The sequence below is a fragment of the Capra hircus genome, chromosome 8 (assembly GCF_001704415.2).
Source record: "Capra hircus breed San Clemente chromosome 8, ASM170441v1, whole genome shotgun sequence".
Classification (NCBI taxonomy): domain Eukaryota; kingdom Metazoa; phylum Chordata; class Mammalia; order Artiodactyla; family Bovidae; genus Capra; species Capra hircus.
Genome location: NC_030815.1, coordinates 59,043,305 through 59,165,200, shown reverse-complemented (window position 1 = coordinate 59,165,200; position 121,896 = coordinate 59,043,305). Strand labels below are relative to the sequence as shown.

General features: G+C 47.5%; 8 protein-coding genes across 20 annotated transcripts in view; 5 read left to right on the top strand and 3 right to left on the bottom strand.

Annotated features, from left to right (window-relative positions):
- FAM214B (family with sequence similarity 214 member B) lies at positions 329 to 11,644 on the top strand. Of its 3 annotated transcripts, XM_018052116.1 has the most exons (10): positions 4,654 to 4,973; positions 7,535 to 7,678; positions 7,925 to 8,592; positions 8,707 to 8,894; positions 9,035 to 9,093; positions 9,264 to 9,369; positions 9,488 to 9,646; positions 9,940 to 10,008; positions 10,092 to 10,267; positions 10,404 to 11,644. In XM_018052116.1, exons 3-10 carry the CDS (start codon positions 8,001 to 8,003, stop codon positions 10,555 to 10,557), a joined length of 1,503 nt encoding a protein of 500 aa, XP_017907605.1. In that variant the 5' UTR covers positions 4,654 to 4,973; positions 7,535 to 7,678; positions 7,925 to 8,000; the 3' UTR covers positions 10,558 to 11,644. The 3 variants fall into 3 exon arrangements, with proteins under 3 accessions (XP_017907604.1, XP_017907605.1, XP_017907603.1); XM_018052115.1 differs by lacking the exon at positions 4,654 to 4,973 and adding an exon at positions 329 to 482 and having other exon boundaries at positions 7,925 to 8,894; XM_018052114.1 differs by having other exon boundaries at positions 7,925 to 8,894.
- Positions 12,554 to 15,782, top strand: STOML2 (stomatin like 2). Its single transcript, XM_005683829.3, has 10 exons — positions 12,554 to 12,698; positions 12,937 to 13,074; positions 13,542 to 13,641; positions 13,759 to 13,817; positions 13,900 to 14,001; positions 14,144 to 14,278; positions 14,428 to 14,572; positions 14,693 to 14,772; positions 15,001 to 15,129; positions 15,504 to 15,782. Exons 1-10 carry the CDS (start codon positions 12,654 to 12,656, stop codon positions 15,639 to 15,641), a joined length of 1,071 nt encoding a protein of 356 aa, XP_005683886.1. The 5' UTR covers positions 12,554 to 12,653; the 3' UTR covers positions 15,642 to 15,782.
- On the top strand, positions 20,814 to 28,548 carry PIGO (phosphatidylinositol glycan anchor biosynthesis class O). Of its 3 annotated transcripts, none has more exons than XM_005683824.3 (11): positions 20,814 to 20,875; positions 21,899 to 22,410; positions 22,985 to 23,128; positions 23,317 to 23,440; positions 23,752 to 23,911; positions 24,255 to 24,434; positions 24,683 to 26,207; positions 26,752 to 26,955; positions 27,166 to 27,380; positions 27,979 to 28,049; positions 28,200 to 28,548. In XM_005683824.3, the coding sequence occupies exons 2-11, from the start codon at positions 21,900 to 21,902 to the stop codon at positions 28,459 to 28,461; spliced, it is 3,396 nt and encodes a 1,131-aa protein (XP_005683881.1). In that variant the 5' UTR covers positions 20,814 to 20,875; position 21,899; the 3' UTR covers positions 28,462 to 28,548. The 3 variants fall into 3 exon arrangements, with proteins under 3 accessions (XP_005683881.1, XP_005683882.1, XP_005683884.1); XM_005683825.3 differs by having other exon boundaries at positions 20,834 to 20,875; positions 21,870 to 22,410; XM_005683827.3 differs by having other exon boundaries at positions 20,842 to 21,935.
- FANCG (Fanconi anemia complementation group G) lies at positions 29,254 to 35,932 on the top strand. 3 transcript variants are annotated; one of them, XM_005683817.3, is made up of 14 exons: positions 29,260 to 30,603; positions 30,793 to 30,883; positions 31,344 to 31,475; positions 31,708 to 31,910; positions 32,408 to 32,543; positions 32,721 to 32,851; positions 32,939 to 33,085; positions 33,213 to 33,364; positions 33,735 to 33,801; positions 34,055 to 34,344; positions 34,496 to 34,542; positions 34,712 to 34,867; positions 35,317 to 35,440; positions 35,569 to 35,932. In XM_005683817.3, exons 1-14 carry the CDS (start codon positions 30,508 to 30,510, stop codon positions 35,663 to 35,665), a joined length of 1,869 nt encoding a protein of 622 aa, XP_005683874.1. In that variant the 5' UTR covers positions 29,260 to 30,507; the 3' UTR covers positions 35,666 to 35,932. The 3 variants fall into 3 exon arrangements, 1 of the variants encoding a protein (XP_005683874.1); XR_001918448.1 differs by lacking the exon at positions 35,569 to 35,932 and having other exon boundaries at positions 29,254 to 30,603; positions 34,704 to 34,867; positions 35,349 to 35,429; XR_001918449.1 differs by lacking the exon at positions 35,569 to 35,932 and having other exon boundaries at positions 29,254 to 30,603; positions 34,735 to 34,867; positions 35,317 to 35,426.
- On the top strand, positions 35,687 to 51,569 carry VCP (valosin containing protein). The gene is made up of 18 exons (XM_018052112.1): positions 35,687 to 35,799; positions 37,090 to 37,367; positions 41,101 to 41,212; positions 41,398 to 41,570; positions 42,656 to 42,798; positions 43,370 to 43,500; positions 44,181 to 44,312; positions 45,562 to 45,664; positions 46,315 to 46,448; positions 46,527 to 46,662; positions 47,064 to 47,176; positions 47,587 to 47,751; positions 47,842 to 47,964; positions 48,212 to 48,424; positions 48,622 to 48,930; positions 49,199 to 49,354; positions 50,592 to 50,746; positions 50,898 to 51,569. Exons 2-18 carry the CDS (start codon positions 37,351 to 37,353, stop codon positions 51,001 to 51,003), a joined length of 2,421 nt encoding a protein of 806 aa, XP_017907601.1. The 5' UTR covers positions 35,687 to 35,799; positions 37,090 to 37,350; the 3' UTR covers positions 51,004 to 51,569.
- On the bottom strand, positions 56,459 to 60,612 carry C8H9orf131 (chromosome 8 C9orf131 homolog). Its single transcript, XM_005683929.2, has 3 exons — positions 60,286 to 60,612; positions 59,239 to 59,899; positions 56,459 to 58,788 (listed from the first exon to the last, which is right to left on the bottom strand). The coding sequence occupies exons 1-3, from the start codon at positions 60,514 to 60,516 to the stop codon at positions 56,459 to 56,461; spliced, it is 3,222 nt and encodes a 1,073-aa protein (XP_005683986.2). The 5' UTR covers positions 60,517 to 60,612.
- Positions 96,724 to 105,483, bottom strand: DNAJB5 (DnaJ heat shock protein family (Hsp40) member B5). 6 transcript variants are annotated; one of them, XM_018052107.1, is made up of 5 exons: positions 105,237 to 105,483; positions 104,243 to 104,387; positions 101,679 to 101,923; positions 98,289 to 98,890; positions 96,724 to 98,149 (listed from the first exon to the last, which is right to left on the bottom strand). In XM_018052107.1, the coding sequence occupies exons 2-5, from the start codon at positions 104,308 to 104,310 to the stop codon at positions 97,916 to 97,918; spliced, it is 1,149 nt and encodes a 382-aa protein (XP_017907596.1). In that variant the 5' UTR covers positions 104,311 to 104,387; positions 105,237 to 105,483; the 3' UTR covers positions 96,724 to 97,915. The 6 variants fall into 6 exon arrangements, with proteins under 6 accessions (XP_017907596.1, XP_017907595.1, XP_017907597.1 ...); XM_018052106.1 differs by having other exon boundaries at positions 104,243 to 104,554; positions 105,237 to 105,359; XM_018052108.1 differs by having other exon boundaries at positions 104,243 to 104,384; positions 105,237 to 105,355.
- PHF24 (PHD finger protein 24) overlaps positions 112,653 to 121,896 on the bottom strand; it is a 23,197-nt gene continuing 13,953 nt past the window's right edge. Inside the window, exons 3-8 of one of the 2 annotated variants that reach the window (XM_018052104.1) lie at positions 121,766 to 121,896; positions 118,991 to 119,069; positions 118,489 to 118,694; positions 117,981 to 118,141; positions 117,568 to 117,663; positions 112,653 to 117,251 (exon numbers count right to left, since the gene is read on the bottom strand). The exon at positions 121,766 to 121,896 is cut by the window's right edge and continues 55 nt beyond it. In XM_018052104.1, coding sequence (XP_017907593.1) covers positions 117,155 to 117,251; positions 117,568 to 117,663; positions 117,981 to 118,141; positions 118,489 to 118,694; positions 118,991 to 119,069; positions 121,766 to 121,896 — 770 coding nt within the window. In that variant the 3' untranslated portion in view covers positions 112,653 to 117,154. The remainder of the gene's footprint in view (positions 117,252 to 117,567; positions 117,664 to 117,980; positions 118,142 to 118,488; positions 118,695 to 118,990; positions 119,070 to 121,765) is intronic. The other variant, XM_018052105.1, reaches the window with a different exon arrangement.

The following is a 121,896-nucleotide window of genomic DNA, read 5'->3' as shown; positions in this document are numbered from 1 at the left end:
GCGCCGGGGTGAGGCCAGCCAGAGAAGGGGCGGGGGGAGGAGAGGCTCCGAGATGGGAGGGGGCTAGCAGTGGAAGCGAGCCTGGCACCGGTTCTGCCAGCCTGGAATCCGAGGGGGCGGATCCTAGTGAAACGCGAAGACCAGAAGGGGGCGGGGATCAAGGATGGGGCGGGGACCGGGGTGGGAAGAAAGACAAGCAGAGGTTCTCTGTGGAGACGCCAAGAAGACGAGAAGGGGCGGAGCCAGAAAGGGGCAGGACCTGAATTACAGGGGAGGAGCCCCAGGAATTAAAGAATCTAGGAAAGGGGACGAGCCAGGGGAAGGTGGGAGGTGGGACAACGGAGAGGGTGGGTCGTGTCGTTGCGGGGGCGGGGCTCGGACCAAAGGGGCGAGGTTTGCAGGCCGAGGCTGCAGCTAGGGCAGCTATGTAACTGCTCCAATCCACTACCTCCCCAGTTGCAACGGGACTCGCGGAACTACAGGTGTGGGGCGGGTGCGCGTGGAAGAATGGACAAGTACGGGGGTGCGCTTGGGTAGACGTGAGGCGGGAGGATCATGTCAGGGAAGGAAAAGATCTGGAGAAATGCTGGGGTGGGGATGGAGTAAAACAGCTGGGGGAGGAGGAGGGGGGCTCACTGTTTGGGCTAAGAGGTGCATTCTCCGGTACCCCTTGTGGGGGAAGGGCGGGAGTGCTTTGTGAGGCTGGGAAGTACAATGTGAGGGGGTGAGGTGAAGTGAAGGGTTGGAGATGATACTTGAGGGGGAGGGGATATGAAGGCGCTTTAGGGGAAAGTGGAGGGGGCGTTGTGTGATGGAGACCGGCTAGTGGTCCAGAGTGTGGAAGGGACTGTGTGGAGGAAGAAGGTATGGGGGCTGTGGGCACTGTGTGAGGGGAAGGGGTTACAGGCCCCAGATGAGGAGGGGAGAACCCCTAGTGCCTTGAGAAAATCTGGAGGCTTTGTAGAGACTCCAGGAAGAGGTTTTTGTACTGTGTCTCAGGGATGAGGGTGATGGGATTGCTGGGGTGAAGAAGCCAGTCTGCAGTGTTCCTGGCTCCTCAGCTCCTAACTCCACCTTCAGGCCTGAGCACTCAGAGAGGATGCAGGCCCCACTTGCTACTAGAGCTTGTGTGACTGTCTCAGTCAGCTTTGGATCTGTCTGGCTGAGACTGGGATATTTTTCCCTTAGCTGGTGTCCCTGGGGACCCTTCCCCCCTTAGGTTCTGGGTACCCCTCACTGTAGTTCCTGTTCCTCCTAGAAGCTTGCCTTAGTCCCTGTCTTTCCCCTCCTCCCCCAGTTTGCCCTGCCCTTATGCTCTGGGTGTGCTCATTTCCCACTTCCTTCCTCGCCTGGGGCCTGGCCTGGTCCTTGCCTGTCTAGGAGCTGTGCCGTGCCCCAGACTTTGTACTCAGTGGCCAGAGACCTAGGTAACCAGCAGCAAGGCCCAGACCTCACCCTCACTGCTACCAAGGTCTCTCCCCACAGCCCCCCAAGTGAGTGGTAGATACATTTTTACCACTTGCCACAAACTGATTTCTGCACACTTTTCCTTCTCCTGGGTAGGGAACCCTAATTCCCTCAAAAATTCTGGGCTTCTGTGGGAGAGGGAAATGGTCAGAAGTACTGAGGGTCTGCGATGCATGCTTTGAGAGGTCAGCCACTATTGTTGGCTGAACTGGGAAGGGAGGTTCCAGTTTCCACTGGGGGAGGGACAGGGAATGGCTCCCCACCCTCCTGGGTTGGAATCTGACTATCTGAACCAGACTAGGGCCTAGTCTCTGATTCCCTGAAGCGACTTGATTTAGCGCCAGAGTTCTTTTTGCCCCTGGGCAGGCTGCAAGAGGGTGAGAAAGCCCTGCTTTCCACACAGTGGCTGAATGAGAGTGACAGTGTTGCTGAAAGGGGCCCCAAGCCAGTCTCCTCTGGCTGAGAGACTGGCTGGGGAGGGAGGGGGTGCCAAAGCCCGACAAAGCCGTGGGGTAGGGTGGGGTAAAGAAGGGCAGGCTGAAGCCTTTTGAGGAGGAGCTGATTGCTATGGCAACACAGCTTCCCAGATTGTCTCTCAGAGAGGCGGGCTTAGGGCGGACTCACTCCAGCTTCCTCAAGATTGTGGCATTTGTTTGAGTGGGTGGGGCATGAGGAGAAAGGGCATTGGTTTGCTATGCAGGGGCTGGAGTATATAGACTTTCTACTTCCTTACAAGCAGCAGAGCATCCAGATGCTTGGACCCATCCTCTGAAAATGGGTAAGAGTGAACAATAGCCATTAGGATGATAGCAGTATAAGGTCAGAGTTCTAAAGGCCTCAGTGGTAATTGTGTATACAAACTCATTTTACAGATTTGGAAATTAAGAAAGAAGAGACTGATATTTTCTCCAGGTCTTATAGTGAAAGACCAGGCATTGGGACCCAGGTCTTCTGAATACTCTTCACTCAGCCCAGGGGTCAATGTTTCGTTGAGCCAACATTTATTGAGCACCTATTATGTGCCAGGCACTGATACTGATTCTGGGAGTACTAGCATGAATACAACAGAGTTGCAGCTCTCATGGAACTTGTATTCTAACCCAGGGAGAAAGAAATGTGTGTGTGGCTGCAGAGGGAGAGAAAGGAGAGGGAGGGGGAAAGAGGAAGAGAAGTGCCAGCTGGTGATAACTGCTATGAAGAAAAATAAAGCAGAGTAAGAATTTAGGGCAGCTAGGTAAAGCCTCTTGATTGTACAACGCTGCTTGCTCTCCCAGAGCACACTGAGGCCTAGAACGTCTTTGATCCTTCCCCCTGAACTACTGCCCCTAGACTTTTGCAGATGACTAAGGTCTGGGCCTATGGTCTTGGCAGTTAGATAGAACAAGGTGGGGTCACCAAGGGGTTACTTCTTTTCTACAGTGTTGTATGTCTACCTGTCTTTCCAGTAAGCTTTTACTAAGGTAGGTAGGCTCTTAGATTGCTACTCTGCAACTTTGTTCAGGTTGTTGAAAATTCCCTAAATCCTGTTCCTTAGCATTAGGGAACCAGCAAGGAAGTCAATCTATGGCAACTTCTTTTTCAGGGTTTTCCCCCTGGTCTGAGGTGAAGAGAATGGAAGCTAGAGGAATTATTACTCTTTTGTCCTTCCTAAGTCCAGGGCACAGTGAGGAAGTAGGGGAAGAGAGCCTCATTCTACTGTTTAGTGACAACTTCAGGGCCCTTGGGGCCTGCACTACAGGCAAGGTAGAAACAAGGACCTTGGGGCTTTGGTGGCATCTGAACTACAAAAGAATTCACTCCGCTCTTCCAAAGGTATGGCCAGGGAGCATGCCCTGCCTAATGCCAGTTCTCCAGGGCCTCAGTTTGGGTCTTCCCTTCTTTGGCTCTGGTGTTTGGCTCTTTTTCCTATGGAAGACCCCAGTCTTAGCAACCTCTTAAGTTCCAAATTGTCTGACTTTACAAGTGCAGAGGGAAAAGTAGACAGGACTGTTTCTTTTCTTAGCTTGCCCATAGATCAGCCCCTCTAAAAAGTGTCTTTTAATGTCTAATCCTTGCAAAGGTTTCCATCCTGGTCATTTAAAGAACAGGGCTTCCCAGGTGGCGCTAGTGGTAAAGAACCCACCTGCTGATGCAGGAGAGACATAAGAGATCCCGGGGTCAGTAAGATACCCTGGAGGAGAGCATGGCAATCCACGTCAGTATTCTTGCCTGGAGAATCCAATGGACAGAGGAGCCTGGCGAGCTATAGTAATAAGAGAATATGAATTAGGAATGCTGGTTCTGCTGCCACTTAATTTGGTTGGGTCTAAGCTGGGCTTGGGGCCCAGTGACTCAGGAGGAGGGTGGGGAGTTTCGAGGGAGTTGTGAGTCATGGGGGTGAGCTCTGTCACAAGAGTTGGGCATATTTCCCCCTACTCTGGGCAGAAGCCTTCCAATCCCACTTCCCTGGGTGCTCTGCCTCCTTGAACAGGGGCTTATGAATAGAAAGAGTACTGGCAGAAAGACTGAAGCAGTTTGATCTCAAAATGAAAGTTTAAAGACATAATGATGTCTAGGTTCCTGAACTAAAATGTATCCCTATCTCAGGAGCCCCTGAAGCCCTCTAATGTAGGCAAAACAACATCAATATAGAGTAAAAGAAGGAAGAATACCATTTCTCAATGGAAGGAGATGAGATCCCACTTCAAGACCTTTTTATCCTGGCACGAAGGAAGCTTCCTGAGCTTCAGCAGCCCTGTGGTCTCTGGTTTGCAAGGCACGGAGAGATGATGGGAGTGGGGATATTTGGAATCTAGTGTTGGAAGAGCAAGCTGACTTTGGGGGTTGTCGAAATTTGTCTATGAACGCCCTAGGCCGTCCTATTAACCTTCCTCTGAAGAGGAAGGGCGCGGTGAGAAGTGGGAGCCCGACGTCTTTGAAAGGGTTAAAAGGCAGGGCTGAGAGCTGCTTTGGACTCGGGCAGTTGAGGGGTTAAAACGGGCGGGGCAACCCTAGGTAGGCCTGCCCCCTTATGGACCAATGGACAGGCATCTTTTGAAGGGGGCGTGCCTCACGCTTGAGGCCGTGTGGAGGCTGGCCTCCTTTAGGCCAATGAGTATGGTCGCTGCGATGGGGGCGTAGCTTGAGGGGGGCGTGGCGGCCTCGAAGGCTGCCGCGGGGGTGTGAGGGGAGCTGGGCGGGGCGGGCTGCCCCATCAGCTGGTAGGAAATGGCCTGTGAGTCAGAGGGGCAGCGGAGTCGGCTTCGCGGAGCCGGGGCGGCCACGGAGAGGGACAGTCGCGGGGAGGGGCGCGGCAGCGGCTTGGGGGCTGCGGGCGCCAGGACCCGCCAGTGTTGCCCACGAAACTGAACAGAGAAGAACCTAGCAGTGCACGACTCAGCCTGAGCCACCCTTTGTCTGGGTTGGGGGCCCGAGGCGGGGAGGACCGGGCATTCGAGGGGAGGGACCGGGACTGGACGGAAGGGCCCGGAGCAGCGGCGCCGCAGCGGAGCCAATTTGGGAACGGGGTGAGTTTGTGGTAGGGGAAAATAGAAAATCTCCGAAGCTCCAATAGGGAATGGGGCCTGTCCCAGGTTGTGAGGAGGAGAAAGGTGAAGCAGGACCTGGGAGGCTAAATAGGAGGAGAGGGAATCGGTCAGAACAAGGAGTCTTAGAGCCCGGGTGCTGGAGTGAGTCTCCTGGGCTCATTTTGGAGGAGGTGCTAAGATTTGCTTCCTCTCCAGGAAGGGTGGAGGGCTCTAGGCCAGAGGCAAGGGATTAGTGAGATAGCAGAGGGTAACCTACCTACCCACAGTAGTAGTCCTTGGGAATGGCCTCCCTAGTTTGTAGATGGTTGTGAGGACAAAATGTAGAGCAGCTGGTAGCAGTCCTGTCTGAACTGGGTGAATGTGGAAAGCACATGGAGAGGAATTCTTCTTGCCACCTTCCTTGATCAGGGTAGAAATGGATATCTTTAATACTGAAGGGAAAGGGAGGGTAAGCCTGGGAGCTCAACACCCACCTATCCCACCTCTCAGGCCTAGCAGGTGTCTGAAGGTACAGACCCCATGGTATTCTGGGACTTGTTGTTTTTGCTGGCCTTGCTCCCTTGGCATGTTGGGAGCTGTAGTCCTTGCCAGCCACAGCCTGGCACAGCTGTTTGATGCCAGCTGCTGCCCACCCCTTCCCAGAGTGAGATTTGGCCTATCCTGCCCTTCCCCCTCCCCAAGTCCTGCCCCATGAGTCAGCTTGAAGCCATGGACTAGAGCCAGACTGGCTGGGTGGCAGGGAAGTGAGTCTTAGAGCTTTTCATTGACAGGGCAGGAACTGAGAGGGCTCTGGGGTAAAGAGCAGATGCCAGTCATGCTGGGGTCAAGTAGGGCATCATGTCATCATGATGCTTCCCCAGGGCAAGGGCTGAAGAGGTCAACTGGGATGACCTAGGGCGTGCTAAGGAAAAGGCCCTTCCTGAATCTGTACAGCGTGGGTAGAGGCAAGGAGGGAAGAGTTGAGTACAGGTTGTACCCTCTGACAATGCTGCCATTGGCATCCTGCCCTTTGCAGACACCCCACCCACCACAGGGAATCAGAATTTTCTTAGAGCTTCTAGTTCTAATGAGAACTTGGTGAAACAGGATAGTGTAGGGTGCAGTGATGGGAACTTGGTGTAGGAAAGCTTTTCAGTCCCTGGATGCAAAGCTTCCCTTTTCCCCTGCCTCCCGCCCCCGTTTCTGTTGTCGCTGATTCTCCCCATACAATTAATCTCCCTGCTTCTCTCATGTTGGGAGTTCTTCTCTGCACTGTCTGCTGCCCAGATCTCTGGGGCTTGCATTCTACTTTTTTGAGCCCTGCTATGTGCCTACCCTGTGCCTGGAGTCAGGCAGAGGATTCAAGTACAACCTGTCTTCAAGAACCCCATGGTCAGTCTTACCTACAAGAGCAAGCAAAACTGTTGCAGGATTACAGGAGACAGTGACATTGCCATAAGTGAGGTCTCAGAAGTGATAAATATTTATGGTCCAGGCCAGAGGAAGTTTTATGGAAAGGATGGCATTTGGCCTAGCCAAGGAGGAAGGGTAAGACTTGGATAGGCATAAGGGGACATTCCCCCCTGAAAAGGAAAGTGTTTTGTGGATAGCAGGCAGCAAAGGCTACTAACCAAAGCATAAGTTTGATCCTGCATGCAGTGTTTTCTCCCGTGAAGGAAGAGAGCCTTCGATTTGACATCCCCTCACCCAATATGGGCTCCTGAGGGTGGACTAGTTAGGGAAGACCATCTTGTACCCTGGCAGAAAAGCAGTGGTTTGAGTTTTGGGGTGCTGGATGTGTTGGGGAGGAGTAGCGAGGCACTCCAGCTGTCTGGCTGTCACTGCCTTATCTCTAGTTTGCACAGCCTGGGGGAGGGGCAGGGGAGGGGCAGGCCCTGGAGAGTGTCTTCTAGCAGTGCTTCCTCCACACCCTGCCCCCTCTAGACTTGTTTTTGGTTAGATTTGTTGCTTCCTGTTAAAGGGACAGACTGCTGGGGACAATTGGGAGTTTAACTCTGAAAGACCCACTTTGAGCTAGCCTGAGGTTTGTACTTCCAAAGAGCCCTGACTGGGGGGGAATATTTTTGTAAGACCTCTGCCCTGAGAATTATGGAGTGGCATTTGTTCCTTTAGAGATAGGTATATGGGCAGGAGTTGTGCAACTCAGTGGCCTTGACTAGGAGAGTTGAATTCTTGCCTTGGCCACCTTTCAGTTGTCATGGTCTTTTGGATCTTGGGGTTTCTCATCCTCCATCTCATTCAGGGCAGGAGTCCCCCAGCTGGTGGCCCTGACAAGTAGTTTTCCTCCCTCAACTTACTTGTCACATCCTATTACAATGAGCTAAGACCTGCCACTCTGTGACTCTTTGTATAACCCAGTTCTGCCCTCTAGGCTCTGGATCCCAAGACTACTGCTTCCATCTCTGCAGGGGTACTGTGAAGGAGTATGTCCTCTATAAACTGGAGGAGGATGTCCTGGGGTATACTCTGTGAGTGCAGCCCTTCCACTGGCTCCAGAGATCCTGGCTTATGCCAGGCTTTTCCCATTTTTCTCTCCTCAGAGTCCAGCTGAGCCTAGGAGCTGCACGGAATGGTGGCAGTCACCTTGCCAGTGCAGCAGGCATGGACCAGACTGCAAGCTAGGAGAGCAAGACATCAGCCAGGAAGAGGGAACACACAGCTAGGCTTGAGGCCTCTTCATCGGGGTGAGTGCCAGAGAGAGAGGGGGGGAGCAGATTGAGTTAGAGACCTGAGCGAAACGGGTCACCTGTTCAGCAGTTTTGAGCATGCCCTCTGTATTCCATCAATCCTTCTGGGGCGTTTGGTTATCTTCACCCTGCTGGAACCTCACAAGGTCACCTCTCTAGTCCAGGGGAGGATCTGAATTTCATCTGGGAGGGAGATGATTCATGGATTCCTCTCACCATCTTTTCTTCTCTTCTCTTGCACAGATGTCCCCAGGCCCCCCAGCCCAAGCCCAGCATAAAGGCTGTGGGGGGGGTCCCCCCTGACTGAAGGCGGGGCTTCATGCGCCACGTGCAGGCGGAGACATCTCCATCCTCAGAGCCAGAGGCTGGCCCTTCGCAGCCTGCAGTCAGGCAGGGGGCCCTCCAGGGTGGCCTGCTCATGGGCTACAGCCCAGCGGGGGGGGCGACATCCCCCGGGGTCTACCAGGTATCCATCTTTTCCCCTCCAGCTGGTGCCTCTGAGCCTCCTAGGGCCCTGAAACGGCCAGCCCCACCTACCGAGTGTCCCAGGGAGCTGAAGAGAGGCCCCGGACTAGGGGCCAGAGAGGGACTATCCCCTGAAGAGCCACCTACTGTGGGGCTCTTGGGCCCAGAGGGACTGGGGCTGAAACTGGGCGTGGCCAGCCAACATTTCTGCCATCACGGCCTCTGTGTTGTGGAACAAGGAGGTAGCTCCACCTCACCTTGGACTTTGGGGGCCCAAAGTTCCCCCTTGCCCCCATCAAATGCTTCCTGCAGTACTTTGCACACCAGAGACTGGGCTTCCCCAGATCCAAGGGGACAGGGGTCTCTGGGGGCGTCCCTGGGGCCAGCCCCTCCAGGCCAGCTGCACACATTTGACACTGATTTGCACAGACTTGCACAAATAGGGGGTAAGAGCCTAGTGTCTGGGGTGGGCAATGGGGGCAGCCCCTGGCCTAGGGAGTCCCCTGGCACTGCCAATGGGTGCAGCCCCGAGCACACACCCCCTGGCCCCGGACCTCCAGGCCCCTGCCCCACCAAGCGAAGGCTGCTTCCTGCTGGAGAAGCCCTGGATGTCAGCTCTGAGGATGAGGGGCCAGCCCCTCGGAGGCGCCGGGGAACACTGGGCCACCCTCCTGCTGCCAACAGTTCTGATGCCAAAGCCACACCCTTCTGGAGCCACTTGCTGCCTGGGCCCAAGGAGCCTGTGCTGGTAAGCCAGGAGAGGAAGTGGTCTGCACTTACGTGGATATCTGTGTGGGAAAAGGTGATGGCTTGGGGTATGTTCCTGTGAGAGCTCGTGATGAGCCTGGCTTCCATCCAGTCTTCTTACCTAATCTTTCCTCTCCACAGGACCCAACAGACTGTAGTCCCATGGGGCGGAGGCTGAAAGGTGCCCGTCGCCTGAAGCTGTAAGTGTCCTGCTTCTCCTTGAAAATGGGGCAGAAGTCTGTAGTTCTCTTTCCAACCCCAGACAAGGGGACCTCAGGGAAGGGGCCTTAGGTGGGGCCCAAGGACAATAGCAAACATCCCAGAACATCTCAAGTCAACCAGCCCACTCATGTGTCCTCTGCCCTACCAGGAGCTCCTTTCGAAGCCTCCGGAAGGGACCAGGTCTGCTGAGCCCTCCCAGTGCCTCCCCGGTTCCTACTCCTGCTGTCAGCCGTACCTTGTTGGGCAACTTTGAGGTAGTTCCCCTTGGATTCCTGGATTGGTGGGTCTTGCAGGAAGGGATGGTGGTATGTGGCTTGGATAGATAAAGAGAACAGATAGCATCTTTCTCATGTTTCCCTACCCTAACCCCAGGAATCATTGCTGCGAGGACGCTTTGCACCGTCCGGCCGCATTGAGGGCTTCACCGCAGAGATTGGAGCTAGTGGATCCTACTGCCCTCAGCATGTCACGCTGCCCGTCACTGTCACCTTCTTTGACGTTTCTGAGCAAAATGCCCCGGCTCCCTTCCTGGTATGACCTGACCTCAACCCAAAGGGCATGAGGGGTTAGAGGCAGGAGGCATTCTCTTTTTTTTAATTGACAATGCAAAAGACTTTATTGGGAAAAGGCATTCAGGTGGAGAGCAGTAGTTGAACTGCTTTGGAGGGATTCTTGAGATGTTCTTACCTAAGAATCAGGGCTTAGTGGGAGAGAACTCTTGTATGGAGCAGGGGTCAAGTCCCAGCATGAGAGATGGTGGAGATGGATGAGTGGTCTGGGGTCTCCCACACCCTACTTGACTGATAACTCCTTGGCCTTCCCAGGGCATCGTGGACCTGAGTCCCCTGGGGAGGAAGGGTTACAGTGTGCCCAAGGTGGGCACCATCCAAGTGGTGAGTTTTCCCTGAGGGGGAGTGGGAGTGGGGAGTGGAAAACATCCCCTCGACCCTACCAACCTTGCATGTCCTGTCCCCAGACCTTATTTAACCCCAACCAGACTGTGGTGAAGATGTTCCTCGTGACCTTTGACTTTTCGGACATGCCTGCTGCCCACATGACCTTCCTGCGCCACCGCCTCTTTTTGGTGCCTGTGGGTGAGGAGGGGAATGCTGGCCCCACCCGCCGCCTCCTCTGCTACTTATTGCACCTCAGGTGAGGACAGGGCCCTGGGGCTGCTGGGCAGGAGGCCCACGTATCTTTTCCACAACCCAGGTATGTCCTCTCTGAATAGGATCTCCCCTCGCTTATCAGTCTGGAGTCTTACTTTGATCACCCTGTCCTCCCCCAGGTTCCGGAGCTCCCGCTCAGGCCGCTTAAGCCTGCATGGCGACATCCGCCTGCTTTTTTCCCGCCGGAGCCTGGAACTGGACACAGGGCTCCCCTACGAACTGCAGGCTGTGACTGAGGCCCCTCACAATCCACGTTACTCACCTTTGCCCTGACTGTCAATGCCCTGAACCCCTGTAGGCCAAGGACCTGCCCATCCTGCTCCATCCTGGACAGAGTGAACACCTGGAGAGGTGGCGAGAGACCTTTCAGGCTTGAATTAAAGCCCTCGCCATGCTCAGGCCCAAATTGACCGTTTGGGTGTTTAAAGCTTCTGACCTTACCACACTCTGCCCTGTTCTGGGTCCTCCACGTGCTGGCCCCTCCCTTGGGATTTCCCAGGCTGGCTGCGACGGTGGGGAGGAACTGGAGCTACCCTGAGGTTGTCCTAAGTTCCCAGGCAAGTCATGCCAGCATTGCTTCCCTGTCCTGGGCAGGGGCCATTTATTATTTTATTTATTTTTAATTTATAATTTATTCAAATTGGATTGCCTTGGTAACCTCCCAAACCTGATAATTGGCATTGCCCCCCCTCCTTTCCCACTCTCAGATATTGCTCCAACCTCAGGAGTTGAAGAGGCTGATGTGGGGGCTGTGGGAGAAGTGTTCTCCCTCAGCCGAGAGCAGAGAAGTTATCCCAGAAGAACTGAGTCACCAGCCAAAGGCTCAGCTTCCCCCATCCTTCCCAATACCTTTCACTTCCCTGAGCTCACCCCTCCTGAAAGCCAACTTGTGTGTGTGTGTGTGTGTTTGTGTGTGTGTTTGTGTGTGTGGTTTGTACGTGAGAGAGAGTGTGTGCATGCAGTTGTGCACACATCTAGGACTCCAGACTCCGTTTGTCCCTCTCCTTCTTCTGCCTGTGTCTCTTTGCTTCGGGGTCCTGACTGAGGAAGGTGTTCAGGGTACAGAGTCAGGGCCAAGGACTAGGGTGCCTCCTCTTTCCTGGCCAGATTCTGACCCACCTACCTCAGTTGGGGTGAGGGGCACCCCTCAAACTCAGTCATGTAGTTACCAACTACCCTATTCCCCAGTCTAGACTCTGACCCAGCCTTAGCTCTGATGCCTGGGGCTGGGCTGAGGGAAACAAGCATTTGCTGAAACTTGAAAAAAAAACAACCCAGGAAAAAAATCGCACCTGGTACTTTTTTTTTTTTAAGGAAAAAAAAAAGAAAGAAAGAATAAATTCTTGTTTGGAAACTTGAACTAAGCCTTACTTATTCTGTTGGGGACAGCATGGGAATGGGGATGGGAGGACCAAACTGGAGCTGGGACTCTGCCCTTTCCCAAGGAAAAGGTGTAAGGCCAGGAGGTCTAGGGGAGACCCCCATGATTCTTAGGGTCTGGTCTAGCTCTTTTCACATAATGGGGTGGCATGATGGGGAATGTTCTGCCATAAAAGTTGAACTTTGAATGTTGATCTGGATTCTTATACAGGTTCTACTGATGATTTTAGCTCCTCTGAGTTTCAGCACTCCAATATGTAAAATGAGGATGATTATGCAAGTACTATGTGCCAAAGCATCAGAGATGTGTGCAGGGTGAACGCTGAATTTTGGGGCTGTGTGCTGGACTATGTGTGTCAAGGAACCTGGCCTAATAGACCCTGACGGGGTAGAGGTAGAAAAAGCTATAGTTCCTTGGGAAAAGACCGGAGGGAGAAATCTCAGTCCAATCACTGGGCAATGTTAGGCCCAATCACCATGGCAACGGGAATGGGGGTCAGTCCCCAGTGGGAGGGCTGGGTACAACACAGCAGGACTACCAGAGAATGTCACTATGGCAACCTTGGCTCTGAGACAGCGCCAGTCGCCCGGTCGCTATGGTGACAGATGGCGCGATTATACGCTCAGAAGGGTAAACTGAGTCTCCAGTGGGGGTAAAGAACTCTGGGAGGCTTTTCTGGGCCACCTACACGTGGAAAATAGCCTCCAGTAGGTCACTGTGTTGGGAAGCTTGCGCTTGTTCACACAGAACAAGAACCTTCGGCCTTGGGCGCTCTCTGAAAGATCTGGGTCTCACCGGGAGCAACTTGACTCATGCTTCTGCCAAGTAACGCTGATTGGCTGAGTACGGGAGGGGGCGGGGAAAGAGGAAGACCGGAAGTACATCCGGGGGAGTGGAAATACAGGAGGAAAGGCTCCGGTCCGGATATCTAGAGCGACCGCTCCGCTCCGCGTCTCGTTGGTTCCGGAGGTCCCTGTGGCCGTGGGAAATGCTGGCGCGCGCGGCGCGGGGGACTGGGGCCCTTTTGCTGAAGGTGAGTGCGAGGCATCCTTCCCTAAGGATCAGGCCAGAGACCACCTGGGTCTTCAACTGGGAATGGGCCAGATTCTAAGTTTGGGAGAGAACTGAGGTCGGAGGTTATGGTACTTACATGAGTCCCTCTCCGAGAACCCTTTAGGGTCGTGGTTTACGGACTTAACTCCCGGACGGGCGCCGAGAGGGGCGGGGTGCCTGGCTGGCTGGGCCTCTGCAAATCCTCTTCTTCCCTTCAGGGCTCCTTCCAGGCTTCTGCCCGCGCTCCGCGCCGCGCCTCGTCTGGATTGCCCCGAAACACCGTGGTCCTGTTTGTGCCACAGCAGGAGGCCTGGGTGGTGGAGCGAATGGGCCGATTCCACCGGATCCTGGAGCCTGTGAGAACCTCTTCTGCCCACCACGGGCCAGCCTGAATCCCAATTCCCTCACGACTTGGGGGGATGGGGTGAGACCTTGGTGGGGCCTGCCTTCGCCTTTGGGTTCTGACACCCTAGACCAAACCCGGCAGGGCCCAGACTGTTGACAGTCATACCCATCTTACCGCCTTTTCCTATTGCCCTAGCATCCCACAGGCCCCATGTTAGGAATCTCTTCTGTTCACCCTCTCAGTTCCACCTGTCTGCATGGAGAAGGCTATTCTGCTGGCTCCTGTTCCCTTGATTTTCCCTTCCATTCAGAGATCCAGCCTGACATTCCTACCCTTACCTTCCTATCTATCAGTGTCATCCCAAGTCTTATGTTTTCTGGGCAGAATCTATATTGATTGCCTACCCACTCCAGGCCTAGCTTGGATTCCAACCCTACAGTCCCATGTCCTTTGAAGACCTGTGACTCCTCTTCCCAGGGCTTGAATATCCTCATCCCTGTGTTAGACCGGATCCGATATGTGCAGAGTCTCAAGGAAATTGTCATCAACGTGCCTGAGCAGTCTGCTGTGACACTTGGTGAGGGGTGCAGGGTGACACGGGTTCTCTGAGGCCGTTAGGCCATGGTGGCAGGAGAAAGAGCTCATTGGAACCCAGGGGCCTGACCACCTTTCTCTCCTGCTTCCACACCTACAGACAATGTAACTCTGCAAATTGATGGAGTCCTTTACCTGCGCATCATGGACCCCTATAAGGTATCTACCTTTGCAGCTCCTGAGTTGCTCTCCTTCCTAAAATCCTGCCCCAAGCCACTTACAGTCTCCATGCCCCTTTCAGGCAAGCTATGGTGTGGAAGACCCTGAGTATGCTGTCACCCAGCTAGCTCAGACAACCATGAGATCAGAGCTCGGCAAACTCTCTCTGGACAAAGTCTTCCGGGTAAGGGGATCTGAGCCAGAGTTAGGGTTTGAAGACTCATACCTGGCATTCAGTCCTTTCTGGGATCAGTCTCTGGACCTTCTTCATCTAGCCTCCTGATAGGTGAGTTGAGGCCATGGAGCTTCCACCTCTCATCCTCCAGGAGCGGGAGTCCCTCAATGCTAGCATCGTGGATGCCATCAACCAGGCTGCTGACTGCTGGGGCATCCGCTGCCTCCGTTATGAGATCAAGGATATCCATGTACCGCCCCGGGTGAAGGAGTCCATGCAGATGCAGGTGGAGAACGGGGGGAGTGGGGAGGAGTACTTGAGGAGGCTCCAGTTGCATGGGAAACCTGGACGCTCTTCCCTACTGAAAAGGGTCCAGCTGCAGATCAGTGTCAGGTCTTTCTTTTACTCTGGTTTCTCGTTGCTTGGGGCTTCTAGGTGGAGGCAGAGCGGCGGAAACGGGCCACAGTTCTAGAGTCTGAGGGGACTCGAGAGTCAGCCATCAACGTGGCAGAGGGAAAGAAGCAGGCACAGATCCTGGCCTCTGAGGCAGAAAAGGCTGAACAAATAAATCAGGCAGCAGGTCAGCAGAGGGTAGAGGCTGAGGGATGAACAGGGTGTAGGTCTTTGAAGGTTGGTAAGGACAGAAGCTTTGGGGTACCCTGACCTCATAGATCAAGTTCTGTCTCTTTTTTTCTTTCAGGAGAGGCCAGTGCAGTTCTGGCCAAGGCCAAGGCTAAAGCTGAAGCTATTCGCATCCTGGCTGCAGCTCTGACACAACATGTGAGAGGCCCCTGGGTGGGAGTAGGGACGGGATTTGGCAGTAGAAGGGGTTCTGTCTTCTACCCTGGGGGAAATTCCTGCCTTTTTGATTCCATTGAGCCACATTCCGTGATCTCTTGTATTGTGATTTGCGTGTCCTCTTTCTGGGAACCTGATTTCTCTCCACTTTCTTCCTTCCTTCCTCTCCAAGTCTGTAATCTCTGATTTTTATCCTCCCTGTGGCCACAGAACGGAGATGCAGCAGCTTCACTGACTGTGGCCGAGCAGTACGTCAGCGCATTCTCTAAACTGGCCAAGGACTCCAACACCATCCTGCTGCCCTCCAACCCTGGCGACGTCACCAGTATGGTGGCTCAGGTTAGAGTGCCCTGAGGACCCAGCACAGCACCAAGCCAGAGAGCAAGACCATCCTGCCACCATCATCACTTTCACCATAGAGACTTTTAGAGTCCCCTGAATGAGGCATTCCGCTCGTCCCTGATGGAAGGAAACCCCTTGAGACATCCTTTTTCTTGCAGATACCTGCATTAGCATTTTGAGGGTGACCCTGCGCTGGGAGTGTGTAACATTCCTAGAACAGACTCCCAAACTTTTAAGACTGAGGCTTAAGAGAGAGAAAGGAAAAACAAGTTTACTGGCCGCAGCTCTCCCTTCTTCCTTTGAGCCATTGGTGTGTGGGCTGTGCCTCCTGCCATGTGTCCTGATGGCTGTCTCTCTGTCCCTCCCCTCAGGCCATGGGTGTGTACGGGGCCCTCACCAAAGCCCCGGTACCGGAAGCCCAGGACTCAGTCTCCAGCAGGAGCAGCAGAGATGTCCGGAGCACAGATGCAAGTCTCGATGAGGAACTTGATCGAGTCAAGATGAGTTAATGGAGCTGGGCTTGGGCAGGGAGGTGGGGGACAGGGAAGCAGTTCTGACAGACTCTGGCTCTAGCCTCCCTGCCAAGATTTTGGTTATTATTTTTTTATTTGAACTTTAATCATGTAATAAACTGGCCAATGGCAAACTGATACTGTTCTCTTTGCTTGGGGAATGAAGTTGGGAAAGTCACCCGTGTTTTCCTTGGATGACTTCTGCCAGCCTGTAGTCCTGTCAGGTCTTGGGAACCAATTCCTTCGTGAATAAGAATGAACCTCGTATCAGTTATCCTGCCTGTCTTCAGGAGAAGCTGTGGGATATAGTGGAAGGATTAAGCCATATGTCTACCAAACTGCCAGCTGGGGAGAGTAGTGCCCCCTCTTGCTAAGTGTGGGGCTGTGAATTAGAGCAAGTGTTGGGGTTTTATTAAAGGGAAAGAGGACTGCCCTGGTAGAGTAATGCTGCTGAATGCTCATCGGGTCCTCAGGGACTGAGGACACTCATTCGTTCATTCAAAAACATTGAATCATGTCTACCATCTGCCAGGCTCAATGTTAGATATAGGTTACAAAAGAACCCAAACCCAGTCATCCCCGTTTTCACAGGAAGCAGACTGAGGTACAAAGTGATGCGTGCCAAGGTGGAGGAACGTTCTGGCTGAGGGATCCTGTGGGGAGGAGCATGTCACCCTGGGCAGCAAGGTTACTAACCCTGCCACTGGGCTCAGGCTGGAAAAACTGATGGATTCATCAGATAATGGTTTGGGACTAAGATATGCAAAGACCCATGGCTCCAGAGAAATTAGAACATTCAGAGTTGTTTCTTGTCGTGGCTGAAGGGTGGGGTGTTAGGGGATGTGACTGTGTGGCAAAGGCCAAACCTCAGGGAGACAGGGTCCTGAAAGTTTGGACTTTATCAAGGGGAGGCTGATGCAGGGGCGTGAAGGGTTTTTTCCCCTTCCCATGAAGAATTTTAAGACGATTAAGGTGATCGGTGTTTTAGATAGAGCTGTCCTGCTGCTATGTGGTCAGAGGATCTGGAAAAGAGATGGGAGGCTGGAAGGACAGTAAGAGGGCTGCCTCATTGGTCCTAGAGGGTGAACAGAGATAAGGGGCTTTGGGGATGAAGGCAGAGGGATATTTCAACATATTTCTGAATTAGAATTTACTTATCCATTTAATAACTGCTTATTGAATCCCAACTATATGCCAGGAACAGAGGATACAGTAGTAAAATTTCCTACTCTCAATGAACTTACATTCTATTTGGAAGGGACAAATGGTTAATAAGATGCTGATGAGTTGTGCTACAGAGGAAATTAAAGGAAGGAAGATGGGGAACTTGATGGGGCTATAACATTAAGTAGCGTGTTGCAGGAAGCCTCACTGACGGTGCATTGAAGCTTAGATATGGAGATGAGGGGAAGACACACTCGGCTACCTGGGAGTAAAGCTAACAGGAGATTGCAGACACCTAAGGCAGAGAGTGGCTGCCTTACTGGGGAGAGCTAGGAGCTACAGTGGATGGGACAGAGTTCGGGAAATAAAGGGCAGCTAGATGAATCAGATAAGGAGGTGTGGAGAGGGTATGTTGATTGCTAGGGCCACTAAAATCATTTGGGCTCAACTCTGAGATGAGAAACCACTGGAGAGGTTTTCTGTTTTGTTTTAAATGGGATTTTCCTGAGATAACTCACATATACTGCAATTCACCTGCGTCAAGTGTGAATTCAGTAATGTGTAATATGTTCACACGTCGTGCAGCTGTCACAATCTAGAACATTCTCATCACTGCTCTCCCATTCCCACCCTGCCACAAAACCCGGTGCCCATCAGCAGTCATGCCTCTCTCCCCTGGGCCCTAGACAACCACTAATTTACTTTCTGTGTCTGTAGCTTTATGTATTCTTATAAATGGAAAAATATGTGCCATTTTGTGATCGATTTTTTCCTACTTAGCATGTTTTTAAGGTTTATTCATGTAGCAGCATGTAGCCACTTGTAATACTTTATCTCTCTCTTTTTTTAATTGGCAAACTATTCTATTATGTAGATAAAACATATTTTGTTCATCCATTCATCAGTGAAGGCCATTTGGGATGTTTTCACCTTTTGGCTATTGTGATAAGGCTACTGTGAACCTTCATGTGCAAGTTTTTGTGTGGCCACATGTTTTTCATTTCCCTTGGGTATATACCTACAAGTGGAATTGCTGGGTTATATGGTAACTCTGTTTAACCTTCTGAAGAACTGCCAAACTTTTCAAAAGCTGATGTACGATTTTACAATTCCAACAGCAGTTGGACCATTCAGGTATGACCTAAATCAAATCCCTTATGATTATAGAGTTGGAAGTGAGAAATAGATTTAAGAGACTAGATCTGATAGACAGAGTGCCTGGTGAACATGGACGGAGGTTTGTGACATTGTACAGGAGATAGGGATCAAGACCATCCCCAAGAAAAAGAAATGCAAAAAAGCAAAATGACTGTCTGAGGAGGCCTTAACAAATAGCTGTGAAAAGAAGAGAAGCGAAAAGTAAAGGAGAAAAAAGATATACCCATTTGAATGCAGAGTTCCAAAGAATAGCAACGAGAGATAAGAAAGCCTTCCTCAGTGATCAATGCAAAGAAATAGAGGAAAACAATAGAATAGGAAAGACTAGCGATCTCTTCAAGAAAATTAGAGATACCAAGGGAACATTTCATGCAAAGATGGGCTCAATAAAGGACAGAAATGGTATGGATCTAACAGAAGCAGAAGATATTAAGAAGAAGTGGCAAGAAAACACAGAACTGTACAAAAAAGATCTTCACGACCCAGATAATCACGATGCTGTGATCACTCACCTAGAACCAGACATCCTGGAATGTGAAGTCAAGTGGGCCTCAGGAAGTATCACTACGAACAAAGCTAGTGGAGGTGATGGAATTCCACTTGAATTACTTCAAATTCTAAAAGATGATGCTATGAAAGTGCTGCACTCAATATGTCAGCAGATTTGGAAAACTCAGCAGTGGCCACAGTACTGGAAAAGGTCAGTTTTCATTCCAATCCCAAAGAAAGGCAATGCCAAAGAATGCTCAAACTACTGCACAATTGCACTCATCTCACATGCTAGTAAAGTAATGTTCAAAATTCTCCAAGCCAGGCTTCAGCAATACGTGAACTGTGAACTTCCAGATGTTCAAGCTGGATTTAGAAAAGGCAGAGGAACCACAGATCAAATTGCCAACATTCACTGGATCATCAAAAAAGCAAGAAAGTTCCAGAAAAACATCTATTTCTGCTTTATTGACTATACCAAAGCCTTTGACTGTGTGGATCACAATAAACTGTGGAAAATTCTGAAAGAGATGGGAATACCAGACCACCTGAGCTGCCTCTTGAGAAACCTGTATGCAGGTCAGGAAGCAACAGTTAGAACTGGACATACAACAACAGACTGGTTCCAAGTAGGAAAAGGAGCACGTCAAGGCTGTATATTGTCACCCTGCTTATTTAACTTATATGCAGTGTACATCATGAGAAATGATGGACTGGAAGAAGCACAAGCTGGAATCAAGATTGCTGGGAGAAATATCAATAACCTCAGATATGCAGATGACACTATCCTTATGGCAGAAACTGAAGAAGAACTAAAGAGCCTCGATGAAAGTGAAAGTGGAGAGTGAAAAAGTTGGCTTAAAGCTCAACATTCAGAAAACTAAGATCATGGCATCTGGTCCCATCACTTCACGACAAATAGATGGGGAAACAGTAAGAACAGTGACTGATTTTATTTTTTTGGGCTCCAAAATCACAGCAGATGGTGACTGAAGCTATGAAATTAAAAGATACTTACTCCTTAGAAGGAAAGTTATGACCAACCTAGACAGCATATTAAAAAGCAAAGACATTACTTTGCCAACAAAGATCCGTCTAGCCAAGGCTATGGTTTTTCCAGTAATCATATGGATGTAAGAGTTGGACTATAAAGAAAGCTGAGTGCCGAAGAATTGATGCTTTGGAACTGTGGTGTTGGCAAAGACTCCTGAGAGTCCCTTGGACTGCAAGGAGATCCAACCAGTCCATCCTAAAGGAAATCAGTACTGGGTGTTCATTGGAAGGACTGATGTTGAAGCTGAAACTCCAATATTTTGGCCACCGGATGCGAAGAGCTGACTCATTTGAAAAGACCCTGATGCCGGCAAAGATTGAAGGCAGGAGAAAGGGACAACAGAAGATGAGATGGTTAGATGGCATCTCGACTCAATGGACATGAGTTGGGTAAACTCCAGGAGTTGGTGATGGACAGGGAGGCCTGGCGTGCTGCGGTTCATGGGGTTGCAAAGAGTTGGACACGACTGAGCAGCTGAAATGAACTGAACTGAACTTTCTTCACACCCATACCAATATTTGTTATAGCTATCCTCCTGGGTTTGAAGTAATATCTCCAACATTTTGCTGATGGCTAATAATATTGAGCATCTTCTAATGTGTTAATTGGTCATTAATGTATCTTCTTTGGAGAAATGTCTATTCAGATCCTTTGCTCAATTTTGAATTGTCTTTTTATTCAAAAAAGTTGTAAAATTCAGTGAAAAACTTGGGAAGGATGAATAATAAAAGCTATCATTTGGAGTCAGCTTGGCAAAAAAGGGGAAATAAATATTATCCTTATTTTACAGACGAGATAATGTCCAATAATGACAATCAGTGGCAGAGCTAGGATTCAAGCTGTTTGGCTTCAGAAGCCTAGATCTTAGTCTTAACCAAGAATGGACAGTGGTTCCCTCAACTCTTCTAGCTTAATGCCTTGCCCCCGATTCTAAATTACTATGCTGCTGCTGCTGCTAAGTCGCTTCAGTCGTGTCCGACTCTGTGCGACCCCACAGACGGCAACCCACCGGGCTTCCCCGTCCCTGGGATTCTCTAGCCAAGAACACTGGAGAGGGTTGCCATTTCCTTTTCCAATGCATGAAAGTGAAAAGTGAAAGTGAAGTCGCTCAGTCGTGTCCAACTCTTAGCGACCCCATGGACTGTAGCCCACCAGGCTCCTCCATCCAAGGGATTTTCCAGGCAAGAATACGAAATTACTCATCTCCCATTAAACTCCTCAGGCTAGCCCTGCGTTTCTTGCCGAACTTCCTCGGAGGTGCCAGCAGATGGCGACGAAGACCCCTGCGGGTCGCTCTATCCGTCGCACGCACCTCTGTGGTGTCGGGCGGTAGGCGCCGTCGCTGCACTTCCGGGCGCCGTTCAAGGTGAGGCAGGGGCTCCCTAAACCCCCTTACTCTTGCTTTTCCCAGAAATTAGGGACCTTCCTACCCCACTCACAGAGCTGGCAGTCTGGCGGGCCCAGTACCCTGTCAAGGTTTCCAGCCGGAGGCCGGACAGCCATCGGAGGAGGCAAAGCCATCTGGACGTCTGGGTCCCAGCGAGGCCCAACCGCCTTAAGACCTCGCGCCTCTGCCCTGCTGAGCCGGGGAGGTCGCGCTTCTCGTCTGGTTATCCTGGGTGTCCGGAAGCGGAGTACGATTCATAAGTCCCCGCCAGGCGGCGCCGTCAGCCTGGCCTGGATTCCCCTGTGGCTGTGAGCCTTGGCCACCCCAGGGGTGTTGAAATTGGCGAGCAGAGAGGAGAAGCGGGCTGTCGGAAAGCAGTCTACCACTTGGAATAACTTTTCCCCTGGATTGTGTTTTCCATCATTAGGATCTCCTGAAGTACATATACAAATTCTTATGCTCCACCCTCAAAGATCCTGATTCCGGGGATCTCGGGTGACGTTTTTTTATTTTACTTTTGGCTGCCCTGAGTCTTCCCTGCTTTGCGTGGGCTTTCTTTCCTTGGAGTGAGTGGGGGCTGCTCTTCCTTGCAGTGCCTGGTCTCATTGTGGTGGCTTCCCTTGTTAGGGAGCACTGGGCTCTAGAGTTCAGGCTCAGGAGTTGTGGTGCACGGGTATGTGGAATCTCCCCGGACCAGGGATCCCGCCCGTTTCCCCTGTGTTGACACGTGGATTCTTAACCACTGGACCATCAAGGAAGTCTGAAAGTCAGCATTTTTAAAACACCCACTCCAGGTTGATGCCGGTAGTCTGCACACCTCACTTTCAGAAACTCTCATATAACTGATGGAGAGGAACACTACATTGGGTTGGTTATGGGACTGTTTATCTTCTGGAGAGCTTCCAAGAGGAAGTGATTCTAACAGGGCTTTGTACTGAGAGACTAGAATATCTACTGGTTCTTTGCCTCACAGTTATGAATTCCCTCTCCTGCCACTACCAGGATGCAGAAGATCTCAGTGCTGCTTTTCCTGGCCTGGGTGAGCTTCCTCTTCTACGCCGGCATTGCTCTCTTCACCAGTGGCTTCCTGCTCACCCGTTGGGAGCTCACCAACCATAGCAGCTGTCAAGAGCCCCCAGGCCCTGGAGCCCTGCCATGGGGGGGCCGAGGGGAACCGGGGGCCTGCTGGATGGCTTCCCGATTCTCTCGGCTCGTGTTGGTGGTGATAGATGCTCTGCGATTTGACTTTGCCCAGCCCCAACGCTCACCTGTTTCTGGGGAGCCTCCTGTCTCCCTGCCTTTCCTGGGTAAAATGGGCTTCTTGCAGAGGCTCCTGGAAAGTCAGCCTCACCATGCCAGGCTCTACCAAGCCAAGGCTGACCCCCCGACCACCACCATGCAGCGCCTCAAGGCCTTAACCACCGGCTCACTGCCTACCTTTGTTGATGCTGGCAGTAATTTTGCCAGCAGCGCCATAGTGGAAGATAATCTCATTAAGCAGCTTTCCAGCACAGGTTAGTCCTCTTTGGTGGCCAGGAGTAAAACTTGGCAAATTTCTTTGGAAGTCAGAGAATCAGAACTTTGGGTGCCCAGCTGCTTGCTTGACTAGCTAGTACAGGAAGGAGAAAGAGACCACAGCCCTGCTTGCAGGGAGCACAGGTGCAGGCTGTGTCACGGAGTTTCTAATCTGCACGGGGTATTGATTTTACTTTTGGGCAGCTCTTGGTCAAGGGGCATGGGAGAGATGAAGAGTTGTGGGTCTGGTACCCTCACAAAGTGTGGAGGAGAAAGAGAATCCAGGCCCTGTCCACTCATTGACTGGGAAAAAGCAAGATGCACCCAGGAAAAACAGAGCAGCCAAGATAGAGCCCAGGGTCTGAGGACTAGCAGAGCCTTTTATAGGAACAAGTAGTAAGAGATCTGGGTGGAGTATTGTTAGGGAAAGCTTCCTGGTAGAAAATGGTAGGCCTCGAAGGATAAAGAGTTGTTGAATGAACTGCTGTGCCTTAGAGTGCACGGTTGGGAATTCTGATAGATCTTTAAAAGGCCTCTCCTCTTCCTCCTCCCCTGACTCCTGTGTCCCTGCAGGAAAACGTGTGGTCTTCATGGGAGATGAAACCTGGAATGATCTTTTCCCTGGAGTTTTCTCCCAAGCTTTATTCTTCCCATCCTTCAATGTCAGAGACCTAGAGACAGTGGACAATGGCATCATGAAACACCTCTACCCAACCAGTGAGCACGGGGTCTGAGGCAGGCCTGACCAAGACTGGGCGGTGGGGAGGGCTGTGTCAGTTACAAATTCTGAACCTACCATGGATGCAGTGGCCTGGGCCTGTGTCCTTGGACATAGGAACATCAGAGCCTGGCTGGGGTTGAAGAGTGAGCCTTAATCCCATGTGCTTAGGTTCTCTCCTTAACAGTGGACAGCGACAAATGGGATGTGCTGATTACTCACTTCCTGGGTGTGGATCACTGTGGCCACAAGCATGACCCTTACCATCCTGAAATGGCTAGGAAACTTACCCAAATGGATAAAATGATACAGTGAGTGTGGGGTTTTGGCTGGGGGAGTGGGTTTGTGTCTGAGATGATATGTGGTCCCAAAAGAAAAAAATCCTTATTTGGGGTCCCTTTCTTGGTTGAATTCTGTCTTTAGGCCTTTCTCTGACACTAGGGGTCTCATCCATTTTGAGTAACTCAGGGTGTGGTTTTGGGCAGTAGGGTTGGTACTAAAGAGGTGACTTTTTGCCAGATGTCTAGGCCCCACTAATGGAAGTTATGGCCGGGGGTAAATGGGCCCCTGAAAAAAATATTTCTCTCTCCCTACCTCCCGGCACATGTCTTGATTCCCCCAGGGGACTCGTGAAGCGTCTGAAGAACGACACACTGCTGGTGGTGACTGGCGACCATGGGATGACCGTCAGTGGGAACCATGGAGGAGACAGTGAGCTGGAAACCTCAGCTGCGCTTTTTCTTTATAGTCCCAGAGCTCTCTTCCCCAGTGCTCCTGCAGAGGTAAGTCCTGAGATGCACTTTGTGTGGTTTCCTACTATTCAACTTACATCATGATCATAGCATTCTTGTGGATCCCTCCGTTTTAATCCCCCAAATTCATGACCTTGGGCATCCTCCACTCTTGTTTCCTGCCTAAGTCCCCTTTGTCTTCCACTCCAAACACTGCTCTTACCTCTTTTTTCTTTTTTGGCTGCTCTACATGGCATGAGGGATCTTAGTGTACTGACCAAGGATCGAACCTTATCTCCCTGCAGTAGAATCACAGAGTCTTAACCACTGGACCAGGAAGTCCCCAGACCTCACCTCTTTGGTGAAGCCATTGACCCCTGTCCCTGTTCTCTAGGAGCCAGAGATAATTCCTCAAATCAGCCTTGTGCCTACGCTGGCTCTGCTGCTGGGCCTGCCCATCCCATTTGGAAACATCGGGGAGGTGATAGTTGAGGTGTTCTCAGAGATTGAAGACTCCCAGCCTCGCTCCTCTGCTCTGGCCCAAGCCTCAGCTCTGCATCTCAATGCCCAGCAGGTAAGTAATGGGCTGGGCTTCCAGGTGACAGAGTTAGGTTGGGCATGGGAGAAGCATAATGACTCACTTGATTATCCCTTGTTCAGTCTTAATCACACATTCCATAGCCATGTCCTCCCTCTCCCTCTGTCCTAGAAAGATTTTGGGATCTTGATTTCCAGGTACCCTCTTTGGTAGTACCTATCTTTGCCCGTGTCCCAATTTATGTCTCTGAGCTTCTCCCCTTGACCTCTAATCTTTTTTGCCAGGTGTCCCGATTTCTTCACACCTACTCAGCCACTGCTCAGGACCTTCAAGTTCAGGAGCTGCATCGATTGCAGAAGCTCTTCTCCAAGGCTTCTGCTGACTACCAGCGACTTCTGCAGAGCCCCCAGGGGGCTGAGGCAGCGCTCCAGACTGTGATTCCTGAGCTGCAGCAGTTCCTGCGGGGAGTTCGGGCCATGTGCATTGAGTCTTGGGCTCGTTTTTCTCTGCTCCGCATGGCAGGGGGTGCTGCTCTTCTGGCTGCTACCTGCTTTCTTTGCCTACTGGTATCCCAGTGGGCATCATCCCCAGCCTTCTGTTTCGGCCCTCTCCTAAAACCCATGGCCTCGGGTCTGAGTGGGGCCATGGTGTGTGCTGGACTCCTGGCATCTACTGGGCTGAAGCTGGATTCCGTGGTTCTAGGGGTCATGGCTGCAGTGGGCTCACTCCTCCCTTTTCTGTGGAAAGCTTGGGCGAGCTGGGGATCAAAAAGTCCCCTGGCATCTCTCCTTCCCATGCCCGGGCCAGTCCTGTTACTCCTGCTCATTCGCTTTGCTGGTTTCTTCTCCGATAGCTATATTATAACCGAGGCCAGGGTTGCCCCCTTCCTTTTGATCTCACTCACCTTGCTCCTAGTTGCTCGACTTCACTGGGAGGGCAAGCTGCTGCCACCTAAGCTACTCTCAATACCTCGCCTTGGCTTTTTGACTCCAACAGGCCCCCCGCAATACAGTGCCATGCATGCCATGGGACTTGGAGTTGGGTTGCTTTTATGTGTAAGGCTAGCTGGACTTTTTTATCGCTGCCATGAAGAGACACCTGTTTGCAGCTCCTCTCCTTTGCTGAGTCCCTTGCGATCCACAGTGGATGGTCGAGCCAAGAATTTGTGGTATGGAGCTTGTGTCGGGGCTCTGGTGGCCCTGTTAGCCTCTGTGCGGCTGTGGCTTCGCTGCTATGGTAATCTCAAGAGCCCTGAGCCCCCTGTGCTCTTTGTGCGCTGGGGGCTGCCCCTAATGGGACTGGGCACTGCTGCCTACTGGGCATTGGCATCAGGGGCAGATGAAGCACCCCCACGTCTCCGGGCCCTGGTCTCTGGGGCGTCAGTTATGTTGCCTCGGGCTGTGGCAGGGTTGGCCGCTTCAGGGCTCATGCTGCTGCTCTGGAGGCCTGTGACAGTGCTGGTGAAGGCCACAACAGGTGCTCCAAGGACCAGGACTGTCCTCACTCCCTTCTCAGGTCCCCCCACTTCTCAGGCTGACCTGGATTATGTGGTTCCTCAAATCTACCGACACATACAAGAGGAGTTCCGGGGCCGGCTAGAGAGGACCAAGTCTCAGGGTCTGCTGACGGTGGCTGCCTGTCAGTTGGGGAGCGTCTACTCAGCTGCTGTGGTCACGGCCCTCACCCTCTTGGCCTTCCCACTTCTGCTATTGCATGCAGAGCGCATTAGCCTTGTGTTCCTGCTTCTGTTTCTGCAGAGCTTCCTTCTCCTGCATCTGCTTGCTGCCGGGATACCCATCACCACCCCTGGTAAATACATGTCTCAGCCCTGATTCATCCACGGACAGTAGGGATGTAAGTTCGGCCCCTCTTATCTTTAGGGAAGTGTTGCTCCTCAGGATCTTCACCTTGATACAGGGTCTCACACCCCCCAGTCAAGAGGGTCTTCCTGATGTCCTGTCTCTCATCTGCTGTGGCCAAGCTAACTGACCCCTTACATTGACTTTCAGGGCCAGCAGAATTCATGGAGGAGATAGATACACAGTATTCTAAGACTCAGTTTTTATGGAAATGCTGCATCCTCATGAGTGCATTTCCTGATTTTCCAGTGATAAGAGATAGTGAACTGTGTGTATATGAGAGAAAGAAGTTGACCACAGATTAGAGCAGTGGGGCTTTGTGCTAGGGAGGGAATTAGAATAACAGAGTGTTGATTATTAGAAGGTTGGGGTGTTGGGGATGTGTGTGTGTAGGAGACTTAGCACTGAGGTGGTAGTTGCGTGTGATCTCGGGGCAGTGGGCTGTGGGGTAGGGAGTGGGACATGACTGTAACGAGGCATATCTGTTCCCCCAGGTCCTTTTACTGTGCCGTGGCATGCAGTCTTTGCTTGGGCCCTCATGGCCACACAGACCTTCTATACCACCGGCCACCAGCCTGTCTTTTCAGCTATCCAGTGGCATGCAGCCTTCGTGGGAGTCTCAGAGAGTCATGACTTTACCTGGCTCTCTGCTTTCCTGGTGGGAGCCAACACCTTTGCCTCCCATATTCTCTTTGCAGGTACCTCCTCATTCCTCCCTTGCTTCCACTGTGGCTTTGTGGAAGGAAAGGAAGCCCCTGCATTTGAGTAGGGAAAGATCATTTTGTTAGATCTTTGGCACCCCTTGGCCTGTGCTGATTGGAGGCTGAGCCAACTAGAGTACTTGGGGGACAGGGTGACCTGGTCCATGGGTCTTCCCTTGATTCTAGCCCTGCCTTTCTCTGAGGCAGTAGGTTGCCCGTTGCTCCTGCTCTGGCCCTTTCTGTGTGAGAATCAAGGATCCCGGAAGAGGCGGCAGCCCCCAGGAAATGAAGCTGAGGCCAGAGTCAGGCCTGAGGAGGAGCAGGAGCCACGGATGGAGATGCGGCTCCGGGATGCACCCCACCACTTCAGTGCAGCACTGCTGCAGCTGGGCCTCAAGTACCTCTTTGTCCTTGGTATTCAGGTGGGTGCAAGGGACAGATCATAGAGTTAGTGATCTTTTCACATGCATGGACATCACCTTCTTTCACACTTTGCCAAAACCCTAGGAGAGAGCCTTGATTGAGGTAAGTGAAGTGATTGCCCAAAGGCCAGTGACCTCAAATGGCAATACTGAGACTCTAACCTGGGTCTCCCTCCTAGTCTTGGATTGTTTCCTCTCTACAGGCTAGATCTGGACTTGATGGTTGCATTTGGGGATTACTCCATTGGACAGACTGGAAAAGCTTAGGTGATGATCAGGATTCTTTCCCAAGCTGTGATAATTAATCTTCCTTTCCTTCAGAGGCAGAGTGTATGACTCTGACATTCCCTCCACCCTGAGAAGCCGAGCCTGAGTGTTAAGAGACACAGATGAATAGTGCTTGTCCGCGGTCACACTGCAAGTCATAGTAGGGCCAAGAAAAGAATTATGTTTCCTAACTCTTAGCCCATGGTTCTTTCCACTGACAGGTACTGCTTTCCTTCCCCTTCCATTCTTCACAGGGGTCTACAGCAACTCTCTACTTAACCCACTTCCTCCTCCCCTTCCCAATAATTTGACCCCTCCTCTCTTCCTTCAGATTCTGGCCTGTGTCTTGGCAGCCTCCATCCTCCGCAGGCATCTCTTGGTCTGGAAGGTATTTGCCCCCAAGTAAGTGGATTTGCTTGAGAAATGTTGCTGTGGGGAGGGTGAACCTTGGATTAAACAGTGAACATCGAGAATGGACAAGTTTTGCCTCAGTGGGAAAAGACTCTAGATCTACTGTTTGTGTCCTTTGAGATTCTCTACCTTTCTTTGCAGGTTCATTTTTGAGGCCATGGGCTTCATTGTGAGCAGCGTGGGACTTTGTCTAGGCATAGCTTTGGTGATGCGAGTAGATGGTGCTGTGAGCTCCTGGTTCAGGCAGTTAGTTCTGACCCAGCAGAAAGCTGGAGAACAATCTAGCCTGGTCTATACGGGTGCTGGATCATCTGCAAGAAAGGCTCAGCCACACCTCTTACCACCATGCAGCCAGGACCTACTGGCATCTGGGACTTCATTATTTTATAATTCAAGATCATAGTAGAGCCTAATTCCTAACTCCTGCATTGGATACATCTGAGCAACTGAGGGGCTGTCTCCAAAGTGGAATAAAATAATAATGTAAATATATGTGTCTGAGGTGTGGGGAAGCCCTGACTGTCCTGTAAGGGATATGAGGAAGTTCTGTCTCCCTTATCCAGGCACAGATAGGATCAGCTGTCTTACACAGACCTGGCTGCATCTAAGACCCTTTGAGAAGTGGTTAGAGTTGTCTGAATTCACTTTTCCCCACTCTTTGCAAATCACTACTGTTATTCCACCTGCCATTTCGCTTTGCCATGGGATGTATTTTACTAAATTCTTTTGCTTTGGCTGATAACAGAGCCGCATTGTGGGGCACCGACTTTCACTGTCTAAAGCCCCAGTAGTGCTGTGTCTCCTCGATGTGTACTGTCACTTCAGAACACTCTGCCCTTCTCTCCTGTGGAGGCCTCCCTGGATCAGACCTACTTGCCCATCTAATGCACCTTGTCCCATTGATTATTCCTGACTTGGGGCCAAAACCATATGAATCTGAAGATCCTCAGATGTCTCCAGTGTCCCTCTCTGTTGTGTTGAAGTGCTGGCATGAAATCCTCATGGAAATGTCCACCAAAAAAATGGGAAGCAGTTTCTAAGGAGAAGGGTCAGGACTGGGGTTTGAAGTTTGAGGGTGCCCAGAACAGGAAGAGATGTGACCACTTGAAGAGATGAGGTATATGATTTGCAAATAATTTCTCCCACTTTGTGACTTTTCTTTGAATTTTTTTATATTTATTTTCTATTGATAAATCATCTCTGAATTTTTTCCCCCAGTTTTATTGGGATATAATTGACATCACTGTTTAAGGTGTACAGCATAATGGTTTGACTTACATCTTTGACAGTGCCTTTGTGGCAGAAGAGGTTTTAATTTTAATCGAGTCCAGTTTATCCATTTTGAGTTGACTTTGTGGATGACAAGGGTTGCAGTTTGTTTCTTCTTTGCATATGGAGCTCCAGTTCTGTTCCCTCCATTTGTTGAAAGGATTGGGCAGGTACATTTGAGCAGTGCAGGGTGCACAGGCATGGGGCTGCACTGCCAGCTAGTCGGACTGCATGTGATTGAACAGACTGGTGAGCATGTTGGTGCTTCATGGTGATAGGACGTGCTGATTACCAAGGGTCTCCGTCTCCAGTCAGTTCTTATTTAATTTATGGCTGTGCTAGGTCTTTGGTGCTGCACCTAAAATTTCTCTAGTTGCCAGGAGCAGGGGCTACTACTCTTCTGGTGGGCGGGTTTCTCCTTGGGTGACTTCTTTCGTTGCACCTGGCAGAATCAGTAGTTGTGGCTCCTGGGCTTAGTTGCCCCGAGGCATGTGGGATCCTCCAACGTTAGGAATCGAACCGTGATCCCTGCATTGGAGATCTCAACCACTGGACCACCAGGAAGTCCTGGTCAGTTCTTTTTGAAGAGACTTCTGGGGCTGGACTTTTCCTGGCGGCTCCCACTGGTACTACAACTCCCAGCATGCATAGGGCGGGCTAGCCTGCCGCGGCGGGGGAAGTTCCCCGGCCGATGTGGGCCTTTAGCTGGGAGGGAGAGACTTCGCCGCGGTTTCCGAGTTTTGAGGTCAACTTCCCAAGGCTTTGGCAACCTCGATGGCTGAACAGCGGGACGGCGAGCCCTACGACCTACCCACTCCGACACGCCTCCGGTCTCTGGCCCGTCTCTGCCTCCCTCTCTGGTCTGGCCTCTTCTTATTTCTTCTTCCCATTTCCCGCGAGGAGTAAGTAACCCTTGAAGACGACCAACCACCGCCTTGCATTTTGCCAACTGGGCCAACCAGAAGCGCGGGTAGAAAAGGCGGAGGTGGAATCCCCGCCAAGCAGGGGAGAGTCCGTTTCTCCCGGAAACGGTAGGCCGTCCTGACTGGAACCCCAAGAACAGCAAAGGATTCTTGGCTGGGGGCAGAAGTGCACGAACCCTTTCTTCCTTGCTCAGTGGGGGCTTCAGGCTTACCCTTCAGCAGCCCCCTTCAGGTGTCTGGGCCCAGCCTTGGCTATCATGGCTCACCAGACTCCTCTGGGCTCTTCAGCCTCACACGTCAGCTGCCTGGACCTGTGGAGGGAAAAGAATGACCAGCTAGTTCGACAGGCCAAGGTAACGCGGTTGCTGGGACCCTTGCTTTGCAGCCCCCAGATACCAGGAAAAGGGTATGCAGTGGATTTAGTCTGGCCAGTGGGGAGGGGCTGAGCTTGACCTCCCCTAAAGAACTAGAAATGGCTGGAGAATGAAACCCCTTGCCACAGCTGCAAGGAAAGTACTATTACCCCATCCCACATTTGACAGGTTGCTCAGGACTCAAGTCTGCCTCTGAGGCGACAGCAGTTGGCTCAGGATGCACTGGAAGGGCTCAGGGGACTTCTCTGTAGTCTGCAGGGTAAGTAGGGCCCTCCCCAGGATGGTCACTCCTGCCCTCCACATCCAGAGACCAGTTCCTCTTCTGCATGTCTAGAATTGAGGCGATTGCTCAGGGGGTAAGGGGTCCTGTTTAAGACACAGACAGGACTGGAATGGAATTCCATTCACATTGTACAGGTGAATCTCTCTCTTCCTTATGCACACACACACACATACATACATCAGCACACAGAAGCGTTTGACGAAGTGATTTCCAAGACGGTTTATTTGGAAAACATTCTGGCTGTTCCATCACGCACACACACACACACACACACGGAAGCATTTGAGGAAACAGTTTCCAAGATGGCCTATTTGGAAAACATTCTGGCCGTTCTATAATCTACCAGAGTGGGTTCTTTATTGAGGCCATTTTGGTTGGGGTGGGGTGATCTCTTTCACCTGAGAGTGGTCTGTGAGATCAGCATTTGTTGCTCCAGGGCTCCCTGCGACCGTTTCTGTTCTCCCTTTGGAACTGACTGTCATCTGCAACTTTATCACCCTGAGGGCAAACCTGGCGCGGGGTTTCACTGAGGACCTGGCGCAGGATATCCAGCAGGGCCTAGAGAGAGGTGAGGGCCAGAGATTGCCTTCCGTGCCCCTGCCAGCCTCAGTCTGGGCTTAAGTTCTTGCAGGGGGGGATAGGAGGAACAACATAATCTGTCACCTCCGCAGAGATGCCCTTCTTTGATCCTCCATGTGTTCTTCAGACCAGGAGCACTTTTGTGACCTTTGGGCTCCTGCAGAGAAGGAAAGCTAGAGATGAAGTTGCACCTCAGCTCTATGTGTGTGTATACTCTACAGTGCTGGAGACGCAGGGGCAGCTGGAAGCCAGGCTGGAACATGAGCTCTGGGGGCTGTGGGACGCTGCCCTCCGTGTTTCCTCCCTTCTGCCTGAGCTGCTCCCTGCCCTTCACCACCTTGCGGGCCTGCAGGCTGCCCTCTGGCTGACCACAAACCGTTTTGGGGACCTGACCTTGCTGCTGCAGACCCTGACTGTTAGCCAGGTAATTCAGATAATGATCTGGATCTAAGGGTCTCTCCTCCTTCCACCTTTACTGGCTACAGTATCATCATTATGTGCTGGAAAGGCTGCTGGGTTGGTGTTCAGAAGACCCCAGTTCTCTCAGGACTCTTAGGTGACCTTGCTCTGATTTGCTCCTCATTGGAGGGATTTTCTTGGGAGCTTGATTATCTTGGGTAGAATTAGGGCTCTTGTGACCTTGCTGAAGTCACTTCCCTGCTTCAGTCTTTGCATCAGTAACCCAAACATGGTCCCTGCTCTGTGTCCTCGTGGACTTATCCTAAGTGAGAAGACTCATTAAGAATATCACTGCCCCAGATTTTTCTTCCTACCTGTATCCTTTCCTCACAGCTATTAATCTCTTAGAAATGAGGGAACAAGAACCAAGAGGATCCTTGAGTTTAAAGTCCAGTCAGGGCAGACTGAGATAGAGAAGGGGTCGTTACAAGCCTGGAACCTCTCATCATCCTTCTTCCCCAGAGCAGCGCCTCTGAGGATATGCTGCTGCTTCTGAAAAGTTGGAGACCCCCAACTGAGGAGTCAGATGCTCCGCTGACCCTGCAGAATGCCCAAGGCTTGAGGGATGTCCTTCTGACAGCGTTTGCCTGTCGTCAAGGCCAGTTAACAATCTGACTTGTCCCTTCCTCTCCACTTCTGTCTTAAGAAGTCCTCTGGGCTCATGTCTTTTCTGTCCTGTACCATTCAGCTTGGTGGAACTTCTCTGTGTTCTTCTTCCCCATCAGGCCCGCTTGCCCTGTTGGCCTCTCTAAGCTGACACTCTGCTTGCCCACAGGCCTCCAGGAGCTGATCACAGGGAGCTTGCCCAAGGCACTGAGCAGCCTGCATGAAGCGGCCTCAGGTCTGTGCCCACGGTCTCTGTTGGTCCAGGTATACACAGCCCTGGGGACCTGTCTTCGTAAGATGGTAAAGACTGTCCTAGGGTGAGTTGGAGAAACCACAGCTTTCTACTTTGTGAGGGTAGCTGAGGCTTGTGTCCTTTCAACCCCCTAGGGCAGTCCACAGAGAGCTCTGCTCTACTTGGTTGCAGCCCTGAAAGAGGGATCAACCTGGGGTCCCCCACTTCTGGAGGCCTCCAGGCTATATCAGCAACTGGGGAACATAGCAGCAGAAATTGAGAGTCTGGAGCTGCTGGTTGAGGTAAGGAACTATGCCAGGCGAAGATGCGGGAAATGCTGAGATGCTTGTGCTGGTGTGACTAGTCAAGGTTTAAGTAGAAGGATGTATAGTTCCCGGAGATTATAGACAAGTTTCTTCTTTTTGTTAGGCTTTGAGTATCACTCGTATCCCTGAAGCCCATCAGCTTCTCATTGAAGTAGAGTTATTACTCCCACGACCTGACCCAGCCTCACCCCTTCACTGTGGCACACAGAGCCAGGCCAAGTACCTGCTAGCAAGCCGATGTCTACAGACAGGAAGGTGAGGTCCATCTTGCTCACCTGAGCTCCCCTTCCCACTTCTGATGCCTCCCCTGTGGTGTGACTCTGCTTCTGTTCTTGCAAATTGAGAGGATAAATAAGTCAAGGGTGGGACACGGGTCCCCACTATCAGCTTCCTGCCTTGCTGCTGGACCTGAGCTGAGGACTCTTTACCCTGTCACTAACCTCCTGTATCTTGAAAATTCTATAAAGTCTTCTCCCAGATCCAGTCTGTAAATAGTGTAGATCCATACTGAGCCAATGTTAGAGTCCCACACCTTACCCTTCCATCACCCCAGGGCCCTTAGCTAAGAGCTTTTGGAGGGCCCTGCTATGGCCTAAGGTGAGGCTCTTGGGTTATGACTCTTCAGGGCAGCGGACGCTGCAGAACATTACCTGGACCTGCTTGCCCTGTTGCTGGATGGCTCAGAGCCAAAGGTGGGTATGCCACGTTTCTGTGTAGTGGGGTGGGAGAATTGGAGTTTCCTTTGGAGTAGAGCGGGAGTGCTTTTTTCTGACTTTTCCTCTGCTCTTCTTTTTGTCCATTCTGGGAGACCAGACTGGGAAGGTTCCCAGAGCAAGGGAGATCCAGGGCAGCAAGCAGTGGATGGTCCCTGCATGGTACTAGAGCCTTGGAGGTAGTGGTTCATGTCTCCTCAAGACACTGCATTGCATTCTCTTCCCACCCCAGTTCTCCCCACCACCTTGCCCCCCAGGGCCCTGTGTGCCTGAGTTGTTTTTGGAGGCAGCAGCAGCGTTGATCCAGGCAGGCCGAGCCCAGGATGCTTTGACCGTATGTGAGGAGCTGCTTAGCCGCACATCATTTCTGCTTCCCAAGAGGCCTCGGCTGTGGGAAGATGCCAGAAGAAGAACCAAAGAGTCACCACACTGCTCACCCTGGGTCTCTGCTACCCATCTGCTTCAGGGCCAAGCTTGGGTACAACTGGGGGCCCAAAAGGAGGCAATTAGTGAGTATAGCCGGTGAGTCCAGGAAGCCAACCAGGACCCTAGGGGAAATGTGGAGGGATAATTTTGTAATTGGGACCTGAGTTTGGTGAGCTCTATTCTTAAACTACTCACCCCAGTTTCTGAGGTTAACTCTTCTTTACCCCTGCTCTCTATCCCACTTCAGGTGCCTTGAGCTTCTCTTCCGGGCCACACCTAAGGATAAAGAACAAGGTGAGCTAGACTTACTTTTTCTCTGTGGTAGTGGTGGTTTCCTTTCCATGTGTCCTAGCCCACCAAGAGATTTAAGAGAAAGGGACTCCAAACATAAGAGATATGGTATTGAGGTTTTGGGGATGGTCTGGCTGGAAACAAATGTCTTGATTTTTGGAGAGGTCCCCAGGGCCTGCTTCCATCTGTGAGCAGGGGTGTACGTCAGATATGGCACTACAACAGCTTCAGACAGCTGCCCTGATTAGTCGTGGACTGGAATGGGTGGCCCTTGGCCAGGATACCAAAGCCCTACAGGACTTCCTTCTCAGTGTGCAGATGTGCCCAGGTATGTACATATGCAGGCATCAGCTATGCACAGATGTGTAAGGACAGAGAGGGCCATGGGGAGGTACTTGGGGATTAGTGTAAGAGTGATGTTCCTTGATCGGAGGGGTGAATGGGATTGTGCTTGTATATATGCAGGGATACATAACAGTTGTGCAGACATATGCAAGACACAAGTATGTGTGAAGGCCTCCCAGGAGTTCTCTAGGCTTCCTAATGTCTTCAGACACAAAGACCATACCTGTGCTGAGAGTATGTTGGGCAGGAGCAGGGTCAACTGAGCCCTTTGTTCTGGGCAGGGAGTACCCAGGGTTAGGCATTGTTGGCAGTGATGTACCCCTGATTCCATGTAAGCAAAACACATGCTCTAGGCCTTAGTTTCCCCTTTTATAAAATGATGTTAAGTCTGTGTCAAGTTCTAAGGCCCTGTGCTCTGGGGTGGGGCTACAGGTAATCAAGATGCTTCCTATCACCTGCTTCAGACTCTGAGGAGGCTGGATCGGAGGGATGAGGCCACTGCTCTCTGGCGGAGGCTGGAGGCCCAAACTGAGTTGCCGCAGGAGAATACTGCCTGGTAAGGTTAAGGAGACAGCTGGCTTCTAGAGTCCTTAGGCCTACTGGGGGTAGTGGTGAATCAAGGGAGTGAATGGCTATTCAGTCTTCTGCCTATCGTCCCTTAGACTTCACCCTTTTTGCTTTCAGGTCCCTTCCCCTGTACTTAGAAACCTGTTTGGGCTGGATCTGCCCCCCTGACCGTGAAACCCTTCGTGAGGAATTTCAGACATCTGGAGACTTGTGACCTGTAGCTGCCATGTTTCAAAGAACCCGAACTGGGTCCTCAGTGGGCCATCTGTAGGGAGGACTTTCTGCCATCCCATCCTTGGGAAATGTGGCTGGAGCTGACCATTCCAGTATATGTCTGGCATTGGAGAGGTTGGTGGTAGTCCTGCAAAATTTGGTATTCTGATTCCAGAGAAGCCCTGCTTCCACCAACAAGGCATTGACTTGCTCATAGCACCTTTTATCCTGTTTCCCTTTTCATGTGTTGAGTAAAATTTCATATCTATCTGTTGTCTGCCTACTACATATACTTGAGTGGGAAGGCTCATCTACCTTATGAGCCTCGAGAAAGGGCTAAGGGAATCCTTACTCAAGAAGCAGTGCCTTTAATCCTTGTTATCTGAAAGCAAAAATTCTAGAGGAGAGAATTTCCCACCCCTACCCTAATCCCAAATTTGAATTTCCACTATTTGAGTCAAATATGTCTGTGTCAATAAGGGGTGAAGGGTGAATTCAGTCAACGGGCCCCCAAAGCTGTATACTGAATATAGTTAGGGTTACCTGGCGATTTGGACATGAATTTGAGCAAACTCTGGGAGATAGTGAAAGACAGGAAAGACTGGCGCACTGCAGTCTGTGGGGTTGCAGAGTCGGACACGACTTAAAGATTTAACAGCAACAACCTGGCATTTTGGGCCTAAGGACTTCCAAGACTCTACAATTTTCTTGCTGCCTTGGGCTTTGTTGAATCTGCTGTATGTTCTGTAGCTGCTTTTGACTCCTTTCTGGACTTGAGTCCACTCCCTCCTTTAGCCATGAATATTAATAGCCAGTGAAAAGGAAGCATGTATCTCCAAGCTCCGAGAAACTGTAAAGCCTATGGGATTACGATTACCAAAGGGTGTAATGACGATAGGGTAGAGTGGATTAAGAGCTGGGGTGTTAGTCAGAGTCCAGAATAAAGGTGGCTGGAGCCGGCGGCCTGAAGGAGCAAGGAGAGGGGTTAGAGTGGATATTCAGGTTTTGGTAGAAGACGGGTGTGTAGTTTATCAATACAACCCGACTAGGGTTCAATCCATTGTGCCAGGTTTTTCTAGTAGGGTAAACTCAGGAGCCAATGAACTGGAGCCAAGTGGGAGAGTTTGCCTCCCAGGAATAAAGGCTCTCCTTTCGCCAGTCGATCTGGCCCTATTCTTTTTGTTGATTGGTCGGAAATCCCAATCCGTCGAGGAAGCGTAGCGTTGCGGCCAATTGACGTGGCGTTACTAGGCGTGTTGCGCCCTTGAGGCGGGAGCCAGGCCACAAACGAATTTCCTGATTGGCTCCGGTCTGCGGGTTGCTGGGGAGAGGCACGGAGAGGCGGGCGGGAGTCGCCAGGGCAGACGCTGATTGGCTGGGGTGAGAGCACCTCTCCTTCCGATGATTCGGCTCTTCTCCGCTCAGTCTTAGCGAAGCGTCTGCTGCCGTCGTTTGAGTCGTCGCTGCCGCTACCCCCTCGCGGATCAGGCGCCAGCGTCGCCCGCCCGCTCGTCCACCGCCCTAGTGCCGCTGGGAGGAAACGAGAGGGAGGCCTGCGGGTTTGTCGCCGCCACTTGCCCCCCCCCGCCCCGGGAGAGCCGAGTCCCGGCCCAGGCTGTCGCCTGCCACCCCTCAGAGCCGTTACCTGCGGTCCGCCACAGCCGCCGGCTGGGTGAAGCGCGCGCCATGGCCTCCGGAGCTGAGTGAGTGTGAGCGCGCGCCCGTCCGCCCCCTGTGGGTGCGCGCACCGGGGGACTCACCGCGCTGGGTAGGCCCAGCCGGGCCTGGCTGTGGGCGCGTCTTGGAAGTGGAGACAGGGAACGAGGGAGAGGGAAGAAGAGGAAGGGGGCGAATGAGGAGCCGCGGACCCCACCGGGCCCAGCTGCGCACCCGCGCGCCCCCTAGGCAGGGCTTGCGTTGGGCCTGGGTCGGGGCCTGGGCCAGATCGTGCTGTGTCATGCAGGCCCGGGCCGGCCTGATTGGCTCCTTTGGAAGGGCCGTCCGGGCCTAGTGAGGTCTGCGGGCTCACACTGACGGCGCCGAGCCCCGGGGCCTTGCGGCGCCCACCTGCGATCTGATCTGCCACCCGCTTTGGGCCTTTGGTCCCAAGAGAGCGCAGGCCCCGCGGCGGGCCCAACGCCCTAACTGGGCCCGGTGGGCGTGGACTTTGAGCCACGTGAAGGCCTTAGCCCGGAGACTGAGGCTGGAGCTGGGAAAGGCCTGGGAGCGCAGGGAAGCTCACGAAAGCCCTTTAGAGCTGGGCCGGCGTGGCCAGTAGTTGAAGACCTCAGTGGTGAGAGGCTGTTGAGTAGAGGGCGGGCCCAGCCGTTCGGTTCTGGCCGCCTTCATATTAATACTTGAGGCCTGTTATTTATACGAGAAGGCTTTCCTCAGTTTTCCTTGATGTGAAATGCAATTCTTTGGGTTCTTGATCAAATTCAAATCTCAGGTCGTCTTTTATCGGCCTTTCTAGATTTCAGCCTTTGTGGTGTGAAGGTTAGAGTTCCCTTAAACTCACACATTCCTTTCCCTAAGCAGCTGTGTTGAGAAATCCTGGGCCCTCTGCTCAGGAAAGCATCAGATAAAACCTGACCACCTCTGCCCATTTTAGAATCAAGAGCTTTAAATTCTAGGAGTATAGGAGGAGACACTGCCATCCTGTGGAAACCCTTCTGTGCAAATCACTTTACTGACTTGAAAGTTTAGGTGTTGCTTTTTTTAAGATGTGTTCCTTTTTTTCAGGTTTCTGAATTGAGATGAAGTATTATTCAGGTGCCTATTTAAAAGAACTACTTAATAATTAAAGTAATCTCTTAGTCTTTAGTTTCCAAGACTGAAAGTAAAAGTCCAGAATTCTTGGAACCTGGCATCATAAGACAGTTTCTGATCTCTATGTCATCTTGATGACTCTTACTGAACTCTGTCCAAGTCTCCTGTGGCCCATTGGGGTTCTGAAAAGGGCCTGAATCATGCCAAAGACCAGGAGGATGTCCCCCAAAACAGTTCTCCAGGACTGTTGGCCTGGAATCAAACTGAATTCCATCATGTAGAGGTTATTTTGATCTCAGTAGATAGATGTGGAATTAAAGGTCTTTTAAGAGCATCCCACTCTTTGCCAGTGCCAGGGTCATGAACGTAGGCAGAATGGAGATTTTCCTAGAATGCAGCTTTGGGGTTAAAATACAAAGTTATGGCTAGAGGCACCTGATATTTTATTTTTTTCTAGCCCTAGTCCTATACAGCAGACCGGAAGATGGGCAGCCCTTGAAGGATATTTTGATGCATGGGAGAGAGGGAGAATTGATGGATTTAAATTGCCCTCTCATATTGACCATGGTTGCTTTCCAGGATGTTTATAAGCATTGGAAGAGTATGCCTCTGCAGCATTGTGATCACCACTTTTGGCTTAAAAAGTTAGTCACTCAGTTGTGTCCGACTGTTTGTGACCGCATGGACTGTAGCCCACCAGGCTCTTCTGTCCATAGAATTCTCCAGGCAAGAATACTGGAGTGGGTTGCCATTTCCTTCTCCAGGGGACTTTTGGGTTGGGGGAAGCAAATTTAAGCTAAGGAAACGCCATTCTTGGAAATTAGTTTAAAGGAAATGAATAAAGATCCAGGCTATGTGAGAGGGTCAGCAGAAAACTTATAGCATTTTTAGATGAATGGGATTTGTGTAATATTACTTTTGAACGTATCAGGACCTAAAGATGTTAAAAAAAAAATCCTGATAACTTCCTAGCTGTTATTCTAGAGTACAGACATCTTTTGTTCTTGCAAATTGTGAAGATATTTCCGGTAGGAATACTATTTTGTCTTTTGCTGGCTGATAATTCCCAAATCCTAGAATGGTGCCTGGTGTATTTATGGAATTCTCCAGGCAAGAATACTGGAGTGGGTAGCCAGTCCCTTCTCCAGGGGATCTTACCAACCCAGGGATCAAACCCAGGTCTCCCACATTGCAGGTAGGTTCTTTACCATCTGAGCCACCAGGAAAAACCATAATATATGTGTGCATGCTAAATTGTTTCAATCATGTCCAACTCTGTGCAACCCTATGGACCGTAGCCTGCCAAACTCCTCTGTCCGTGGAATTCTGCAGGCAAGAATACTGAAGAGTATGTGGCCATGTCCTCCAGGGGATCTTCCTGACCCAGAGATCAAACCCAAGTCTCCTGCATTGGCAGACAGATTCTGTACCGCTAGTGCCAGGAAGCTCACACACACACAGACACACCCCTTGTTAGTTTGTTGAGTGAAGAAATAATCCATGGGAAATGTTTCTTTTTATTTATTCCTTGGTGTCTTCCATTGTCTGGCCTCCTTATTTGGGTTAATGCCTATGTTTTCCTGAGCCTTACTAAGACAAGGTAAGACTTTCTCTTTAAAGGGAGAGCCCGCAGAGAAATTGGTGTTGGGAAGTGGTTTAGGTAGTTTATTTAGGTAGTTTAAACTGAGTTCAGACTCAGGCAACCTTGATTTAGACAACAGGGATTTGGATTTGTCCCTTGTCTTAGCATTTCTTGGTTTTAACTTTTTGAACCAACTCCATGGAGTTGTGTATCTTCGCAGAGATAACCTTGAAACTCCATTTGAGCTTGAGCTTCTTTCTGGTGAAGATTCCAGATCTGATAGTGTTTTGTGTTCACTTTTTTCAAATATGGTGGTCTTTATGCTTTGCATTCCTGTGGTGCACAGAATGCTCTGGCATTCAGCAGGTTTAGCCAGTAGGAAGGGCAATTTCTAATGATTCTTCTTCATAGCTTCCAGGCTTACTCTGTGGGGCTTGGGGCCTCTCCGAGCCCCATGGGAGGTCATCTTACTGCAAGAAGATCAGCAAAGAAAGAGTTTGTGCTATGTTCTACAATGCTAATCATTCTAAACCTCAGATACCATATGCCAGACAATCATATCTCACTTAAGACAGTCCATTTTGCATTCAGCATCTCACTATCTTAAGATAGTAATCCTCTGAGATGAGTGCTACTGTAGTCTCCATTTTATATCAGCCTCCAGAGAGGTCAAATCACTTGCCCAAGATCACAGCTAAGTGGCAGGGTTGGAATTCAGACCCAACAGGTCTGACTGCAGAGCCCTTTCTCTTAATCACTATTCTGTACTGTCTAAGACTATTTCCATTTGTCTAATTACTGCTCAGCCTCCACTTTTATTTTGTTTTCTTAGTTTCCTGACCCTAGGCAAGATCACCTGGGCCTTAGCAGGGATACCATTACTCGGAATACCAAGAGTTGCTGAAATAGGAATTGTAATATGTATTTGATAAGCATTCTTGATCTTGGCTGACTTTCTTTTTATTTGAGCTCTGTGTGGGGATAACTTCATCAATGCACTATTTCATTCTTAAGTGTGAGTTTTAGAGACTGGTGGGGACGTCGCTGGAATTTGTTTTGGAACTGACTTCTTTTTCTCTTTCTAGTTCAAAAGGCGATGATTTATCAACAGCCATTCTTAAACAGAAAAACCGTCCCAATCGGTTAATTGTTGATGAAGCCATCAATGAGGACAACAGTGTGGTATCCTTGTCCCAGGTAAGTTGGGTCCACAGTCCAATCTTTGCTTATTGCATTTAGCCTGAGGGCTTTTCCCAGGTTTCTTTTCTCATTTTTCTTGCAGTGACCACAGATAGAATGGGGTTTACTGGGAATCCCAACCTCAAGGGCTGCTGCTTATCCCCTGGCCCAATGACCCAAAGGCCTTAACCTTCTTTCCTCAGCCCAAGATGGATGAACTCCAGTTGTTCCGAGGTGACACAGTGTTGCTGAAAGGAAAGAAGAGGCGGGAAGCTGTGTGCATTGTGCTTTCTGATGACACATGTTCTGATGAGAAGATTCGAATGAATAGAGTTGTTCGGAATAACCTTCGCGTACACCTGGGGGATGTTATCAGGTGTGTGTGGAGTTCTTGGCCCCTCGGGGATGGGAGGCCAGAGACTGCCTGCTTTACAGGCAGTACCCCCATAAAGGCCTTGGCAACTGCAGATATTGGGAGCTTATAGGCCATGGGAAGGCTTAGGTTTCTAGGTTGTCTTTAGGTTTTGGGTCTGCCTCTGGGACTTCAAATTCTGCCTCTTCATGATCCTTGGAACAGGTTGGCATTTCTTGACTTTCTTGGTACCTTTATTTTTTTCTACCAGGGGTCACACCATAGACCTTGGTTTAGGATGCCATTTGAGGGCTGTATCTACCAAATAAGCTTATAGCCTTGCATTGATGGCTTTTGTCAGGGCTAGAATGAGAAGGGAGTATGGACATGGAAGGTGGACTCCTAGCAGGTTCGTATAAAGATCCAAGCTAATCGAGGTGAGAGGCATAGTTTGAGCCAGGCCTAGGATAGTTCCAGTTTGAGTGATTAGACTTTAGGCAAGAGGTTTCGCCATCTTGAAGTCATCCCTGGCCACTGCTACCCAGGCCACTGCTACCTGTCACCTGGCCAGGAACATCTCAGGCTTCAGATTCTTTTGGGGGGGATTCTAGGTTTTATGGAGCCTTCTTCCTGGAAGTGCTTAGTCACTTTCTCAAGGTGCTCTGACCACCTGACTGAGATGATTTTTTCACGTGTATTTCTCTGACCCTGACACTTGTCAGACTAAGGTCCCCTTTTGTAGTGTTGGGTTACCAGTAGTAACCAGAATGGGTCATCCTTGGATATGTCTCATTGAAGACCTTCCCTTCTGTGTCTTCGTGGGGATTCCAGATGTGTGGGTCTTTCTTTTGCCTCACCAATTGTGAGTGGGCAGTCTCAGCAGCTTCTTCTAGAGGCTCCCCCTAACAGTCTACCCTGCATATGACCTGTTCTGCTTGGCTGTTGCTTTGCCCTCACTCCAACCCTACCCTCTTGCCTCTCTTCACCTAAAGCCATCCCTGCCTTTTCTCTTTCGCTCGCCATCAGCTCTCTGTGCCAGGCCCTTTTGGACACCCAGAGCTTGGGGCTGCGATGTGGTTGGTAATGTGGAGTCTGCTTGTCATCCTCAGCATCCAGCCATGCCCTGATGTGAAGTACGGCAAACGCATCCATGTACTACCCATCGATGACACGGTGGAAGGCATCACTGGCAATCTCTTTGAGGTTTACCTTAAGCCATACTTCCTGGAAGCTTATCGACCCATCCGGAAAGGTGAGAAATAATTCTAAGGACTGAACTCAAGGGCAATTGTTGTAGGGATACCCAAAAGTAAACCTTGGTCCATCTTTGTCTATTCTCATACATGTGTGCATACATACACATTCTGTACATGTGTACTTTCTCCTTCCCTGCTTCCTTGCACTTCCCCTTTTTCCCATTCCCACTGCTTGCTCCAGTACAGTAAGCTATCTTCTCTTGTATCTCTGAAGGAAGAGGTGGGCAATTTGGGGTGTATCACAGTCCACAGTGTATTAAATACTTAACACAGTTCTGCTGGTGGTGGTGGTTGTGCAAGCTTGGGTTATCTATACCCCAGAAGTCAAAAATCTTTTGGGTTTCTTCCTGGCACATCAGGTTTTATTCACTGTCTTTTGAGGGGCAGAGAGACTTTTCACAATTTAGCTTTCTCTTTTTGCCTGATGCTTAATAAGATGTGGATGGGAAGGAGAAAGGACAGTATCTAGTGAACTTGGCATTCTAGATCCCAGGTTCTGATGGGGAATTCTTAGCTTGGTCTGGTGATAGATACCTCTGACTGCTCTTGTGCTGATTGCTCTCACAGGAGACATTTTCCTTGTCCGGGGTGGAATGCGTGCTGTAGAGTTCAAAGTAGTGGAGACAGATCCCAGTCCTTATTGCATTGTTGCGCCAGACACAGTGATCCACTGTGAAGGGGAGCCTATCAAACGAGAGGTGAGTTCTCTTCCTGATCCCGGTATCCGACTTTGTGAGTGCTCAGCAGGGCAGTAGTGTGGTAGTTCCAAAGAATCCTCAGGCTTGATGGTTAAGCTACTTCCCAGAGGTGGAAAGCATAGCTATTCATTTCTGGACATACGTATTTTTTAGAAGTATCTGATATCAATAATTTTTAAAATCTAGATTGAGCCTAATGAGTCTAGTGGTTGAAATAATTTTTGAAGAAGTGATGCTGATGATGAGATCTAGATCCCTGCCCGTTTCCCACACTTTCTAGCTTCAGGTCTTAGGGGAGCCCACCGCAATAAGACTAACGACAATGTAATAAGGAAAGGCTATGCTAGAAATCTTTGTCATGGAATGAATAAACAACTGTAAAGTAAAAGCAAAGATTGGAAATTCCCTGGCAGCTCAGTTGTTAGGACTCTGCACTCTTACTGCTTAGGGTGTGGGTTTGATCCCTGTTGGGGAACTAAGATCCCACAAGCTGCGCAGCATGGCCATATAAATAAGTAAATTCTTGCCCTGGGGTTTTATGAATTGTTTTTTGAGGCATGATCCCCTTAGAGCAGAATCTTCTCATACAGCAGATTCTCTACACCAGCTTTAGAGAAATTCACCTTTTGCTGATAGTAGCATTCTTATCTTCTCCTTTTCTTTTTCTTTTCCATCTTCAGGATGAGGAAGAATCCTTGAATGAAGTGGGCTACGATGACATTGGTGGCTGCAGGAAACAGTTAGCTCAGATAAAGGAGATGGTGGAGTTGCCCCTGAGACATCCTGCCCTCTTTAAGGCCATTGGTGTGAAGGTGAGTATTCTGGGCTCTGTTAGCCTAGGGTGGTGATTAACAACTACTCACCATCTACTCCTAGGATCTGTTTTCATATCTGTGTTTCATCACTGCCTTGGATTCAAGAGGAAGTACTATATTCAGGTTTATAAAACACTCTAAATTCGTTACAGCTACTAATGGTCTAGAACAGAGTAGGTCAGTTAAGTTCTCTGTTGAATTTTTTTTCTTAATTACAACCTTCAAAATGTAAAGACTGTTTTTATCTAATGGACCCTATAAACATAAATAGTCTGTTTTATATATTTATTATTTAAAGTCTCACCATAGTTTGCCAGCTTGTCTAGAATGTGTGTGTGAAGTCGCTCAGTCGTGTCCAACTCTTTGCGACCCCGTGGACTGTAGCCCGCCAGGCTCCTCTGTCCATGGGATTTTCCAGGCAAGAATACTGGAGTGGGTTCCCATTTCCTTCTCCAGGGAATCTTCCCAACCCAGGGATCAAACCCAGGTCTCCTGCATTGCAGGCAGATGCTTTATCCTCTGAGCCACTAGGGAAGCCAAGTGTTGCCCAATAATAGTAAAGCAAATTTGCAGTGTGAAGGATCCTGAGTCCAGAATATTTGAGAACTGCTGGTCTAAAATGTAACATCCCAGCTGTTCCTGTATCATAGGACACCCTGAAGATGAAGTTTGCATCTATCCCTTTCCCTAGTGTACATTGTGTAAATAAATTTATCTTTTTGGGGGGTACTTTTCCATATCCTTCCAGTGGATGAAGCCAGAGAAAAGACAGCTTCAAAGAGGAAAACTTGTGGCTGTTGGTAGGAGAAGGCATTCCAACATGATAGTAAATCCTGGAGGGCTGTGATTATAGCAGTGAATGAGCCTCTGGCCAACACTCTTAAATGGCTGAGCTAGTCCTGTTTAAAGTCAGGCCCTTGTCCTAATGCCCTCTTACTTTTCCTAGATCCCGGATCTTCAGACTCACTCATACTAAGAGTTTCTTAGTGTGGTTTCTCTGCTCTCTGTCTCCTGTGTATTCATAAGTATTGTAAGCTTTCTGGCATTATTATCTCTGCTGCAAAGAGGAGGGAGTATGGTCTGAAGTAAGGTGTCTTCCTGACAACTGCTGTTTGAGGGCTCATTCAGAGTTGAGCTCTAATTCTCATCCTGTTTAAATAGAGTCCTTCTTAGGCCATTTTAGGGTACCTGGGGTTGGGAGAAGATGAGAATCTGAACCTAATCAACCCTCTGTACTATTCCTCAGCCTCCTCGAGGAATCCTGCTCTATGGACCTCCTGGGACAGGGAAGACCTTGATTGCTCGAGCTGTGGCAAATGAGACTGGTGCCTTCTTCTTTTTGATCAATGGTAGGAGACTTGGTTCACTTTGTGTTTGGCTGGACTCCACTTTGAGCTAAGCATGACCCAGTCTCATGAGCAAGAGAAATCATGGACATGCTCATTTGTGTACATAGCCTCATGTATACTTAAGTGTTTGTATTCTAAAGTCCACTGCAGACAGATAAGCAGCAAGGGGAGGGTATGTTACTCTGGTATCCCTTGATCTATCCCACCTTGAGAAAGAGCGTTAACAGGCTGAAGACGTTAAAGAGGAGTAAGTTAGAATGAGAACTCAAAATGTCTATGCTTACTTATTTGAGAGGGTTTGGGGGAAGACTGGCTGAGATCAACTATCTCTTTGAGAATGATATTTCACTGGTAGGGGTCCACCTGGTGCTGCTTCTGCTCTGGCCAGAGGTCCCACAGCATCTGCTGTCACCATCTTCATACCTTTCAGCTCAACTGAGATAAGTGTATTGAGCCCCTTGACATCCTTTTATCCTGGCTTGGTGGCTACCCTGGGATAATTGTTGGTAGGGGCTGTGAGAAAGTAGGCAGATGTTACCACATTCTCACCCAGGACCTGTCTCTGAGCTAGACAGACAAGATATCCGAATACTTTTTGAGACTGAGGAAGGATGTATTTTTGTCACTGCATGCATTCTATTTGCTTTCAGGTCCTGAGATCATGAGCAAGTTGGCCGGTGAGTCTGAGAGCAACCTTCGTAAAGCCTTTGAAGAGGCTGAGAAGAATGCTCCTGCTATCATTTTCATTGATGAGTTGGATGCCATTGCTCCCAAAAGAGAGAAAGTAGGAACTTAACCAAGGGGATAGTAGGGTTGTAAAAGGTCCTGACTTCACTTCTGACCAGACATTTTGTCCTGACAGACCCATGGGGAGGTGGAGCGACGTATTGTATCACAGTTGTTGACCCTCATGGATGGCCTAAAGCAAAGAGCACATGTCATTGTTATGGCAGCAACCAACAGACCCAACAGCATTGACCCAGCCCTACGGCGATTTGGTAAGGACCCCAAATAACTCTTCTTGCTGTCTTTGCTCATGTGGAGATTATGTCTCCAGTGGGCTTAATCCTGTTGATCCCATATCTGTCCTTCATCTAAGTCACCTAATCCTGAGGATTTCTTTCTTTCTTTTTTTTTTTTTTTTTTTTTTTTTTGAGGATTTCATGAAGCCCTTTGCAGTTAGGCAAAGAGTAAAGTCCTTTCTTTCCCTTATTCCATGTCATGTCCAGGGTAACCACGCATCCTGGTTTGCCTGAGACTGAGGGATTTCCCAAGTTATGGGGCTTTCAGTGCTAACACCAGACATTTCCTGGTCACAGTGGAATGGTTGGATGCCTTAGGCCTGGGCCCTTCTTCCCTATGCACCAGAAATGATCCCTATCTATGCGTCATGTCACAGGTCGCTTTGACAGAGAGGTGGATATTGGAATCCCTGACGCTACGGGACGCTTGGAAATTCTTCAGATCCACACCAAGAACATGAAGCTGGCAGATGATGTGGACCTTGAACAGGTGGCATGTTGATGAGGGCTGGCCAGAAGTTCAGATGTCTTATTGCCAGACTGTTGAAGGAAACTGACTAGGGACAGAAGCTTCAGATGTGAGGCGATTGATTTTAATTCCTGGGCAGAAAGGGAAGTGATCTGATTGAATCCAGGAAACTAGGTTTGGCATTTTTCTTGGTTTACACTGAATTAGGGTGAACCAGAGTATTGGGGGCAGCTTTATTTCCAGGCCCCAAGTGCAGGCTTGAATACTTAAGAGTCCAGCTAATGAAAGGGCTGCTGGTATGAGTTTAGGGAAATGGAGGACCCAGAGATAGGAGTCAGAGGAAGAGGGCAGGGTTCTGTTATCTAAGGCAGAATAGAGACATCTAAGCTAGGTCTCAGAGACAGGAGAGTAAGTGGATCTTCTTTCTGCAGGTAGCTAATGAAACTCATGGGCACGTGGGAGCTGACTTAGCAGCCCTGTGCTCTGAGGCTGCTCTGCAAGCCATCCGCAAGAAGATGGACCTCATTGACCTAGAGGACGAGACCATTGATGCTGAGGTCATGAACTCCCTGGCAGTTACTATGGACGACTTCCGAGTAAGGGCCGCTGTCCATTTCAGGTGCACACACATGCACTTTGATCTCTTGCCTGGCAGTTCTCATCCCCAATTTTTCTTCCGTTTTTAGTGGGCCCTGAGCCAGAGCAATCCATCAGCACTGCGGGAAACTGTGGTAGAGGTGCCTCAGGTGACCTGGGAGGACATTGGGGGCTTGGAGGATGTCAAACGTGAGCTTCAGGAGCTGGTTCAGGTAGGGTGCTTGGTCCAGGGTGGGTCACTGCTTCAGCACATTGTCATTGAGCTGGTGGTATTGGGGTGTTGGCACATTGATTGCAGAAATTATGAGCATGATTCAGGAACCTGCTGTTCTGAGGTTGGAAGCACCAAGAATCCTGTCACCTTACACCATGAGATGGTGTGGGAGGATGCTTCTGTTAGGTTGGGTTTCTCTCAAACTGGGGGAGATTGCCCTGAATCCTCTTTCTTTTTCTTCCTAGTATCCTGTGGAGCACCCAGACAAATTCCTCAAGTTTGGCATGACACCCTCCAAGGGAGTACTGTTCTATGGACCTCCTGGCTGTGGGAAAACCTTGCTGGCCAAAGCCATTGCTAATGAGTGCCAGGCCAACTTTATCTCCATCAAGGGTCCTGAGCTGCTCACCATGTGGTTTGGGGAGTCTGAGGCCAACGTGAGGGAAATCTTCGACAAGGTGAGCTACAAGTGGCTGGGCTATCAGTTCACTTGCTTGGGAACAAGTTAGGGGTAGAGGTTGTTCTTTGGGAGAGTTAAGACCATCCCATTCTGACAGCTCAGTTAGGGCAGTGAAGGTCACTTTATTTTCCATTTTTCCTCAGGTCTGAGAGACCCAGTTGTGCTAATGCTCAAGTCCATCTGTCTCTCTCACAGGCACGCCAAGCTGCCCCCTGTGTACTGTTCTTTGATGAGCTGGATTCGATTGCCAAGGCCCGTGGTGGCAACATTGGAGATGGTGGTGGGGCTGCTGACCGAGTCATCAACCAGATCCTGACAGAAATGGATGGCATGTCCACAAAGAAAAATGTATTTATCATTGGCGCTACCAACCGACCTGACATCATTGATCCTGCCATCCTGCGACCTGGCCGCCTTGATCAGCTCATCTATATCCCACTTCCCGATGAGAAGTCCCGTGTTGCCATTCTCAAGGCCAACCTGCGCAAGTCCCCAGTTGCCAAGGCAGGTGCAAGGTCTTGGGTTGCAGGGTCGTGAATTTGCAGGCTGTGTGGAATGCTCCTTGGTTCCTGGACAAGGTTTCATTGGGGATTCCTGGGGTTATGGTTGAAAAGGAAAGATGGAAGATTTGAGGGTATTAAGATATCTAGAGTAAGGAATAAAACTGGTGGCAGAGGATGGAACAAAGTGGAATTGGGAGTGCTTTGGTGGCTCAAAGATCAGTGTTATCAAAAGAGGCTAAAAGCTAAGGTAGCTCTGTTGCTTCTTTTAGGATGTGGATTTAGAGTTCCTGGCTAAAATGACTAATGGCTTCTCTGGAGCTGATTTGACCGAGATTTGCCAACGTGCTTGCAAGTTGGCCATTCGTGAATCAATCGAGAGTGAAATCAGGCGAGAACGGGAGCGGCAGACCAACCCATCAGCAATGGTGAGTCTGCATCCTTAACCCAGATGTGCCTGTCTTAGGGAGCCAGGGGACAATCTCCACAGTGCCCTAGAGTGTACAGTTTTGGAAAGGTCATCTGTCAGATGTTTAGCATGCCATGGAAGAGAAAATGCTGAGTACTCAGATAACCATGTCAATTGGGAATTACAAAGGCTGAGAAGAAATGAGCATAGAAACAAATACAGCAGGGCTGAGAAGCTAGGATCTATGGACCTTTTCTTGGTGTTCCATGGACCCCCTGAATTAAATGCAGAATTTGATATGTATGTATATATAGGCTCAATAAAGATAGGGACTCTTGTTATCTCACTTGTTTCCCACTGTAGCATGGCACAGTGTTAGAAACTGACTTAATAAGCAAATAAGTGATTGGCTTTCTCTACCATTAGTGATGTTTCTCTCCCTCATAAAAGCTTATAAACTACAGTGATCCAAAGTCACAGCAGTTGAGTGGCTTCTTGGTAGAAGAGATAGGATGTGAGCCGGGGCTATAAAGAGAATAGAGGTTAGGTAAAGGAAGTAAGTCACCCAAGTAGATTGCTTGAGGAATAGAACTGCAGGAATTGGGAGAACCTGGATACATTAAAGAGGTTGTGTGTTACTGGAAGTGAGGCCTGTGAGTAAGGTATAATTCAGTTGTGATAAGCACTGAGAACCATTGACATTTTCTTTTTGAAAATATAGGCTTACGAGGTATAATTTACATATTGTAAAATTCACTATTTTTAGTATACTATTTCCGTGCTTGTTAACAAATATATTTTAAGTGCTGTAACTGCTACCACAGTTGAGACGGACAAATTTCTGTCATCCCAAAAAGTTCCCTCAGGCCACCTTTTCCCCTTTCTTTGGTTGCAGCATGCGGAATCTTAGTTTCCCGATCAGAGATCAAACCCATCCTCCCTGCACTGGATGCCCAGAGTGTCAACCCCTGGACTGCCAGGGAAATCCCTCTCATGTCACTTTAATCAGCTTTTTATTCCCACCATAAGCTCTTGGTAGTGAAATCTGTCCCTCCAGTTTTATCATTTCCCAAATACATTGGCAGGTTTTTAAGCAAGGCAATGACTCGGTTTTAGGAATATTGGCCTGGCAGCATATTCAAGTTGGATAGGAGAGGCCCAATCTGCTGCTGCAATAATGGGGTCAGGAAGGCTAGGGAAGGAATTCAGGCAGAGCCTTAACCAGCCCTGGTGGTCTGTGTTTACCTATCCTACAGGAAGTAGAAGAGGATGATCCAGTGCCTGAGATCCGCCGAGATCACTTTGAGGAAGCCATGCGCTTTGCCCGCCGTTCTGTCAGTGATAATGACATCCGGAAGTATGAAATGTTTGCTCAGACCCTTCAGCAGAGTCGGGGCTTTGGCAGCTTCAGGTAACTAGGCTTCAGTGGGCTATGTTTAAGTTGTCTTGGGGAACTGTACAACCAAGGCGGTGGGAGCCCTAAGGATGCTAGAAGGGGTAGTTGTGAAAATCCTACACAAGCACTATCCTAACCCTCTTTTTTGCCTCTGCTCTCAATACAGATTCCCTTCAGGAAACCAGGGTGGAGCTGGCCCCAGTCAGGGCAGTGGCGGTGGCACAGGTGGCAGTGTGTACACGGAAGATAATGATGATGACCTGTATGGCTAAGTGGTGGTGGCCAGCAAGCAGTGAGCTGGCCTGGCTGGACCTTGTTCCCTGAGGGTGGGGGCGCTCGCCCAGGAGGGACCAGGCGTGCGCCCACAGCCTGCTCCATTCCTCAGTCTGAACAGTTCAGCTACAGTCAGACTCTGGACAGGGGGTTACTGTTGCAAAAAAAAAAAAAAAAATACAAAAGTGATAAAATAAAAGCGATTTTCATTTGGGAGGCGGAGAGTGAATTACCAACAAGGAATTGGGCCTGGAGCCTACACCATTTCTGCTGTAGTTTAGAGCAGTGCAGGGAACCTCTGTGGGTGTGAACAAAGGCATTATCACCAGTCCCCACAGCAAAGCATCTGCACTTCACTCAATGCTGCCCAAGCCCTCCCTTTCCCCTGCCCAACCTGGGCAGGAGGGTGAAGGGCTACAGTTGCTGGGTGTTTATATAGAGAGTAGGTTGATTTTTATTTTACATGCTTTTGAGTTAATGTTGGAAAACTAATCACAAGCAGTTTCTAAACCAAAAATGACATATTGTAAAAGGACAATAAACGTTGGGTCAAAATGGAGCCTGAGTCCTGGCCCCTGTGCCTGCTTCTTTCCTGGGAAGGGCCTTGGGCTGCTCCTCACTGCCAAGGCACTCTTCCAAATGTGAAATACTAGAAGTGAGGTTGCACCCTCTTCCCCTCCTGATTAACATTGGTGTACTGCTGCCTCGCCCAGTGTCTGCGGTTTCACTGGATAGGACTGCAGTGGAGGGCAGGGCGCAGCCTGATGGAACTTCAGAAGTAGTGAATGTGGCATCCTCTACCTATATTTGATGGGGATGGTGAGACTAGGCCTGTAGAGTCCCCTTTTCCTGACCAAGGCTGGGTTGGGGTATAGTCTCTGGAGATGGATGTTCTCTTGATGCATCTAAAAATTTTCATATATTCATGTTCTGGTTGAGGATCACTTACAATTATGTCCACCTTTATGTAATTTGTATTATAAAAACATAGCTTTTTTTCTAATATAAAATTCTAGTTTTGGATGTGTTTCTTTCTAAACTAAACATCCTCCCCTGCTCCTAGTTTTTCAGATGATTGCTTGCATAGTTTTGTTGAGGTATAGTGTGTCTTCTTTGTTCAACATGTACCAGCGTAATCCCTTAGTATTTCTGGGATCCGTATTGTGATGCCTTACTGATGAATATGATGCAGAGAAAATAATCTACTGAATCAAGCTAGTCATTCTAGTATTTACACCAGCATCCAGTTTGACCTTTATAGGTAGGTAATCTGCAAGGACTCAACATAGTTACATAGACTGATTAAATTGGGGCATCTTGAACTCATGTGCTATGAAGAGATATTCTTACACTTTTGTGATTTGCTTTGACTGTCCCTGTTAAATGTGACACTTTTCTCTGCCAGATCTTGTCTTTGCTCCTCCTTTGGTTTTCACACCATTTAGGTATCCTGGTGGCTCAGCTTTCAGTCTTCTTACTCTTACATTGTTGCACCATCTCATCCCTGTGGCAGCCTAACCTCAGTGAGACCAAAGGCAAGGTCTTTTGGAGAAAAGACATTTGGTACCTCTGCATCAAGCTGTGGGAATAGAGCGGAAAATAAGATCCCACAAAATACGTGAAGGGTACTAGTAATTAATACATTACAAAAATTTGTATTAGAATGATTGCTTTGCACTCTCTTATAACACAAAGTATACCTATAGGGAAGGTGGTTGGAACTCTATAGACTCTTTAGGAAAAAACAAGAGCAGACTTATGAGAGGCCTGGTTTTGCTTCTGACACGTGTGCTCATAGCAGTGTAGCATCAAACAGGCACTTAGCTCTTCTGGGGCCTCAAGATTTCTTAGTCTGATAAAGTGATTGACGGTGCCTCATAAACTGTAGAAGGCAGTGTGAGGGACAGTTTATTGTCAACATGCACCTGCAGAATTCTGTATACTTAAACCAATGGGTGAACTGTAAAGCAAGTCCCTCTTATCCCCCACAAGTTGCTCAGGAAGAAATTGGAATGTAGTCTTATATAGCAGATCAAGTTCTATGATTAGAAGATGGGTTTCTAATCAAGAATACGACATCAAATTAGATCATAGAGGACCAACAGTTTACCACAGAGGCAAAAGCAAAGATGGAACTATATATCTAACATTTGGAGATGAATTGGGCTCTAAGATACTAATCCTACAAGTAACCTTGAGAGTCTAGTGGTTACATAATGCCCAGGAGGAACACAGGGGTTTGATCATTGCTTTGAGCTGACCAAATGTTAAGTGAAGTGAAAGTCTCTCAGTTGTGTCTGACTCTGCGACCCCATGGAATTCTCCAGGCCAGAATGCTGGAGTGGGTAGCTGTTTCCTTCTCCAGGGGATCTTAAATTGTTTGTTAATGTTTCCCAGCCCTACAAACTACTGAGGGTTTAAAAAGACTTAAGAACATAGGATGTGGATTTTTTCATAAAGCTAATTGAGAGATGCATAGACTCATTAAATGGCCCAAAGGCAAGTGGAAATTTAAAATTTGCGCTATCTTTGAGACTACGAGACTTTCTGGGGGTGGATAGGTGAGAAGGAAAGGACCTTCAGTTCTACTGTTAGCCAGCAGGTGGTGAGTTGATCTCAGTCTGTATATACAAGTTTGGGCTAAATAAAGCTTCAGAACAGAATAGTAACATTAATGAGAGGAGGCAGAAGCTGTATGTGACTTCCAACTGGCTGTTTTTGTCAACCAGATACACAGAGTGAAAAAAGCACTGGTGTGGGAGTGTGGACTTGACTTCACAGAACTCACTGTTTTTGAAGAGCTTAAAAATACAAAGCCACAAAACCAGTGCTATCAACAAGGCATAAATTGTTAGGGCAGCAAGGAAGGGGAAACCATACCAAGAAAAGGGAATCTCAGAAGCCTCTGGAGGTAGTCTAAGCTGGATGTTAAAGGAAGGTAGGAGGCTTCATGGAGTCAGAGCTTAACAAGCATTAGGTTGACTAGCAAGGAAATGAATTCTGAGAGTCCAAACCACATGAAGAACCTCAAATGCCAAGTGTGAACTTTAAAAGATGTCATGAGTCCTCTGGGGGTTTAGGCAGAAAGTAGCCATCAGATTTCCAGACAATTCACATTTCCCCCTACTTTTTTTTGTTGTGCATAATAAATTTCACCCAACAGTTTCCAATGTACAGTACAGTATTGTCACATTGTTTTATGTAGACAATTCACTAACACCCCTTCTGCCTCTGCCTGGTGTGGCTTATGGGATCTCAGTTCCTTGCTGCTGCTGCTAATTCACTTCAGTCGTGTCCGACTTTGTGCAACCCCAAGGATGGCAGCCCACCAGGCTCCGCCGTCCCTGGGATTCTCCAGGCAAGAACAGTGGTGTGGGTTGCCATTTCCTTCTCCAACGCATGAAAGTGAAGCCGTTCAGTCGTGTCCAACTCTTAAGAGACCTGCAGCCTACCAGGGTCCTCCGTCCATGGGCTTTTCCAGGCAAGAGTATGGAGTGGGGTGCCATTGCCTTCTCCACGCAGTTCCTTGACCAGGGATCAAACCTGGGCTCCCACAGTGAAAGCACTGAGGCCTATCCACAGGACCACCAGGGATTTCCTGATAAATCATTAAAAAAAAAAAACTTGGGGAATTTCCTGGTGGCCCAGTGGTTAGGACTTGGTGTGTTTACTGCTGTGGGCCTGGGTTTGATCCCTGATTGAGGAACTAAGATCTGCAACATGCCCTCCCCGCCAAAGAAACAGTGAGATGTCTTTTTTTTTGTTTTTTTTGAGGATAAAGGAAGGAATCAAGGATGGCAGGCATCTGGCTTTGTATTGTGGTGGATGTGGTACACCCCTTCAATAGGAATGCACACATTGAAAGAAAAGATTAAAGGGAGAAAGAGTAGGTTTTGGACAAGTTGAATATGCGACAGTACTAGTAAGTGGTTAGATATGCAGATCTGAAGCCTAGAGATGATTTAAAAGTGAGCCTATTTTGAAATATAGCACCTAATGGGATGGGTTGAAGAAATTTTTTTTAATGCTATTGATAAAATTGGACATCTTTTTGCAGGGCTGGGGGAATCAGATTCTCTCCATACCCTACTCAAAAGTTACATTAATAATCTAAATGTACATCTGTGGGAATTCCTTGGTGGTCCACTGGTTAGGACTGCACCCATTCCCCTGAGGAGGGCACAGGTTTGATCTCTAGTTGGGGAACTAAAATTACACATGCTGTGAGGCACAGCCATAAGTAAATAAGTAGACAAGTATACATCCATGAAAGTGCTAGAATAAAGTGATTTAGAAGCCATAAAGAAAAATGTTGGTAGATTTAAACTCTGGCATGGTAAAAATCACCTTAAAACTAGAAAATAAGCTACATAAATTGGGAGAAAATATTTGCAGCAAATATAACAGGTTGAATTAATATCTGTGATAGGCAGGATAATGCCATTCCCAAGCCCACCTGTCTCCCACCCCCAGTGTCCACATCCTAATCCTTGGCACTTATGAATGTTATGCTATATGGCCAAAGAGAAAGTTGCAAATGGAATTAAGGTTGCTAAGCAACTGACTAAGATAGGAAGAGTATCTTGGATTATCAAGATGGGCCCAATGTAATTAAAAGTACCCTTAAAAGTGGGAGAGGGAAGAAAAAATGACATGATATGAGAAGTTAACTTTGTTTTGCTAGCTTTGAAAATGGAGGAGGAGGGTCAATAGCTGAGGAATGAGGGCAGCCTCTAGAAGCTGGGAAAAACAAGGAATGAACCCTACCCAGTGCCCGCAGAAAGAAATATGGCCCTACCAACCTCTTGATTTTAGCCCTGTGAGACATATATCAGACTTAACAAAGTTTGTGTTGTGGTAATTTGTTATGGCAGCAGTAGAAAAATCACAGTATTACAAACTGCAATCAAAAAATGGATATAAGATATGATAGCAATCCAGATGACCACTAAACAGGAAAAGGGACTAAACTTTTGTGATCTTGGGATGCATGAGCTAAACCTGAGAAAGAGAGCAGAGGGCTGACAAGAACTGGCTAGAAAGATAGATTTGTGGATCAAGTAAAGAAGGCAATCATGCCCAGGACCAATAACAGCTGCCTAGCCTCAATTGTGCTCTTGTGTATATTTTTCTTCTGTTGACTTCCTGCAGAGTTTTTCTCAAGGGCAGCACTGGTCTGTGCTTTCCTGACCTTAACAGTCTCACCCTGTAGAGGACTCCAGGTTGATCATATGTGAATAGCTAGAAAACAAAGTTAAGCCTATAGAATCCCAAGCTCTCTACTTGTGGGACCCTGATCCTGAAGATATAACAACTGCAGCAGCATAGGGAACTGACATTCCCAGTACCCAAGACTCCAAAAAAAGACCTGAGTGGGATTTTTCTAGTTCAGCTAGTTTATTAGGATTTCCTTTGTCTCCCCGCCCCCCAACTGGTTTGGCTTCATTTCTTGGGTTACTTATATTGGGTTCCAGTACTACCAGGCTTTCCTCTGCTGATGGGTTTGGTGGGCATGGATCCATGGGTACCCAGAAACTTGGATAATATCCTTTGGAGACTGCTGATAAGGGGAGCAGGAGGTAAGGAGGAAAGATGCTTACGTGCCCAAGGGCAGGGCTTACAGTGCCTAGGGGCCAGAATGTGAGGAGTTCCCAGCCTTGCCCCTCTCTGACCTTGGGAACTTACATACTTGGAGTGAGGCTGGGGGGAGAAAGCAGTGTGTGGAGAGCACTGGTTGCTGTGCTGAGATCGTGAAAGTCTGCCAACAGGGTTCTCTGCTAATCTTCTGGCCTGAGCTGGGTGGCTTTCCTCTGTAACTGTGGATGACCCCAAACTTGCATCTGCTTCTCCATAGTCTCCTTCTTTGGGTTTCCTGGGGCTGGCTCTATTTTTGGCTGAAGGTAAGGCTGAAGCTTTGTCTTCTCTCTTGCCTGAGGCTGGAACCGCAGGGTTCGAGGGCTCTTCCTGGCCCAGGCAGTTCTCACCAGCCTCCATGTGAACACATGACTCTTGGGGTGAGATCTGGTACACTGTCTTTGCTTTCTTTCTTTGCTCTTTCCGAGACCCTTGTTCTGCCCTGCCAGACTTTAGTGTCTGAGGTTGGAAAGAGAAGTGGGAGTGATAACAGTAGGGGACCTGGATAGGCTGAGTTACTGTGCTCTGACCTTTGGGGGGATGACAGCTTGAAGAGTGGGGCCACAGACTTGGGGGATGAGTCTGCTGTGGTGGGCAAGAAGAGAGTTTCCGGGTGGCTTGAGTTGTGGAGCTCAGGGTAAGGGAGCTGCTAAATGATTGACTTGGAGATCTGGAAGCAGTGCTCTGCTGTAGTTTCTCCAGCCTGAGTTTCAACTCCGTACTCCAGTGCCAGGCCTGGATCCCAGAGCAGGTGGGTACCTTTGGGATAGCCTTACCCCGGGAGGAGGGGGTCTCTGCGTTGGCCCTTGTTAACAGCCCTCCCTTGGGTAGGCCAGGTTGGTTGGACTCAATCTTCAGAGCGTGAGCTTGGGCAGCAGGCCAGGGTATTGGCTGTAGGGGATACACTGCTGGAGGATTGGGGTCCTGGAGGATCCCTCTGAGATATTGCATATTCCTTCTCACAAACTCAAGATCAATGTGTGGATCTGGTAGAAGAGCAGAGAACCTGGGAGTTGCGGCTAGGAGTTCAGTGGTCCTGCAGTTCTGTGTATGTTTCACTGTTTCCTCCTCAGGCTTATAGTCACATTTGTCTCCAATAGGCTCACTCGTGTGAGACTTGGACATAGAGTTTGGGAGTGGGCTGGGGCTCCACACTGGGTACGCAGGAACCCAACAGATTTCTTTCTGCTCCACGTCCCCCCAAATAGGCTTAGAGTCAGGCTGGACTCCCAAGGAGTTGGCTCCATGTGGGTCTTGGGGTAAGCTGCAGTCTGGGAGCTCTGAGGTCCGGGAGTCCTTTCTCCCTCCTAGGTCCCCACATCTAGCTTCAGATTCAAACGGGACCCCCATAGCTCTGAGGGAATCCAGTACAAGAACTGGGGGTGTGCTGAAGGCCAGAGATGGGGATTCAGAAGCCCAGGAATTCCTGGAATGATCAGTGCCCTTCCATGCAGTTTCTGACTCAGTGAGGCCTCCCACAGGACTGATTCTGTGGTGTTCTAGAACAGGAGCAAGAGATAGGCTGTGGCCAGGGGCTGGGGACTCTGAAGTCCAGAGATTGTCTCTCTGCCTAATGGCCCTCCTCAAAGCATTGGAGTCAGACAAGACTGCCTGGACATCTGTGCCTATGGACTCCAGAGAAGCTGAGGGGAAGCTAGGAGGTGAAACTGGGTCTGCAGAGACCCAGAGATTTTCTTTACTCTCCATGCCCTTCCTTGGAGTCTCAGATTCTGATGGAACACAAGTAGATCTGGTTCCATGGAGTCCTGGGTTGAGGTCAAAGGCTGGAGGCTCCAAGGCCCAAGGTTTTGTTGAATTTTCTCTGTATCTCCACTGGGGCTCATATCCAGATGACTCTCCCAGGAGTCTGCCTCCCAGGAGTTCTGGCAGGGGATGTGGGGAAGGGCAGAAGGCTGACACTGGAGACCCAGAGGCCATAGGGTTCACTCTGTGTCCCAAGGATCCCCGGAAATCCTTGGTTGCAGAAGGTCCTCCTTCAGGGTTGATTTCCTGGGCGTCTGACAGAGGGTCTGGGGGCTGGCAGAGGGCTGGCAATGGGGGCTGAAAGGCTTGAGTACTCTCTTTATGTCCTGTGCTTCCCCACTGAGTCTTATCTGCAGGTGGAACTCCCAGGGTGCTAGTTCCTTGAGGCTCTATCAAGGGGGCTACAGATTGGCAAGGGACCAAGACTGCAGGCTCAGGGATCTGAGGCTTCTCTCTTTGCCTCATGGTTTCCCAGAGGGCCTCAGATCCGGAAGGACCTCCAAGAGGGCTGACTCCCTGGCATTCTGGCAGAGAAGCTTGGGTTAGGCTGGTAGCTGCCATTGCTGGCTCAGGAATTTTGGGGTCCTCCTTTTGCCCCATGGTCTGCCATGGGGTCTCAGACCTAGTTAGGGCTCCCAGGAGACTAGAGGGATTCTCTGCTAGGGAGACAGAGAGTGAGTCTGGAAAGTGTTGTTGGAGGCTAGGATCCCATGGCACCTTCCACCAGACCTCAGATGAATTGAAGAGCTTGGAGGGTCTGGTTCTTTGAAAGTTAGGCTGTTGGTGCAGAGCTTGATCCCTGGAGACCCAAGGGATCTCTCTCGGCTGTGTAAGCCACTGTGTATTTGCCTCAGTGCCAGATAGGACTGTCTTATGGTCCATGGAAAAGGGGTTAGGATGAAGTGGAAGTGATGGGACAGGAGGGGAAGATGGAGAGGGAAGTTGCTGAGGATCAGAGGCCATCCTTTCCAGATCCTCTGTAGTATGGGCTTCCTGGGTGGGAAGCGGGGTTGGGAAGCCGTACCGGGGAAGCAGCAATACTGGGGATCTAGGCGGGAAGGGAAGCTTGTTAAAGAAGACAGAGGTACTAACAGACAGCTTCAAGGGAGAGAGGCCACCTGAGCTCAGGAAGGTGGCCTCCAAGGACTCACTGTGCAGAGAGGGCAGACCCCAGAAGAACTGGCTTTTTCTCTCCTGTGAGCAGCTCCCTGATGTTGTGTGCCTCACAGGCAGGTTGGTCAAGATCTGAAAGGTGGGGAAGGATCGAGGAGGGTTTGGGGTCTGCATGAGTCCTTGCTCTAGTGTGCCTGCGGCCTTGTGGAGGCCTTCAGAATTATAAAATGGCTGAGATGGGGCTGTAGTGACTTGCTCTCCAATAGGAGCTTCTTTAAGAAGAGAACGTGTCTTCAGTGGATCCAGAAATGCCTCCTCTTCCTCCTCTGACTTCTGCTTCCACAGGCGATCAAGGAAAGCCACATGGTACAGAAGTGGTAGGCCCTGGGGAGAGGAGAAAGATACAGTCAAGCCTGAAGGCTTTCCAGAGACACAGAGTGTATCATGAAGCCCTCAGTCTCTGGTCCACACCCAGAGTGGACAGTCACTCACTAGGGCCCACGTCTGGGGACAAGAGTCCCTTACCCATCTGGTGTTAATGGCCATTACCCAGCCACATTTGGAGACCAGTATTCCCTTACATAACTCAACATCTAGGGTCAGTGAGCATTTACCTGGCTTCAAATATCGTGTTAATGGTAAAACTCACCCGGCCTCACACTTAAGGCTTATATGGTCACCTCTTTGGGCCCACACTGATGTCAATGACTCCTCCCTTGAACTCACATGTGGTGAATTGTTTAACCCAGCTGCACTGCTGTGTCACTCACCTTGCCTCGCATCTTGTCCCCAGAGTACCAGGGCTGAAGCTGCCGCCATCTCCCAAGCTGCCACCACCTCTGGATCTGCCAAACCATGAACAAAAACAGTATTATCAGATTCCCTGGACTCTGGAGGCAGCTGCTGCCACAGTGTCTGCAGGCTAGGGCATAGGTCAGCTGGTTCCAGAGAAGCCCTACAACTCCCTCAGACCCACACAGGTCCTCTGGCAACCATTCCATTTTCCTCAGCCTAGTGGCAGTTTACCCTGAGGTCATCACTGCATCACAGAACAAAGAACTCCCATCCCCCCACATACCTAACAACAGTCTGTCTGAATTTAGGGCCAAAAAATTGCCCCCACCAGACAACTCATACTTCATTCAGTGAAACCTGAGTGATCCCCTTTTGTCTTGATTCCTAAGATCAGAATTACCTTCAGGCATTGTGGTTGAGGACAGGGATTCTAGCATCAAGCTGCCTTATTCAAATCCTAGCTCTGCCACTTCTTACCTGTGAAGTCTCAAAAGACTCAATCTTTCAGCGCCTCAATTCTCTCACCTGTAAAATGGGGATAATATTATTACTTAGCACATAGAGTTGTTTTGAAGATTAAATAAAGAAAATATTTATATGCTTAGAGTAGTACATAGTATATGCTGTGTTAAAATTTTCTTTTGTTGCCATAAATGATCAATAACCAATCTAAAGTAAAATTAGAATAGAGAACAGTTTTATTTGAGTCAAGCTGAAGACTGTAACCCGGGAGACAGACTCTCATAGCTCTGAGGAACTGCTCCCATGAAGCCTGGTTTCCAGCACAGCTTTATATCTTGTCAGAATAAAGGACATCAAACATAACACGGGTACATTTCTTCCATGTTTCAAAAAAAGACAGATTAGTTGGTACACAGGAAGTCAGTATGGCCTTGGTACCTGGGAAGGGAGCCTTATCATCAAAGGAGTACTGACACTGGCCTTCCACGAAGGGAGGCATTTATCTCTAACTTCAAAACAGATATTCTTTACTTCTGGACAATGCACCCTTTTCTTCAATGGTTAAATCAGATGTACAATGTGTGTTTGATAGACCACAAGACAGGCTTGTAGCTAGTATAAAGCTCAAGTCAAATCATTTATAAGCCAGAATGACTTCCCCATACCTCAATATGTGAAAATGTCTTCCATCACTTTTACTTTTTAAAACTTTTATTTACTTATTTTTGGCTGTGTGCAGGCTTTCTCTAGTTGTGGTGAGTGAGCTTCTCATTGCTGTGGCTTTTCTTGTTGTGGAGCACAGGCTCTAGGGTGCACAGGTGTCAGTAGTTGTGGCACACGGGCTTAGTTGCCCTGCAGCATGTGGAATTTTCCCAGACCAGGGATCAAAGCTGAGTACTCTACATTGGCAAGTAGATTCTTAACCACTGGGAACCAGAGAAGTCATCTTTCATCACTTTTAAAGTTCCTAATTATTAATATAAGGCTCATTCCATCTTTAATAGGTAGTCTATTTCCTCTTTTATATCTCATGTCTTTAGGTTGCCCGAGATCTTTTTTGCAAGCATTCATGTTAAGGATGACAGTAAATCAAATGTGCTTGATCTTTTTTTTTTTTTTTTTTTTCATTTGCTCCTCTTTCCCCTAAAACCACCACTCTGTTCCATTTCAACTCCTCTTTTTTGGATCAAACTTCAATATCTGCCTTTTCAATACAATTCAGTGCCTCTCTTCTCACCCTACCCCATCAGCTGCCAGCTTAGTCTGGTAGAAAGACCGTGAGTTGAAGTTGAGGAGACGGATTTTCTAGCTCTGCCACTGTTTGGCCATGTGATCTTGGGCAAGAAAGCGTTCTCCACTGGTACCATGATTTGGCCTAGATTTATTCATTCACTCAATCTACATATATTTATTAAGTGCTTCCTGTGGATCAGGCATTATGCTCAGTCTTGAGGAGGCAGATGATAGGGTCTCTGTGCTAAAGTAGTTCCCATTTCAGTGAGGGAAATAGTCAAATAATAGAAGTTAAATAGAGATATGCACAGGGTACTAAGTGAGTGGAGGACATCTAACCAGCTTGGGGAACGGGATGGCTTGTCAGAGGGTGCTTCCCAGAAGAGATCAGTGCTTGGTTTGAAGAGTCAAGAAAATGAGAGTGTAGGAAGCAAGAGGACAATCCAAGCAGTGGGAACAGCCTGTGTAAAAGTGGTGGGGCAGAGAAAACATGTCCCATTAGGGAAACTGAAGGTGTTTCAGTGCATCTGTTATATTAGGTGGGGATAAGGGAAGCAGTAGGACAGATGAGATCACAAAGGGCCTTGAATACCAGACTAAGAAGTTGAAACTTTATCTTGAAGGTGATGGGAAATAATTGAGAAATTTTGAGCAGGGAAGAGACAAGATCAAGTTTGTGTCTTGGAAAGAATACTCTGGCTATTGTGAGGGCAAAGAGATTGAAAGCAAGAGATTGGCTAGGGAAACTTTGCTTTAGTTTGGGCAGAAGATGAGGCCTGAACCAAGGCAGTGATGGTGGGAGTGGAGAATGACCGTCAAGTAGAATTCCAGAGTTATAATTGATTAGACTTGGTTACCAGTGCGATGGACTGGAATGAGGAGTTGTTTTGCTTATAGTTTTCACTTTTGTCTCAGGTTCAAAGGATTTGTTAACAAAATAAATCACTTGTTATATACAAATAAATAATACAGATATTTATTAGAGAATTATCTAGCTTACTTTCAACATACTAACATTAAAAGAAAAGAGAACTAGAAAGAGCAGAGAATACATCACCAAATTGGGTTTTGACCAACATCCAGACTTAATCATCATTGGGAACTCCCATGTCACAGTACATCTAGAGTCCCAAATGGGAAAGGGTCCCAGGCAGCACGTCCACTCAGTGGGTGAGACTTCAAAGATTGCAGTTTGAGTTCCCGCTTATAATCCCAGGACAATCTATGGCCAAATTGCGGTTCTGGTTTCATATTAATGCTGTTTGTTTTGTTGTGTAAAACCTGGAATATAGTTAAGCCTGGGTCTTGGTTGGCAAGGCCCTCTCCAGGGTCTCATCAATCTCAAGATTCCTCCCTCATCTTATCTATGGTGCTACAAGGCTTGCACTCACAGCAGGTAGTCACTCACAGTCAGAGCAGCGGCTAGGCAGGTTAGAAGCAAGGTCAGAGGCTTGCTCTGCTTTTTCTCTGAAGCCTAAACAAGACTATTCATTTAATTTCCCTAACAGGAGTTGAGAAGGACTCCAGGGTTTCTTACTTGGGGGACTGGGTGTATATGTTTGTGCCATTTTACTGAGATAAGTAACACAAACCTGGTGACCAATTTAGGATGACGGGGCAATGTGTTCCATTTTAGATGTTTGCATTTGAGATTCTTGTGACAAGAATATGTTTGTTAGGCAGGAGGCAGTTAGATACATGCAATGAAGCTTGGGAAAGCAGTCTATTCAATTCCAGTTCAGTTGCTCAGTTGTGTCCAACTCTTTGCGATCCCGTGGAGTGCAGCACGCCAGGCTGCCCTGTCCGTCACCAACTCGGCGCTCAGCCTTCTTCACAGTACAACTCTCACATCCATACATGACCACAGGAAAAACCATAGCCTTGACTAGATGGACCTTAGTTGGCAAAGTAATGTCTCTGCTTTTGAATATGCTATCTAGGTTGGTCATTACTTTTCTTCCAAGGAGTAAGCGTCTTTTAATTTCATGGCTGCAATCACCATCTGCAGTGATTTTGGAGCCCGCCAAAATAAATTCTGTCACTATTTCCATTGTTTCCCCATCTATTTCCCATGAAGTGATGGGACCAGATGCCATAATCTTTGTTTTTTGAATGTTGAGCTTTAAGCCAACTTTTTCAGTCTCCTCTTTCACTTTCATCAAGAGGCTTTTTAGTTCCTCTTCACTTTCTGCCATAAGGGTGGTGTCATCTGCATATCTGAGGTTATTAATATTTCTCCTGGCAATCTTGATTCCAGCTTGTGCTTCATCCAGTCTGCCTTTTTGCATGATGTACTCTGCATAAAAGTTAAATAAGCAGGGTGACAATATACAGCCTTGACGTCCTCCTATCCCAATTTGAAACCAGTCCATTGTTCCATATCCCATTCTAACTGTTGCTTCTTGGCCTGCGTACAGATTTCTCAGGATGCAGGTAAGGTGGAAGGTAAAACAGTCTATATAGGGTATATAAATTTGACAGCCAGCAGTATATACATAGCAGCAAAAATCATAAAAAAGGCTTAAAGACACATACTCATAATAAGACTTGGCCCAGACAACATGGCTAGGAATTTGTTTCTTGTTTTCCTTTTTGTAACTTTTGCACACATGCACAGTTGCTCAGTCGTGACTCTTTGCGACCCCGTGAACTCTAGACTGCCAAGTTTCTCTGTCCATGGAATTTTCCAGACAAGAATGCTGGAGTGGGTAGCCATTCCCTTCTCCAGGGATCTTTCCAACCCAGAGATCAAACCCACATCTCTCTTTTTTAAATTTATCTATTTTTTATTGAAGGATAATTGCTTTACAGAATTTTGCTGTTTTCTGTCAAACCTCAACATGAATCAGCCATAGGTATACATATTACTCCCCCCTCCCCACAATACTGAATACTTATTCTGGGCGAGCTTATTTACATTTACAGCAGAATAATTTCCCAAGTGCTGTGTGCTACTTATTGTTAAAAGAGATACTCAGTAGGAAGAAAAGGTAACTTTGCTCTCCTCTCTTCTAAGAATTATAGGTTTCTTATCTTATGGAATAGTTAATGGGTTTGAATTTTCTAGTCCCAAATTAAAGTTGCAATACACCTGTTCTACAACCTGATCCAGGCTCTTGTGTGGGATGAAAATTTAAGGTGCTCTTAAGAAGAAGACGGAGGAAGTGCTGAGTTGAAAGAAGAGGAGTTGCCCAAGGATAGCCATGTGTTCAGGGACTAGGGAAAAGAGATGTTGCAATAGGCTCCATGAGTGACAGAAGTCAATTAGGAGGTTGGACTTCCCTGGTGGTAGAGTGGTAAAGAATCCACTTGCCAATGCAGGAGACTTGAGTTCGATCCCTGGGTCAGGAAGATCCCTTGGAGAAGGAAATGGCAACCCACTCCAGCATTCTTGCCTATAGAATCTGATGGACAGAGAAGCTTCATGGGCATAGTCCATGGTGTCACAAAGAGTTGGACATGACTGATTGACTGAGCAGGCATGCCAGGAAGATTCCACATGCTGTGGAACAACTAAGCCCATGTGTCACAATTACTGAGCTGCACTTTAGAGCCCGGGAGCTGCAACTATTGAAGCCTCAGTGGTATATCTGCTCAAGCCCCTGTGCCTAGAACCGTGCTCTGCAACAAGAGAAGCTGCCACAATGAGAAGCCTGTGCACTGAAGCTAGAGAGTAGCTCCTGCTCTCTGCAACTAGAAAAAGCCTGAAGACAGCAAGGAAGACCCAGCACAACCAAAAATAAATAAATAAAAATAAATAAATAAATAAAAAGTCAGTTAAGAGGTAGCAGGACTTCTCATAGGGAGAGCTGATTTAATGGTTAGGGCACTAAATATCTAGCACATAGCCTGGGGAACTGTAGCAAAAGATGCTGATGTACACACTTGGCAGAGATGCCGTGGAGTCACTTGCCTCTGTGTGGACTGTATGAGTTTAGACAATGCACATCCCAGTGGAAACCATGACAGACTCAAGACCCGAGGTTCTTTCCTAAATGTTTTTTGTTTTGTTTGGTCAATGTATATACCACACTAAAGAGGGGGAAAACCCTGCTCCCACATGAATCATGATTAATATTAGATATCTTACAAGCCTGATAAATAAGAGTTTCGAGCCAGATTTAGTTTAATTTAGAAAAATTAAGTAATGTAATGTTTCTTGTGCCTCAGTTGTGGGATAAATTTATACTCTAACATAACTATCTCATTTAATCTTTATAACCCTTTAAAGTAGGTATTGTTATATTCTTTCAACATAGGAGAATCTGTGACACAAATAAATTAACATATATATTATTATTATTATATCTATATTTCTGTGTATTCATAGTATATAGATATTCCAAAAGGCAGAGTTAGAGATTGAGAACCAACTTGTATTGTGAGTAATCATTTGGGTATATGTGACAAAAATTAAAATCCAACCAGTGTAAATAAATGAGAATGTATGATTCATATCTGAACAATCCAGGGGTAGGGGTGGCTTCAAGTAATAGGACTGATGCAGGGATTCAATTTGATGTCATCAGGATTCAATTTTCATTTATTTCCTCTCTTTTTCTTTTTTTTTGGCTGCATTGCATGGCTTGCAGGATCTTACTTCCCTGATTAGGGATTGAACCCACGCCGTCTGTAGTGGAAGCTCGGAATCCTAACCACTGGACCACCAGAGAATTCCCCCGTTTCCATTTCTTGACTCTCTCTCTTATCTGCTGACTATTTTCAGGTGTTGTGTGGTAGCAAGTTCAAGTGAAGCTGAAAATGTGGTGTTGCTGTGACAATATTGTGCTTACGGATTCTAATTGGTCATGTACCCTTCACTGAACTACTCACTGAACTGCACACAGGGAAATAGAATGCTTCATCTGACAGGTCTGAATCATACACTCACTCTTGGAGTAAGGGTGTGGAGGGAAGAACACTCCACCTGCATGTGGACTGAGACCAAAGAAGCAGGGGTATGGTCATTCCTCCAGGAGACACAGACATACTGTTTTTGGAAAGGTGCATGCCTGCTGGCAGCAAAACAAGATGGCATAAAAGAGATGTCCACTACAGCTCTCTCTAACTTTCCCATTCTGTTTTCTGGCTCAGAGCCATGCCAGATCTTTTGAGATCTGAGGCTTAAATTGAAACATGAATGCAATGCAGATCCTCTGAGGTTGGGGAAGGGTTTGGATGGGGCATAGAGCAGAGATCTTGAAGGAGGGAACTCTATGGGAGACCCAAACCTCAGTGTGGATAGCCCTATTCAATGACTTAGACTCAGTTCCTAGACATTTTCATCTCAGAGTCCTTTACCTCTGCTTCTATCCAACTATGGCCATATCTGAAGCATCATCACCAGGAAACACTCTACTTTCTGAAATAATATAGTCTTATATCACCCTCTAACTTCAACCTCCAGATTTATCCTAAAATACCAACTCTTCAACCTTCTCAGGATATCTAGTCCATTGATCTTTCCACTTTCTCCCTGTCCATAAACAACCTCTCGCTTATTTCCTCCCTTTCAAAGACAGACTTCATGGTTCATCACCTAATCAACATCCATCAATTCAATCTGGGAAAATCCCAGCTTGATGCCAGAGCTGCTCTCTGAGAAGGCAGAGCTCAGCATTATTGGATAAAATCACACATATAGATAAGTTGGTGGCACCAGAAATTCATGGTCTATGACTAACGGTCAAATCCATCATTATTTGAAATGCATTTATTCATGCATTCCATTTATTAAGGGCCTGCTATGTGCTAGGCACTGTTCTAAGTATTTGGGATATATGGGTGATTAAAACAGGCAAAGCTTCCCTGGCAGTCCAGTGATTAGGACTCTGAGGGGTTTGATCCCTGATCGGGGAACTAAATCCCCACAAACCCCATCATGCGGCACACACACACAACAGGAGGCAAAGCTTCTTGACCATGGTGCTTATGTAATTTATTTCTTAGTAAATTCTCCCGCTCTACTCAAAGTCAGTTTAAACCTTCTTTACTTTTCTCCACTTCTTTCTCTCCCGGCCCCTAACATATATGGCAGAGCTCTACTTTTCAAAGAAACCAGGAGCTATCCTATGAGAACTTTGCATCATCCCAAATCATTGCCTCCAATCTCCTTTCTTCCTGCTATAGTGAAAGGTGTTCCCCTTCCTTGACACCCTCAAGCTAGGACGGGTGCCCTCATCCTCTCCTCCTCCACAGGCACTTTCCACACTAGACTGTAACTTGTGTCTTAATTATCTGAGGGCAGGGACCTTGTCTACCCAGTTCACTGTTTTAACCTCAGCATCAGGCCCTTAGCTTGGGCTTCCCTTGTGGCTCAGCCGGTAAAAAAACTGCCTGCAATGCTGGAGACTTCGGTTCGATCTCTGGGTTTGGAAGATCCCCTGGAGAAGGCAAAGGCTACCCACTCTAGTATTCTGGCCTGGAGAATTCCATGGACTACTATCCAGAGGGCTGCAGAGTCGGACACTACTGAGCAACTTTCACTTTCAGTTGTGTTTACTACACAGTTGGAGCTCAGTACCCTAAGGGTGAATGAATGAAAGGGCGAGATTTCCGGAGAGGGCCTGCTCATGGGCGGGGCCTGCTCGGGACGGGGCGGGGCCCTCTCGAGGCGGGGCTGGGCGGGGGCCGCCTCAGGACTGTCCTCTCAGGCTTCTTGGAGGCCACCAGCAGACAACAGCTCAGGACGCTGAAGTAAGCATACTTGAGATCAGAGTGCACAGCCAAGATTCGGCAAGGCTTTTTGGACGCCTCAGGGCCCATTCCGGGGCAGGACTCTATCCTCGAGGCCTCTGGGTGTGGCGGCTGCGCCCAGGTCCCACTGCGGAGCGCGCCATCTTCGACTTGCTGCAGTATCTTTGGCGTCTTAAAACTGCCCGACTCGTTTTCCTCCCTTTCCCTCTGCCTTCCCTCTCCCTTTCCCCGACCCCTCTTTCCTCTTCCTCCTCCTCTTTCCCCTTCCCATCGCATCCAGAAGGATGTGTCTAGTGAAGGGCCAGCAACCCAGCTTCAGTTGCAGCACCGCGGGATCGACACGCTCTATTCCCCTGCACCTGAGGGGCCCAGTGTTCCAAAAATGTCAGGACTGGTCTGAACTGTGAAACCTGAAGGAACCGCCCCTCCGGGAGGGATTGGCGTCTTCGGGAGGGTGAAGCTCATGTCCAGGAGGATTGTTTCAGGTGGGAGGACGAAGTGGGGAGGCCCCGGGGGCGGCGGGCAGTGGGAGCAGAGGGCGGGGCGGGCCCCAGCCGTTAACACTGGTGTGGGCGCGCAGAGGTGAGAGCGCATCCTGAGGGGCTGGCCCCGCAGGCTTCTAGAGCGGAATCCGAAGCAACTACCTTCAAATCTCTTGCTGCATTTTTTGGGGGGGCTTCTATGTGTCAGATCCTGTATTTGATAGGCACTCTAGCTATGTCCTACTAGAGATAGGAGGAAATGTTATTTTTTAAATTTTGGCTATCTCACATCTTAGTTGTGGCACCGAGTGGCTCCAGAGTGCAGGGCTTAGTTGCTCCCAGTCTTGTGGAATCTTAGTTCACTGACCAGGGCTCAAACCCACATCCCCTGCATTGCAAGGCAAACTCTCAACCACTGGAGCACTAGGGAAGTCCCCAGAAATGTTACTGAAAAAAAAAAAAAAAAAGGATTTATTTACTTATGTCCACTAAAAAGATACACAACGTATGAGAGCTGTTAATTAAGTATTATTTGGGGTAAAATGAGAACTGCAGTGTAGCATACAGCATCTCAGATATCTCTGAGAGACTGATTCAAAGAGGCAGTAGGGGAAGGTCAGTGTATAAAATTTTGGTGAAGGGAAAGTTAACGTAATCAAGTCCTTACTTTACAAAAGGTTTTTTGCTACTCACTGTGAAGGGATTTAGAACTTTTCTAAATATGAAGAGATGTAAGAATTGGGATCATGAAATAAGTTCCTAACTATCTAAAGACCTATTCCATCAGTTTCCCTGGAGCACAGAGTGCCTCACTTTCCACCCTGAATTCCCTTTAGGGGGTATTGATGGTTGGCAGCTGCAGCAGCACAGGTAGATGGCAAATGCCCTTGTTGTTTCAGTTCAGTTCAGTTCAGTTCAGTTGCTCAGTTGTGTCCGACTTGCGACCCCATGAATTGCAGCACGCCAGGCCTCCCTGTCCATCACCAACTCCTGGAGTTCACTCAAATTCACGTCCATCGAGTCGGTGATGCCATCCAGCCATCTCATCCTCTGTCATCCCCTTCTCCTCCTGCCCCCAATCCCTCCCAGCTTCAGAGTCTTTTCCAATGAGTCAACTCTTCTCATGAGGTGGCGAAAGTACTGGAGTTTCAGCTTTAGCATCATTCCTTCCAAAGAACACCCAGAACTGATCTCCTTTAGAATGAACTGGTTGGATCTCCTTGCAGTCCAAGGGACTCTCAAGAGTCTTCTCCAACACCACAGTTCAAAAGCATCAATTCTTCGGTGCTCAGTCTCCTTCACAGTCCAACTCTCACATCCATACATGACCCCTGGAAAAACCATAGCCTTGACTAGATGGACCTTTGTTGGCAAAGTGATGTCTCTGCTTTTGAATATGCTATCTAGGTTGGTCAGAACTTTCCTTCCAAGAAGCAAGCGTCTTTTAATTTCATGGCTGCAGTCACCATCTGCAGTGATTTTGGAGCCCGCCAAAATGAAGTCTGACACTGTTTACACTGTTTCCCCATCTATTTCCCCTGAAGTGATACCATGATACCATGATACCATGACCTTTGTTTTCTGAATGTTGAGTTTTAAGCCAACTTTTTCAGTCTCCTCTTTCACTTTCATCACGAGGCTTTTTAGTGCCTTCTTCACTTTTTGCCATAAGGGTGGTGTCATCTGCATATCTGAGGTTATTGATATTTCTCCCAGCAATCTGGATTCCAGCTTGTGCTTCTTCCAGCCCAGCGTTTCTCATGATGTACTCTGCATAGAAGTTAAATAAGCAGGGTGACAATATACAGCCTTGACATGCTCCTTTTCCTATTTGGAGCCAGTCTGTTGTTTAGTCACTAGCAAATGCTCTTGGCAAGTGCCAATTTGTAGTAGTAGTAGTGTTAGTCACTCAGTTGTGTCTGACTCTTTACGACCCCATGGACTGTGCCCTGCCAGTCTCCTCTGTCCATGGGATTCTCCAGGCAAGAATACTGGAGTGAATTGCCATTCCCCTATCCAGAGGATCTTTCTGATCCAGTGATCAAACCTGGGTCTCCTACATTGCAGGCAGATTCTTTATCATCTGAGCTACAGGGAAGATCAGCCAATTTGTAGTTGACACTTACTTTTGGTTGTGTTGGGTCTTCGTGATACATGGCTTTCTCTAGTTGCAGTAGCAGGGGCCACAGTCTAGTTGAGGTTCATGAGCTCATTGTGGTGGCTTCTTTTTTTGCACACCATGGGCTCTAGTAGTTACCACCTCTGGGCTCCAAGGAATGTGGTATCTTCCCCAATCAGGGTTTGAACCCATGTCTCCTGCATTGGCAGGTGGATCTTATCCACTGCACCATGAGGGAAGTTCTGCATATTTCTTACATACAATATCAGATCAAATTTTGTGTTTGAAAACTAACTGTAGAATAAGCATTTCCGTATATTGTAAAACATTGGGTAAATATGATTTTTTGGAGAAAATTTTGGTGTTTTGTGGTATTTGATTCAGCTAATGTTGACATGATAAAGAGTTGATGTTAGGACTAAGTCTTTTAAAATGTGAATTTTATTTATTTTTGGAATACATATATTTACATGGCAAAAACAAAACCTGTATGTCCTAACACAGGGGGAAATGGTGAGGAGTTTTATGCAATGGTACAAAATGAAGCAGGGCAAAGGCTAACAGAGTTTGCCAAGAGAACGCACTGGTCATAGCAACCACCGTCTTCCAACAACACAGGAGATGACTCTATACATGGACATCACCAGATGGTCAATACCGAAATCAGGTTGATTATATTCTTTGTGACTGAAGATGGAGAAGCTCTATACAGTCAACAAAAACAAGACCGGGAGCTGACAGTGGCTCAGATCTTGAACTCCTTATTGCCAAATTCAGACTTAAATTGAAGAAAGTAGGGAAAATCACTAGACCATTCAGGTATGACCTAAATCAAATCCCTTATGCTTATACAGTGGAAATGACAAATAGATTCAGGGGATTAGATCTGATAGACACAGTGCCTGGAGAACTGTGTACAGAGATTCGTGACATTGTGCAGGAGGTAATGATCAAGACCACTCCAAGAAAAAGAAATGCAAAAAGGCAAAATGGTTGTCTGGGGAGGCCTTACAAATAGTTGAGAAAAGAAAGAAGAGAAGCTAAAGGCAAAGGAGAAAAAGGAAAGATATACCCATTTGAATGCAGAGTTCAAAGAATAGCAAGGAGACATAAGAGAGCCTTCCTTAGTGATCAACGCAAAGAAATAGAGAAAAACAATAGAATGGGAGAGACTAGAGATCTCTTCAAGAAAATTAGAGATACCAAGGGAACATTTCATGCAAAGATGGGCACAATAAAGTACAGAAGCGGTATGAATCGAACAGAAGCGGAAGGTATTAAGAAGAGGTGGCAAGACACAGAAGAACTATACAAAAAAGATCTTAATGACCCTGATAACCATGATGGTGTGATCACTCATCTAGAGCTAGACATCCTGGAATGCGAAGTCAAGTGGGCCTTAGGAAGCATCAATAAGAACAAAGCTAGTGGAGGCAATGGCATTCCAGTGGAGCTATTTCAAATCCTCAAAGATGATGCTGTGAAAGTGCTACACTCAATATGCCAGCAAATTTGAGTGCCATGTGTTCAGCAGTGGCCAAAGGACTGGAAAAGATTAGTTTTCATTTCAATCCCAAAGAAAGGCAATGCCAAAGAATGTTCAAACTACTGTACAATGGCACTCATCTTACACACTAGCAAAGTAATACTCAAAATTCTCCAAGTGAGGCTTCAACAGCATGTGAACCAAGAACTTCTAGATATTCAAGCTGGATTTAGAAAAGGTAGAGGAACCAGAGATCAAATTGCCAACATCCGCTCCAAGAGAGTTCCAGAAAAACATCTACTTCTGCTTTATTGACTATGCCAAAGTCTTTTGTGTGGATCACAACAAACTATGGAAAATTATTAAAGATATGGGAATACCAGGCCATCTGACCTGCCTCCTGAGAAATCTGTATACAAGTCAAGAAGCAACAGTTAGAACCAGACATGGAACAACGGACTAGTTCCAAATTGGGATAGGAGGACATCAAAGCTGTATATTGTCACCATGTTAATTTATCTTATATGCAGACTATATGATGCGAAATGCTGGGCTAGATGAAGCACAAGCTGAAATAAAGATTTCCAGGAGAAATATCAATAACCTCAGATATGCAGATGACACTACCCTTATGACAGAACACAAATAGGAACTGAAGAGCCTCTTGATGAAAGTGAAAGAGAAGAGTGAAAAAGCTGGCTTGAAACTCAACATTTAAAAAACTTAGATCATGACAAATAGATGGGGAAACAATGGAAGCAGTGAAAGACTTTATTTTCCTGGGCTGCAAAATTGCTGCAGATGGTGACTGCAGCCATGAAATTAAAAGATACTCCTTAGAAGAAAAGCTATGACCAAACTAGAGAGTATATGAAAAAGCAGAGACATTACATTGCCACCAAGGTCCATCTAGTCAAAGCTATGGTTTTTTCAGTAGTCATGTATGGATGTGAGAGTTGGACCATAAAGAAAGCTGAGTGCGGAAGAATTGATGCACTGTGGTGTTGGAGAAGACTCTTAAGAGTCCCTTGGACTGCAAGGAGATCAAACCAGTCCACACTAAAGAAAATCAGTCCTGAATATTTCTTGGAAAGACTGATGCTAAAGCTGAAACTGCAGTACTTTGGCCACCTGATGTGAAGAACTGACTCATTTGAAAAGACCCTGATGCTGGGAAAGACTGAAGGCAGGAGGAGAAGGGGTCGACAAAGGTTGAGAAGGTTGGATGTCATTACTGAGTCAATGGACATGAGTTTGAGCAAGCTCCTGCAGTTGGTGATGGACAGGCAAGTGCTGGGAGCCAGCATGAGGAGTCCCACCCGTGGCAAAGATCATGAGGTTAAAGGGTCTGACAGACAAAGGCAAGTCCGGCCTTAAGGGAGCCTCACTGAATCTGCTTGTGCATCTTCCCCCAAACCAGAGTCTGCCTGCCATACTGCGTTATGCTTTTCGCCTATTTTTCTGACATTAACAGGGGGCTGTCCCCCCAAAACCTTTTTATGGAAAAAGTTAATTTAGAGCTTTTAGATAATAAATCTCCTGGGCATAATACAAGTATTTCAATCCAAAAACCCCTCTGATGGCTTTCTAGCCTGCCTACAGGACCCTTACAGCAGCGCATGTGATTGTTTGCGGCCTTCCGACCGCGAGAGGCACAGGAAGCTCAAAACATCCTAAAATGTAGGGACTTCCGAGGAGTCAAAATCATTAGAATAGGACTGATTAAGGGTTTCCTTTGTTGAGCCAATACTTGCTCTCAGTTCAGTTCATTCAGTTCAGTCGCTCAGTCATGTCCGACTCTTTGTGACCCCATGAATCGCAGCACGCCAGGCCTCCCTGTTCATCACCAACTCCCGGAATTCACTCAGACTCACGTCCATCGAGTCCGTGATGCCATCCAGCCATCTCATCCTCTGTCGTCCCCTTCTCCTCCTGCCCCCAATCCCTCCCAGCTTCAGAGTCTTTTCCAATGAGTCAACTCTTCTCATGAGGTGGCGAAAGTACTGGAGTTTTGGCTTTAGCATCATTCCTTCCAAAGAAATCCCAGGGTTGATCTCCTTCAGAATGGATTGGTTGGATCTCCTTGCAGTCCAAGGGACTCTCAAGAGTCTTCTCCAACACCACAGTTCAAAAGCATCAATTCTTCGGTGCTCAGTATCCTTCACAGTCCAACTCTCACATCCATACAAGACCACTGGAAAAACCATAGCCTTGACTAGATGGACCTTAGTCGGCAAAGTAATGTCTCTGCTTTTGAATATACTATCTAGGTTGGTCAGAACTTTTCTTCCAAGGAGTAAGTGTCTTTTAATTTCATGGCTGCAGTCACCATCTGCAGTGATTTTGGAGCCCGCCAAAATGAAGTCTGACACTGTTTACACTGTTTCCCCATCTATTTCCCCTGAAGTGATACCATGATACCATGATACCATGACCTTTGTTTTCTGAATGTTGAGTTTTAAGCCAACTTTTTCAGTCTCCTCTTTCACTTTCATCACGAGGCTTTTTAGTGCCTTCTTCACTTTTTGCCATAAGGGTGGTGTCATCTGCATATCTGAGGTTATTGATATTTCTCCCAGCAATCTGGATTCCAGCTTGTGCTTCTTCCAGCCCAGCGTTTCTCATGATGTACTCTGCATAGAAGTTAAATAAGCAGGGTGACAATATACAGCCTTGACATGCTCCTTTTCCTATTTGGAGCCAGTCTGTTGTTTAGTCACTAGCAAATGCTCTTGGCAAGTGCCAATTTGTAGTAGTAGTAGTGTTAGTCACTCAGTTGTGTCTGACTCTTTACGACCCCATGGACTGTGCCCTGCCAGTCTCCTCTGTCCATGGGATTCTCCAGGCAAGAATACTGGAGTGAATTGCCATTCCCCTATCCAGAGGATCTTTCTGATCCAGTGATCAAACCTGGGTCTCCTACATTGCAGGCAGATTCTTTATCATCTGAGCTACAGGGAAGATCAGCCAATTTGTAGTTGACACTTACTTTTGGTTGTGTTGGGTCTTCGTGATACATGGCTTTCTCTAGTTGCAGTAGCAGGGGCCACAGTCTAGTTGAGGTTCATGAGCTCATTGTGGTGGCTTCTTTTTTTGCACACCATGGGCTCTAGTAGTTACCACCTCTGGGCTCCAAGGAATGTGGTATCTTCCCCAATCAGGGTTTGAACCCATGTCTCCTGCATTGGCAGGTGGATCTTATCCACTGCACCATGAGGGAAGTTCTGCATATTTCTTACATACAATATCAGATCAAATTTTGTGTTTGAAAACTAACTGTAGAATAAGCATTTCCGTATATTGTAAAACATTGGGTAAATATGATTTTTTGGAGAAAATTTTGGTGTTTTGTGGTATTTGATTCAGCTAATGTTGACATGATAAAGAGTTGATGTTAGGACTAAGTCTTTTAAAATGTGAATTTTATTTATTTTTGGAATACATATATTTACATGGCAAAAACAAAACCTGTATGTCCTAACACAGGGGGAAATGGTGAGGAGTTTTATGCAATGGTACAAAATGAAGCAGGGCAAAGGCTAACAGAGTTTGCCAAGAGAACGCACTGGTCATAGCAACCACCGTCTTCCAACAACACAGGAGATGACTCTATACATGGACATCACCAGATGGTCAATACCGAAATCAGGTTGATTATATTCTTTGTGACTGAAGATGGAGAAGCTCTATACAGTCAACAAAAACAAGACCGGGAGCTGACAGTGGCTCAGATCTTGAACTCCTTATTGCCAAATTCAGACTTAAATTGAAGAAAGTAGGGAAAATCACTAGACCATTCAGGTATGACCTAAATCAAATCCCTTATGCTTATACAGTGGAAATGACAAATAGATTCAGGGGATTAGATCTGATAGACACAGTGCCTGGAGAACTGTGTACAGAGATTCGTGACATTGTGCAGGAGGTAATGATCAAGACCACTCCAAGAAAAAGAAATGCAAAAAGGCAAAATGGTTGTCTGGGGAGGCCTTACAAATAGTTGAGAAAAGAAAGAAGAGAAGCTAAAGGCAAAGGAGAAAAAGGAAAGATATACCCATTTGAATGCAGAGTTCAAAGAATAGCAAGGAGACATAAGAGAGCCTTCCTTAGTGATCAACGCAAAGAAATAGAGAAAAACAATAGAATGGGAGAGACTAGAGATCTCTTCAAGAAAATTAGAGATACCAAGGGAACATTTCATGCAAAGATGGGCACAATAAAGTACAGAAGCGGTATGAATCGAACAGAAGCGGAAGGTATTAAGAAGAGGTGGCAAGACACAGAAGAACTATACAAAAAAGATCTTAATGACCCTGATAACCATGATGGTGTGATCACTCATCTAGAGCTAGACATCCTGGAATGCGAAGTCAAGTGGGCCTTAGGAAGCATCAATAAGAACAAAGCTAGTGGAGGCAATGGCATTCCAGTGGAGCTATTTCGAATCCTCAAAGATGATGCTGTGAAAGTGCTACACTCAATATGCCAGCAAATTTGAGTGCCATGTGTTCAGCAGTGGCCAAAGGACTGGAAAAGATTAGTTTTCATTTCAATCCCAAAGAAAGGCAATGCCAAAGAATGTTCAAACTACTGTACAATGGCACTCATCTTACACACTAGCAAAGTAATACTCAAAATTCTCCAAGTGAGGCTTCAACAGCATGTGAACCAAGAACTTCTAGATATTCAAGCTGGATTTAGAAAAGGTAGAGGAACCAGAGATCAAATTGCCAACATCCGCTCCAAGAGAGTTCCAGAAAAACATCTACTTCTGCTTTATTGACTATGCCAAAGTCTTTTGTGTGGATCACAACAAACTATGGAAAATTATTAAAGATATGGGAATACCAGGCCATCTGACCTGCCTCCTGAGAAATCTGTATACAAGTCAAGAAGCAACAGTTAGAACCAGACATGGAACAACGGACTAGTTCCAAATTGGGATAGGAGGACATCAAAGCTGTATATTGTCACCATGTTAATTTATCTTATATGCAGACTATATGATGCGAAATGCTGGGCTAGATGAAGCACAAGCTGAAATAAAGATTTCCAGGAGAAATATCAATAACCTCAGATATGCAGATGACACTACCCTTATGACAGAACACAAATAGGAACTGAAGAGCCTCTTGATGAAAGTGAAAGAGAAGAGTGAAAAAGCTGGCTTGAAACTCAACATTTAAAAAACTTAGATCATGACAAATAGATGGGGAAACAATGGAAGCAGTGAAAGACTTTATTTTCCTGGGCTGCAAAATTGCTGCAGATGGTGACTGCAGCCATGAAATTAAAAGATACTCCTTAGAAGAAAAGCTATGACCAAACTAGAGAGTATATGAAAAAGCAGAGACATTACATTGCCACCAAGGTCCATCTAGTCAAAGCTATGGTTTTTTCAGTAGTCATGTATGGATGTGAGAGTTGGACCATAAAGAAAGCTGAGTGCGGAAGAATTGATGCACTGTGGTGTTGGAGAAGACTCTTAAGAGTCCCTTGGACTGCAAGGAGATCAAACCAGTCCACACTAAAGAAAATCAGTCCTGAATATTTCTTGGAAAGACTGATGCTAAAGCTGAAACTGCAGTACTTTGGCCACCTGATGTGAAGAACTGACTCATTTGAAAAGACCCTGATGCTGGGAAAGACTGAAGGCAGGAGGAGAAGGGGTCGACAAAGGTTGAGAAGGTTGGATGTCATTACTGAGTCAATGGACATGAGTTTGAGCAAGCTCCTGCAGTTGGTGATGGACAGGCAAGTGCTGGGAGCCAGCATGAGGAGTCCCACCCGTGGCAAAGATCATGAGGTTAAAGGGTCTGACAGACAAAGGCAAGTCCGGCCTTAAGGGAGCCTCACTGAATCTGCTTGTGCATCTTCCCCCAAACCAGAGTCTGCCTGCCATACTGCGTTATGCTTTTCGCCTATTTTTCTGACATTAACAGGGGGCTGTCCCCCCAAAACCTTTTTATGGAAAAAGTTAATTTAGAGCTTTTAGATAATAAATCTCCTGGGCATAATACAAGTATTTCAATCCAAAAAACCCCTCTGATGGCTTTCTAGCCTGCCTACAGGACCCTTACAGCAGCGCATGTGATTGTTTGCGGCCTTCCGACCGCGAGAGGCACAGGAAGCTCAAAACATCCTAAAATGTAGGGACTTCCGAGGAGTCAAAATCATTAGAATAGGACTGATTAAGGGTTTCCTTTGTTGAGCCAATACTTGCTCTCAGTTCAGTTCATTCAGTTCAGTCGCTCAGTCATGTCCGACTCTTTGTGACCCCATGAATCGCAGCACGCCAGGCCTCCCTGTTCATCACCAACTCCCGGAATTCACTCAGACTCACGTCCATCGAGTCCGTGATGCCATCCAGCCATCTCATCCTCTGTCGTCCCCTTCTCCTCCTGCCCCCAATCCCTCCCAGCTTCAGAGTCTTTTCCAATGAGTCAACTCTTCTCATGAGGTGGCGAAAGTACTGGAGTTTTGGCTTTAGCATCATTCCTTCCAAAGAAATCCCAGGGTTGATCTCCTTCAGAATGGATTGGTTGGATCTCCTTGCAGTCCAAGGGACTCTCAAGAGTCTTCTCCAACACCACAGTTCAAAAGCATCAATTCTTCGGTGCTCAGTATCCTTCACAGTCCAACTCTCACATCCATACAAGACCACTGGAAAAACCATAGCCTTGACTAGATGGACCTTAGTCGGCAAAGTAATGTCTCTGCTTTTGAATATACTATCTAGGTTGGTCAGAACTTTTCTTCCAAGGAGTAAGTGTCTTTTAATTTCATGGCTGCAGTCACCATCTGCAGTGATTTTGGAGCCTCCCAAAATAAAGTCTGACACTGTTTCCAGTGTTTCCCCATCTATTTCCCATGAAGTGATGGGACCGGATGCCGTGATCTTCATTTTCTGAATGTTGAGCTTTAAGCCAACTTTTTCAGTCTCCTCTTTCACTTTCATCACGAGGCTTTTTAGTTCCTCTTCACTTTCTGCCATAAGGGTGGTGTCATCTGCATATCTGAGGTTATTGATATTTCTCCCGGCAATCTTGATTCCAGCTGTGTTTCTTCCAGTCCAGTGTTTCTCATGATGTACTCTGCATATAAGTTAAATAAGCAGGGTGACAATAGACAGCCTTGACGTGCTCCTTTTCCTATTTGGAACCAGTCTGTTGTTCCATGTCCAGTTCTAACTGTTGCTTCCTGACCTGCATACAGATTTCTCAAAAGGCAGGTCAGGTGGTCTGGTATTCCCATCTCTTGAAGAATTTTCCACTGTTTATTGTGAGCCACACAGTCAAAGGCTTTGGCATAGTCAATAAAGCAGAAATAGATGTTTTTCTGGAACTTTCTTGCTTTTTTGATGATCCAGTGGATGTTGGCAATTTGATCTCTGGTTCCTCTGCCTTTTCTAAAACCAGCTTGAACATCAGGGAGTTCACAGTTCATGTATTGCTGAAGCCTGGCTTGGAGAAATTTGAGCATTACTTTACTAGCATGTGAGATGAGTGCAGTTGTGTGGTAGTTTGAGCATTCTTTGGCATTGCCTTTCTTTGGGATTGGAATGAAAACTGACCTTTTCCAGTCCTGTGGCCACTGCTGAGTTTTCCAAATTTGCTGGCATATTGAGTGCAGCACTTTCACAGCATCATCTTTCAGGATTTGAAACAGCTCAACTAGAATTCCATCACCCCCACTAGCTTTGTTCGTAGTGATGCTTTCTAAGGCCCACTTGACTTCACTTTCCAAGATCCAAGTCTGGCTCTAGATTAGTGATCACATCATCATGATTATCTGGGTCGTGAAGATCTTTTTTGTACAGTTCTTCGTGTATTCTTGCCACCTCTTCTTAATATCTTCTGCTTCTCTTAGTTCCATACCATTTCTGTCATTTATTGAGCCCATCTTTGCATGAAATGTTCCCTTGGTATCTCTGATTTTCTTGAAGAGATCTCTAGTCTTTCCCATTCTGTTCTTTTCCTCTATTTCTTTGCATTGGTCACTGAAGAAGGCTTTCTTATCTCTTCTTGCTAGTCTTTGGAACTCTGCATTCAGATGCTTATATCTTTCCTTTTCTCCTTTGCTTTTCACCTGTCTTCTTTCACAGCTATTTGTAAGGCCTTCCCAGACAGCCATTTTGCTTTTTTGCATTTCTTTTCCATGGGGATGGTCTTGATCCCTGTCTCCCGTACAGTGTCACGAACCTCATTCCATAGTTCATCAGGCACTCTATCTATCCGATCTAGGCCCTTAAATCTATTTCTCACTTCCACAGTATAATCATAAGGGATTTGATTTAGGTCATACCTGAATGGTCTAGCGGTTTTCCCTACTTTCTTCAATTTAAGTCTGAATTTGGCAATAAGGAGTTCATGATCTGAGCCACAGTCAGCTTCTAGACTTGTTTTTGTTGACTGTATAGAGCTTCTCCTTCTTTGGCTGCAGAGAATATAATCAATCTGATTTCAGTGTTGACCATCTGGTGATGTCCATGTGTAGAGTCTTCTCTTGTGTTGTTGGAAGAGGGTGGTTGCTACGACCAGTGCATTTTCTTGGCAAAACTCTATTAGTCTTTGCCCTGCTTCATTCTGCATTCCAAGGCCAAATTTGCCTGTTACTCCAGGTGTTTCTTGACTTCCTACTTTTGCATTCCAGTCCCCTGTAATGAAAAGGACATCTTTTTTGGATGTTAGTTCTAAAAGGTCTTGTAGGTCTTCATAAAACCGTTCAACTTCAGCTTCTTCAGCGTTACTGGTTGGGGCATAGACTTGGATAACTGTGATATTGAATGGTTTGCCTTGGAGAAGAACAGAGATCATTCTGTCGTTTTTGAGATTGCATCCAAGTACTGCATTTCGGACTCTTTTGTTGACCATGATGGCTACTTCATTTCTTCTGAGGGATTCCTGCCCACAGTAGTAGATATAATGGTCATCTGAGTTAAATTCACCCATTCCAGTCCATTTTAGTTCGCTGATCCCTAGAATGTCGACGTTCACCCTTGCCATCTCTTGTTTGACCACTTCCAATTTGCCTTGATTCATGGACCTGACATTCCAGATTCCTATGCAATATTGCTCTTTACAGCATCGGATCTTGCTTCTATTACCAGTCACATCCACAACTGGGTATTGTTTTTGCTTTGGCTCCATCCCTTCATTCTTTCTGGAGTTATTTCTCCACTGATCTCCAGTAGCATATTGGGCACCTACTGACCTGGGGAGTTCCTCTTTCAGTATCCTATAATTTTGCCTATCTTTTATTAGTTGATACAGTTGGTATATAGAAAAAGAACAAGTAGCAACGTAGATCTTTGAGTTTAGTACCTTCTTTGTTATAACCCATCCACCATTGTTCTATAGGGATGTAACTTTAGTGCTTTAAGGGTGATGCAGATTAAAGAAAAACACTTCATGGGAAATGAGATTAACATTCATTAAGGAAGAGAGCCATAAAGTGTTAACAGGCCTCTTAGCCAGAAAATAATGTAAATCACCTGAGACCTTTTGTATGCAAAAAGATATAGAGAAAGGGTCAGGAGTGCTGCCCCTGCATGACTCTGTATCTTCCATTATGTAATAGTTAGGGTATATAAACACCTTTTAAAAATAAAGTTATGGGGGTTTTGCACAAGCTTGGCCTCCCCCCGTGTCGACTCTCTCTCTCTCTTTCTCCCTCTCCCTCCCTCTCCTTTTCAGGCTGATCCCTTGGAACGTGGAGGCTCACCGAGTCTACTTATTTGCCCTGGCTTCTAAGACCCCCGCGAGAGGGAGCCCAAGGCGGGGCACCCTCTGCTATTCAAGCGGGTGCCGGTGGCCTATGTAGATGGTGCAAGTTCCTTGTCTTGGAACTTCATTGGTTTTCCACGTAAACCAAGTTATTCAGCCTCTTTTCTCCCCTAATTTTCCTACTACACTATTCTTTCCTAATCTCTCTATATTTCTAAATACCCAGGTCTCCCACATTACAGGCAGACGCTTTAACGTTGCACCATCAGGGAAGTGATATTTCTAAATACATAAGTTTTTCTTTGCTGACTCCATCCCTGCTTCGAATTCCCTGGATCCACTGGGGCTGGACCCCAGCAGGAAAGCCTGGCATGCTGCAGTCCACAGGGTCACAAAGAGTCAGACAGGACTGAGGGACTGAACTGAACTGAACTTTATGCAATGATTCAAGGGTGGGTTGTTGAAAAGGATCAGGGTGTGTGCAGGACCTGCATTCCTTTAATCTGGTTTTTGGTGTTCTCCTGATGAGCTTCTGTGATTCTGGAGGTTATCAAACTGACTTCTCTGGAATAAAAATGCTTCATCTGGTAGTTATCATCTTCCACAGGTGGAGCAGTGGTGAAGAATCCGCCTGCCAATGCAAGAGACACAGGAAATGCAGGTTCAATCCCTGGATCGGGAAGATCCCTTGGAGTAGGAAATGGCAACCCACTCCAGTATTCTTGCCTGGAACATCCCATGGACAGAAGAACCTTGCAGGCTACAGACCATGGGGTCGAAAAGAGTTGGACATGACTGAGCACACACACATCATTAGTTTTGCAGAAGAGCTCAAAAACAGTTATATGTGTATCCCTTGAGGCAAAACCTGGATCCTGTCTGGAGGCTGCACTATTGTTTCTTCACTGCTCCTCCCTGTTCTCTGCATCCCTTCCCTTCCCTGATTAGCAACTATTTGAACCTGCCCTTTGGAACTCAGGAGAGGTCAAGGAGGCTGAAGCCTATTTCCTACAAACAGGAAATGGGAAACAGAAAAACTTCCTTGCCCAGGAGCCACATAGGGTCCTGCTTGGTTTCACATTCTTAGTGTCACCAGAGGCAGATTGGTTTTTTAAAATTGGCTCTGGTTTCCAACAGGCAGATTTGTTCACATGTTCAATATATAGCCCTTTTGATTGCCTGGTTTTATGTGCAGTCCTCAGATTCAGCTCCCCATACTTTGTCAGTTCTGAACACTATTCTTCTTTTGAACTGATAATCAACAAAGCTTTAGATTTGTGGGTTGGGCATGTTTTTAGGGCAACCTTCCAAGCCAGGCTTCAGCAATACGTGAACCATGAATTTCCAGATGTTCAAGCTAGTTTTAGAAAAGGCAGAGGAACCACAGATCAAATTGTCAATATCTGCTGGATCATGAAAAAAGGAAGAGAGTTCCAGAAAAACATCTGTTTCTGCTTTATTGACTATGCCAAAGCCTTTGACTGTGTGGATCACAATAAACTGTGGAAAATTCTTCAAGAGATGGGAATACCAAATCACCTGACCTGCCTCTTGAGAAACCTATATGCAGGTCAGGAAGCAACAGTTAGAACTGGACATGGAACAATAGACTGGTTCCAAATAGGAAAAGGAGCACGTCAAGGCTGTCTATTGTCACCCTGCTTATTTAACTTCTATGCAGAGTACATCACGAGAAACACTGGGCTGGAAGAAGCACAAGCTGGAATCAAGATTGCCGGGAGAAATATCAATAACCTCAGATATGCAGATGACACCACCCTTATGGCAGAAAGTGAAGAAGGCACTAAAAAGCCTCGTGATGAAAGTGAAAGAGGAGACTGAAAAAGTTGGCTTAAAGCTCAACATTCAGAAAATGAAGATCATGGCATCCGGTCCCATCACTTCATGGGAAATAGATGGGAAAACAGTAGAAACAGTGTCAGACTTTATTTTGGGGGGCTCCAAAATCACTGCAGATGGTGACTGCAGCCATGAAATTAAAAGACGCTTACTCTTTGGAAGAAAAGTTCTGACCAACCTAGATAGCATATTCAAAAGCAGAGACATTACTTTGCCAACAAAGGTCCTTCTAGTCAAGGCTATGGTTTTTCCAAGTGGTCACGTATGGATGTGAGAGTTGGACTATGAAGAAACCTGAGTGCCGAAGAATTGATGCTTTTGTACTGTGGTGTTGGAGAAGACTCTTGAGAGTCCCTTGGACTGCAAGGAGATCTAACTAGTCCATTCTAAAGGAGATCAGTCCTGGGTGTTCTTTGGAAGGAATGATGCTAAAGCTGAAACTCCATTACCTTGGCCACCTCATGAGAAGAGTTGACTCATTGGAAAAGACTCTGAAGCTGGGAGGGATTGAGGGCAGGAGAAGGGGATGACAGAGAATGAGATGGCTGGATGGCATCACTGACTCGATGGATGTGAGTTTAAGTGAACTCTGGGAGTTGGTGATGGTCAAGAAGGCCTGGCATGCTGCAATTCATGGGGTCGCAAAGAGTCAGACATGACTGAGCTACTGAACTGAACTAGTATCTGTGTTCTTGTGGCTCAGATGGTGAAGAATCTGCCTGCAGTGCAGGAGACCTGGGTTTGATTCCTGGATTTAAAATTAGTTGTTTTTTTAAATCAAAGTAATGTATGCATATTGTTTCAAAAGTCAGATAGTAATTTCTTTTAACAAAAAGCAGGCTTGGGAATTCCCTGGTGGTCCAGTGGGTTATGACTTGATGCTTTCATTGCTGGGCTCTGGTTCAGTCCCTGGTTGGGTATCTAAAATCCCACAAGCCAAGCAGAGTGGCCAAGGTGGCGGGGGGTGGAGGGAGATTCTTTTTTTCCCCCACCTTCTTCTACCTCAAGCTTTGCTTATTAGAGGTAACAACTATATGTTCTTTTGGCTATTTTTTCCATTGTTCACATCTTTTTTTTCTTTTTTACAGGACATGATCTATTTTTCATAAATATTTTGAAGTATTTATATAGAAATCTCAAGTTTTTAACAACAAACACAATTATTTGTGTATTCTTTGACATGTTAATAGTTATTATGCCATTATTGTCCCCATAATATTGTGTGTAATAATGTGCACTGAAATTGCCTTTGATAAATGATTTCCTTTATATTGTGTAGAGGAAATTCACTTTTAAATGAATCCTAACAGTTGACTACATAGTGCGACCCAAGGTTCAATGAGGGTCATCACCAGTGCTGCAAAGGTCTGTTGTGAAAGTGTTTCTGAGTAATAAGCATTAAAAAATGCTGTACAGCAGAGAAAAATGAAAAAGCTGGTGGTCACATACAAAATTTTCAATTGACAATATTAAGAGACATTTGAGCAAATATTAAGAGGCATTAAGAGCAAATTTGAGGGACTTCCCAGGTGTTCCAGCGGTTAAGACTTTACCTTCGAGTGCAAGGGGTGCAAATTCAATCCCTGGTGGGAGATCTAATTTCCCATGTCGGGCCTCAGGGCCAAAAAAACAAAACATAAAACAGAAGCAATATTGTAACAAATTCAATAGACTTTAAAAAATGGTCCACATCAAAAAATCTGCAAAAAAAAAAATTGCAAATTTGATCAGAAATTTCCTTTCAACAGTTATTTCAACATGCAAGCAATAAGAAAAAATTATTACTGAGACATCTTTCATCCTTATTTGGTACTGTATTTAAAATCCAGTGTATATTTTACACTTACAGCACATCTTAGTTCAGACTAGCCACATTTCAAAGTGCTTCAGCCATTGTGGCTAGCAGCTACTGTATGTGATAACACAGGATTAAATTATGAAGATAGTTCAGGATACTTATAGGAGAATAGTCTTTCAACACACATTCATCACACACCTTCTGAGATATCTCTGGTTCACATGTTTCCTTTGTGATTGAGATGATCTGGAGAGCAGTGCTGAGATGCTAGAGACTAAGCTCTATCAGGGGGTAAAATCCTATCGAATGGAAACATTCATGCCCTTGTTGATCTGAGATTATTTACCCTTTTCATTAAGGATTGTAGTGATGTGTTCAGTCGTGGCAAAGTCTTTGTGACCCCATGGACTGTAGCTCACCAGGCTGCTCTGTCCATGGAATTTTCCAGGCAAGAATACTGGAGTGAGTTGTCATTTCCTTCTCCATCATTAAGGACTACTAACTAAAAAATCAACTGAGGATCACATACAAAAAACATTTGTTTGAGATTTTTCAAAGGAAAAAACAATAGAAAATACTTTAATCATTAAAAAAATGATTTCTGGATAAGAACTCAGAATTTCACTAATTCAATGTAGAAAATCATATGGTTCATATATAATAAATGTCTGCAACTTGCCTAGAGAGAGGAGAATAAGAATTGAGTCCAAGCTCCTCATTCCTTTTTGTTTTTCAGCATCAGTCCAAAAGGAAGAGGAGCAAAGAGGGAACATTTGGTAGGTAAGGTTCTGACTGTTCAGTCCATAGCACTCAAGGGTTAACCTTAATCTCTCCTTTTCATGACCCAGGTCCACATCCACAGTCTCTAAGGATGTCAGCTGCTAGAGCTCAACCCGTTTAGAAAACAAGCTCTCCTCAGAGAGAGTCATGGGAAGGAGTTAGAACCAAGCACACTTGGTTGGTTCCCTTCTAGGTCCGTCCTGAAAGTGGAAGAATGGTGGAGCTGGCCAGTGGGTCTTGTCCACCAGGTGGCAGTGTGAGACACAGTGGAATGGATATCTATAGGCAGGCCTTTTGGGTCCTGATTTGGGACAAACTGTTTTAACTTTCCTAAGGCTCAGAGTCAGACTTTATTTTTGGGGGCTCCAAAATCACTGCAGATGGTGATTGCAGCCATGAAATTAAAAGACGCTTACTCTTTGGAAGGAAAGTTATGACCAACCTAGATAGCATATTGAAAAGTAGAGATACTACTTTGCCAACAAATGTCCATCTAGTCAAGGCTGTTGTTATTCCAGTGGTTATGTATGGATGTGAGAGTTGGACTGTGAAGAAAGCTGAGCACTGAAGAATTGATGCTTTTGAACTGTGGTGTTGGAGAAGACTCTTGAGAGTCCCTTGGACTGCAAGGAGATCCAGCCAGTCCATTCTAAAGGAGATTAGTCCTGGCTGTTCGTTGGATGGACTGATGCTGAAGCTGGGAACTCCAGTACTTCAGCCACCTCATGCAAAGAGTTGACTCACTGGAAAAGACCCTGATGCTGGGAGGGATTGGGGGCAGGAGGAGAAGGGGACGACAGAGGATGAGATGGCTGGATGGCATCACCGACTCGATGGACATGAATTTGAGTGAACTCCGGGTGTTGGTGATGGACAGGGAGGCCTGGTGTGCTGCAATTCATGGGGTCGCAAAGAGTCGGACACGACTGAGCGACTGAACTGAACTGAAGGCTCAGATTCCTCCTTGAGTTACACTTTATCTTCATCCTTCACAGTGTGGTTATGAGGATGGGATAAAGTACAAAACACTCTTCCATACTTGAGCCTGTCTACTGTTGTCACTCTTTGACCTTGTGTACTAATGCTTGGGGCTCTTGGAGTCTAGTCTCCCAAGAGCCTCCCCCAGAGAACAGTTTTGCTGAGCCTCCTATAAGATCCTTTGCTTCTACCTTCACTACATTTGACCAAGTCTCCCGGTTACCTAGGAGAATTTGCCATAAAGTGTGCATGTGACATGAGACCTGCTTGCTCTTTGGGAAAGCAGGTATTGATGAATCTCTTCTGTTCCCTTCTTCCTAGCATGGTCTTTTGTGGTTGCAGGGCCCCCATGCAGCTGGGGTTGACATGAGAAGGTAATCCTATAGGGAAGGGAATGTGAGAGAAACCCTTCCTTGAGGAATAAATCCCCATTCAGTTTGTGCATCCTGTCTTCTGCAGCCATCTGGGAAAACTTGATGAGAGCAGTTTGTAGCAAAATCCCTGCTGAGAGGATCATGATAGGGTGACCGTGGAAGCTGATCTTCTGATGCTTAAGTAGGTTGGGAAGCTGTTGTGTCTTCTGTGTCCCTTTGGCTATATCCCCTGGTTCTCTGCCTGAGCCAACTTCTCTCCCCTTCTGCGGCATCCCCTCTCTCACCAGACCCTTTTGAAAACCAATTAAGAGCCCCTCTCCCTCCGCCAGCCTGAGGACCTACAGAAACCCATCTTCCCACACTGTACCCATCTTAGTTCATTGTCTCTCTTCCTTTTAAGGAAGGGCTACAACTGCGATGTTGGGCTACATCACCTCAGGCCTACATCACCCTTATAATTCACATCAGTGGCCTTCTTTCTGTCATTAGAAGTCACTCTGACATTTGCCCCATATTTTTGCTGATCAATTTTTCTCATCCTCTGAAACTTTATCTTTTCCTCCTGTGGAGCTTTCCAGGCCACTGGGTACCCTCCTTGCCTTTTTATTCACTTAATGTTCTTTCACTCCACCCCTAACTTTTATCTTTGTTCCAGGATCTCTGCTACTAGACCCTATTTCCCACTCAAACTCTCAAGATTGAGACTCTCTTTTCATTACTCTCACCACCTTTTGGCTCTTTTCATTACTCTCACCACCTTTTGGCCACCAGAACTTTTTGCCACTGATTCCTACTTTCTTACTGGATTATCTTCCACCTCTAACATTTGCCTTTTCTCCTCTTCCTTCAGAGCACACTCAGGTCCTATTTTCTAGCTAGACTTTGTGTCTGGACTCTTTTACCTCACCTGACTCCTGACTCAGGATATTAACCTCTTACACATGAATCTCTCTTATTCATTTTTTAAAATATTATTTCTAAAAATCGAGATATCATTCCCATAGCATAGAATTCATCCTAAGAAGTGTACAATTCATAGTTTTTTTTTAATATTCTCGAGGTTGTGCAATCACCACCACTAATTCCAAAACAAATTCTTCATCTCAACAAGAGTTATACCATCGACATACTGCTCATTCCTCCCTTCTCCCAGCCCCTGGCAATCACTAATATACTTTCAATCTCTCTGGATGTGCCTGTCCTACATATTTCATATAAGTGGAATATATAACTGAAATTTTGTGTCTAGCTTCTTTGACATAACATAAGATTTTGAAAATTAATCCTTGTTGTAGCATGTACTACTACTTCATTTCTTTTTTATGGCTGAATAATATTCCACCAAAGCATTTGCGTTTCCCAGCAACGTACAAGAGTTTCCTCTTGACCAATGATGTTGACACTTCTCATGTGTTTGTTGGCTACATAAATATGTTATAGGTTGGCAAAACTTCTATTCAAGTCTTTTGTCTATTTTAAAATTGGGTAGATTGCCTTTTTGTTGTTAATTTAAGAGCATGTTATGTATTCTGAATACTAAACCCTTATAAATATATGATTTGCAAATACGTTATCCCATTCTATGAGTTTTCTGTTCCCTCTCTTGATAGTGTCCTTGGAAGCACAAAAGTTTTAAATTTTGTTGAAGTCCGATTTTTCTATTTTTCCTTTGGTTGCTCAAAAATTTGTTGTCATATCTAAGAATCCGTTGCCAAATCCAAAATTATGAAGATTTACTCCTGTGAGTTTTTCTAAGAGTTTTATGGTTTTAATTCTTACATTTAGGTCTTTGATCCATTGTTGTTTGATGTTTAATGTTGTTGTTTCTTTTAAGCCAATTAGTTAATTTTTATCAAGATATAATTGACACATAATATTGTACTAGTTTATTTATTTTGCTGTTCTGTGTAGTGTTCACCAACCAGGGATCAAACCTGTGCTTGCTACATTGGGAGTGCAGAGTCTTAACCACTGGACCACCAGGGAAGTCCAACATTGTATTAGTTTTAGATGTAGACTTCATTGTTTTTATTATAATAAAATACACGTAACATGGTATTTCTCATTTTAACCATTTGTAAGTGTACAATTCAGATTCAGGAATTAGATACACTCACAGTGCTGTATAATGATCACTACCATCTACTCCTAAAACTTTTTCATCTTCCTCAATATAAACTATGTACCCATTAAATAATAACTCTCTTAGCCCTCTTAGAACCCTAGCTTCTCGTAGCTTTTATTCTACTTTCTATCCCTGTGAATTTGCCTACTCTAGGTACCTCTTATAAGTAGATTCATATAATATTTGCCCTTCTGTGTCTAGTTAATTTCACATGTTTTAAGGATTCACCCATGTTATAGCATATATGAAATTTTTCATTTTTCTTTTGGTTGACTTATATTCCATTGTGTGTATATATACTATATTTTGTTTATTCATTCATCTGCTGATGAACACTTGGGTTGTTTGCAACTTTTGGCTATTGTGAATAATGCTGCTATGAACTTTGGTGTACAAATATATGTTCAAGTTCCTGCTTTTAATTCTTTTGGATATATACCTAGGAATAAAATTGCTGTGTCATATGGTAGTTCCAACTTTAACTTTTTAAAAATATTTATTTTTACTTATTTATTTGACTGCACTGAGTCTTAGTTGCAGCATGTGGGATCTAGTTCCCTGACCAGGGATCGAACCGAGACCCCCTGCATTGGGAGAATGGAGTCTTAGTCACTGAACCGCCAGGGAAGTCCCCACCTTTAACTTTTTAAGAAACTACCAAACTGTTTTCCTCAGTGGCTGCACTATTACATTCCCATCAGTAATGCACAAGGGTTCCAATTTTTCCATATCCTTATAAACATTTCTTATTTTCTTTTTTTTAAAGTTTTATTATAGTCATCCTATTATTTGGTAGAAGTGGTATCTCATTGTGGTTTTAAAATTTTATTTATTTAAAAATTTATTTTACTGTTTATTTTTGGCTGCTCAGGCTTTCTCTAGCTGCAGAGAGCAAGGGCTACTCTCTAATTGCAGCACGGTGACTTCTGTTGTTGCAGCTTGTGGGTTAGTAGTTGCAGGTCCTGAGCTCTAGAGCACAGACTTGATAGTCATGACACTTGGGCTTAGTTGCAACATGTGGGATATTCCCAGATCAGGTATCAAACCTGTGTCTCCTGCATTGGCAGGGAAATTCTTTACCACTGAGCCACCTGGGAACCCCATTCTATTTTAATTAATGTAGTTTTGTGGTAAGTCTTGAAGTCAGAAATTGTGAGTCCTCCAACTTTATTCTTCTTTTTCAAGATTGTTTTGGTTATTTGAGAATCAGATGGTGAAGAATCTGCCTGCAATGCAGGAAACCTGGGTTTGAGCCCTGGGTCGAGAAGATCTCCTGGAGAAGGGAATGGCTACTCATCCCAGTATTCTTGTCTGGATAATTCCATGAACAGAGGAGCCTGGCAGGCTATAGTCAATGAGAATGCAAAGAGTTGGTCATGACGGAGCAACTAACACTTTCTCTTTTTGACCAGAGAAGCCCTATACTCTTTTAATTACAATAGTTTTGTGATAAGTTTTAAAATCAAGAAGTGTGAGTTCTCCAACTTCGTTCTTCTTTTTCAAGACTGTTTTGGCTATTTGAGACTCTTCAAAAATCCATATGATTTTAAGAATGGTCTTTCCATTTCTATGAGAAAGGTAGTTGGAATTTTAATAGAGATTATGCTGAATCTGTAGATCACTTTGGGCAATACTGACATCTTAACAATATTAAGTCTTCTGATTCCTGGACACAGGATTGTTTATATAGTTCTTTAATCTCTTTCAGCCATTGTTGTGTAGTTTTCAACAAATACTTTATTAACCTCCTTGGTTAGATTTATTCCTAAGTATTTGATACTGTATATGCTATTAAAAATTGAATTGCTTGCTAATTTCCTTTTTGGAAAAAATATTTATTTGTGGTGTATAGAGAAACACAATTGATTTTTTGGTGTTAATCTTGTACCCTATAACTTTCCTGAATTCATTTACAGCTCTACTAGCTTTCTTGTGGATTCTTTGAGATCTTCTATGCATAAGATCATGTCATCTGTGAAGGGAAAATAGTTTCACTTTTCCTTTTCAATTTGAATGACTTCTATTTCTTTTTCTTATCAGGGCGAACTTCCAATGTAATGTTGAATGACAGTTGTGAAAGTGAACATCTTTGTTTTGTTCCTGATCATAGGGGAAATGCTTTCAGTCTTTCACTACAGAGTATGATGCTAGCTGTGAGTTTTAAAATATTATTTTATATTTATTTATTATTTTGGCAGTACTGTGCAGCATGTGGGATCTTACTTCCCTTACCAAGGATCAAATTTGCACCGCCTGCATTGGAAATGTGAAGTTCTCACCACTGGACCATCAGGGAAGTCCCTAGCTATGGGTTTTTTAAAATAACCCATTGCTTATGGGTTATTTTAACGCTCAGACATGACTGAGCTTTTTTTTTTTTTAAATATTCATTGTCATGTTGGGGAATTTTCCTGCTATTCCTTATTTCTGAGTTTCTGGCATAAAAATTCATCTGAGATGATCATGTGTTTTTTTTTCCCTGTGTGTTTTATCAATATGATGTTTTACATTGATTGATTTTCTTATGTTGACTCTCTGTCTCTATCTCTCTGTCTATCTCTGTCTCTGTCTCTGTCTCTCTCTCTCTATATATATATGTATGTATGTATATATATATATATATATATATATATTGCATATGTGTGTGTGCTAAGTTGCTTCAGTCATGTCCAGCTTTTTGTGACCCCATGGATAGGAGCCTGCCAAGCTCCTCTGGCCATGGGATTTTCTAGGCAGGAATGAGTTGTTGAATAAATGGACTAGGTTGCCATGTCCTCCTCTAGGGGATCTTCCTTTGTGTTTCCCAGATGGTACTAGTGGTAAAGAACCTGCCTGCCAATGTGGGAGACATAAGGGACACATGTTCAGTCTTTGGGTTGGGAAGATCCCCTAGAGGAAGGCATGGCAACCCACTCCAGTACTCTTGCCTGGAGAATCCCATGGATGAAGGAGCATGGTAGGCTCCAGTCCATAGGATCACAAAGAGTTGGACATGACTGAAGTGACTTAGCTTGCGCTTGCTTGCATGCATCATATATATATATATATGCATCATATTTATATATATATGCATCATATTTATATATATATAAAATCTAGGATCAGGATCATATTAGTAGAAGTCTAGGATCTCCTACCAGTCCATCCTAAAGGATCTGTCCTGGGTGTTCATTGGAAGGCAGTCCTTCCAATGCTGAAGCTGAAACTCCAATACTTTGGCCACCTCATGCGAAGAGTTGACTTATTGGAAAAGACCCTGATGCTGGGAGGGATTGGGGGCAGGAGGAGAAGGGGACGACAGAGGATGAGATGGCTGGATGGCATCACCAACTCGATGGACATGAGTTTGGGTGAACTCTGGGAGTTGGTGATGGACAGGGAGGCCTGGCGTGCTGCGATTCATGGGGTCGCAAGGAGTTGGACACAACTGAGCAACTGAACTGAATTGAGGATCTCCTAATAATAGGATACACACACACACTCACAAACACACACACACACACACATATATACATATATATACCCTAAAAGACTCCACTAGTATTTGTTGTAGAGAAGATTTGCTAGCAATGGATTTTTGGGTTTTGCTTATCTGGTCTTAATTTTTCTCCCATTTTTGCGGATATTTTTGGTGATTTGATTATAGAATTTTTCTTTCAGAACTATGAGTATGTCATCCAATGCCTTCTGGCCTTCATAGCTCTGATGAGAAATCAGCTGTTAATCTTATCCCTTATACATGATGAGTCACTTTTCTCTTGCCTTTTTCAAGATTGTCTGTCATATATTCTGACAGTTTAGTGTGTCTAAATGTGGACCTCTTTGTGTTTATCATTCCTAGAACTTGTTAAGCTTCTTGAATGTATAGACTAGTATTTCATTTAACTTGGAAAGTTTAGGCCATTATTTTTTTGGATATCATTTCTCTCCCTTTCTCTCTCTCCTCTCTTTCTGGGACTTCCACTCTTTGTATGTTGTATAGTTGATGTTGTCCCACAGGTCTTCTAGGCTCCGTTGATTTTTCTTCATTTCTTTTTCTTTCTGTTCCTCACATTGGATAATCTCAATTGACTTATCTTCGGAATTGATGATTTTTCTTTCACCAATTCAGATCTCCCAGTCTTTGCTTATCTTTCTGGGACTATTTTTATTTATTTATTTTTGTTGTATTGGGTCTATGTTGCTGCTTATGGGTTTTCTCTATTTGCAGCAAGCTGGGGCTACTCTTTGTTGCAGTGCATGGCCTTCTCATTGCAGTGGTATCTCTTGTTGTGGGACACAGGTTCTATGCACATGGGCTTCAGTGACTACAGCATGCTGGCTCAGTAGTTGTGGCATGACGGCTCTAGGGTGTGTCTGCTTCAGTAATTACAGAATGGAGTCTTCAGTAGTTGTGGCATGTGGTCTCAGTATTTGCCACTCCTGGGCTCTAGAGCACAGGCACAATAATTGCGGCACACAGGGCTTGTTGCTCTGTGGCATGTGGAATCTTCCTGGACCATGGATCAAACCCATGTCCCTGGCATTGGCAGACAGGTTCCTATCCACTGTACCACCAGGGAAGTCCCCTTCTAGGACTATTTTAGAGTCACTTGCTGACACACAGGACACCCACTCCCAACTTCTATGGAACACTGATGACAAACCTAATCAACTGTGCAGTCTTCAGCAGCTCCTTTACATCCTCAAACCTGGGAGGACTTTTTGCAGCATAAATGGAGCCAGCTTTTCTAGGGTTTCTCCTCTCTACACAGTGAATCCCTTGTAGCTGCTGTTCTGGTTTCTGGTGGTTGCTCCCCACTGGGGTCCCCTTTTGTTTTATTCAGTGGAATTTCTAATACCTGCTCCTCTATCCCCCTCTAGTTTAAATGCAGGCTAAATATTCCCCACTGGTTCCCCAGTCCTGAACCCTGTTTCATTTCCAGCCCCCTACATAATGCCTACCTTCAGTCCTTGCTCCCACTCTTACAACCTTCTTCTCCACCCCAGACTAAGGCCTTTGGAGTAACCTTTCTGACCCAGTATAAGGCACAGTCTCTCACTCCAACTGAAATAATACCTGCTACAGAAGCAGATTGAAAATTTGTGGGATTTAACTTTTTCAGTATGGTCTGGGTACCCAGCCTTATATTTCAGTTTCCATTTTTCTTAGAGAATTTCCTATAAATAATATTTGGAACTAATTAAAACACCACCTTTGAAAGAATTCCATGTTTAACACTAGTGGGTCTGGGCCTGTAGGATCGGAGTCTCTGGCACTGATGTGGCCTCAAGGCAACTAACAGACAAATCTCAGAAGGAATGATCATAGGCTTTCACAGTCCTCAGTGTTGATAGGCCAAAATAGTGATGATCTAAGAATGACCACAAATCCCTCATGTAACTTCCAAGAATGGCAAAGCTCAGGTTGTAGGCAGAGCTGCAAGGCCAGCTTCAGGGCTTTCTCATTTAAGTGCCCCTGACCGCAGATAGCCTGGCTTTTAAGGTGTCACAGTTTATCCCAGAGAGTACTCAGTGGGGACATGACAGTTTCTGAGATCCCAGATCCTCCATGTCCACAGGGAGGTGGGAGAGAGCAGTCTGTCTCAGGAGACCTGGATGCCAATGCTTCAGGAAAGAGCTAGAATAAGAATTTAGCCCTGGGTGAAGAGATGGACAACACTAGGAGACCTGAATAGGAAAGCATTAAGTAGGGGATATGGGATTAAGGATCTGCCTGCCCAGGATGGGATATTAGCAGAAGTTTTGTAAACAGAAGCCCCTCAGTTTCTGCACTGGAAGGAATAGTCTTCACCAAAAATACCTCGAATAAAAGAATGAGCTTTTCTCATAGGTGTTGTCCCAGGATAAAAAACAAGGGCAGGAAGGTCCCTATTAAAAGCCTACACTTTGTCAGACTCTGTGTGGAGCCCAGGCTCAGGTGAAGACAGAGTTGTCTTCATGGCATTGGGATACTGAAGTTCAGGAGGGCATGGTCATCGTGGGCCTGATCCTTGTTCTCTGGCTAGCACATCCTTTGTGGAGGATAGTTTCTATTTCTTATAATGCAGGATATTTATTCTTTTCAAATCTTTGTTTCTTCTGATAGCTGAGTGATATCTTCTGTCTTTGCTGAGTTTTGGGTCCACATTTTGCAAATTCTGGGAATCTGGGCTTAGAGGAAGGAAGGAAGGAGTCAGCTTTACCTTATATTGAGGGCCTACTTGGGCTTCACAGAGGTGAGCAAGGCTCAGGAGGGAGGCCGACAGTGAACATCCAACCCCATCACAGCTTCACTGTTCTTACTCAGATGCCATATTTTTAAAATACTTTATTTTTTTTCATAATACTGTCATTACAAAAAAATACAAAAAAACTACTATAAAAACATTCAAGGGCTTGTCAAAGTGAGAAAACCTAAAAACCCCATCCCAGAACCTGGCTGAAGCAGTCTTACCCTAGCTCCTTCACTATTTGACCTTTATACAGTTGTGGGAGTGGGATGGGGTCACACAGGCATCAAAGGGCTAGAAATTCCCCACGCAGCCTCCATGAAGGGTAAGAAATAAGTAGCTTCATATATCACAAAAATGGGATTTGGAAGTTTAGGGGTGGCTAGGCCCTGAGTTCAGAGGTGTGGGGAGAAACCTGTGACCCTGAATCTCTTGGTGGGGAATAGCTGCCACCTGACCCCAAAGCCCTTTCCCTTCCTGATGAAGGTTGGAAGACAGACCGTGCCCTCCACCTCTTAGCCTTAATACAGCAGGCCCCCTCCCCTTTCTCTACCCTTGCACATTCCTGGGAGCTGCAGGGAGGACAGAACTTCCAGCTCTGCAGGGTCTGGGCAGGGTAGCTGTCAAGAAGGCTGAGGGTCCCATTCACTTCCCTGCCCCAAATGAAAAGTGTCTCGTGCTCAATGGCCCGGTTCATGGGCTACAGACCTTCCCTTCCCATCTCAACCCTGGAGAGGCACACACAGCTCTAGGTGTATGTTTTGTGTGCATGAATAGGTGTGTGATAACCTTGGACACTGTGGACTTGAGGGTGGGGCTGGGGTGGGAAAGCAGTGTCCGTTTTATCCTCTTCCTCCCTCAACAGGAGGAAGCTGAAGGGAAGGGAAAGGAGAGGTATTAGCAAAGCTGAGAGGGGAAGGAGGACATGCTATTTACAGGTGTGGACGAGGAATCTCTATATCTTCAAGTAGCACTCAGGTCATTCTCCAGCCACTGGAGTGGGAACTGGATTCAAAGGTTGTGACATGAAAATTGACCCCTGGCCTGGGCTAGCTATCCCCACCTCCCTCCCATTCCCCCAGGGCAGCCCAGCTTTGAAAGGGGTCAGGGATAGGAACATTTCCCCTGAAAACCAGTGGCTTTTTTTTTTTTTTTTTTTTTTTGCACTTTAGAAAACGTTGCCAGTGTCCAGTGGACATCAAGTTGGGTGCACAATGGATGGGGTGAGTGTGGGGGGTATTGCTGTGGTAGACTCTGGGTTGGCTAGGGCAGAGCCTAGGAACAAGGTAGGTGCTGCTTAAGGATCTGCCGTGTCTGTGGTGTTAATCTATCTGGGAACCGAACTTTGAACTCGACAATGAGATCTCCCCGCTGGGTGGGCACCTTGGGGAAGGGAAGGCCCTCCCCACGGAGTCTCTTCACGGTGCCTGGCTTGATGACATCATTGCAGGGCAAAGGGATCACTCGGCCATCAATGGTGGGAATGTTCACGGTGCAGCCGCACAGTGCCTAGGGAAAATTAGACAGAGAATGAGGAGAATGTAGGGTAGAGTGATTGGAAGGGAAGAAAAGTAAAAGTGGGGAAGAAAAAAATTTCCATCACTCCCACCCGCTTCCCAGTAAAAACATGATCTGATCCAGGCCCCACCTCCTTGAGGCTGATCAGGGCACTGTAGAGCACGTTGGTACCGTCTCGGCGGAAGTGTGCGTGGGGCTTGTCTTTGAGCACAAAGACGATGTCGGCAGGGATGTTGTCAGGTGTGGCATCGCCCTCTTTGGGGAAGGTGATCTTGGTGCCTTCCTTCCAGCCACGCTTGATGACAATATGCAGGATCTTGTCCTCGGTGCGCACAGTTCGCCCATCAGGGTTGAGGCGCCGCCTTGTGATCTTCATGCGTTTAGTGGAGCCGTGGTAGATTTCCTCCAGGGACACCCTCAACTCATGCACCACAGGTGGGTCCTGAACCTTGCGCCGAGGGTATAATGGTTCTGGGGCTCGCCTTGGACCCCTACTCAGCCCATTGAAGCCAAAACGGCCAAAGGCGCCAAATGGGTCATCATCTTCATCCACATCCATGTCATCTGGGTCAAAGCCACTGAAGGGACGAGCCGAGCGACTGCTGGCAAAGAAGATATCGAAGGGGTTGGAGCCTCCAAAGAAGGAGGCAAAGGTGGCATGGGGGTCTCCATGGAAGGTGTAGTGAAAGGAGCCGCTGGAGCCACCTGAGGAACCGCCGCCAGTCTTCAGGCCTGGAGGGAGAAGAAGTTAGGGGCAGTGTGGCTGGTCTCCGCCCCACCCTAGTCACCTCCCCTTGCTCTCTAGCTCCCAGTTCATCAGCCTAGTGAAAGAAGCAACCTTTAACTCCCACAGAAAGGGCTGGCCTAATAGAGTAAGAAAAATCTCTGGCAAGATTAATTTCTACTTTTTTATATGCTTAATAATAATAAGGCACATCTTGAGGGTCAAAGAGGCTGAAAAGCTAAGACCAGAAGACTTGTAGGATGCAGCCTCTAGCGCTATAATCTCTTCCATCTACCTGTGACCCAAAGATGTCTCACTAAGCCTTGAATGGCTGGCCTGGGGTCATATTACAAGTCATACCTGGCTCCCAGATTTACTTATCTCCAAAGACAGGGCAAGAGGCAGTCACAAAGAATTTGACCATCCAGGGAGCTAGTAAGTGACTTGTCCCAAATAAGGTAGGGGTATCATCAAGGAGGAAGTCCCCTCTCAGTGCACCTTGGAAGCCTGAGCCTGAATTAGCCTCTTATTTCCTGGGCCCACAAGAGGAGATTTGGGTTTCATTGAAGAGGCCAAGAGGCAAGCAATTCAGTGACTTGTAACCGCTGCCTCTCATCCTTCCTAAGACTCAAAGTCTGTTCTTTCCTTCTATTGGGGGTCTGATTGTCAGGTGAACTCAAGAAGCTTGGCAGAGCTCAGTGAGGGAAATTGGTCTGATGATGACAGGAGGGGGTAATTTCTCTGCAAGGCTTCCTGCTGTACCACTACTACCCCCTTTTCAAGCTGGGAACAACTTGTCCCCAGCCAAGGTGCACAGAGTCTATATTCACAACTGTTCTGGCTGCCTCCTGGGGAGGGGTCAGGGCAGACAGAAATACAACCCACATTTCCAAGGCTGCTTCTTCCTTCTCAGGCCCTGGATGTCTCCTTAAGGTTGTTCTGTATCCCCAGGAGCCCTCCTGGGGTATAGATCTGTGTTAGAACCAGTGTCTGAACCTAGGGCCCAAGCTTTGCCCTTCACTTAGGTTTGGTCTTGCAGAAAGAAGTCTACCAGCTTCTCTGATGATTCAATGGTAAAGAATCTGCCTGCAATGCAGGGGTTCAATCCCTGGGTTGGGAAGATGCCCTGGAGAAGCAAATGGCAACCCACTCCAGTATTCTTGCCTGCCGAGTCCCATGGACAGAGGAGCCTGGCTGGCTATAATCCATGGGGTCACAAAAAACTTGGACACGATTTGGCGACTAAATAACCCAGCTCCTCAGTTCAGTTCAGATCAGTCGCTCAGTTGTGCCCGACTCTTTGCGACCCGATGAATCACAGCACGCCAGACCTCCCTGTCCATCACCAACTCTCAGAGTTCACTCAGACTCACGTCCATCGAGTCAGTGATGCCATCCAGCCATCTCATCCTCTGTCGTCCCTTTCTCCTCCTGCCCCCAATCCCTCCCAGCATCAGTCTTTTCCAATGAGTCAACCCTTTGCATGAGGTGCCCAAAGTACTGGAGTTTCAGCTTTAGCATCATTGCTTCCAAAGAAATCCCAGGGCTGATCTCCACCTTTTTCCTAATCAAGATGAGGCCAAGCAGAGGAATGAATGCAATTCCTAGACAGGTCACATGGTGGCATGGTGTCTGCACTGCTTTCCTCTTCCCCACCACTACCCCTCCCATCTCTCTACCCCAGAGAGAAACATTTCTTAGCTGAAAGAATACTGAGGATTTCAGCAACTGCCTGGTGAATCTGGGAATTGGCAAGTCTAATAGGTGAGGAGGGAATAATGGAAGGAACTTTGGCATGGAGAATAAGAAGAGAGGGTTGGGAGAACTAGGGTGTACAGAGGATTGGGTCATGCAACACAAAGCAAGGGCTGGGGAGAGGAAAAGAACATTCTTTTGAGTACCTACTCTGTGTCAGGTATAGTACATATCATTAGCCCATCTAATTTTGAGACTAGAATGGGGAGACTGAGGAGAAAGTGGAAGAAAGGTGGATGCCACTGGGGAGGAAGGGCAGTTCCTCCCGTAAAGGAGAGTCCTCAGCTGTGACAATGTCTCTTAATATAGCCTGACAGGTGCTTGTGGCTGGCGGGTGGCAGGCGGCCCTGAGGGGCAGGCCCAGAATTAGCAGCTACATCATGCCCGTGGGATGTGCTGGGAGGAGCCGCCCTCTCAGAGGCTTTATTTGGACCTTTCCTGCCACCCTGTGCGTGGCCACCAGCTACCTCAGGGAGGGGGCAAGTTGCCAGCAGCAGTTCCCGTTCCACTCTTGGATCCCTGCCACTTCCTCAGGGAGTCGAAACCCTAACTCTGTTCTGCTGGCCTGAAGTGGGCAGGAATGGGGCAGGGAAGGGGACAACCATCTCTAGCTCAGAGCTCCAGTGGTTAATTCCCTGGCTGCTTAAGGGCCAAACTTTTATGCTGATGATTGTAAATGCTCTGTCCTCAGAGAGCCACACACTCCCTTTCCTAACCTTCCCCATCAGCCAATGAAGCAGCAGGGACTTCAGGCAGGACTAATAAGGCTGGGAGGGAAAGAAGGGAGGGGAAGGCCTCTGGCTCTAGCTTCTCTAAGGCCTGAACCTGAGGAGGGAGAAGGGCAGAGAAAGGCAGGGAGAGGGATGGAGAGCTGAGACTGGGGAGTGGGTGGTCTCTTTTTTCCTCTGGATGTCAGTGCGGGGAACATTTGTGCCTCTCACCCTTTTCTCAGTCTCTAGTTCCCTGCTTTGAGAACTAGGTCACCCAGGACCCCCAACAAGGACAGACATCCAGTATCAGGCTGGGGCACTGCCCTCTTACCTTCCTCCCCATACTGGTCATACAGGCCCCGTTTCTTAGGGTCACTCAGCACATCATAAGCCTCTGCAATCTCCTTAAACTTCTCCTCAGCATTGGGTTCTTTGTTCTTATCTGGATGGTACTTCAAGGCCATCTTCCGATAGGCTTTCTTGATCTCATCCTCATTGGCTCCAGACGGGATCCCAAGAATCTTGTAGTAATCCTTTCCCATTACAGCCACTGGACCGGCACTGGTCTCCTTGTTTCTGAAAGAAACCAGGGCTGATCCTTGATGCCACTGTTCCCTTCTACCCCAGTCCTATTCCTGATGATCCTGAAGTTCCTAAATGACTCACTGTGTAACTTTCAGCAGGTCATGCCTTTTCTGTGGGCCTCTGTCTCTCCATCAGTATGACGAAAGGTTTGGACTAGAAGATCTCTTCCAGCTCTGACATTCTAGGATTCTGTGATTCTTTAGTTCCTGGGTTTTCCCAACAGGAAGCTGGGGGCTGTGGCCCAAGTCTTGGGGCTATTCTAAGGCCTAGGTTCTTGGGCCAGACTGAGGACCCCCACGAGCCCAGCTGAGTGCGGCGGTACCATGGACTGACAGACAGATCCACACACAGGAGCTGGCCAAAATCAGCATACTGGGTGAGGTCACCTGAGCATCGTGGTCTCCTACGCCATGCCTCAGGCATGGTGCCCAGGCTAAGGGCAGCTGGGGCAGTGGCCCAGGACTGGGGATGGGCCTGGGTCTTCAGCCAGATGCCTTGGCCAGCCAGGCTGAGTCAGGTGTGGGTGCCTGAATTCATCTCTGCCATTGGAGACCCCAGGTCTTCCTACCCCCACTCCCCAAACTATGCTAAGCCTCACGTGTGACTCAGATCAGAGGATGACTAACAGCCTTGGAAACTGCTGTTTCTAACTCCCTCATTAGCAGGGGGGTGACACTGCCCTCCTAACCAGGGCAACAGTTTGCTTTACTCATTTCCCAGTGTCTACACACTAAACTGTGTTTGAAGACATATCTGTGCTGCCTAAGCATCAGTGTTAGTGAACAAAAGCATCCTAGGGTAGGGTCTTTTTAACCTTAGTTTTTAGGAGACAGTTGGGCACTAACCAACATTTCCTCAATACCTTTTCTACCTGTTCTTCTCTCTCACCTGCCCCATGGTTTAGGATCAGGCCCAGTGCCAGGCCCACACTCCTTTGATAGTCCCTTGCATGCTGGGTGGAAGGGCATTTGTTATTTATATGAGGGAGAAACATAGGACTCTAATTCTTTCACTCTAATCTCCCTCCATCGATGTCTCTGTGGTGGATATGAAGGAAGGGCATTTTCCTGTAGCTAGAGCTATTTGGGGGAATGGCCAGAAGCCATTCTCTGACCCAAGACTTGGCCAACCCCTGCCAAAGCCCAGAGTCTTTCTAGCAATGTCCTGGGCTGGCAGCCACAGCTGAGGCCTGCTTTCCTGCCTCCGATTGCTTCAGAGAGGTATACAGAGTTTTCTGGCAGGAGTAAGGGTTATAATGGGTAAGGGGAGGCCTCAAGGCCTCAGGTACACAAAGACAAGAGCCCTAACTCCTGCTTCCACAGGGCCTGTTACAGGTGGCTGGGTTGACTCATGGTTCTGGGAGTCATCTCACTCTGATGAAGAGAATGCTCCAGTAAGGCGGGTACTCCCCCTTCTCCCTACCAGCATGTCATGCCTGGTGGGGGGAGGCTGCAGTTGGGGGAGGCAGAAAAGAAAGAGCATCTGGGGGAGGGCAGCCATTTTCGGAAGCAGCAGTAAGAGCTGTCTGAGAGGGAGCTGGGGGTGGTCTGCCACCATCTCTGCCTCCGCCCACACTTTCTTTCCCCTGAAACTGGGAAGGAACCGTATCACACCAAGAGGGTGCCCCCAGAGAACTATAGCACCTTTTAGGCTGAGAGTGAGGGGAATGGCTTGGTACTGCTCTCACCCTCCCCTCGATGACCCTGCATTACCTCTTCGTACGGCCAGTTTCCTCCCTGGCAACCACCTGCTTGCTGTTCTAGACCTATAATTGTCTTGCCTCCACAGACATAGGGCAAGCTCTTTCAGGAATTGCCTTTTTTCTTTCCTCCCTCCTTCCCTCCCTCCCATACCCATGAGCCACATGTTGGAATGACAAAGGAATCCCATGGCGTGGCACTGCCTTGGATGGAGAGAATGTTAATGTACAGGCAGGAATGAAAAATGAGAAATAGCAAGGGGGACTCATCCAGGAAAGGGGAATGATTGATACAGAAAATGAAGTACTGAGGGAGGGGGATGAAGGATGACAAATGGAAATGTCTGAGGTGGCAAATGGGTTACCAATGGGATGTAAAGAGTTGAAATACTAAAGGAGGTATTTGTGGAAGATGGATGCCGGAATGGTTTGGTATAGGAGATGAATGACAAGGGGTGCAGTTCATTCAAATGTAAGAGTGGGATGGAGGGGGATTCTTATATGTAGTTGGGGATGAGATGAGATGGAGGAAGCAGATAGGCAATGGAGGGGGATATGACATGAAGAATTTCACTTGGTATGGGTGAGTGCCCTTCTCCAGAGGGACTTACCGAAACTTTACAAACCCATTCAGCGTCCACGCTCGAAGTTTTAAGGGCTCCAGCTGAATTTTAAACATCAAGCTGGCTAAGAAGTCTTCTCCCCAGAAGTGTGGGAAGCTCCGGAAAGCTCCTCGGGCCTGTAGTGGGGGTGCTGCTGGGGATGGGCAGGAGAGCACTGTGCGCTTAAACATGCCCAGCCCAGCCCCTCACCTCGGATCGCTCCACCGGAGCCCGCTTGGAAAGCTGAAGCTCTGGAAGCCACCTCCTCAGGGTCTCGGGCACTTGCCCAGCAAGCCTTGTCCGGTGCAGCAGGAGCTGGACCTGATCCCCAGGTGTGGAGAGTGAAGGGGTAGGGTCCAGCGAGCACCTGCTCGAGGTGCAGCGAGGTCTGGCTGATTATGAATGGCTGTATGGCAGTGTGACAGTAAGGCTGGCAGTGCCAAGAGCGAGTGCTTGTGAGTGGCAGCGTGTGTACCTGTGACAGGTGTGATTGTCTGTGAGGGCCTTAGAGGCAGTGTGTTCTCGCCTCTCCTGGGGAGGAGCAGACCCCAATCCCCAAGAATCTACTCAATGAAGTCACTGACGGGGAGTCTCCTCCCTCGCAGATGGGCGGGGTGGGGCGGGACAGAGCTCGGCTGGGACAAAAGGCGCGGCGAGAAGAGGAGGGGAGGAGAGGAGGGGAGGAGAGGGGAGGGGGCTCCGGCGGAGGAGGGTGGTCGGTGATGTCACCGGCGCTGGCTCACTGGGCTGGCTCAGAAACGCCTCCGCAGAACCCAATGCGACCCGGCCCGACCCTCCCCCGGCTCAGACGCTGGCTGCCCCCTGTAAGAGGGTCGCGGACATCAAGCACCTTGCAGACTCCGCGTCCCCACACCCCAGCGGCGGAAGAGTCGATGGGCCCTCAGTGTCCCGATCCCCGCTCCCCCCGACATTAGGACCCCTGGCTTCGCGACGCCCCCATCCCCACCCCCTGGACCCTCGAGTCCTGGCTCGGCGCCCTCACCGGTGAGGAGCTGCGGGCGCCGCCGCGGTCCGTCAGACAGCCGCTGCCCCCTCCCCCGGCTCTGGCTCCGCCGCCTCCACTAGGGACAGGAGTCGCCCGCCCGCCGGCGGCAGACGGCCGGCCCGGGAACCCGCCCCCACAGCTCCGCCTCCGTACTGCCCATTGCGCGGTCTGCCCGTCACTCAGCTCAGCTTCTGTTGTAATTGGACAGCTTTCAACGAGTGGCTCTGTGGTAGCCTTCCCTTCCTCCGCCCCTGTCACCCGGCCACACGCGCACACATTCCGGGCAGTGATTGGTATGAGTCTGATTGGTGCACTCTGGAATCAATCAACCACACCTCTTCGCTATCTGGTCATGTTATTGGTGAAAGGGACAGAGGGCGGCAACTCTTCGCGCCCTTTGATTTTATTGGTTGGTCAGTGGGGCTTAGACCCGAGTTGGGGGACAACTATTTTAGTCCAATCTCCGGTTTGAGAAGGTGGGACGTACTGGCCGCTGCTCGAATCTCGGGAGAACCTTCTGGAACCCCTGCAACGTCAAAGGCAGCCTTAAAGGAAAACTGCACCTACCAGTTGGCGGTGACACTGGGCATTCTTTCCTTTCTTCATTTAAGAGAGTAGGGGAGAGAATAGTGCACCCTGGGAGGTGTAGTCCCTGGACCAGGGTCAAAAGGTCATTCTTGCTTACCTGTCTTCCATTGAACCGTGAACTTACCTAGCCCTGACCTGATTTAGCTTTACCTTACCGTGACCCGGAGTTGACCTGATGTGACCCAACTGAATCTCAAAATAGAACACGGTAGATGTGCATAGTACTCTTCTGCTCTTTCCTTTGTAACCTGGTAGTTCTCCACAATTTTAGCACCTCCATAATTCCCTTTCTGAGTCCCCTTTTTACTCTGTATGTTTCCCTCATTCGTGTTCCCTCATGAGCAGCCCCTTCTCAGCAACCCCCATGATACCCATTAAAGTTCTTCCTATAATCTTTCATCTTACTTCCCCTTTGAGTTCCCATCTTACTTCCCCTAAGACCCGTTTGACTTTCCTCCCTTCTTGGCCCCATAGGATCTCCTGCCTTTCGCCCATGATCTTTTGCCTTACTCTATTCTTAATCCTTATCTATTCCCATGAGCTCCCCTATCCTAGTCCCCCTTTTAATTCTTCATCTCAGTTCCACATGCTCTTCTTTCTTAACACCCTCATAATCTCCCATTTCAGCATCCCCACCCCCATTAATTCTCAGCCCTAGTGTCCCCGATGTTCAGAGCAGGCAGGGCTGCGGAGGCGGTTGCCAGCGGAAGCCGGCGCTTGAGCAGACACGGTGCCTGGCGCCCACGTCACTGTCTCCCAGGCCCATCTGTGCTAGAGGGAGCGGGGGTGGAGAGGGGGTAATCCAGGGGTGAAGAGAGGGAAGGAGTTCTTGGGGGCCTTGAGGACAAAGAAAGGGCCAGAGCAGAAGCTGTCACTTCTCTTCCATTGTGGTTTCCCAGAGGCAGAGTATGGACACCCATGAAGTCATGCAAACTAGATGGAGCTTGAAACTGAAGCTTGGAGAGCATCAATATCTAGGACACAGAACAGAACAGGAGGGGAGTCTAGGGGTCCTAAGATCAGGTCTGCCTATTCTCTACTATCTGGCTTTCTGGTTATCATGATGGGTATTCCAGGAATAAAGGGGTGCGAAGGAAGGAAAGGAAGTGTGCTAAGAGGAGGCAGGGTGAGGGTGGGAAAGGAGAGGAGGGAGGGAAGATGGGGTAAGGGAGTAGAGGAGTAGAGGCAGGGGAGAATAGGTGTGGGGGGTGGGGAAAGGAGGGGGGAAGATGGGTGAGGGAGTGGAGGGAGGGGAGATGGATGAGGGAAAGGGGATAGGAAAGGGGGGAAATGGGTTGAGTAGCAAAGGGATGGGATAGAGAGATGAGGTGAGAAGGCATGAGAAAGGGAGGGGAGGTTGGGTGGTGAGTAAATGAAATAGTGTGACGTGGAGGTGGGAAAGGGAGGGTGAGGGGGCTCAGGACTGGTAATGGCTCCTTGTATCCAAGGGCACTCAATCTTCCACCTTCAGATTCATGGGGGCCTGGACTGTGGGAGGCTCTGCTTCTTCCTATTCCAGTTCTGTCTATTTTGCCTCCTCCAGCCTTGCCTGTGCCAACACGGAGGCAGAGTTTAGTCACTGGCCTTTACCTGGTCCCAGCTAATGCTAAAGTGTAGGCTTAGACCTTCAAGGGGGCAGAGCTGTGCCTTCAGTTATTGGTGGCACAGATTCTGTTGTTTGCCAAGTTTGCAGTTGCTGTCCTGTGTCCCATTGTCCTGGGTATCAGGTGTGTGTGAGAGGAACCAGGGGTGCCTCAGGGTGTGGCAAAGGGTGTGAGGAAGTAGGCTCTGAGGGCAGACTGGTGACCTTGTGAGGCTGCTTGCCATATCAGTGCCTAATTTCCTCTTTTGTAAAATGGCGATAGAAAGCAGCTCTCATGGGATTACTGTGAGGGTTAATTGAGGTGACACATGCAGTGCTGACAGCTTGGCCTGCAGTTAATGCTCAGGAAAGGTAACTTATTCTGTATGTTCGCAGATATCTGGATATGTGAGTGCATCTATAAACGTCGGAGTCTGGAAATTATTTGTAGTGTTGTGTTTATCATGCGATTTATGAGTGAAAGTGTATCTGTTTAATTATTTTTGTGTGGTAGTGTGCTTGATTCTATGTTATTTATTGTAGGTATGTGATTTTGTGTTACTGTACATATATGATTAAGTGTAGGCCTGTGTCTGTCTACATGACAAAAAGTGGATGAAATAAGGCTTCATGGCTGTTGGTACGCTGACACTGTCTGCCTTTGTATGCATGCATCTGTGATCTTGTCAGTTCCAAACACCCCCACTCACCCTCTCTCCCTCTGGAGACGTCACAACCGTAGATGTCCCTCATTTCCTCACCCTGAGAGAACCGGAACTGGGGGCAGGGGCGGGGGTGGGTGCCAGTGAGGAGGTGTTTAGACAGGAGCACATGTTCCCCCCCAGACTGTGTATGGGAGGGGGAGACCTCTCTCATGTATATCCTGAAGGCTCCAGAGGAAGTGCTCCCCCCAGCCTGTTCTCAGTTCCCTGTCTTGTCACCATGGCAGCAGTTGCCAGGGGCTCCCAGGGTTGCTAAGATCTGGGTGTGGGAGGCTGCCAGCACTGTTGCCAGTAGAAACAGAGAATCCTGGGGGAAAGGAAGACTACCCCCATGCTGCCGGCTTTATGCAGTGACAGGACTGTTTCTTGGACCTCTCCTGTGTCCCAAAATTGTTCCCATAATTTGTATGTGGCAGTACTAGGGTTGGTGGGGGGCTGTAACAGGAAGCTGGAACTAGAATACAGAAATTCACATTCTGAGGAGAAAAGGGGCTCTAGCCTGGCTATTCCTATCTTTAAGGTTGGGAGGCTCTTAGAAATTAGTGACTTCCTTATTCTGTCCACCATCACTTGTACTTCTCCCCTGGCAATATCTCTTCTTAAGTTCTCCAATGGCTGGTACTTATACGATGTTTCACCTCGTATAGGAATACCATGTTGACCCCATTATCCACTGACTCCTTCCTGTAGTCAGACTCTTTGCATATCACCTGGATACACACTTCATGCTGATACTTTAGCCCAGAATTCAATCCCGCAAGGAGCCCCAACTTTGGCCTCAGCCTGAGACACTCATATTGGATCAGGTAGTTTTCCCATCCAGCCTCAGTCTAAGCCTCCTCCTAGATCTTTTCAGATGAGCCCTAATCTTGACACTGATACTTGAACACTGACCAGTCATCTAACTCCCAGGTACTTGTCTAGTGTCTCCCTACCTGTTCTGAACCTACACTGACTAGTTGTTGCCATCTCTTTTCAGTCGCTAAGTTGTGTCAGGCTCTTTGTGACCCCCACGGAGTGTAGCCTGCCAGGCTCCGCTGTCCCTGGGATTCTCCAGCAAGAATACAGGAGTGGGTTGCTAGTTCCTTCTCAAGGGGATCTTCCCGACCCGGATTGAACCCATCTCTCCTGCTTAGCAGGTGAATTCTTTACCACTGAGCCACCGGGAAACCCTGCAATGACTAGTACCATAAAAGTTCACAGGGTTTTGTTTTTGTTTTTGTTTTTGTTTTTGCTTTGGGGGTGAGAGAACAGTACTGGGAATGACCATCAGAGGGCGTGCAACATCAGGTTCTGAACACATGCTTCTCAAAGCCCACCTGGAAAGGGGATAATAGGCGAATTGTGATATTGGATCTCTTCTCTCAGGTCAGGGCTCAGAGCTGGAGGCACAGCAGTTGGTCTAAGAGGTTGAACTAAAGAAATTAAGGCTTCCAGCTCAGCAGTGCTGATGTTTTGGGGTCATGTGGGTCTGTACAAGCATAGATCTCCCCATAGTTCAGCAGGCCTCAAGGCTGGGGTTACAGTACAGTTCAGTTCAGTCGCTCAGTCGTGTCCGACTCTTTGTGACCCCATGAATCGCAGCACGCCAGGCCTCCCTCCTCCATCACCAACTCACTCAAACTCACGTCCATTGAGTCAGTGATGCCATCCAGCCATCTCATCCTCTGTTGTCTCCTTTTCCTCCTGCCCCCGATCCCTCCCAGCATCAGAGTCTTTTCCAATGAGTCAACTCTTCACATGAGGTGGCCAAAGTATTGGAGTTTCAGCTTTAGTATCAGTCCTTCCAATGAACAGTAGAAGGTGCCTAACCACTTACTGGCATCGCAGGCCTCAAGAGAACTGGAGGCCTGGGAAGGCATTTCACCCTCAATGTCATATTTCTGTCATATGCATGTACAGCTTTACTACCTTCCCTGGTATTCAGTTGTCTTTTGGTCCTATTGAGCAGAAATCTGCCCCTCCTCCACCTTTGATCTTAGCTCTGTTCATCAACCTCACTGGTCCCATTTACCAGACATCAGCCATCTGCATCCCTCAAATCTGCTTCTTGATAGGGTGAACACCTCTCAGGCCTTCATGGGTTCCTCCTCTGCCTTGTTCAGTTCCAGCTACTAAGACCATGTTCCCCTGGCTGTGGTTCAGTTCATGATGCCTGGCTCTGATTAGCTTTTTCCAGGGGTGCCAGTCAGCATACTAGCCAGCCCATGTCCCTCCTCTGACCCTTTCATTCCATGTAGCCTCAGGTTACATCTTCATCAAGTGAAGACTGCATCCTCTGCTTTCCCTGACCTGCTAAATGCCTGTTTTGAACCTATTATAATTTTAAAGGAATGTTATTGTTTATTAAAAAACAAATAAAGATACTTGAAAGTAATGAAATAAAAAAACATTTTGGCAACACCTTCTGAGTTTTAGGGCAGTCTTTGGGTTTGGTAGTCTCTGTATATGATGCTTCCTTAGATGGGACAAGGAGGGATTTAAGTGCTCACTTTAGCAGCACATATGCTAAAATTGGAACATTACAGAGATGATTAGCATGGCTTCTGCACAAGGATGACATGCAAATTCATGGAGCATTCCATATTTTTGTCTTTGATGAGTATTAAAATGTAATAATGTAAAGTGACTGTGTATATGAATACATGAGTATATATTTTTTTTAAAAAAAGAGGGACTGAAAATCCCTAACGGTCTTGGCTGTGACTTCAGCACTGTGGACAGAGGCCAATGGAAGTATCCCCAGCTATGCCTGGGAGGCGGTTGGTGCATGGAATGATACACACACAGCCTTTAGGGGCCAGAAGTTCTTGCTCTTCACTCAGTGTCTTACAGTGTACCAAGCTCTTTTCAATTACCAATTTTATCCTGTCTTCACTCAACTATCAGCCTAGGAGGCAGACAAAATGAAGTGTTTTCCAGATGAGGAAACTGAAGTTTAGCAAGGCCAGACTAAACAACCCTATGAGTGGGGTGGGAGAGAGAACACTAATTACTCCATATTTAGCAAATTTAGCGATCACTGCTCTACTCTGGCTCAAGTGCACTTCTATTTATCTCTAGGGAAAGTCAGAGTGGGTGGAAGTTTTTGTGGAACCAAAGCTCCAGCCAACCCTGGGAACAAGTGGCAGTTGGTATGAAGAACAGAGCTGGGAGGTCTGAAGTTCGTCAAGATTATCTGAATGAGAGTAGGGAAACCTTTCTTGTCATGAGGGCTCAGAGGTCCAGCTTTCATGCCTTTTTTCTCTGTCCCAATGCTTGACTTCACTGAGCCTGGAAACAAGAGAAAGGATGTGTAGGATGTTATTGTGTCTGAGCCTGATGGACTTCTGTGGGAAAATTCCAGGGAGTGGTATGGGAGTCTGTGAGTGAAGAGGGTGAGTTGTGCAGGTGGTAAGAAATCCTCTGATGTGGGCTACATCTGTATGTAACTGGCTACCTATGTATGCCTCTTCCCTGGGGGTGGAAACAGAAGGTGCTGGACCAGACAGCAACTTTCTTTGAGGTGTACTTTGACAGGGAGCACAATCAATTAAGAGCATGGGCACTGAAATCAGACAGCCTGACCCCTATTTCCTAGCTTTGTGACTATGGAACCTCACTTTCACTTTTTCATCTGTAATACAAATCACATAGGATTGTTTTGAAGATTAGCTTATGCAAAGTACTTAGAACTGCCCAGTGCATAGTAAGTGCTAAAATATTAGCAATGACAGTTGATTCTTGAACAATGTGGGAATTAGGGGAGCTGATGCCCCTGCCACAAAAATCCTCTTGTAACTTTATAATTGGGCCTCCATATCCTTGGTTCCACATCTGCAGATTCAACTGAGGATTGTGTGGTACTGTTGTCACCTATTTATTGAAAAAAAAATCTGCATATAGTTGGACCATGCAACTTAACGGCCTCTGGTCCCTAGAGAGTTAGCTGTATTTGTTTTTGGGGCTCCTATGGTTTCAGAGTAGAATATCTGCCTCTGATCCAAAGTCTAGAGATGCTTTCACGTCTACAGGGACTGGCTCTGTTCTTCCCAGGCAAAAGGGATGAACTGGGGATTCCATAGTCCTTTGAAAGCTTTTCCAGATCTTAGTTTATCCAACCTATCATATCACATTAAAACAATTGGCAAAGATGGCGAGGAAACTCTCAGACCAAGGAGAGCCCAGACCAGGAGAAAACAGCCAACTAGTAGTCCATACTTTGTAGTTCAGCAGAAACTGGGAAGGGAATGTCTAATACTGGCCCGTGGTTTGGGGGCAACACACAGCAAGGAGGCTCAGAGGGCTTACCTCTTCCTCAATTTCTTCAAAAACTTTGACTTTTCTCTCTGTGCCCCCGTCTCCTCTGTGTCCATGGTGGAGCCCCTGCCTCCTCCCACCCAGCCCCTCCATCTGGCAACCTAGCTGTGGGCTTCCTGGAGGCTATAGCTGCTCCTGTTTTAGATTCAGGAGTTGGCCAATGATAGGAAACCAAACCGAAACTCGGCAGGTGCCCTGAACAACAGAAAACAGAAGCCAAAATAACATCACAATCTTTTTATTATGATTTCCATTGTGCCCAGCCTCTGGGAATATTAGGCTCCTTCTGGAGTGAAGGCTGAGCCATGCGGAGGAGCATGCAGCTATAGTGATGGGAAGACAGGGCTTGGGGATGTTCCCCTTAGCTTACTGTCAAGTTACCTTCTGAAGAACAGCATTGGATCCTCCATTACTACTTGAGCGCTCTCAGAGCCACTCCCACAAGTTTGTGTTTGGCCACAAGACAAATTAGAGGCCATCTCTCACAGGAGGCTACGCTTGATGGCCTTTTTTCACCATGGATATGGAAAGGCCTTGCTACTTATACCTTGATGTTCTTATCTGTGGTCATCCCAACCCATGCTACACAAACTGGAATGTTATTGGGCTCCTTAGTCACTGACGTGAGTAGACCTGACATCCTCTCTGATCTGAGTCATTGGGGCATGTGGCCCAGAGGAAAGAAAGTTTTTCCTTAGTGCTAGTGGGGTCTATTGGAGATTCTGTAACTTGTTCATTTTCTTTCCTTTCAAGGTTGCCTAAAGCAGTGGCAGCAAGAAAGCAACAGCAGGGAAAATGCCTAGTCCTACCCCACTCCAGGGTGAACCATCGAGAATAGGCATGACACATTAATACCCCCCACTCAAGGAGGCCTCTGTGGTCTGGGCTGTAAGCTAAGGGCCCAGAGAGAGATTCTGGGCAAGCTGAAACCCAGTGGTATGGAGAAAGCAATTATTTTATTTCACTGTAAACAGAGGGGTAAAAAGGGGTTTAGTTACAGGTGCTGCCGGGATGTCCTAAAATTCTGGCATCAGTAGTGTTTTGCCTTTAAAATGCCAAGTATGTATCTGTCTTTACTGTTGGTTTGATGGGACCTGCAGGATCACCAGAGCCTGCTACCAGTCCTGCCTTGAGGTTCCTCTTGGCTTTGTGGTATTCATGGCTGGCCTGGGGCCCTACCAGACAGCTTCTTTTGAGCTTCTCTCTTGCCTTTAGGCTTCTTGGCACTACTTTTACTGAAGCCGTGAGACCTGCAATGGTTGAGGTTGAGGCTCAGCAGCCTAGGCACAATCCTGAACCCAACACTCAGGGAGGTGCTCTCTTCCCAGGTGGTTTGATTCTCTGCTTCCCATATTATTGATAGGAAAGGGGGACCCCCATATTTGGTCACGCTAACAAGGCCAGGGTGACATCCCATAGGGAGCACTAGGGCCAGAAAGGCCAGTGTCTGGCCTGCAGTCACAGTTACTTAGGCTGAGGACAAAAAGAGGCAACGTGCTCATGGCTTCAGCCATGGCTATCCTCTAAGAAGAGCTCTTGAAACGGATCAGTATCTGTGAGTGAGGAAACTGCTCCATCCCTGGGATCAAAGGGGCCTGCTGCTCAAAAGTGTAGAGCCTCCATCTACTGGGAAAGGCTGATCTCATGAGAGGAGCCATAGGACAAATCTGAGGAGGCTATGTGGCCACAGCTATTGCCTCAGCTGACTCAGTCCCAAAGCTCCACTACATCATCCAGACGTCCCTGCCTTTATATCTGAGCATGGAGAAGAGGACTGTGGGTTAAAAACAGACCGAGGGCAAGTAGTCTTCAGAGGAGCAGCTGGGTAACCTCAGCCTCCCTTGACTGGGGGTGGTGGTGCAGTTGGGGGTGACTGGGAAAAGAACTGATCTCTGCAATTTTGGGTAGCCAAGATGGAAACATTTTCTCATACTCCTATTACAGTCAAACACTAATTTCTGTACTTGGCAGAATTTCAGACAGTCACAATGATGAAAGGGCTTGAAAAGGAAAGGAAATGAGCTTCACTAGGTTTGGGTTTGGGTGGAACTCCAGGAGTTGGTGATGGACAGGGAAGCCTGGCGTGCTGTGGTTCATGGGGTCGCAAAGAGTCAGACATGACTAAGTGACTGAACTGAACTGAGGTGTATAAAAGTTTGAATGTCTCCATACATCCTGGAGAGAGACCCAGTGGATTAGGACACTGCAAGGGGAGACCTCAGAAAGGCGGGTTGGGACAGAGCTTCTATAACTCTTAACTGAGGGAGCAACGGAACCTCTCCTCTTTCCTTTGGTAAAAAGTTAAACGCCTATGGAGAAGAGACTGCTTGCTTTTCCGTCCTTTTCTGCTTCCTAGGACTCCTGTGACTTGGCACTCCATCCTTTCATGAGGGCAGTGTCTGCCCTGGGCCCTTTGCAGCATGTCCCCACCAAGGAAGCTTGCTGTCCCAAAATAGGGAGGGGTAGTCCCAAATGGGTCAGATCTTACTGTAGAAGAACCCTGGGGCCTGTTTTGCCAGGCCCTGAGATACAGTTGGCCTGCTCTAGTGGCCTCCAGTCTTTACCACTCACCCACAGAAAGCTAGAAGCTGCTGCTCCAGAGAGGTAGGCATCACCCTGGTCTGTGAAGGATCAGGGAACAAGAAGATGGACTTCCAATCCTTGTGACTGATGATGAGGCAGAAGAAAAAAGCTGTTCAGCTCTCAAAGCCTAGAGTTTGCTTTTACTCAAAATGCCTTGTCCTGAGATCAAGCAGCCCAAGGCCATTGACATAAAAGGTGATTTGCCAGGAGAGTAAGCAAGAGCCCTTGTGCTTAATGTGGTTTAATCTTAGTGCAGAACCCCAGGCCGGGCTGCTTCAGATGCAGTCCTTGGGCCCAAGAGTCATGTGCTTTCTCTTTTTTTGGCTGGACTAAATAACGGCCCCTCCTACTGGTTAGTTTTGGGAGTGGCTATGGAGTATTTACAAAGAACGGAGCCATACACATGAACCCAGTTCATCTTCTGTCTGCTGCCTTTCCGTCCTAAAGAATCCAACCCCAGAAGCTTCTTACTTAACTTTCAGGTCATGCTGTCTCTACAGGAGGAGACCATATAGTGCTCTTGCCATGCCCCAAGTTACAGCTCTCCCCTATCCCCTGAGCAACACTGAGTTGTATGCTGTCTTCTGTAGAAGTGCCTAAAGGAATGGGGATGTGTTAGTTTATTTGTGACTGAGCCAAGCCCCTCTCGAATAACTCCTGGTACCAAGTCAGACCTTGCTAAACCTAAGTCATGAGGTTGGAAACAGAAGCTTGAACTTCAGGGCCTACGCTTACCCATAGCATATGCTGACTGGAGAACTTGATAAGAACTTAGGAAGAACAGTTGCGGCTGAGAGGCCAGACTGGTGGCCTTGTGGCAGCATCTTTTTGCCTCCAAAGTCCTCCCTTGCCAGGTCCAGGCCCTAAGCTTGTGGGGAAGAACATGTAGTGAGCAATGGGGAAAAGAAGCAACTCAGGCAATATCTTAGTAACAGGGAGAAGGGAACACCTCCTCCTTCTGTGAGGCTCTGCTGAGACTTTCTCTGTTCAAGAGAGCTGAGATCCTCAAATCCTCTTCTTGGCTCCAGCCTCTTATGCTCATTGTCATGTGGTTTGAAAGGAGCCCCTGTTTAGGGCTCTGTATGCCATACCACGGCATACTTTTCTATGTCTGCAGTTAAGCTAAAGAATGGGAAAAAAATGAGCCTTCTCTCCTCTTTCATCCAGGCCTGCCCTCACTGGAGCTCAGGCTTTGGGTCTCTGTGGTAGCTGACTTGGGTGAAGCATGTAACCCAGAAGGCTGTGACTATTGCCATCATACCTGTTCCATTTGGCCCTTGGGCTCTGGGCCATGAGCACCCACCTAAAAAACAGGGGTCAGGATGGCTCACCTTGGGTTTGGACTGGTCTGCTAAATAAAGACTTTTGGACTTAAATGACCTGGATGAGAGGGTCCTAGATTTCTGGGTCCCTGGGAGGGGCTGACTCCCCTTTTTCTAACTGGCACTCCACAGACTAGCTGCCTTCTCTGTCACCAGGAATTGGAATTTAAATAAATAATAAATAAATAATAAGTGCAGTGGTGGTCTTCAACCATTTTCCCCACCCCAACAAATCTGAGGGACATAGCACACACCTACTAGAACAGTGGTTCATCACAGAAGGGATTTTCAGTGTGGGAAGAGGGAGTCTGTCAGCATCTCTAGCAGAGTATGTAAGTCTGATATGCCCCCTTATTAGGAATCACTTGGCCAGAGACTGATCTACTGTAAATGAAAACTGGCCAATAGAGAGACCCCCCGCCGCCGCCAATCTATACCAGGGGCTTCACAAAAGAACTTTGGTCTTTCTTAAAAAAAAAGAAGTCTCAGGTCTCTGATGGCATGGATAGCTAGGTATGTGTGCATGTGTGTGCACACATATACGTGTGCAGTGGCAGGTCCAGTCTGTAGTGTGAGGGCAGGGGGTGGTCCTGCAGCAGATGCTGCCACAGCTCCCAGGGCTTCTCCATGTGGCAATGCATTTACCACCTCTGTTGTGAGGGAAATGGTGACTTCAGTGCCATAAAGCTTAGTGATAAACTGAGATGTGGACGGTGCTCCACCCCCAGAAGTCTCAGTACCAGAGGTTAGTGGGGAAGGGGAGAAATGAAAGGAGGGAGAGAATGCCACTGTCCCCAAACTGAGCTTTTCTGCTCCATGCTATCCTGGGGGTTTCAGGTGAATGGCCGAACTGTTGGGACGAGCAGCCAAGATGTAGATGACACTCTCCTGCAGGAAGGTAGGCCAATCCACAAATCTGGAGGAGAAGTAAAGAACAGATTTGTGAGGCTGGCTGCTGAGTCTGGAGGCTCAGGAGATCTGATCCCAGCAGCAAGGCTTGAGCTGGGCAAAACTCAGGGAAGTCCTGGCTTGTGCCTGATGTGGTGCTGGCAGACTGTGCTTCCAGGCTGACAGCCCTCTAGCCCCATGGATCTGGGGTCAAATGTGCACTCTTGAAGTCTGGTTTCTGGGGTGGGCATTTGTTGTATTGGGGTGATGGTGGGTAATGCCCAATCTTACTTGTGCGTGTGGGGGCCAGGGTGTAGACAGCCAGGTAAGGAGGTGTCACTCACCTGGACTCAGGCTCTGTGGGCAGTGGGGCTTTGTCCTGACTCTTGCTGCTGCTGCTGGCTGGGCTGCTGTCTGCTATGGGACCCACATGGCTGACACTGTTGGGTACAAAGACATGTGGTTAGAAGTGGGACTGTGAAAGGTCTGCCCCTCCCATATTCTGGTGAATCCAAAGCTCTGGTGAACCCATGGATATGCACATCCAGGCTTTTCTGACATGGGTGACAGAGTCTGGAGTCAAGGCTGATCTATGCCTTGGCTAGTAGGAGTCACTGGCCACTATCTAATTCACAGAAGGATCCTCTCCTGGCTATTGGATGAAAGGGCAGAAGAAACAGCGAGGCAGGTAACTTTCATACCAAGAGACAAAGGAGGAGGGTAGGTGAGTTGGGGCAGAGATTGGTAGGGAGTGGACCTGACATTGCAGGAAGGAGCCTCGGTGGGGCGTTTGCAGAACCAAGAGTGCTGGGCACGGTGGCATTCGGCCTCGCTGATAGTGCTCCCGCTGCCCCGGGCCAGGAAGGTGGCTCGGGCTCGCTCCCGCTCCTTGACTGTTAGAAGCCTTAACAGAGAGTTCTGTGAAAGAAGAGACAAATTAAGACCTTGGAGATGAAAATATTTTGTAAACTGTCAAGCCATAGAGAATCCTACCTCCATTATCATCTCTGCAACCTCCCTTTGAAGCTGCCTGGAGCCTTTCTGGTAGCACCAACATTTGCAGTGAGGTCCAGCGCAAATCAGTCTTCCTTGGGCAGTTTCCCCAGCCCAGGCACTGGATCACCTGTCACTGGCTGGAACCTGAGCCCTTTCCTGGTACTGGTTCCTGCTCAGAGAGTACCCAGTGTTCCCCCAACCTGCCTGGCATGCTTCCCAGGGCTCTGTCACCCAATATCCCACAGACATTCACCCCAGCTGGCCCTTACCTGGGGACGCAACTGCTGTAGAAGCAGGAGGGACTCATGGGACAAAAAATCAGGCCACTCGACGTGTCCTCGGTGTTCAGGGTCCAGGGCTGCAAACTGGCGGGCTGCCTGCTCCTCTTGTTCCTCACTGAGAGCCCTGTCACTGTTCCCTCTCTTTGCTGTTTGGTGGCGGTAGCGCAGGAAGTCCTCCAGCGTCAGGGAGCAGTCTGTGGGGAGGCACTGCATGCTAGCCATACCCACCCTTCTCTCAGCATCTGGAGTACCTCGACTCACCTCAAGTGCACCCTCCAGAGCCCCTACGCCCAAAGCTTTTGTCCAGTCTTTGTCTCCATAGCCAGGATAACACAGGCTGTGACCAGGGGTGGGCCAACAGCTTGCAAACAGGGCTCCATTTACACCCTTGCCCTCCAAATTCCAGATTATTCCTTTCATGGTTCATCCTAGAAAGTATGAGGGAGAAACCTGCCTAGCCCTCTCCATTGGCAATACCACCCAGCCTTACCAGGGATAACTTTACACTGCTGAAAGGTCTCTGTGAGGCTGTACATTTCCTCCTCAGTTAGCAGCAAGTTGAGATTGTCCTGAAAAAGAAGAGCTAAATCAATGGCCATATAGGCCTGAAAGAAAGGCCAAGGATCAAGAAGGGTGAACAGTATTTCAGATGGAAGGCAATTATGGGATCATCTAATCCCAGCATCCCATTCACAATCAAGGACACTGAGGCCCCAGAAAGGGGAAAGGACTTGCTCAGAGCTGTCCAGCTCTGACCGGGATCATCCCCAGAACCCAGTTATCCTGGTTCCACCCTCCAGTCCCTTTTACTAAAGTAGTGGCTTTTGGATTATTCTCCAAGATAGCTTAGGGGCTCATTGGTGGTGCCTCAGGAAGCTGCTGCAAGCGAAAAGGGGGAAAGTGGGTAGGGTTGTGAATCCTCAGCTCCATCAACCAGAGTAACTCCATCTTTATCTATTTTACGTATCTGGCCTCTCTGTTAGACTGTGTTCAAACAGTATTTTACTTTAAAAAGTTTAATTCTAACTCTAGTTTCCATATTTGGTAAAACTGTTTGATCCTAAAGTTGTATCACTTTCACTCCAGAATGGTTTTGAAAGAGATGCCATCATGAAAAATTTCCTAAAACCAAATGAATTTTTCTTTTTAGTGGTGCCATGGAAGTTTTAATTCCAAAAGAGCACTGATATGTTATTTCGTTAGCATTAATTTATAGTCTTACAGTCTTTAAACTACCAAAGATTCTTTACAGTAGATCATTTCCTCTCTAAAATACCAGTAAAGAGAGGCTGGGAGGTAGAGTTCATAGGACTTGCTGACCCGCTGGATGTGAGGGGTGAGGGAGAGAAATGAGTAGGGGTTGGTAACTAGGGGGTGGTGGTGGTGTTGCTATTTACAGAGGCAAGGAACGGAGGGAATAATGGGTGTGGGGAAAAAGGTGACTTCATTTTGGGGCATGTTGAGTGTGAAGTACCTGTGAGACATTAGATGGATATAAGTCTAAGAGACAGGAAATTTAGGTTTGGACCCACAGATTTGGGAATTATTAGTATTTAGGTGGTGGAGTAGCCACCGAAGTAGATGAAGATCCAGAGAGAGAGAATATAGCGGGAAAAGAACCCTGAGAGACACCAGCATTTAGGTCTGGGACAAGAAACTAAGGGCACTTAGGAAGAATGGTCAGAGAAGGAAGTTGGGAAGAGAATCAGTAGAGGATACTGGAAGCCAAGAAAAGAGAGTTGTACAATGTACAGGTAATGTTAACAGTGGTTATACAAGTCAGATGGCATTTTACTTATTTTCTATTTTCTCTGATTTCCATATTTTGTATAAAGATTCTCACAAAAATATTCATACCCTAAAAAAAAAAAAATGGAGCAATAAGAGGTGCTAAATACATCAGAGAGGTCAAGTAAAAGATTCCTGAGAAAAGGTCACTGAACTTGACAGTTAAGTCACTGGTGACCTTAGAAGAGCCAGTTCAGCAGAATGATGGATACACAAGCCAAATTACAGGTGGCTGGGGAATCACAGGAGATGCACTGCCAAACAGAGGTGCTGTAAGTGAAAAAGCATTTGGAGGAGTGGTGACTAGGAGACACTGCCTGTAGTGTCATATTGCAGCTGGGGAGAAGATATTTATGTGACTAGAAGTAACTGTTCTATACTTCACTTTATGGACAAGCCATGGAGAATGTGTTATTTGTTGGAGTATCTTTACTTTCTCCTCGGTGGTAGGAAGAAGAGGGGATCAGCTTATAATCCTTACTCTGAAATCAGTGAATAATGAAGATCTGCAGGGCAACAGATCAATAAAGCAAGACTTGAACTCTACTCAGATTTACTGAGAAATAGACATGAATCTGTATTTTTATTTTCTCAAAGGTTAGAGGACATTTATGTATTATTTGCAAAGTTCTGAATCAACAGGTCTTTGTTATTTAATTCACAAAATGATTACTTCAGAGATAAAGAGAAAGGCTCCAAAGAGTTACGTAGGCCAAATAAGGATCTCAGGACTAAGAACTTTTCCTGAGGTAAAATCTATCCTTACTGAAAGCAAGCCAGTTAGGATTTCAGGTTGGTTTTCCAGATGAATACAATGAATGACAACTATCAACTATTAGATTAAGTACTGTTCCAAGCAAGACTTCCCTCATAGCTCGGTCAGTAAAGAATCTGCCTGCAATGCAGGAGACCTGGGTTTGATTCCTGGGTCGGGAAGATCTCCTGGAGAAGGAAATGGCAATCCACTCCAGTATGCTTGCCTGGAGAATTCCATGGACAAAGGAGCCTAGCAGGCTACAGTCCATGTGTCTGGAAAAGTTGGACACGACTTAGCAACTAAACCACCACTGCTCCAAGCAGAATCAATTTTGAATAACTAGGTCTCATCCTATGCATTCTGTTCTCCAGCTCAGTGGTTCTCAGCTGGAATGTCCTGTTCCCCCAGGACACATTTGGTAATATCTGGAGACATTTTTGGTTGTTGTCGCTGCAGGTGGGTGTTACTGGTATCTAGTGTGTAGAGGCTAGGGGTGCTGCTAAACATCCTACAATGCACACAGCCCCCACAACAAAGAATTATTGTGCACCAAGTGTCAACAGTACTGAGCTAGGGAAAGCCTGTCCTAGCCCTGGTATGTATTATTGGAACACTCTTCAGGTCACTGCCCAGAAACCAGAGTTGTAAGACTGGGCCTCCAGGGAAAGTGCCCAGTCCTTAGAAGTGCAGGAGCCCACCGTCCCTGCAGCCAAGGCTCACACAGTAGTGGCAGCTCCAGCCTGTTTCCGTGTGGGCCGTTTCAGTCACCTCTGCGGCACTGTCTCCCTGGATGTAGCCCATGCGGCGTAGGCAGCCATCATGGAAAACCCTGGTGCAGACCCTGCATGGGA

Coding starts and splice junctions, on each gene's coding strand:
- FAM214B (XM_018052115.1), top strand. CDS start 8,001: ATGCGCCACGTGCAGGCGGAGACATCTCCATCCTCAGAGCCAGAGGCT. Junction 8,895..9,034: donor GGCCCAAGGAGCCTGTGCTG/GTAAGCCAGGAG, acceptor TCCTCTCCACAG/GACCCAACAGACTGTAGTCC. Junction 9,647..9,939: donor ATGCCCCGGCTCCCTTCCTG/GTATGACCTGAC, acceptor TGGCCTTCCCAG/GGCATCGTGGACCTGAGTCC.
- STOML2 (XM_005683829.3), top strand. CDS start 12,654: ATGCTGGCGCGCGCGGCGCGGGGGACTGGGGCCCTTTTGCTGAAG. Junction 13,818..13,899: donor GCATCATGGACCCCTATAAG/GTATCTACCTTT, acceptor TGCCCCTTTCAG/GCAAGCTATGGTGTGGAAGA. Junction 14,002..14,143: donor CTCTGGACAAAGTCTTCCGG/GTAAGGGGATCT, acceptor CTCATCCTCCAG/GAGCGGGAGTCCCTCAATGC.
- PIGO (XM_005683824.3), top strand. CDS start 21,900: ATGCAGAAGATCTCAGTGCTGCTTTTCCTGGCCTGGGTGAGCTTCCTC. Junction 22,411..22,984: donor TAAGCAGCTTTCCAGCACAG/GTTAGTCCTCTT, acceptor GTGTCCCTGCAG/GAAAACGTGTGGTCTTCATG. Junction 23,129..23,316: donor GAAACACCTCTACCCAACCA/GTGAGCACGGGG, acceptor TCTCCTTAACAG/TGGACAGCGACAAATGGGAT.
- FANCG (XM_005683817.3), top strand. CDS start 30,508: ATGGCTCACCAGACTCCTCTGGGCTCTTCAGCCTCACACGTCAGCTGC. Junction 34,345..34,495: donor GCAATTAGTGAGTATAGCCG/GTGAGTCCAGGA, acceptor ATCCCACTTCAG/GTGCCTTGAGCTTCTCTTCC. Junction 34,868..35,316: donor CAGTGTGCAGATGTGCCCAG/GTATGTACATAT, acceptor GTGGGGCTACAG/GTAATCAAGATGCTTCCTAT.
- VCP (XM_018052112.1), top strand. Junction 46,449..46,526: donor TTGCTCCCAAAAGAGAGAAA/GTAGGAACTTAA, acceptor TTGTCCTGACAG/ACCCATGGGGAGGTGGAGCG. Junction 47,752..47,841: donor TTACTATGGACGACTTCCGA/GTAAGGGCCGCT, acceptor TTCCGTTTTTAG/TGGGCCCTGAGCCAGAGCAA.
- C8H9orf131 (XM_005683929.2), bottom strand. CDS start 60,516: ATGGAATGGTTGCCAGAGGACCTGTGTGGGTCTGAGGGAGTTGTAGGG. Junction 59,900..60,285: donor GGGACAAGATGCGAGGCAAG/GTGAGTGACACA, acceptor TCCTCTCCCCAG/GGCCTACCACTTCTGTACCA. Junction 58,789..59,238: donor CACTGAGGCAAATACACAGT/GGCTTACACAGC, acceptor CCTTGATAGAGC/CTCAAGGAACTAGCACCCTG.
- DNAJB5 (XM_018052106.1), bottom strand. CDS start 104,424: ATGTTTAAGCGCACAGTGCTCTCCTGCCCATCCCCAGCAGCACCCCCA. Junction 98,891..101,678: donor TGACCAGTATGGGGAGGAAG/GTAAGAGGGCAG, acceptor TTCTCCCTCCAG/GCCTGAAGACTGGCGGCGGT. Junction 98,150..98,288: donor CCCTGATCAGCCTCAAGGAG/GTGGGGCCTGGA, acceptor AATTTTCCCTAG/GCACTGTGCGGCTGCACCGT.